This window comes from Chamaea fasciata, unplaced genomic scaffold, assembly GCF_029207755.1.
Source record: "Chamaea fasciata isolate MVZ Bird 193981 ecotype frontalis unplaced genomic scaffold, bChaFas1.0.hap1 SCAF_8, whole genome shotgun sequence".
In the NCBI taxonomy this organism is placed as follows: domain Eukaryota; kingdom Metazoa; phylum Chordata; class Aves; order Passeriformes; family Sylviidae; genus Chamaea; species Chamaea fasciata.
The window spans coordinates 24,762,730-24,893,900 of record NW_027094093.1 but is presented as its reverse complement, the minus strand read 5'-3'; the positions used below and the strand labels follow the sequence as shown (position 1 = coordinate 24,893,900).

Here is a 131,171-nt window from a genome sequence, read left to right as displayed (position 1 = left end):
AGAATGGCAGGAATTGCTGGGATGTAATTCTGTATTTTGTTAGGCTTTAAGTCATAGAATAGCTTGGGTTGGAAGGGCCCTTTAAAAGTCGTCTAGTCCAGTCCCTCTACAACATTTCTTTAAAGAAACAATCAACCCCACTTTCCAATTCCTGGAAGAGCAAATGCATCTGAAGATAATGTACCCTTGGCTATAGTCTTTGTTGTACAGAAATTTCCTAAAGTCTCTGAGGATTTCTTGTGTGCTCTCAGAGATAGCATGAAACCAGCCAGTGGGACAGAAGTTGATGTCTTCATTGCACTACAATTTTCCTCTGGGTAGTGTTGACTGCACAGATGATACTGAGGCAAAATCCCCAGGTACACCTAGAACTGGCAGCCTGGTTGATCAGGTTCTAAATGCTCTGGTGGCAGGGTGCACAATTGCCGTGGATGCTCTTCCACTACACTCTTTTGGGGATTTGTTTGGTACCCAACCAGGCAGGCATGCTTGTGGAGCACAAATTGTTCCCTGCATGAATTAAAGGCATCAAGGGAACTGAGAGAGGAAGAGAACGGAAAGGCAACTCAAAAAGCATATACAGTTTGAAGTCAGATATTAGCTGAAAAAACAGTTCTGCTAGGTTGCAGCTCCAAGCCATGTGATTCCCCCTCCAGCCTGTTTTGCAGCTGTGCTTCATTCCCAGCTCTTACCTTCAGATAAAATCAGCAATGTGCACTGCACTTCCAGGTTTGGGAGTAAAGAACATTAATTGCAGGAAATTGCTGTCTGATTCTGACTCTTGGGGATTGGAATGAGACCCCTCAAATCCTTCTGTCTTAATGGCTTTTCAAAAGTCACCTCTCCAGAAGGGTATCAAGGCAGCATTCTTTGGGGACATAACTATTTCTCCAATGCTGCATGACAGACATCTTGCCAATGAGATGTGCCAGGTTGCTCCATTATAGTTTTTCATCTTGTTCCTGCTGTACAACTAATCTCTGCTCTCTGAGGCCAGTGTCAACCTGGTGACCCATAATTATCTCTCCCTGAGTTTTCTTGTGATCACTAGTTCCTGAAAATCATTTTGGATGATGAGGTGAGAAAACCTCACATTATGGTGCTGCTATATGAGCAATTATGGTGTTAAGCATATGTATTTAATTCATGTCCAGAAACTTCTATGAGTAATGAAGCAAGGATTCTGGTTTCCCTGCTGCTGAAGTTCTAGCATGTACAGGTGGTAGGGGTTTTTTTTCAGTGAGAATCTGCTAAAAAGATTTCAGGACTTTGTGTGTTTATTAATAACTTAGTGGCACAGAGAGTGCTGTAACAGCTTACTTTCATCCTGAGGTTTTCAAAAGAACATTAGGTGTTGCTCCTGTTTTTCAGCTGAGTGGTTTGTAATGTAGAGAGGCAATATGCACACAGATAGGTCAGTACTGGTAGAAATGCAGATGTAGGCAGAGCAAGAATATTCCTGTGGAGGATTTTGAAGATGCCCATTTTGGGCTGGGGCACAGTCAGTGGCAAAGGCTGTGCTCTGCCTGCATATTCTGTGTGCATGTTACAGTGTCCCAAGGCTGCATTGATTTCCTTGCAAAATTAACAAAGAAGCTTTTCTTTACCCACAGGCCTTGAGGGTAGGTGTCCTCAGATGAGGTCTGAAAAAATAGGTTAGATCTGAAAAAAATCCAGTGGAGGGAGGCTGGTTGTGCTGTTCCCTTACCCTCTATTGTCTGTTCTACTCAGGAGGCGAAAGCATTTTCTAGCAATAACAGAGTTTAAAATTGAAATCCTTCCTCTACCTGATTCCTCTTGGCTGTTAATCTCTAGTCTGTGTCTTTGTCACTGAAGTTCTGCTCTTGTATAAGGGTGTATTCACAGGGTGACCGGCTGGAAGCTGCATCTGTGAGGTGATTGTGAAGTACCAACCTATAGCTGCATTTTCTGGAACACCCTCAGCCTCCTTTGCAGGCCTCATCCCTCTGGGCCACCAGCTGCTTAGAAAAGAGACCCTTTGCCATGAGGACAGTGTCTGTTTGACCACACTATAAATAAACCCTGTGTTTTGCAGTTCAGGAGCGATATGTAGTAGGAAGGTGAGAGAGAGATGGACTAAATAAAACAGGACATTATTTTACAGTAAAAGAGAGGTAGGCTCTGCTCTGGGTTCTGCCACAGATACTCTGCACCTTACATTCAATGTACTCCTCATTTCCTCCCTGTACCTGATTGTAGAGTGCCCATTTATCCGTGCAGTGGATAGATCCTCCATCTGAACCACGGTGGAAGTGCTGTGTTTACTTAGTGACAGCTCCTCTTTGGAGCTGAACTCTGCTCCCTGGGTTACAGTGAGTCATCTAGCTTGATGGCAATTTTGACCATACAGTTTGTATGACAAAGGAGTTATTTTTATAGCTCAAATATGATAAAGCATAGATGATCTTTTAATGAAGTGATCCTTGTGCCTGATTGTATTAACATCAGAGGGAGACAAATGAACCTGAGCTGCAAAGAGCCCCCTGCAGCTATAATTAGATGAATAAAGAGCTTCATATTGATCCATGCATTGGCATGAGGAAGGAAAGAGCATCACCCGTATATGCTTTCAAGACCAAAAGCTGGTGCAGGCTGCAGAGATGTCAAAATTGTGATCCTAAAGCAAAAGTTTCAATCTGCTTGTATGACACTCCTCCACTTACTCTGCAAAAGAGATGGCCTGGAGCAGAGTCTGTGCCACTGGAGCTTTTGGAGTCACTGTTGCTTGGGAGGAGCTGTGTTTTGTGTAGTGCAACAGAAAAACCAGCTGCACTTGGTTGATCTAACCATGAGCAAGGTGGTGGTCTGGTATCCTAAGAAAACTCATTGTAGGATTTTCTTTCTTTATTGGCACCAAATTGGTTTGTGCACTGCTCAGTGCCCAGTAGTTCCTGAGTACTGATCAGCACCTTCTGCCCAATTCCCCCAGTTTATATAATGAGCATGAGGTTCTGTGGTATGGAATATCCCTTCTGTCAGTTTGGATCAGCTGTTCTGGCCATGCTTTCTCCTGGCTTCTTGTGCACCTGCTTGCTGGCAGTGCATCAGAAACTAAAAAGTCCTTGATTCAGGGTAAGCGCTTAGCAACAACTAAGACATCAGTGAGTTCTAAACATTCTTCTTACAGTAAATCCAAAACACAGCCATGTACCAGCTACTAAGAAGAAAGTTAACTCTCTCCCAGCCAAAAACAGGACACTGCTGTTGCCCAGTATGTAGATGTTTGCGGTCTCATGCAGCTGCCTGAGATGCTCACTCCAAAGGGAACATAATCCCTTTACTCTAGGCCTTCACTTCCTTGATTGCTTTTTAAAATGTCTAAAAAAAAATTTTCAAAACTATCAAAGGCATTCAATAATCTGTTTATGTTTAATTCCTTGTGAGCTTGCAAGAGGGCTCCTGATTAATTGCTTCAATGCTGGGGGTTGTTCATGCACTCTTTGCTGTCTGCTGCAGTGTGGCTGATGGAGGAGACAATGCAGGAATGTGTCATTGGAGTTGGTGTTGCTCTCTGCTTGGCAAAACAAAGCATATAAAAGCATTTCAAAGATCTTATGTGCTAGCAAACATATTTTATGTTCTGGTGGCTAATTGGTGATACTTGTGATTAAGGCTTATGCGATTTAGTTGTAATTTTGCTGAGTTCTGCCCTCAGGGGAGGTGATTTAGGTCAATTCTCTGAGCAGAGCTTTGAACACAAGTTTTACATCAGATTTCAGTGCTGCTCATCACATAAACTCGTCTTTTAGTGCTGGTACACCCTTTGCCTTGTTCAATTTTTGTACTAGAGGGACAATGCACTTTCAGTGCACTTTGTTTGAGAGCAACTTACTGGACAGTTCTTGAACCCTTTGGTAGATCCAACATATCTTTGACAGTTTCTTGGACAGCCATCCCCCCTCTTTCTGTGCCTCAGAAGGAATACCTGGCTCAGAGGCCTCCTGTGAAGGAACTGTGGAGATGCAGTGTTAAGTACATGAGATGGAAAGGGATGAGAAAAGTGTAATAATTTTGTTAGAGAAAAGATATTAAAAGCTGTATTATATACATGAGTGAGGGGAAAATCAGGTCAAGTTAGAGGTGAGCTTGAATTGAAAATTATTATCTTTAATTCCTTCAAATCTAAATGGTGTTTTTGTGTCTTCAATGGAGTTTTATCAGCTGAACCAGACGAAACTGCTCAACTCCAGCCATATGTGAATGGTCTGAGACATCATCTGTGATTGCAGATCTCAAATCAAGATAAAAATGCTGGAAGCGATGTCTTGCAGTTTGATTTTATTTTTGCTGGTTTGCATACCAATACAGTTTCCTTGACTTCATCAGAGAGATGCTTATTTAGTATATTCTTGTGAATAAAATAAGTCCCTCTGCATATCCAGATGGGTCTATGGCAAAAATAAGGCAGCTACATTGCAGTAACTAGTTAGTCAAGAACTGTACTACATCAGAGAAGAGCTGGTTTTGTTTTCCCCTCTTCCTCCTCACAGAGCTTCTAAAGGTACAAATGACACATTCTCCTGACATTGAGAACTGAGAATGCAATTAACAAGTGTCTATTGTGCCAATCTAATTAGTGCTTCTCTTGACTGTCCATGACAAGGATGCTATGTAACTGGAGGTATTAACTGATTTATAAAACAGGATTTAAAAAGTGATTTTTAATTTTTTTTTTATTACTCTTCTACTACATGACTGCTTGTGGAAGAACAGGACAGAAGTGTAGTAGAGAATCACTAATTCAATATGACACTTGTTTTGCAGTGTGGCAGGTTACCTGGTCTATACAGTGGGTAAAAATAACATTGGGGCTTACCTTAAACCGACACTGGTAAGAAAGAAATTTGAAGCTAATATTATACCCACATCCCCATCTTACCTTGTAATGGCCAAATGCTGCAGGGAGCCTGGAATGATGGTTCTCTTTGCAGTGTGTGGTAAGGTTTTAATGTTGTTAGGAAAAGTGTTTCTTCTAACACAATTTTTTGGAGGGAGCTAAGACTTCAACATTTAAAGTCAATATGTGAAGTGGGCTTAAACCTAAAACTGGGACAAAGAAAAAAATCACTGTCCTTGGAGCATGGTTTCTCATACTTTTCCTGAATGTGCAAACTTTTGGGACTGGACAACAAGGGAAGGGCTCTTGGAGAACTTGATGAGTTAAATATATAGTACTTGGAAGGGTTAGAAAGCAAAAAGATGTGAAAAACCCAAATCCCTACCCCGTCCTTGCTCTCTGGTTTTTGGAGTGGTCTTTAGTTGAGCTGCAGGTGGAGTCAGAAAATCTGACCCAAATCTTAGGTTGAGTAATGGATTCAGTCCACGGTGGATGCACATGTCTGTACCTATCTGTCACGTCAGCTGATCTGCAGAGACATGCCACATTATCTGCTTCCTGAAGATGGCTTAAAATGCACTGGTGGAAGATTAACCTCCTCCTGCCCTTCGGGCTCAGGGGAGCACAATGTTCTGAGGAGACACTTGCATAACTCTGACCTAGCTGAGATGCCTAGGGCACTTCTGCATGCTTCTGTTCTGCATGATACAGACATACCTTGAGGCAGCTGGGACTCACCTGAGCAATAACAGCTCCTTGTGTGTTTCAGTTACTCTTCAAAAATTTTAATCCTTGAACATCTGGTCTGTTCTAATTTCTCTTCCATTCTTCTCCTGAGAAATATAGGTATGTATGTGGCATCTGTCTCTCACCCTCCTTGGCTTAGATGGAGATAAAGAGTTATTACTATTTGCAAATGGCCACGGCATCTGTTGGAAAGTGTCTTCCCCATTTCAGATCTGTTTCTTTCCTTGACTGTTTTCCTTTTTCTGTAACTGGAAAAGGGGCCTCTTATTACTTTACTTGTATGTTAGAAGTTCCTTTCTATACTGAAGCCTTCTGAAACACTGTAAGAACCAGGTACTGTAATTTGTCCTCTGCTAACCAGATTGTGTCTTACCCCTTGATGCATGGTTCCTTTTCAAGTACTGAACTAAAGACCCAGCAATAAGCAAGAGCCATGCACCCTGGGTATAATCAACCTCTCTCTAATAGGGGGGTGGTAAGTCATTGGAACAGGTTGCCTGTTGTGGATGCCCCAGCCCTTGGAAGGCAGGGAGGTTGAAACAAGATGATCTTTAGGGTGCCTTCCAACTCAAACTGTTCTATGATCATAAGGAAGTGGTCTCTGTATTTACTTCATCATGTCTAAACTTGCTGTTTCTTGTCCCATTCCAGCCTGGGAAGCTATGGGAAGTTGCAGCTGCATCACGCTGAGCTGAGTTGGTGCTGCAGAGGACTCTTGTCCTCAGGAGTGAGGCAATGTTTAATGAGAACAGCTATCATCATCCAATGCACTGAGGCCTCCAATTGACTGGCAGGCAGTGGGATTGTTGCATTATGGCCATATTAACTAATCACTGCTGATAATTGTTACTAAGCATTGTCTTGGATCTGTAGTATGAAGAAGCTTTAGTTCCTCAATTGTTACTGTTCTAGGTGAAATGCAAGAACTACTTAACAATGCATAAGTAGGATAAAAATGGAAGGAAAGGCTTTTTCTCTCCATCTGTGAAAAAGCAGTACCTTTTGCAAGGTCTCCAAACCACATGTGTGAGCTGTACTGGCTTTTAAGTTGATATGGTACCCTCTAGCTCTGTTTATTGCACAAGTGGTCTTTTGTGGTGTTCCCTCAAAATCCCTTTGTGTTGTAGTTGTGCTTAGTTTGTAAAACTTCTGTGCAGACAGAAGGCAAAAAGTGAAAAGCTGTAACTCCTCCCCTCTGGCTGTGGGCATTTTCTCTGCAGTAGAGTGACAACATTTTTTGGGTTTAAATGGTTGTGCACTAGGGCTTTCCTCTTTTCCCTTCTTTGGAAAGTGGTTCTGTAGTCTAGGATTTCTCACAGTAGAAAGTGCCTTGATCAGCTTCATCCTGTTGGACTCAATGATCCTTGTGGGTCTCTTCCATCTCATGATATTCTGTGGTTCTGTCATGCCCTGTCTTTGCTCTGATGGAATCAGGACACATGGTTTGTGTCTGATTTCTCAGGTTCTTTCCTTGACCTGCCCATAGGTGCTCAGTTTACCACCACTTTCTGAGCAACTGTTGCTGATTGTTGGCATTCTTTGATCGATGAATACAGGAAGAATTGGAAGAGTTTGGCTTCCCATTGCATTTCTAAAATCCTTCTTTGTCAGGACTGGTTACAACTAGTCCAAAGAGAACAGACACTCAAGAGCAAAAATGTAACCCATTCATTACAGCTTGGAGAATCTGGACAAAGGACAAAAAGGGCCAAAGCTCTTAATTTCCTCAGCAGTTCATGTCCTTTGCTGAGACTGCCCCTTCTGTTCAGAGGAAAGAAAAGGTGATTAAAGAAGAAGTTAAAATTACTAGGCCCCAGCTCTCAGCGACACTGAAAGATTAATGTATGATATTGGGGATGCTTCAAACTCCATGATATGCTCTGCTGCCTCTGTTCTGGAGCTGTTCAAAGTGGACTCTTCTGCCAGTTCAGTTAGTGATGCTGTTAGATTTATTGAGGACTTTGGCAATTAATTGCTTTCAGACCTGAGAAAGGCCTCATTGTTGTCCATCAGAGTTTTAATTAATCAAAGCGGCAGATGGGTAGTATCAGCCTCAGATGCTGGTGTAATTAACTCATTCATTATCATGTTCTCTTGCTCTGTGACGGTTTATAAAGGACATCTTTAATCTAGCTGTCATGATGCTGTCCCCACAGTAGGAGTTAAATGATTTTCATCAGTCTTTACCATAATTACCCTCTGTCCAGGATACCACTAGGGAAAATGCTGATTTTTGCCAATAAATATGGAGGACCCCCTTGGCTTCAGACAGGTGAGTAGAGTTTGACCTGCAAAGATGAGCAGGGCTGGTGAAATCAGAGATCCCTTTGAAAGTCTCTGGAACACACCTTTTTAGGCGCTCAAAACTGGATGTGCAAATTGCTTCAGGAAGGTTTTGTTTGCAGCTGACCAAGTCTTTGCTGGGATATAGTGCCAGTTTGGGAGGAGTTTCTTGGGTCTTTCTGAATATGCCCTACCAAGGTCATTTGAGACGTGTCCTCATCATGAATGGATGCCCAGGAAACACCTGCAGGCTCATCTTAGTAAGTTGTTAACGCAGCTTTTGACTTGCTTTTGGCCCAAGTCATCAGCATTAGGGTACCCAGCAAAATTCAGGAGTCGACACAGGGCAGGAGCAATAGACAGTTTGGATGTGGCCACCCTTTGGCCTTTTTTGCCCTGAGGAGTAAGAGTTTGGATTTGGCTGAGTTTGTACCAATTGACATTGGCACCAGAAAAAGGTCCTGAGCACACTACTGTTGCTATAGATATACTTAACATGCATGAAATGAAGAGTTTGAAGTAGAACCAGAAGCGAAAGAACAAATAACTTAAATTCTGTGTATCTGAAATACAACCAGTACTCCTAAATCATCATGAGATGCCTGGGAGGATTTCTGACTGCCTTGTGGCAGCAACTGCTTCAGAAACTTTGGAGTGACCTGCACAACTGGCCATACCCAAATGGCTGCTTGCAGCCTGATAGGGCTGAGATGGTATTTCCCAGATTGCCTGAAAGGTTGTGAAAAAGCAGAGACTTTGGTCTACTGAGGAAACGTTTGTCCTGGATGCTCTTCCTAAGAAGTGGAGGGAAGGTCACAGCTTTATCTCAACTGTGGCCCCTTACATGAGGATGGAGGCAGCCTCTCCATGGCACTGTCCATCCCAGCTGTGAAGCCAGTGCTTCTCTCTAGCACTGAGGCATCTTAAATAATGAGATCATTCACCTTTAATGTGGCATCAAGAAGGCAAAGTAAAAAGTTCATATCTCTGACTGTTGTGTGAAGACTTTACTGCTTCCTGCATTGTTGCTTTCAAAACATTTGTTAGGAACAAAAAACCCATTAAAATTTAGATCAAAATCCTCAGCCAAACCAATCCTGTGACTTTATTAGGCATAAGATTTTGGAAAAGAACAGCTTGGCTGTTCTTAATTAAGGTTGTCTTTCCCTGGCAGATTAATTACCCAGAATTCATTGCAGATTCCTGGCACCATGGATGTTATTGATCCAGTCAGGCTGATAGTTTGTGCTTGCAGAGATCTGTCTGTGATCCTCCTTCCATGGGAATTCGGGGAGAGAGAGAGAAGGAGGGAGCTGGCTGGTAGTTATTAATAGAATTTGGAGCAGGTTTTTTCCCCATGCTGATTAAATCAAAATGCTACAGTTGCATAATCTCGTGCATCTCAGTAACAGCAGCAATTGCCACCACCACCACAGGGCAGAGAAAAGTGTGGAAGAAGTGTGGAGACAGATGCCAAAGGAAACAGTGGATTTTTTTTTTCTGGAGAGGCAAAGTAATGGGATTTTTTATATGTGTTCAGAAACAGAGTGCTGAGAGTGTACTATGAATGTTTCAAATGCCTCCTGGGCTGTAGTTTTAATCGAATATGATGTGTTCAAATCAAGTCCATGGCCAGGAACAGGGTTGCTGGTGCCCTTTGATGTGCAGGTCAGGGCTGATCCCACCAGTGCTTGTGAGCTCAGCCCAAGGCCCACTTGGTGGGGACAGGAAGCCAGTGACATCTGCACCTGCCCTGCAGGAGAACAGCATGTCTTGACTTTCCAGAATGAGAGGCTGAGACAAGCTGCAGGTCAAGTGACGGGAGAGGACCATTGCTGTTTGGGTAGCTGAGAAAGGCAGAACAAGGAATGTCTCCTGGGTGCAGAGCTCTCCCTGAAAACATCAGTTCCTTGTTGTGTGAGATCATGAGTGATTCCCTTTCACAGAATTGTTACTTTGGAAAAATTAATGGGCACTAGCAGCTTTGACTTGTTGAGCCTCTGGTCTCCTTCAACCATACAAATAGTGTTTTAAAGCCTCAAAACAGCTCCATGTGCCTCTTGTTTGCTTTGGCTGTCAGACAAATGCCTTAGTTGAACATTTTCAGGCATGATTTCTAATCCCGAGGCTGTCCTTCAGCATGAGGCTGTGCTTTCCATCAGGCCAGTTTGTTGGCTATGGTGGCTTTATTTGCTCCATTTTGTCTGGTACTCAGCCCTTCTACCTTTCCTTTTCTGTTTTCTCGGGATTTTTTGCAAGCTTTAAACAAGAAAACAAACTATTCCCCAAAGCTGTGAAAGATGCTTCTGTTACAGGATGTGCTGTAATGATGAGGGTCACAAATGGTGACAGGCACAGGACTAGCTGCCTTGCTGTGTAGAGAACCACTTTTTGCCAGGCTTCATCCACAGCCTTGAAGAATTTGCTGTTTTAAAAAATCGTGGGTTTCCCCTGACTGTTTAGAAATTCTGGCCTGAATTTTCAGGAGATAACAGTAATTAGAGGTGCTAAATTGCCCTAAAAAGTGGTTCTTTTACTTTTAGGAAAAGTTGAACAGCATTTTACTTTATGCTTTTTGCAAATTCAGAACGAAAGTTGAGAATAGGAGGCAAGTTTCAAGCAACAGATGTAACGATCTGTAGACCCTAAGGGCAATTAACTGCAGGGCTGAGAGGTTTGGTAGTTGAAGTCTCATACTGACTGTGGATGGTAGGAGAACCTTACAGCTGCCATAGGTTCCTTCTCTCTTTTTCAGTAAATGAAGAAACAATTGCCTTGGGGACCACATCTTATATTCAGCCTGGGCAGCCAAGCTTGCTTTCTCTGATTAATAAAGTCAGAGGAAAGATGACTGATGCAACTGCTGGATACATGGTACCTGCAAAAAAGGGGTGGGTGCTTTTTTCCTAATTTTACAGATAGGTGTCAATTTAAAATTGAGACAATGGAGGCCAGTCAAGCATCTCAAATCATACTAGACAACTGTGTGGGCAATTTGGTGCTGAACACAATTGAGATGAATAATTCCTAGGAGGCACCTATTTTTCTCTGATGATTACTAAGGAAGCTTAGAATTTGACAAGTGGCCTTTAGATGTATAAATCTGGGTGAGCTGTAGCTGTAGATGACTGCATTAAATATGTACAAAGGCAGGTGAAAATAGATGACCTTAAGCGTTGCTCACCTTGAAGAGGTGTTTACTGGAGATTGAAGACAGAGAGAACTTCAAGGGTCACTCCACATGCTGTGTGCAGACACAGCTCCAGATCTGGCATCCTTGACCACCAAGAAATCTTATCTGAATGGAAAAGACATGGATTGTATGTGAAACTGGCACTCAAGTGAAATGATTTTGCCTCCCTATACACCAGTTATAGCTCTGACCTGAGAGTACTCCAAAGTCTGATAAGGCTTTAATGATGCAATAAAGTTCGCAGCAGTCACAAGAGAAGGTTGGGCATTAAAAAAATAGCATATAAAATAAGTGAGTTTATGGCTGTCTGTTGTTATTTAATGCATTAAATAACCAGGGCACTGTTTAAGTAATCAGTGCTTGTTGCTCCCAGCAAAACCTGAAATGAGAGTGAGTGAAATACTTTAATTATTCTCTGTAAGGTGTGCAACTCTGTGACTGTGTCTTACCTGGATGCATGGGGCTACTTTTGTCTCTTTCTGAGGATGGAAGGCCTTATTTACAAACATAAATGACCTTTGTAAGAACTCAGAGTATTTCAGCTCTGATCTACCATATCTCCCTGTGAACAGGCTCTTTTCCCCTGCAGGTGCAGGTACCTAAGTATGTTTCCACTTTGGCTGATGCCAGTTCATGGGGCAGCATGACAATGCATGCCAGGAGTCATCTCAGGTGGCCTTGCACTGACTTTGTGTGTGCCTGAGCAGTGCCACCTCACACAGGCACATATTTACACGTAGGCATGACTGGATGTAGCTGTGTAGCTTCACACGAGGGTTTTTTTGCAAACACGATGCTTTAAAATTAAGGGCTATTAATTCAATGTGAGACATGGTGTGGGGAGGGGGGTGAAAGGGGTTGGGAGCTGTGTGGTTAAAACAGTAATTTTTTCAAATCCTGCAGCAAGACAGGCTCAGTTGACTTCACAGAGCTGATCCACTTACTGCTCTCCCGTGCTCTTGCTTAAGGACTGCAAAACCAGAAAAGTATGGGGGGCTGGGAGAACAAAATGCCCCAAGGACAAAGCCCTGATCTTATGTGCCCACTCAAGCCTGAGGAAAAATCCTGATGATTTCAGTCAGGTTTATGTCAGCCCCTCAGGTGATCGCATTCAAAATTAATGAACTTGTCTTATAGACTTATATTACATTGGGAATTTTACCACTGTAATTGCAGACAGTTGTTAGGCATCTTCTTTAGAGAAGGACATCCTCTAGCTATTGAGTGGACAGCTGTTACACTGCCTTTAGAAGTGGCCAGTAACTTCTAGATGGGAGGCACTGACTTGCTGCTTGAAATTCTCAAACCAGATTATATTCTCTTTAAAATTCAGGTAAATATATTCCCATTCAGATTATACCTACATTCATTGTAGTTTAGGCTTTGAAATTTCCTTCCATTTCTAAACCAAAATACTTTCATGTTTCCAGGGGTTAAAACATATTCCTGCCACTACCTTGCCTCTAAAGCCTTTTACTCTCGAGCCTGTGATTTTTGCAATTCTGCTGTGAATTTTGCAGCTTGAGCTCAGATCCCAATGCTTTGGCAACACTCCTTTCTGTATGTGAGGGAATCCAGGCTGCAATATCACTCAAAACTCCTAGTTTTACAGACTGCCTTACATCTCTGTAGAGCAACCCTGTGTTTCTGTATCCCTGTTCTCTTGAAATCCACTGAAGTGGCAAGGACCACAGTGTGTTACAGCTGCTACAATTCAGCAGAGCCATGGTTGGCTGATGTAGGAAATTACTTTTGGTCTGAGCAGGTGCAGGGCACATGATGACTTTTAGCAATGGAGCTGTGTGCACTGAATAAATCTAGCCCTTGGAGGCCACCTTGAATTAGGAATAATACATTATATCAAGAATAATTGGGTTAGAGGTATGATGATGTGTGCAGTAATTTGTGTTTGTCTAGCCTGGGTGATGCAGGTTTTTGTTAAGCAGGGAAGAAGCAAGAAGTTTGTCAGGCTGCAGTCTGGGAAAGAACCAATTTTGGTACTGGACTGATAGAAAGGCTGGTTGGAAAGGGCTTCTTGAAGTCCAGTTTGTCCACGTTTCATGGTTTCTTCCTCATTTCCCTGAGGATCCTCTAGGACCTCGTCCTCTTTATTCCAAACCATCAGTGTTATCACTGCAGTACTTAATAGTTGCCACCAGCCTCTTCATCTATCTTCCTTCTCTCTACCTATCTTCTCTCTTCCCTCTCTGCTCCCATGTCATAGTCCTTCTTCTTCTTCTTCTTCCTCCTCTTCTTCTTCTTCTTCATCCCTCATTTCTGATTAGCACAGCTTATTCTTTACAGGCACCTCCTTGTCCTGCCAATTTCCTTTTCTCTATTTGTTCCTTTCTCCCTCTCTGTCTCTCTCTGCATTTCAGTTGACTTACTGGAATAGACCTATATTAAAAAAAACCAAAAATGAACAACAACCCATAAACAAACAAACAAATATGAAGTGAGAGAAGAAGAGGACATATCTGCTCCCAGGGGATGGATGAGGAAGAGACTGCCTAACTCTACAGAGAAGTATCCTCAAATGTGCAAGCATGCGAAAGTTCAGTGATCTTTTGGAGAAGTAAGAGTTTTCAGAGCTTCTTGTGATCATCTTCTGGTGAAACGCTGCCCTTGCTTTTCTCCTGAGATAGGAAGGCTTGTGGCTGGTGGCACTGGGCTTCTGGGCACATCACCTTGACAAGTGATGCTACAGGCATTCTGCAGGCACCTCAGAAACAAGGAGCAGCCTCAGAAGATGTCCTGGGGTACAGCTTGGCTGCCATGTGCACTCAGGAGAGGAGCTGTGGATCTAGCCCAGCTCTTTACCATCCCCTTCCAACCATGTCATTGATGATTGCTTCCACTGTCCTCCCTTTCCCTGTGCATGCTTGCTCTGAGACTTCCCTGGGCCCTGGTGTTTCCACAGCAATCTGCAGAAGATACAGCCCTGGAATAGAGATTGACTCCAGCACTGCTTGGACAGGAGATGTTCTCTGTTGAGGGCAGAGCTGTACAGTCCCTGGGAAGGACACATCATATCAGGATGGGTACTCTGAAAATAGCTGCATGTACTTACCATTGTTGCCTCAAGCTTCTCTCTTGAACATAGGGGAGACACTACACAGGAGCCTTACAGTGATGTTTGGTAAACAGTTTTTGCTGTTTAGTACCATAAATAAATTACAAGTCAAAGTGCTAACACATTGTGCAATGCATGCTGAGCACTGGCCCTTTGTTCAAATCTCCTTATGTGAAGTCTTGGCCTCTGATGTGTAAAGAGAAGATAAAAGTTTATTCTGTAAGGCCCTGAGTGGATTGTGACCAGAAAGAAAGAGTTTTTATTATAGCAAACAAATGAGAAAGGAGGTGAATTTCGCAATGTGTTACAAGTGAAGAGAGGAAAGGAAAAGATTACCAAGAGTCATTAATTTTCTTTTTTTATTATGTATATTTTCATTAGAAAACAATCTTGAACACCCAGGAATAGTTTTCTAATAAACGTAAGCTCATGAAGAGCACTTGGAAGTTTCCATTCTGGGTTCAGGAGAATGACAGGACAGTAACACAGTTGACATGGTCATTCCTCTTTGTCGGCCCCTCCCTTGTGGCTGATTTTTCCTTACACTGCAGCCTTCCATTCCCCGTGCTTCCTGCCCTGGACAAAACCACCCCCTCCCTCCCAAACCCACAGACATCTCTGTAGTAGTCTCAAAGAGTATTTCTGCATGGACACACCACTGACTGATCTCAACCCTCAGTGAACATAGTGATTTCTTGCAGGCCTGAATGAAGATCCCAGCAGCAGACCTGGGGGATCCATGCAGAGACACTGCTTCCTCTCCTGGGCAGACCCTGTAGTAGTGAAGGAGGCCTTAGGAGTGATTTCAAAGGGGACTCACATGTAGAGATGCAAAATTTGCCCACTGGCGATGAAGATCCAGGGAAGCGTTCTTGCCAGCCCTGCTAGCTACCTCCATTCTTGCGCTCAGCCTCTCAGGGGCAAAAGTCCTGAAAGGATTGATGCATAGCTATGGGCTGGTTGTGCTTCTGGAATGAGGAAGATTTCCTCCCCAGGCCTGGCCTGCATTGCCTACAAGAGGGTTTGCTTATAATGGAGAGCTGATGTAAATGAGCTAAAAACACCAGGGAACAAGGCCATTTTGATTTGCTACTGTATAAAGCTGACAAAGATTCTTGCTCTCCTGCCATCAGAACAAGCCTCACCCAGGTTTACCACCATCTGAAATAGAAGTGCTTTGTCCTTTGTTTTTGGCTCAGGTACATCATCCACTGTAGTTACCCTGAGGCTAAGAAACAAAAGATTCCCCATGCCATTATCCCACAGCTAGATAACAGTGAAGGAGATGCTTGAAAGCGGTTGCTCTTCTGGATCAAGAAGCGAAACTCCATGAAAAAGGGTTTTGCTGGCCACATTAGTCTAGAGGGATGGGAGGAAGGTTTGTGTGCCTGTTAGCAAGGAGTAGAAGGGCTGTCCAGACTCCCATCTCAGAGAAATGTTCTACCATTTGGTAGCAAAGAAATCACACCTCTCCAAAGGAAAGCGAAGATTATGGAGTAGTGAGTGAAAGGGGAGGGGGAATATAATCTCATAAGAACATAGGTACTGAGATAAGCTGGTCAGAGAACATTAATTTTGTCTCTCTAGCTGGAAAACAAGATCAGGTGGGTTAGAAGTCTGTTCATCCTTACAGGAAAAAGAATCTCTATAAAGTGTAGTAGAAAAGCTCCCAGAGAAGTGTGGCAGGCTGAATTTTAAAGGAAAGCTCTCCTTTGATGAAGACCAAAGAGCAGAGTAGTTCTCACCAACTTGAGTTGTGACAGGATGAGACTTGCAGGGGCACAGTGGGCATATGCAACTTTAGGATTATTAACATCCTAACCTATATCAGCTGCCCAAAGCTGCCCAACAGTGACTTGCTAACAAATGGTGATCCTGCCACAGAAGAGTGCAGCTGGAGGCAAACAGCCTGATACCACCTATCCCATCCAGATGGGAGCTCTGGTCCTCTGGAGAAGGCTACACTCTAGGAAAACTTCTTGAGCAAACTCGGTCACTGAGACTTTCTTTGAGTAATCAGGGAACTGAATGTGATGTCCTAATTTTGTCTGGCGAAGCACATTTTGATGCATAACGTAGCATATAAAGGAGCATCTTCTCTTAGTACCTCTTCTCTACTGTTACTTGCTTCTTTAAGAGTTGGGTATCAGAATCCTCCTTTAAATTTTCTCTCTTATTTTTTTTCCTTTTTTCAGTAAGAAATATGGGATAAATACTGACAATGTGGCTTGGAAAAGAATTTGTCTGAGTTCTTGTCCCCTTTAGAAATCCATCTCTTTTCAAACAGTTGTGATGGCAGCTGTTTGTGCTTTTGCATCATTGTGCTTGTTTGAGTATGGCTCAAATAAGTTTGAGGGGTCTTTAGTCTGTTTCCTGCTGCTGGAGCTGTGTGTCTGTTTTCCACATATTTGTCTTAATTAAATGCTATACAATAATGAGCATGAACCACAAATAGGACAAGAGTACCATAAAAGTTCTTCCCTCTTCCGTCTTCTCTTTGCCTGAAGTCAAAACCTGTGTCGCATTTTCCACACAGCAACTCCCTAGCTCCTGTCAAGACTTATTCAAAAATCAAGTATTGTTTTAGGCTTTTTTAGGTTTTCTTCTCTTATGTTTTCAGGATAACATTTATTAATATATATGTATATGTTTACATATATATTATCTTGCAGTTCCAGTTCTGGAAGAGAAAACATCATTCTTTCCTCAAAGAAGAAATTCACCCACTGACCTGGAGGTAATTTTCATAATGAACTAAGATAGTTTTTGATGTTTGTGTAAACAGCACAGAACTGTCAGGTTCTGCTCTCTTTTTATCTGACATGATAGATGTGAGATCAAAGACTGCTGGCAGTAACTGCTGCATGTCAGACTTGCATTATTGAGGGAAATATTTCTAAAGCCACTGGTCCATTGCTGCCAAATGGAGGAAACCAATTGGTGTTTTCACCATATTTCCTTCAGCATGTAAGAAATGGTGAATGTCAATTCAATAGGCTCCTACACTTGCTTGTCCTCTCAGGATTTGAATGTCATTGTTTACCAATTGAATAAATTTGCCTGTCTGGAAACGCAAAGGATGTAGAAGACTTAAAAACAAGTCTAGGAAGAATTCTGTGTCTGCTTATGAGATCTTCAGGGCTAGAGTCTAGGGATGGCAGAGGGGATGAGGCATGTGTTGCCTCAGGAATAAGAAGGAGCAGTCTCAGGGGAGGTGACAGTGGAGGGGAGATCAGGATGCTCAGCAAGTAGTCACTAAGGCAATTGCACTGCTGACTGTTTTCCTCCAAGTGCTTGACCAACATAAAAGAGTAAGAGGAAGGTGCAGCTCTTCTGACCACGCATTCTCACAAGGAGATGGGCAGGAATCCTGGTAGATGTACCACAGATTAGAAGTGCTAATGGTGCAGCCTTATCCTACACTGAAGAGCATTAGTGCTTTGCTTAGTCAAAATAACCTTTTTCTCTCAAGGAAATTGAAGAGAGGATGCTTGAATGACTGACCACTACATGTGGATAGAGGATGGTCTTCAGAACTGGAAAGTCTTCAGAATGGTCCTCCAGCTACAGCCATTGGCTCTAGTGTTTTACTGCTGCCAGATCAAGGGCTTTGAGAAGGGCCAGGGATCTAGCAGGCATGAGTAGTATTTTCCTGTTTCCCTGAGTGAAAACAGGACAGCTGACAGTTCTCTTGACTCAAATCTAAGGTTCTGACTTCCTATTTCCTTGGGTTGCCCATTCCATCATAGTAAGGCAAAACAAGAACCTCTTCACCACCCTGCTTGGGAAACTACAACAGGGAACAACACCAGATTGTTTGAAAAACAGCCCATAGTTTTTTACATTTTCAATTGGAAATCAAGTGTTAGCTGGGTATATGGGTTTTGCCAGCATTAGTGGTTTGTTTGTAGCAACCAATTAACAGCAGGCACTGAGACTGGCAAAGTAAATATATATCAAAGACTGACAGTTATAGGGTTTGACTTATTGATACAGACTCTGAACAGTCCCTGTGTTCTCTGGTGACCCTTGTGTTAGTGCATGTGCTTGACCCCTTGCAGGCACAGAGGAGAGGGTTTGAACTTGGCAGTGAGTATTTACCAAGAGACAGGATGGCAAGAATGGAAGAGCTGTGGAAGCTGAAGGCCAGCACTGATGTTTCAGTAGGCAAGAACAGCATTGGCAACTGACACAGAGCAAAACACCTCTGAAGAGCATAACCAGAAAAGCATTACCAGAAAGACCTGTCAAAGCTGACAGAAAATCAGGGGACTGGCAGAAATCACAAGATTGAGCAGGACCATACACACACGATTTCTGATGATGGCTGAACACAGTCCTCCACACTGACCACCCCCAAACAATGCTGGAGGACCACAAAGCCCAAGAACTGAGGGGTCTCCACAGTGATAGGACCCAGAATTTTCTCCATTGGGAGAAACAGCTGCCAAACTCTGCAAGCTTTGTTTGTCAGTGGAAGGTGATCTGACAGCTTTGTAACAAAGTACAGGAAACTTCTCTTCAGGGATCCAGCAGACAAGGCTAGAAGAAAGACATGGGGAAGAAAAGATGCCTCAGTAGTATAGCTCTGCCCCATCTCCTCTATCTGCTAGAATCACCCAATACACAACTTATTTTTCATGTCTCGGGAGCGTACTGTCTCCTTTTGCACCTTTGAAAGTCCTGCATAGTAGCACAAAGGGGACAGCACAAGGGAGATGAGAGAACTGTGCTATGGAAGGAAGAGATCCTCATCAGTATTTCTGCCATCAAAATTTTGAGGAGGAAAGAAAAAGGGAATTCAAAACCCCAACCCCCACACTAAATTTGCACTTGTTCTCTCAGGCTGGCAGCCTAGAAGTTCGTAAACTCAGAAGTACCTTGTTCTGGAGTAAACTGTTCTGAAAACAGTTTCCAATGGCTTCCCCCGAGTTTGCTTTGCTGGTGGCAGCCCTTCGGCTCCATGCTGGCACATGTATGAAGCTTTTCGAACAAGTTTTGACCTTCCTTTAGCCCCTCTGCCCATCAAGCCAGCTAATGACATGCTTCGTATTGCACAGAACACATACAATTGACAAATTCATAGTGTTGTTTAAATATTAAACAGTCTAGACAGGCTTTTGAGTCTTATGCCGCTGTGAAAAGGCTCAGACCATGCCCATCTCTGAAACTGGGCTGCGGGATCATTTGCACAGTAAGACAGACAATAAGACTTGTATACATTGCCATGCAACAGAATAGACCCCAAACCGCCAGCCCTAAGTGAAAAGTTTATTTCTAAGCACAATATATGGAAAAAAACAAACCAACAAACCCCACAGATATAGAAAACGTTGTAGCAAATCCCTGGTCAAGTAGGACTTCATGTCTGTCACTACCCTGCACCTCACAGCCGCTTAAAATGTCATGCAATGGAGGAGAGGGCACTCGGACGACAGCCCCCGCTTCAGGTCAAGGAGGGTCTCCCAGCAGGAGAAGGCCGGTGGGACTCCCGCTGTGGTTCAGACTGTAACCAGCAAAAGGGCAGCGCTGCTCACCCCCACCACACACATCGTGACTACCGGGGGTAGACTTAGCACTTCAACAGGCTTTACCAACGTGGATTCTCACAACACCCCTGTGAGGTAGTTACGTATTGTTATTCCCCCTTTGCGTGGAGGGGGGACTGAGCCAAACAGCCCAAGGCTACAGAGTCAGTGGCAGAGCTGGAGTGAGAGTATGCAGAGTCCTGTGTGCTCAGAGTACACCACTCTTTCACAGCAAGTTGTGCTTCTGACCTCTTCAAATTCTATCTGTTAGCCAAATTAAAGGAATTTGACTTCTCCATGTTAAATGAGTGGAGGGCAGGGAGGGAAACGACATCATGGGTAACAGCTGTCCCTTCATCTGTGTATGCTTCCCCCTTCCCAAAAACACTATAATTACTCATCTCTTGGAATGAGGACAGCTTCCAGAACAGGCATGGGGCTGAGAGGCTGCTGTGTTTGCTTGCTTTGGCCAGATTTCTCTCTACTGAAGCAGTTCTTCCAGAGATCATCCATTTCAACACCTTCCTTCTGGGGGATAGCTACTTTCAGAGATGATTGGAATTGCCCCTTCCCTCTCCCTCTGCCCACCACCATCTCTTTTCTCCCCTCTGCCAAAAGCACTCTTTGGTAGATAGTAAATCTGGTCAGACAAAGGTACACTGGCCTCAGAAACCATGCTGTTTCACACTGGTCCTCAGCAAGCTGGCTTTCTTGGACGGTGTTCTACCTCCCACATTCTCTGCCAGAGAAGTAAGTACCTGTTCTGTTGCATTCTGATATTTAAAGGGACACTGTCAAGTAATCGAGGTGAAAAATATGACCTTGCCTTAAGCTGCTAACCTCCATCTTCAGTGTTGCAGAATGGCTGCTGTGTTCAAACACAGGCTGAAGTCTGACACCTTCTCCAGTCCAGAAACACCTGACCTGTGACAACCTGGCTGCCAAAGGAGCTGGTAGCGCCCACATTTGCCCTGTCTCCACAGAAGGTGTGAGAGGTGCTGGTATGATGATGGAGGGCAGCTGCATTCAGCCATCGTGCAACGTTGCTTGGCACTGCTGCTAAATGGATGCAGTTTGGCTGAAGACATAATCTTGATTTTGGAGGGAGCTGGGCTCAGGCTTGATCACTATAGGGTCATTGTTTTGGATAGCTTTTGCTTCTCAATTAGCTGATCTCTATATTTTTAGGATTCCTGCTCTTATGCTTCCTCTGTGGCAGCTGCAAAATAACTCAACCCTGCAGAGCTGGGACATACCCTCCATAGAATAAGGATAGTCAGCAGGAAATCAGAAATATGGATTTCCCCTGTGGCAGAAGAAAGGTGGGGAGGAGAAGGATAGGGATGGTGAAAGGAATGGGGTGAGTGGAGAGAACCGTACATGCCCAAATGGAAAAGGACAAAATCATTAGGGAAAGAAATTTTATTTTCAAGCTTGTAAGAGAATATTACAAACAATGGAGAGTAAAAAAAGCCCAAACCCTAAAAACTATTTAAAAAGTACTTGACAGTGTCCCTTTAATATCCACAAATGATTCAGCCATTGTGCATTGAAAGAGAATGTTCCTGAAGAGCAACCGATTCCTTCGAGGATATATCCCAGAGAAGGAGACTTATTAGAAGTGCTACACAGTCAGTCAGCAACTGTGCTCCCTCTTCAGACTAACTCTCTTTTGGATGATTGAATGGAATAGACTGTAATAAACTAACAGACTGGATGTGAAAGGATCAGCCTACAAGACTGAGTGAGACTGTTGCAAATAGAGCAGCAGAGATACAGACACCAAAAAAAAAAAGTACATCTCTAATGCATGAGTGTCTGAATCAGCAAGGGAGCAGAAACCCACCAAAGACGGGCCAGCTTCTTGTGATTAGAGTAAAATGGAAGGAAATTAACCTGGAATGTCTGCATGGAAAATGATGTGTGTGGGTGGCAAGGTCTGGATGCTGGATTTGGGGTTATGAAGGCATGAATCACACCAGTACTTGTGCTTGAAACACCTGCGGAACGTTTGTACAAAATTTGCCAAAAATGCCTATACGTCAAATAAAGGTCATGGAGCGCCCTCCCCCCTCCCAGTTTTACCCTCACAAACCCCTTGTCAGGAACATTATGAAAAAAACAGGCTTCTTGGTGAAATTTGGGTATGCCTGGATTTTGTTAAGATTTTCTGAGTGAGATGATTCAATCTCTCTTCTGTAAATCAATACTGAAAAATCCCCAGCCATTTCACTTCAGGTACCCCATGGTAAATCAAACAAGGCTCCAGTGACCCATGAAACAAAACAACTCATAGCCCTGGTTAACTGGAGTCTGGAAAATAAAAACACTCCAAATATTTTGTTAATTGTTTGTTCCCTTCCACGTTTTTATAAATCTCACACTACGTGTGTGTTTGTGTGCGCGTGCGTGTGTGTACAGGGGCTGTGCACAGAGCGTTACCTATTCCAGGTAATAGGATTTGTAAGACATGCTAAACCGTCTGTTCCTCTGCTTCCCCAGAACTCTGCCTACTCAGTTTGTAGTCTGTATTGCACTTGTTTTGTTGGTTTTTTTTTTTTTTTTTTTTGTGATTTGTGTTGTTATTTTTTCTTTTTTTTTTTTTCTTTTTTTTTAAACAGGCTGGAAAACATTAACCTCTTTAGCATGAGTGTGCAGCTCTCCCTCCACCTGCTTTTTTCCTTAGCTGGCCAGGTGCCGCCTCTTATATCTTGTGCAGTTACTGAAAAAAGAAAAGGAGAGAAGGAAAAAAAAACAAGAAAAAAGAAAAGGAAAGAGAAAGAAAAAGGCACACCATGCTCCTCTGCTTTATGAGTTCTTTGTCTCCTCCGCTTCGTGTTAAGGCCTCCTGAATTCCTCGGCTCAGACCGTCGTGACCCTCATGACGAGCTCTCTGTTACTACTAGACTGACTCCTCTGTTCGTGAGGCCTCAGGTGGCTGAGTATATGCAGGATGGTATAAGCACAGTGGTGGTCAGAGAGGGTGCCTGTGGCATGGCCGGCAGCCCGTGCCCCGCTGTCGGCTGGAGCGGAGTTAGTGGCTGTACCACCAGTGGACGACGAGTGGGTGTTTTGGGAGGAGGGGCGCTGATTTGTCCTGGTCCCTGTTTTTTGCTCCTCCATGTCCTTTGTTTTGTCATAGTTCAGCACTTTCCACTGCTGATTGACCGCCTGCCACCGTTTAAAAATCCGGTAAACCGAGGGCCCTTCGTGTATTATTAGACCTGGAGGGAAGGTGGAAAGAAATAAACATAAAACACAAACAAAACTTTAGAAAGAGCCATAAACCTTCCCCAGCATCTTCCCCCAGTTAGCTGGTTAAGCTCAGTTCTCCAGCCAGTGCTTTCTCAATGATAAATCCTGTATTTTAATTACTGACTGGTGCTCCTCCTCTGCTGGATCCCTTTTTCCCCTGAATTAAAGGGATTACAGTTTTATCTCAGCCATCAATAAACGGATAGTAAATGGAGCACGGTGAGTTATGCTCTTACAGCAAAAGACTATCTGTTTACCAACAAATGCCCAAGGTTTATCTCTCACTGGGCTAATTTTGCATGCTGCATAGGCATGATTCACCGAGCTCAGGCGTGTGTTTGGAGGGGGTGCAACTGCAGCTGACGTGTCAGTGACGGCTGCTGCACCAGCGCCGTGTGTGTGCACAGCCCGTGTCTCTCCCCACACACACAGCAGCAGAGCAGACACACCTGTGGAGGCCATAGGCAGCAACTGAGTGGAAAAAGAGGTCTGTCTATACCCGTAAGTGGTTTGTTATCCAAGACAAAGTTTTGCTCATCTGCAGAGTCGTACCTAGTCAAACATCACTGCCTCCTTTCAAGGGGGAGCTCAGCATGCTTGACAGAAAGGACAGAGGAGCTCCCAGTGTGTGCAGAGCATGCACGCAGTGCCTGTGTCCTGCTGCCCACCCACGCACACAGGGCTGATGTCTGGGGATGGCTCTGGGCTGTAGGACCCCACACTGCTAATGGTCTCTGTGTTCATAAGAGAAGGAGCAGCTCAGGACCCTCAATAACCCAGCTGTTATCCCATCTCCCAGCTGTCTCCATCATCCTCCCCACTCTTGCATGAGGACTAAGGAATTAAATAATTTTAGTTGCTTGGATGATGACAGTACTTGAGTATTAAGCTCTGCTATTATTATGGAAGTTGCCACACTCTGACTAGACCCTGTGGAAGCACTAGGTCTACCAGTGGCTGCAACACAGGTCTTCTTCTCCACTGAAGCTGGAGGAAGCTGCAATATCTCCTGTAGACTGGCTTAGCTGGCACACTGTAATATATCTCACAAGGTTTGCTAGAGAATGGGATTTATATGGAATGAGGGGAGTCTGAGTGTCCCTGCTTTGAAGCCATCTGTCTCTTAGGAAAGTGCCTTTGTGTCCCATGTAACTGAAGCCAGACCAGCAGGCAGGACTGGGTGAGTTAGCACATCAATGGCTTCATTGTCCTTAATGATGAAGGCTTCACCATTCTGGGCCAGGATCAAAATTATCAAAAACCTTTCTAAGAAGAGTAGCTCTCTTGCCTTCCTGTTGCAAGCATAAAAATATAAGAGCAAGACTCACAAGTATCAAACCCATGCCTAAACAAAGGGCTGACTTGACCAACAACATGTAGACAGAATAAAGTGGTTTACAGCTATTCCTGATTAATCTAATGTTACAGCTTTACCCACTACCTACCTTTTCCCGATAATTCTAGTTTCTGACGGCAGATAATTACTGGAGAAAACCTGTGCCACATCAGACCCCAAAATATCTGAAGGTCACCTTACGCTTGGGGCTGATCTCCCCATTACTCACTGATGGGATGCAGCCACTTGGTTTCTTAGGATCAGCATCTGATGTTAGAGAATTTAAATCACTGCTTCAGTACAGACTGAGTTTCTAGCCTCCCTGGTTCTAAGCATAACTAGGAGCCCTGCTGACTTGACCACAGGTTAGTTTCAGGGGGACTGACATTCATTGAAATGGGATGCTGAGCCTGCTCAGTGACTGTACAAGTAACTCCACTGGATAGCTTGTATGTAGATCTGATTATTTTGGGACTGGGAATGGTGTAGGGCACTACAGTATGAGAGAGCACTACCCTTCTGGTTCCCACAGGCCACTGAGATTGCACAGCCATAACCCTGCAGTGCTGCTGGCTTTTTAGAACCAAACCCCATGATGTCATAATACAAAAATGTGGGGTTTCCTCCCTGCTTTGAAACATGGTTGAGAATTCTGACGTGGTCTGATCAAAGCATCAACCATAAAAAGCAGGACTTAGGGAAAGCCTCTAGATTCAGCCAAGGAGACAGAGCTTTGAAGCATGCCTGAAGTGGATCAGCCCATGACAAGGGACATTCGACATACATTTAAATGAGCTGTCTGATCGCTAATGAATGAAATTCCACTCTGATCAATGCTTCTCAGTGTTTCTCAGAGACCACTTTAAGCCCGGGATAAAAGAGCCAAAATCAAATGTTTTCTCTTTGGCTGTAGAACATTCTCCGTAGAATCAAATCCATTCTACAAAGTATTAAACACCAAGCCAGGACTGTAAATCTATTCTTAATTACCTTATCACAAATATTTAATGTGCAGCCTGATTCAAGAGGGCTGTTTATAAAATTCTTGTTTGTTTGCCTTCTAATTATAAATGTTTATGATCTTATGCAATTAACTGTGTGATGCTGATGGATGGGTTGCTGAGTCAACTGAGCAGCTGTTTTCTTAGACAGTTCTGGTTTCCAAATATTTATAAAAGTACAAAATAACTTGTTTTCATCTGTATTTACTGGGCTCTAAATTACTTATCGATTTCCCAGTGTCAAGCTCAGGAAGCTGTAAAATTAAGAAGGAACCAAGTGGAGGGGTGGGCATGAAAGCGGAAGTAACAGTGATTCATTTACAAGAGGAAGTGCCAAGAGTAAGCTAGAGTCTGTCAGTTAATATCAAGCGGCAGGGTGCTTAATGCTCTCATTGAAACAAACTTTGTCTGCCTCAGATAATTTAGGATTGGAATTCCTGCATTGAGCTCTGTGCATCCCGTAACAAAAACTTCTCTCCGTCAATAATCATTCTTGCTGACAGAGTGAAACATTCAATTTAAAGGTCAGAATTCAGTGGGGAGTCCTTTAGGAAGGACTGTATTCAACCTGAGGTGTCCATTTAGAAGCAATTATTCTATAAGCCAAATTCTCTCTGTGAGTGTGTAAGATTGCAGGTCGGTGTGAACGTCTCTCTTTGTGCAGTCCTCAACACAGAAATGTCTATATCAGAGTTTCAGGTGGATTCTGGGAGTGTCCTGGTCCTTTTCTATTCCTCCTCATTTTATCTCGCTCTCTTCTGCTTCACAAAATCTGTTCTCAGTGGATCCTCTGTGAAAACCAGCCTCTTCAGAAAGAAAATTTCTGTGAGTTGTACAAAAACTTGCCAGTCCAGATTGTTGCCTACTTCATGAAATCTCTAGTTTGTAGTGCTGGTGAAGTGAAACTCCCATGGAATGTGGGCACTCATGATGTGCTGCTCTCATTCCCATTTTCTCATGTAGAGACCTGGCTGGACCAGCATTGGATGAAATTCCTTGATCTAAAAATTGTTGAAAGCCGGACTCTCTTGGGATTAGATGAGACAGAGGTGCATTGGGTCAGTGGGCATGTAAGAAAACTGATCAAGAGAAAGGTCCTCAGCCCAAGGGCCAGAAGGGCTGATGGAAGAACACTGGCAGATGCAACAAGGGAATTGTGTTCGTGTCTCTACATGGGGAAGCGTGGATCAGTTGCTGTACCACCATCCTGTGAGATTAACCCGGGAGTTGTGAGCCTCCAATTTAAAGCAACTTGGGAGCAGCAGTTTCCCAGAAATGACATGCAGTGAACTCCTGAACATGGTCAGTCTCTGCCACCAAGTGATATTTTCCCGTGAACTTTCAGCCTCTAATTAACCTTCCTCCTATTCCAACACTTGCCATGCATTTTCTTGAAAGAAGCAGGTAAATTTCAAGAAGCTTCTTGAAAGAAGCAGGGAGCAGGAACTGTTTCACCTGTTTGCCAGTAAAGGAAACCACCAAAACAGGGCTTCTGCTGACAGTGGGTGGCACATCACCCCTGCACTGACACTCATATTATCTACAGGAGGAAAAATCACCGTCCATTCCAGCCAGTTACCTTCTCAAAAAGGCCCTGTCCTGTCACCTCTTGTTTTCACCTTCAGCAGGACTTTGCCTTTTTGTTTTCCTTTTCAAATGCAATTTCATCTCAGCCAGACAGCTGCCATGCTTCAGCCTGTTTCTGTTGCTTTCATTATTGGGTGTCAGGGGAAGATTATGGCAGCTGTGATCAAAGCTTAATGTTTGCCTCCAGAGCAGTCATGACTCAGGCCAAGGTAAACCAAGATTTCTGGGAGGTAACACTTTATTTGCCAGGCTTTCTCTCTATTGACATCATTGCATACACAAACCCTTCCCCGCCTTTCTGTGAATTCTTTAATCTTTTGTGACAATCTCAAATTCCTGCACTTTTGTTTCCAAAGCTCCACCAGCTCAGCCCTCACTCATCTTTTTGCCTTAATCTTATCCTATTTGCTCCATCCTTAGTTGCCTTTTATCTTGACCTAAGAACAGGAAAGTGGCTGATGATAAACCAGGGAAAGAGAGCCAGAATGATCTGTTGCAGGAAATACAGGCTTGGAAAGGGGTACAAAGTATCTGGCATTCCTCACCATTGTGCCCAGGTCAGTTCCAGCTGAATATTGCAAGTTTTCTGAACAGCCTGGCATACTTAGATGCTCCTGTGGCTGATACTCAAGGCTGCAGAGCTGTGCTCTTCAGGAAATGGGGAAAAGGGTGAAACAAGGACCGGGAGAGGAGTTTTGTAAACAATGTCATGGCATCAATGTGACTCTGCACTTGGGCTGATTGGGAGAAGAGCTGTGAACCTTGGAGCTGACCAGGCTGGAAATGGGTTAATGTCCTCCTCCTCAATTCTGTTCATGATCTCCAAAACCTCTTCATTCCTGTTCATCATCCCCAGAACCTCTTCATTTCATCTCCCTTTTTCTGCAAGTGAACTCCCCAGCAGGGTGCAGTCCCCAGAGCAGAGAGGGGCAGAATCAGCGGTGTTACAGCCCACCTGCCCTGCTGAAATAAACTGGTAAGTCACTGTCTTCAGCAGTGTGACTGGTGCAACTTGTGTTTGGGATTCTGATTTCTCATTCCTAAGGGTAATGCTTTGCACTTCTCTTTATTCAATTACATCTTGTTGACTCCTCCAATTTGCCAAGATAATTTCAAATTTCAAATGCTGATCTGATCCTCCAAAGTGCTTGCAGCCTTTCCAAGCTTGGTGTCACCTGTGAATTTTATAACAGCACATCCTATTTAACTATCTAAGTCATTAATAAAAATATTGAAGAGAGCAGAGTCCAAAAGACTCTCTACTTGAAATGTGCTTCCAGTTTCCAGCACAGCACTGAGAACTACTGAGAAAGCAGTTTCTCCATTGGCTGTACACCTGCATTATAGTTATTTAATCTAGAGCACGCTTCTCTGGTAGGAGAATCCAAAGGCAAAGCACCAAGAGCATTGCCCAAGTCAGAGCATACTAAACTAATGGCTTCCTCCTTAGCCACTAGTACAATTACCCTTGCAAATTACATCTGGTTATACTCCTGTGCTCACCAATTGGTTAGCTAAAAAATATTCGGTGTCTTTCTATGAATCAGTTAAGCTGATTTGCCCTTCATTTCCTTGATCCTCAGTGCCTGCCTTCATTATCCAATAGAGATTATATTTAAAGCTAGGTACTCTGCTTGCATTTCCCCAGCTGCCTGGCACCTCCTGAATCCTCCTCAACTTCCTGATGATGAAATGCTCATGGGTCAGCCACCGTTCCTGCAGCTTCCTCTGAAGTTCATTAGGACATGCTGGCAAGGACAGAGCTAACTCATTTGAATATTTTTGAGGCTGTTCTTTTCTGATTCTGCCCTGGGCTCCTTTCTCCTCATTAAAATTATTTTAGTTAAGTTTTGAAGACTGAAACAAAGGCAACATTTAACTATTTGGCTCTTTGTTATCAAATACTTTTTGAGCTCTTAGACTTGCCTTGTTCTTCATGTATGCTTATGGATCCAGTTCTTTTTGCCTTTTGAATCTTGGGATGGTCATCTTGGGGCTCGACTCTGACAGCTCCCCATGCCTGTGTGATTTCTAGAGACTTTTCATTAGTTGAAGGTTATTCTTTCTGCCTTTTGTGTGATTACAGCTTCTGATTTTGGGTCCTCAAAGAGTTCCTGATGCAGCCTCTGTGCTCTCTTCCCACGCTTCTGAGCTTCCCCCTGCACAGGCACAGTTTGCTGCTGTGCCTTTAGTATCATCCCTTTTGGCAGCTGTGAGCTGTTCACAGCTCTTTTATCCTTCAGATTCTCTTCCCAAGAGACACTCGCTGCTCTGCTCCCCTGGGGCTGCTGCCGCTGCTTTTCTGGAGTCCATTATTCTCACATCTTACTTTTCTTCAGTTCTGGAATGCTTTCATTATACAGTTGCTTCCCATACAAACTACTGATACATTCAAATTTTCAGGGAGTCTTTGCTTTCTGGGGAAATCGAATAGGAAGTATAGATTCCTTCACAACTGTTATCTCCACTCTCCAAAATATACTTTTTGTCACCAGAATGTTTCAAGAGCGGAACAGTCTACCATGTATACAGGAATAGTTCACAATGGTTAGCCTGGAACATATAGTGCTGTCTTTTAGACATTTCTGGAAGCTGCAAGACACAGGACCAGGGATCAGGATTTCTCTAGTCCACAAGACTTCTAGAAAAGGTCTGCTCTGAATAATGCTGAAACTGTACTAGAGGGTGTGCAAAGTTAGCAATTGCCAGCATTGAACGAGATAAATTGAAAATGTATTCATAATGATTAGAGCTTCAGTGAATGCTTAACATATGGAAAAATAATTAGCTGATTATAATCAGGCATTTTCTTATCAATCATTCTCAATGCACTTTTTTTTTTTTTTAATGCCTAAAGAACTGATTATGTATGAATCTGAACTGAGTTTTGGCTCAGCAGAACAGGGATGTCTGCATGGCTGGACTCTTGTTGAGTGCTGTTATCACTGGATGACATGGCCATCACAGAACCCATGGACCTAGGGAAGACAAAACAGTGCATTGACTGTAGTGAGGTTTTACTGTCACACGGCTTTCCCAGCAGTGGATGCCACACTTGGATCTCCTAGGCCACAGGGCCATGACTCCAGCAAAACTGAAATTGAGCCCCTCAGAGACTGATACCTCCATGGCCAGGGAAGAGCTCCCACCAGTGTACACAGAGAAGCTGTTCCCAGTCTTGAGGAAGTTATTTTATGGAGGTTTGGACTCTTCCATTTTGAGTCACTACAGCATAAACAAGCTGGCCCATAACCTTCAACTGCTGACTAACCAGAAAACCTTGTGTTCATTACAGCTTGTTTCTCCTCGTTCAAAGGCTGCTGTGCCTCAGAGCTTCCTCAGCCCCTGGTGGGCTAGGACCTCCACCCCCCTCAAGTGCAGTGACAGCCCTTCTCCTTCCCTGCTTCCCCCAGTCCATCTGGCAGAGCCACGGGAGCAGCAGATCCCATCTGGGCAGGTCACTATGCTGCGTCCCAAGCTCTCTGCAGCCATTAACACCCAGCCCCAGAGTCAGCAAGAACTCCGCCAGGTGTATATGGATCTAGCGTGCTGGCACCTCAGAGAGCCCCCACAGCTGCTGCTCCACCAGGTGAGTGATCCTGGGGCAGTGGGGGGGGCTGGGGAGAGGAGGCAGCTCTTTTAGTACTGCTGAGAGTACCTGTTGTGGCAGCTGGCAGCATCCCTCCCCCAGGAAGCACTGTGATTTTGCAGGATGCAGCTGAGCTACGTGGCAAGAAACAATTTCCAGATTGTGACACTGCAGCATGTCACGAGTTCATGTGACACAAGTATGCAGCACTAATTCCTGTGTGCACAGGATGCTTCCAAGGTTCCTCCTGGAAGTGGGAGCTGTCCACCCCACAGACATGGCATTTGTAGCTGTGGGAGGAGGAAGGCTTTATTCAGCAGGATGAACTGAGTTGACAGGTAGGACTGCCTGTCATGGGGCTTGTGGAGCTCGTGGAGCTGGGGGCAGGGTGTTGTAGGAGCATTTGGGGAGCTTTTATGGCTGCATAGTAATGCATCTTCTCTGTCAGGTGCTGCCTGCATCCTAGGGCAGGCCTGCTCAGCCATGCTCTCCACAACACATGGGCTGGGCCCTGTAGGGCCAAGCTGGTAAGACCTAAAATGAGGAAATGCTGCCAAAATTAAGGAGCTGAGAAGAGGTGTCCAATGGAAATGAAATTTCATTTTGTTCATCACTCCCACATGGTTTGTTTGCAATGGGAAAATAACACCAGCTGTCCTGCAGAGATGTGACAGAGGAGCTGGACTGACTGCTGGAGCTGCACACAGCAACACCATGGCCCTGGGAGGTGCCACAGTACTTCCAGCTGTAAACATACAAGCTACCAACCACCACAACTTCCTCCTCCTGCACTGCCCAGACCAGTACATTTTTACTCCTTGCCTGAAAACAGTGATAAAAATCACCGTCAACCAAAAGAAGAAATAACAGTGAAAATACGAAAAATGATACCCAAAGAAATCCCCGCTCAGGCAAAGTACTGATATAAACCAAAGTACTCCTATAAACTCAGCTGGCTGTGGACAACTACAGCAAAGTGGATGTTGAGCCCTAAAGGACTCTTGTTACTCCTGTGGTATTTAATTCACAGGGCATGATAAAGCACAAGATTAATGGGCAGTCTGTAGTTATGCAGTCAGCAATAAATGAGACTCTTCTTGGAAAAAGCAAGTAAATAAATAGAGATGGGAGCTCCAACAACAGAAAAACCCCTTGCTTCTGAATCATGCCTCTCCAGCACCATTCCCCACTTGTATGTCTACCCATAACTGTGCCAAGAAAGAAGGGCTTGGAGGCAGTACTCATAATGCCCTCTTGCTCTCTTAAAGTTTCCCCTCCTTGCTTTGTAGCTAGGACTGGTAGATCCTCTTGGAAACTTTTTTCCTCCGAATTTAAAATGGATACAACAGCAACACCCCACATCCTGGAAAGGCTTTGTTCAAGAAGTGAAAGACACTCATTGTGTGCATGACAGATACTGCAAGATCTTTAAAAGAAGGGAGTCAATAATAATTTCAAGGTAGGCTGAACAGAGCACTGGTCTCTAGGTGATTTTATGGGTCTTTTCTACCTTCAGATTCCCAGACATTCCCTACATAAGTCTGTGGAATTGAATACTCATGAGGAGAGAAAAAGCATGTGGCTTCCACTTCATTCTGTTTGCACAATGGAAACCATTCCTCCAGGTCTGGGTCCTGAGCCTTCCTATGCCATAGCTAATGTTACTCTGACCAAAGCACTGCCTGTGCAGTCATGCTGATCCTCAGACATCCCAGGGACACTCCTTTAAAAGGAAAGCTGGACAACACTACTGTGCTGTGCAGGGCTTGGGAATCTGCCTTCATACTTGTTTGGAGACCTGAAAAAGTCACATTGTTCCCCAGAATGGAAGAACACACGTGTATTTGCAGACAGGTTCAAATGTTTCATTTGGAATTGAATTTTTTTTAAATGTTGTATTCCAAATTCTGACACTGAATTTGAAATACTCAGCATGAGCAGTCATCTCTAAATGTTAAAGCAAAATGCTTTGTTCAAGAATGATCAAAACATGACATTTGCTTATTGAAAGTAGAACTAATGCCTCCCTCTTGCTTTTATTAGCAAATGAAATTCTGTAAGGAAAAATGAGAATAGCTTCACAATTTTTTCATTTTCTAAGGGATGCAGATCCTGTCTGAGCCCAATTCCTCCAGACTATTCCAGTTACCTTCCAGTTGTGCTTTCACTAAGAGAAATACAAACCACTTAGGAGAGACACAAAGGTGAGTACAGATCACCCTTGCCATCCCCCAGGGTAATTTAGGGCACATGACCTGAGATGCCTCTGATGTCACATGCCGGCATGTGCGTTGTGATTGCTTCTAGTGCCTCACTGGAGTGAGACATGGACATCTTCCTCCTGCAACATGCAGGAAGGCATCCCAAGGATGTAAGGCAGAAGGTGGTCATGATGCAATTCGGCCAGCCTTTTGCTGGGATAAATGTGTTCCTGGGACACACAGCATGTCCTGTGCAGCCATATCCTGTGCTGCTTTGTTCTCCACAGCCATGAGAAAAAGAACAAAAACAAAACCAAAACTTTTATTGCAAACCCAGGATTTCTGTGAGATTTCCAAGAGCCTTTCACCTTGGGTGCTGCAGCCTCTCTCTGCTTCATGATGATGTCCCCACAGGTCTCACCCCACCTTCTCCCCTGCAAAGGTCTTTACCTCTCCCACAGAGGCACTATTCAAAATTAATGAAGGTGGTAGAAGCCAAGAGAACAAGGGTCTGTTATTTCTGATCTGTTACTAGCTAGGATCTCTAGGATGGCAAAACATGTTCCTTGCTTCTCTGCATATACAAGGGTCTTCCATCAGAGCTGAAGAACTTAATGGCCGCAATATCCAGATGAGTGAATGCTGACAGAGGCTGAGGGGCAGGTAAGGATTTACCTGCACCTATGGGATGTGCCAATGCTGAGCTCACAAGTATGACAGCAGTGAAAGGAGCTGCATGTGGGTAAACCTGCAGCAAACGTCTGGAGAAGAGCTTTGAAGAACACAGAAAGGTTCTTGATGTGGCCGTGGCTGAGCAGAGTGAATTGTCCCACCTGCCACAGTATGGATATTGTGGATCCAGCCCTGCCATGGGCAGAGGGGCACAGGCTGTGGCTGTTGTTCATGGGTCTTGGTGCAGAAGAAAAGCACTGCTTCAGGGAGTAACTTTCAGGAAGAATTAAGTTTAGCAAATTAGCCCATGGGCCTGTTTGCAATATTCTTCATTACAGCCTGTTGTATCTGGGTTGAAAGATGACTCTGCTGGTAGGTAGCCATCATCAATCAGTCTCTAAGAGGTGATCCCAAAGCTTGATTAATGTGGCTTCATATTAATCTCTTCTTACCTCTGCTTCTGGCTCCCCACTGAGCTGGGGACACACCAGAAGTAGCCTCATCCACTATGCATGGGGGGGGTGACACAATCTCATCTTTGACCACGGAGTTGAATTCTCCTGCTACAGCCACAACAGCCTGCCATGGACCACAGCTTCCACGTCCAGGACTAATGTGTCTGTGGGGATGCAGGCTGTAGTAGGAGGAGCGACAGGACAGAAGGCAGTTGGAAAAACACAGCCTGCCACAGAACTGAGGACTTTTTTCATCCCTTACTAGATAGCACAGTTTGTGCAGCTGGCATGGGAGATCCTACCAGGTGCCTACCAGGGAATTTCCCGCCATAGTGTAGAGGTTGTGACAGGCAGGTGAGTGCTCCTGCCTCTGCCCACATATGGAAACTTAACCCAGGAACACCAGGCACTTGATTTTGTCAAGGAGTTTAGTGACAGGAAAGCACCATTCTCATTGTAATGTATCACACTTGAAAGCACAAGATGCAGTTCACAAGGCAAAAGAATTTCCTTCTTCCCTCAAAAATGGTAATTATGTTGCCCTCATTAAATGCTAAACACATTGATCCACTGGAGCAGAGAGCACCATATGGTTATTCACGATAAAATACATCTCTGGAGCCCTGTTCCAACAGTGGGACCCTGCTGGAGATGGATGTGGGGAAGGAGCGTGGAGCTGAATGCACACGTGGGAAAGCCCAGGTGCTGCTCAGATTGTGCTAGAAGCCAAGTTCCTTCCCTGCAGAGAGGGAGAAGGTTCAGAGCCAGGTCCAAAGCTGTGTCTCTTTGCTCAGCAGCGACATGCTGGCTCTGTGGAGAGTGGCTGGAGCTCTGCTGGAGTCCTGTGGGCACATGGAGCCCCTGCTGCCCTGCACTGCTGGCAGCACACAATGCACACGTGCCGCCTGCCCCTCTGCTCTCTTATGGAACAATCAATGCAACAGTGGATAAAAATAGGTCCCTTCTTTCAGGGGCAGAGGGGTGGCTTTTCTCGATTTTGCCCAGCATCCGCTGTTCCTGGATAACAGCCAAGGAGTCAGTGGTCAGATCAGCTTTGCAGTGTTGCTTCTCCTGAGGCTGGCCCAGCTACAGGGCCCACACTGATTGCTCCCCAGAAGGGACCCTGCCCAGCTGGACTGAGAGCCCCATAACATGCCCTGTGAGGGCTGTTCCTGTCTACAAACCCTCTGTACAGCTGATAGATCAATGATTTGCTCAGTGGTTTTTAAAGCATGCACACTGTGGCTGAATGTGTCCGAACCGGGGCTCCTGGTGAAGAAAAGGTAACTTTGCTGCCTAGCTTTATCCCAACTGCCTGCTCTGAAGGTAGGATCTGGATGTGGCCACTCCAATTAGCTCCTGATAGCTCCAGTTTACATGCAAATTGGGTAGAAAAGTGCATGAAGAACATGGCAAGCAGTGCATCAAGCTGAAAGGCACAAAAGGCTTCGGTATATTCTCACAGATCTCTTCCAGGTATGCCAAAGCTACACACATTTGCTGTGTGGGCTGCTCTCAGGTCTCTCCTCCAAAGACATTTACTGAACTTCTCTGCCTTGTGCTCTGCCTTTAGGGTGTCATCAAGCCAACACACAGGTTTGGTGCTTCCTCAAAACTGAGGCAGTAGCGATTCTTCCAGCTTTGTACCTTGGGGGACTGTGGAGACCTGAATGAAAACATCTGCTTGCCTTTTGAGAATGGGATCAATACAGATGAAGACCAAGACCCTGAAGACACCTCATTTCTCAGTTTCTTTTTATTTTGCTGTGACTTTGACTCCTAAATCCTTTGAATGCTGAGGGCCCAAGTGACCTGGTTAGATAACACCCCAAGGCTACCTCAGCCCGGCATCTCCTCTAGAAAGCAAAGCTCATTTAAAACAAAACCCCAATAGTCTTGGCAGGAAGCTTGAATTGTCACTGTTTCAAGCAAGCTCCATTAATTACTGTTCCCACTGCACTATGAAAGATCAAATGCTGTGGATCAGTTTTAATTGGCTATTGATTTCTTATGTTATTACCTATGGTTGTGCTGAGATGCTGTCAGACGTACTGGATGCTTTTGATTATTCTTTCTGGCAGCTGGGATTAAAAACAGCAGGCAGACATTTCCTGATCTGTAACGGATTGCCATGGTGTGCCAACAAGAATCGTCAGCTGGATGAATGGTCCTCTGCCTATCTTGTGCTGCTGAGCTGCAGTGCAGTTTTGAAGGCAAATACCATCAGGGACCAGCCAGGGAAAGAGCAGGAAAAGCTTCAAAGAGCACGAGGATTTAGTACTTGCAGAAGTGCACTGCTGTCAGCACCAAGGCAGGGCGAGCCGGGGAGCAGGGACTTCGGCACAGACAAAGCAGAAGTGCCCATCAGTCAGTGATCCTGGGCGAGGCAGATTGGATTACTTCTGCATTGCTGGGGATAACCCCTCAGCACACCAACCTCAAGGGCTGATCCCCCTGTGTGAGCCCAAGCAGGCCAGCACACACAAAGTGTATCACCACGGCCCTGCGCACACAGCATGCTAATGGCCCTCCTGGGACATGGTTCTCCCTCAGAGCCCATCTGGGGATGCCTGAGCCTACTCTGTGACACGTTCTCATTAGCTGGCAGAGTTCCTCCTTGTTTAACAGGAAATGCTTTCCTGTCCTCCTGACCCCAAATGACACCTTATTCTACAAATGTCGACTTCCCCTAATTGCACCTTGACAGAGAGAGAGGCAAACCCCTCCTTTCGCCACCAAGGACTGTCATTTAATTAACAGGCAGGTTTCTCTCAAGACATACAGCCCAGCTCTAAGCTGCTACTCTCTACTCAGTAACTGAGGCCTGTGAAGGCTCATTCCATTTATCTGTGTGTTTTGATAACTGCATTTCTGCTAATCTCTCACTATGCCAGCTTCCTGGATTCACCTCTCAGGGACCATGGGGAGAGCAGTTAATCAAATGAACAGTCCCCATCTCACTGCTCATTCCCTTCTTGGTTCCTGATCTCAGACGTCTGTGTTGTAGATGACTTCATAGCAGAGCAATACCTATGCTGGCACCATCACCAGTTCCTGTTTTAATCCAACTCTCACATCTGTCCTACAGACATGACCAGAGATAGCACAGATGAAAGAGAGATCAGAATCAAAGACATCGAGGCTGGCTGGATATCAAGAAGCGTTTAATTTGTTCCTCCTTCACAAACTGGGATCATCTCTCTGCAACCTGTTCTTGACATATGTTTTCTAACAGGTTCTTAAAAAAATCTAGTACTGGAGGTTCCCATAAATCCCAAGCAATCTTTTCCAGTACTTCTTGCCCTCCAGTTAGATGTCTGAGAGCAAGGGGAGAACAGTGTTGAAAGGCCATCTTGCACATCTTGCCCAGATGGACACAGCTTCTGGTGCTTGGAGCCATACCATCTGTCCTACTGGTCACGAGGAGCAGACTGGTTTTACTTTGGTTGTGGTTTGTGTTTTCATCATGGGTGAGGAGGCAGATAACAATTCCTGTCCCTTCCAACTGTTTTTGTGGAGCATGTTAGGATCTAGAAAAGTCCAAAGAAAACTAGTATATTACTGAAGGTTAGTTAGTGACTGAGGGTCAAATCCAGACCCCTGGATTTTGTTCCATGGATCAACAGTCTCTGAGTAAACAGATGTATTTTGAGAGTTCAGCTTGGAGATGATGTGACCATTTCAGAACAAATGAGGCTAACAACAGCCAAATGATCTGTGCTGAGGGAGCTTATGTGCAAGGAAGAACTCATGCCCTCACCTTTGACTCCACACTGGAAAGATCAATGCTGCCAGGGGATTGCCCATGCAAATTGCCACAGATATCTCTATCTTGACAAATTACTACCTAAATCCCTTACTGACTTGGTAGAGAGGAGATCACACAAAACAGCTGGGCAGTTGCTGACTGCCTGTCTGATTTTAGTCACACCTCTGCAGAGTTGGTGAAGCTGGACTTCTCCAGCTTTGAGACTCCACAGTGCCAGAGCAAGTGTCCTGCTGAGCACCTTCAGTGACAGGGTGCATAAACTGGCCTCCTGGACAAGAGTCACTGGCTACCCAATGGATGTGAGACATACAAGTACAAGTGAAGTGCAAACTGGCAGGAACTACAGAGGAGCTCTAATTCGGCACATCTGCTCTTCACTAAGTACCTTGTCTTTCATACCTCTGCTCCTTGCTAGTGAAATAAAAACTTGGTGGTCAAGCTGGAGGAAGAAAGAACTGAAATTCATAGAATTACTGTAGGACCTACGGTATCACATTCTGCTAGCTAAGGCTGCCCAGCCTGTTACAAAAAAAATGTGGAGACAGCATTTTACATTAGCTGGAAAAAACAAGAGTGGTAGAACTCAGTGTACCCTATGTCCTGCCCTTTCCCCACGACTGAGAGTTTCTTAAATTTCCTTCTTAAATCTTTCCTACCCACCCACAGGCTAGGTAACAAAAGAGGAAAAGGGCTCTACCACAGAGGAGGAGACTGAGTTGCACAGACAACACTTCAGTATTTCAAGATCCATTGCCACTGTAATTATCCATGAGAAGTTTTATCCTGAACTTGCAGAAGAGGAACTAAAACCCAGGGAGGAATAACAAGAGGCTTTGGGCCGTGCGGACAGTCAGGAGCAGAACTTTCAATCTCCAGAGCTGCCTTTGACCATTTGTGATCAAAAGACCCTGCATGAGGCAGCAAGGTTTGGAAGAATGATGAAGAGAGGGAGAAAGGCTGTTCCACAGCGAGGAACTCACTGCAAACCTTCTAGGGAGACATTGCTGCATCCATCACAGTTGCACAAAGTTATAATGAATGAGGAATTCACCTCCGTTGTGGTGTTCATAGAATGGGTTGGGTTGGAAAGGACCTTAAAGACCATCTTGTTCCAACCTGTCTGCCTTCAGCAGGGACACCTCGCACTGCTCCAGGTTGCTCAGAGCCCCATCCAGTATGGCCTTGCACACTTCCAGGGATTGGGTACCTACAACTCTGCTCCACTGCCTCACCACCCTCACAGTGAAGTATTTCTTGCTAATATCTAACCCTACTCTCTTTCAAATTAAAGCCAAGACCTGTTTCCCATCACTACATGCCCTAAGTCTCTCTCCAACTCTCTTGTAGGCCCCTTTACGTACTGGAAAGCTGTATCACCAGACCCTTCTCTTCTCCAGGCTGAACAACCCCAACACTCTCAGCTTGTGCTCACAGGAAAGAATTCCCTTTGATCAGTCCCTTCCCCTGGCCTGACCCGGCCTTGCCTCCCAATGGGGACAGACCAGCCTTTTGGCTAGTGTTAGTGCAGCCCCCTGAAATCTGCAGGGCTGAGGAGAAGTCACTCAGAAAAGAGAGATGACCACAACAACAGCCAAGGAGTCACAGCTCCTGCTGAAGATGTCATTTGTCACTGAGTTTGAACTGGGCAGAGGAGGAGGAGGTGAGGAGGAGAGTGAACACAGGCTCTCAGCTAGTACTGCTGAGAGCTCGTTTCCCCTCCACTGCTGAGCTGGAAGCAGCAGCAGTAGCAACAGCTGGGATTGCAAAGAGCAAAAATGCACTATACAATCAAGTTTTACACCGCAGGATGGCAGGGGCAGAGGGCTGGCAGCATGCACAGAGGAGCTTTTCTACAGGAATGGAGAGAGAGCTCATGTGCTCCAGAACATCCCCTTTCCTGGATGAGCATGGGTGGGCTGCCTGGCAGCACAGGCAGACGTGCTGCACACAGCCCAAGTGGAGCCAGCTCTGGGTAGTCGCTGAGTGCTGGGCAAGAGAACCCACGTACAGACATGTTAACTCACTGCATCTGTAATGCTTCCCACTGGCTTTTGAGTTTGTGGGAAAGCCAGCGTGCCTGGCACCCCAGGACTGCTGGCTGTGCAGGCAGGAACATGAGACAAGGGGATGCCCCAAGTCACGACTCTAAAATGTTCCTGGGAATGGGATGTCTGCTTTTTCTTTGGCTGGGGGGAAAAAAAAATTAAAGCTTCCAGCTTACGGCACTATGCTTAATGGTGACATCAGTGGAGATGCAAATAAACTTATTTTTCCCTCAGAGAAGGTGGAAAAGAGAAATAGAGGCCAAATCCTTAGAAAAATTAACAAAAACAAACATACAGACAAAAAAAAAAGAACCTAAAATCAGTCTGTCTGCCCAGTTCCCTTTCAGTTCAAGGTTGGCATGGTTTGTTCTCTGCTATGTGGGAAGATTTAGCTCCTATTAACAGATGAGCTAATCAGTTCCCCTCAGGTCTTGAAGCTTTATCAAAGCCAGTTAATCATGTTACTGATGTGTGCCCAGGCCAGAGCTCTCCACTTCTGTCCTCTGCCAACAAGGCGACACATGTGCACACCACACATGCATAGGGAAAATTTTTTCCACTTTCAACTCCCCCAGCAAGAGGACGTCGCCTACTGTGCCAACATATGGGCGCTGCCCATCTCTCCTTAACCCTCTATGCCACAGTTTGATCCTCTGGGGAGATGTGGCAGCTCCACCAGCATCTCATGAAGGAGCAGGATGATCACTACAGACCAAGCTCACATCTCATTGCTAGCACAGTGGTAGCAACAGTGAGAGGAACTGTCCTCAGTCTTGGCAGGCCCAAGTCCTGTACTGGAAAGCTGCTGAGGCCAAGAGCTATTTGAACCTGGATACCAGGGTGTGCAGTCCAGCATTCTGTCCCTGCCACTGGGTCTGTTTTACTTCTGCACCCAAATTCCACCAGTTGCTGCTCTGTCTTGCTTCTCCTGAGGGCTGGAATGGGCGCTGTTCTTCCCTCTGGAATGGCTCTATCCGCACATATGCATATCCACCATGTCAAGATGACTGTCTTTCCCCACTGAGTTTAGGAGGGCTTCTTTTAACTTTATAACAGGGATGGCAGAACACAGACATAAAGAGCTCCTTTTTGCTTCCTGTCAGGGACACTTGAACTGACAAGTTGTCTCATGGCCTGTGCTTGGGTGGACACTGCTCAGAGGTACATTTGGAGGTGGCTAGTGCTCACCAGAGTGTTTCAGGAGCTGCTGCAGGTATTGGTAGCTATGTCCCTCCATCCTGCAGACCTGCACTGGTCCCAGGGAGACTCTACTGGGGTCAGGCTGCCAGCAGCTGCTGTGCTCTCTGGGTTTGTGCAGGGTGAGTGAGGCAGCTGCATCCTCAAAGACCTGCTCTGTACCAGCTACCTGACCAGGACCCCAGGCTGGCCCGTGACCTGGCTGGGACTCGCAGCTCCAAGGTGGGCCAAAGAAGGGAGAGCCACTCCTGTCTGGCAGAGAGACTGGGCTGGAGAGCCAAGGAGCTGCGTGTGGAGAAACCCTGCCATGCCTGGTGTGGGACAGTCCCTAAATTAGCTATTCCAGGAGGAAAGGAGTTTCTCTAAAGCCTTACACTCCCCAGCCTCCCCCAGACCTCCCCACCCACTTCTTGTTCTGAAGAGACATCTGTTTCTCTCTGGCATTTTTGCAGGTCCCTCTGCCACCCCAGCCAAGGAAACACTCTGGGGCTGCCCAGATGAGCTGATAGAACAGTGAAAAATGGGCCATAAAAGCAAAGAGGAGGAAAAGCTGTGGACACTCCACCCAGGCCAAACTGCATGGCTGGCTCTCCATGCCATCGCCCACTCCTCTCCAGAGGTGAGGGAGCGGGCGGCCACGGCGCGGTAAGCGAGGTGATCACCCACCTATACAGACAATGTCCATGAAGCCGTACATTCCATAGCAGATCTGGAAGAGCAGGTCCTGGCGCTGCCACTTGGCTGAAGGACTGAAGGTCGACCAGATGAGCCACGAGATACTGGCAATGAGGAAGAGGGAACCCAGGATGGCCGCTGCTATCTGAACCTTCTCAATGACTGTCAGAGAGATGGCCTGCCACTGTCCAGGGAGGGGACAAGAGGGGGAGAGGGAGGACAAAAGAGAAGAGATTAGTTACTTGGAGCACATCACTGTTTTACACCACTGTGGTGGCTTTGGAGATCTCAAAGAGCACCTATGGGCATAAGTGCTTTTACTCTGTCCACATCTGGGATGGAGCATGGCCATTGTTCAATAGTGCCTTGGGTTTCTTGAGAGCACTGCTGAAGAGGCAATGGGAAGGAATCCTGCATCTCACCATGAAAGCACAGTGACCTGAGCGAGGCAGGACGGATGAGGGCAAGACACCAAAAATAACATCCTCATGACAGTAGGTCTGTGATGGCCATTACAAACCAGTTTAGTTGCTCCCTCAAATACAAGCCAGAAAACATCCTCAGCCAGGGCATCCCAGTACCATAAGTATCTCAAAGAACCAAGCTTTCCTTTGAAGGCCTCACATGAGCTGGCTCTGTGCCACTTTGTGAGATCTGACATGATCACAGCCCTTCGTAGGATCTCACAATGGCAATGTACATAGCTTGCTACAAACAATACAAGTTGTTGTGGTCAGGACATCCTGCCTTTAGATGATGACATATTCAGGCTGTGTTCCAAGGTAAACATCAATGCTTCTTCCTCAGAAAAAGAAAAAATAGAAATAACTCCTCCAAATTCATTCACTTTGTCAAATAGGTTTGTATAAGTTACACAATAAATATTCTAAGCCTAGACTCCTCTCTGTCATCCAGCATAAAACCTCCCCACTCAGATTTACACTGCTGAGAAAACTGTCCTGTAAAACCAAGAGCAGAAATTGGCGTCTTTAACAAGACTTGGGGACGTGGTCCATAGCATCTCCTGCAAATCAAAAGTCAAGTGTGTAAACAGACTGAGGAGAGACAGTCTCTCCTGGCATCAAAGTATATAGGCCACCTCTAGCTGTGAGATACATGCCCTTGAAATCTCATGGGACTGACAGGAGGATAAACAAAGATGGACTTCAACCTGACAGTCTTGTGAGATCTCAGTGCCCTGCATGTTTGTCAAACATATCCTAGGACAGCAGGATCACCCAGAAAGCCTTGTCCCATCCTTCTGCAGTGCAAGAAGGGAGTTCAAGTACTGGATACCTCTTTAATGACCAGGGAGTTAGTCAGGAGTTAACAGTGTTTTTTGCAAGGACTTTTGAAGCCTGACTGAAGGCCGAGAAGGACAAGAAGGGACTTGTGCTGGTACAGGCACACATGGCACTGCTACCAGCACAACGACCAAACCCCTGAACCTGCACTCCCCTGAAAAGGGCTGCGTTTGGAGAGGAACAAATGAGAGCTTCAGCTGGAGGGTGAGGTCTGCAGGTTGCAACTGAAGGAGATTTCTCTGCCTCTGCCAGCCTTGCTCCTTGGCTTACATCCTGCAAGGGCAGACAGCCCTCAGATTGTCTGCCATGGACGTGCAGCATCAGTGAGGTGGGCAGTATCAGCTTATTTGATAGTTGACCACAGAAATGGCCACAGAGCTGCTGAGCCGAGAGAGCTTGTTCCCCACTGAAGCAGGACTGGGCTCAGCTAAACCCAGTCTCCTCTCCGGGCTCAGCTACTCCAGTCCCCTTCCTGCCAGCTGCCCCAACAGCTGACCCAACCAAAGGCAAACACTGGGAACACTCAGTAATCTTTTCAACAGCCCATTCCCACTCTGTCACAGCCTGACCTGCTCCATGCCTCTACCAAAATCTAGCCACATATCTGGCCCCTTTGTGCCACTGAGAAGGTTACACAGTGAACAGCCTGGAAGTCCCAATGCTGCAGGGGTGCTGGAGTCCACAGGAGAGGCACAGTGGTGCAACTCCTCTCCTGACACAAAGCAGAGCAAAGGCCACCCAGCAACCATGACAGATCTGGCTTCTGAGACTGGGATCGCAGAAGAGATAAAGAGCATCTCCCATCAGCTCTTTAGCTTTGTTCTCAACAGCACCATAAGCCAATGCAGGACAAATTTGCAAGGAATGCCACTGGCCCAGAGCTCCAGGACTAAATTCCTGTGGTGGGGTGGGAGCTCGGCTATGTGCATGGGGTTGCAGTTTCACTCTTGCAGCTCTCTGCAGACCTCGTCTCCCCTTCCACTGCCTGTGGCTGACTCAGAGGGAATGGGAGTGCTGGGAGCACAGCCTGGTGCTGCATGTGAAGGCTTACTGCAGGCCCCTCACACTGACCTGCATGCGCCTGTGCCAGCCAAATCATTCTGCATCATTTCTCTCTCTTGAGGAGGTAATGGACTGGCTCCCCACCATCTGCCTGGCACGCTGCAAGGCCTCTGGTAGCAACAGGTTCTTCCAAGGTACCAATTAGAGACGAAGGGAAGAGAAGAAGGAACTGTTTTCTACAACTAGAAGCCATGTACAACCAACACCACGGCTTCGCAGAGGAAGGGAGTGGGGTGTAGCACTAAATACACTGTCAAAGGGGATGGGGCTCAGAGAACAGAAGAGTTACACCTGAGTGCAAATCCCAAACCCTGCTCCCTTTGGCTGGGAACAGAGAGGCTGGAACACTGGCAGGGACAGTGCCTGACACTGCCTAGCTGGCAGCGGCTGCTAGGAAGTTCACTGTGGTGATAATGAAGAGCCTGGAGTCTGTTCAGCTGTGCCAGGGGGTAGGAGGCTCTCCCTCTGCATCTGGCACTAAGTGACAGTGACACACAGCAGCAGCCCTGACTCTGTTCAGAAGGTGGCACTGGGGTGTGATTACCCTCTGGCAAGGAGGTAAATGGGTCAAAGCTGAACACTGGGGAAAACAGCCAGCTTGCAGAAGAATCTAATATTTTCCAGTAAAAGAAAAAAAAAAAAAAAGTCATAAATGTTGTATTTTCTCTCTGGCCACCCTGAGAGCTGCAATTTAGTGTCGCACATCTAGCTTGAGCCACTAATAACTGGAGTAATTATTTTTCATCTTTTAATTCCATTTTGCTACACATCTTAGTAATGAGATAGAAGATCTTAGTGTGAGACAGAAGATAGAGCCTGTTACTCGCATGAGCACTCAGACAAAGAGGTCCAAGAGCCGTTCAGAGGTGGAATGTGCTGATGAATTTCAGCTGCAGGAGCTGGGCTTGATGTGTCTCTCCACTGGTAGCCTTAGGAGCTCACCTCAATCACAGCACTGTGTGTTTCAGATTTCATAACAGCCCTTAGAAAATCAGCCCCCTTCCCAGGCCCTCCCCACCCTCATTATGGCCATCATACCAGGGATTTAGCAGGTGACCCTACCGTTCTTGGGTCACCACTAGAGCTGCAAAGAGAGGTCTCAGCAACTCTGGAGTCCCTTAACTGCCACATCTGAAACCCCCAAATCTCTCTGTGTGAATGACTTACAGCAGATACAGCTCCCTCCCTCCGAATGTCCAGTTTAAAAGTTCAAGATCTATTAAGATCACAGTGTCAAGCAATCCCACTTTGTGGGGAGAGACATAAAGCTGAGCCCTTCTTCCCTCAGTTGATAATGACTCGAGCTCCTGGTAGTCACTGAGCTGCACTGAAGTGCACCTTCAAGAACTCAGCTCAGCCAGGTTGTCAGTCAGGGACATGACCTTTAGGCAGGTAGAAAGCTCTACAGATGCTCTGCCACTGCTGAACAGGGCAGAACTAAGGACATGGTGGTACCAAAAATCTTTAAAGGCTCCTACAGGATAACAGGATCAGCTTTGTGAGCTCCAGACTCACAATGGCTTCAGAACGTGCCCAAGCAGCTCTCTGTGATGGTCTGCCACCCACACTGGAAAAGTGCTGTAACCCTCCAAACCATTCTGGAGAAGCTGCCTGGAGCTGTCTGTCTCTGCTACCACCCCCCCGTACCAAGTGCACTGGCACACCACCCATGTCTGCAGGTGCAAAACACTATCTCAGACCAATTTCCCCAAGTTTCCCCATTTTTCCCAAACTGCAAAGCTCTGCAACCCAGATGCCTCAGAAAGGGCTTCTTAGGAGCTCAGGTCTGACATTTGTGATGACTTCAGTCAGGGTCCAAGCTGGCACTGGTGCCTTTGAGTCATGTCACTTCTTCTCTTGCATTGTTTCATAACCTGCAAGTTGTACTTGACACAAATCTGTCTCCCTGTTTGCTCCAGTGCTTCTGCCTAGACGCTTGTAAGCAAAAACCTGCTAATGTAACACAGATGAGTAATGCCATTACTACAGTATTTAGTGCCTGATCTGTATTTCCCTTTCTTTGGCACCTGCAGTCTACAAAGGTTCCCAAGCACAAGTATGAGCATATCCAAGGCAGATATTGCCTGCAGAAGACATCTATGTCTTGCTGCAGCAGCTTGCAAAGAAGTCTTGCTTGCTGGAAAAGCCTTCCTGCATTCCCCTGAGAGCTCCTCCATGCCTGCCTCAGGCAGTTCACTTTATTTTTATTGCTCTATCTGACACGTCCCCTTAATACACATCATTAACATCCTGAGCTGTGCTAGTCAGCAATTTAATTCTCAGGCCCAGGGTCACAAGCAAGAGGAGGTTTTTCCTAGAAGGTTGGAGAGGATCATTTGCAGCAGTGCTTAGGTGTGGTTGTCCCCTTGGTGCTGTCCCAAGACCCTGGCCATTCTCCCCAGTTATATTCTGGAGGATGGCTACTTTTTTATAAATTCACCAAGCAAAATAAAGCCACTGCTGTGGCATAGCTTCCCTGCTGTACACTTACAGATGCTGTGGCTTATTCAGGTACTAGAAAAGCAGCAAGGAGGAGGGAGGGCCCAGTAGGGCCATGTAATGGAAATGTGCAATGATGAAAACCCCCCTCCTCCGTGTGTCAGAGCATCAGACTCAGGCTACAGCACCAGCATCCTGGAAAATTCCCATTATAACACAGGCCCTGAAGTCTCTATTTCAGTGACTGCACCCACTGCAGCTGGAGCTCAGCAGGGATTAGCAAAGCTATGCTCAACACAACTGATTCAGCAGATTGGGACAACCAGGAGACATCAGCTGGCTTGCCTCAAGCTTTTTAGCTCAGGATCTCAGGCTGAAGTTCAAATACCCTGTGAGCTCAGCCACTCTTGCAGATGTGAATGTCCTGATGAAAAGGCCATGTAAGAGCACTCATCAGCTCCTAAAAGATCATCATCATGGACAAAATGGAGTCAGAGGAGAATAGAGACCAGATCCCAACTCCAGCACTGGATAACTGAGGATCTTTAGAGCTGAAACAGCCCTCAGTGCAGGAAGGGTCAGAGGTAACAGTAAATCAGAGTTGAACTCCTCAAGACTGCAGACAGTTGTTAGTAAAGTTGGTTCAAACAGATTTTCTCTTTGCTAAAAACAGAACATCAGAGTAATGTGGCTCAGGAGTGACTACAAAGAAGCTGTATAGACTAAATACACTTCAGAGGTCCACTGAGGCAGATACCTACTCCACTGTGTATCAGCACCAGGGTGCAGGCAGTACTATCTATCATGTCCTTCTAAATCCCTGTGTCTTCAGGGTCTTTTTAAAATCATGTGCTTTACACAAGTATTGTCATGGTGGGAGGCATTTAAATCCTCTAAGCCCATGATGGTGACTGGCAAACTGGAGAGCAGGAGGATGGATGGATGGATGGATGGATGGATGGATGGATGGATGGATGGATGGATGGACAAAAGCTCTGGATTTCCTGGTTTTTCACAGCTGATGGAATATTTTTGCTCATTCGCTGCCCGACTGCTGCTTGGCAGGACACCTGCTGTGTTGTCCAACAACTTTATCCCCCAGTCTTAGCAGGTTAGCAGTGTTGCTGCTTTAAAACCTTTGCTCTTAAATGCCTGCAGTCCAGGGAGTGGGGAGTAGGGTGGGTTAATTTATAGAGAATAATTCTGCCAAAATAGCAGCCTAAAGGTCTCTCCCTGGTATGAAACATCATAATAGCCTGGAGGCTGGAAGGAGCCTGTGTTAATTATGCATGAACCCGGCTGTAACTTCTCTGCCCACACCATGAGTCTCCAGACACATCTGGCCCATGCTGTGCTTCTAAGCACTCCAAAAAATGTGCAGCAGATGTCAAAATGGGCAGAGAAACATGCAGGTCCCAGGGAACGTGTGGGTGTTGGATGTGCTGCTCTGCTCGGACCAATTGGACATGCTTCAGGGAGCCCAGGGTCTGCCAGCCGCCTGAATTTGGCTTCCCAGCAGTCTGTCAGATGAGAGGACACAGGAGAGAGGTAGGCCCTGTTGCTGGTTAGAATGTAGCCAGGCTCAGAGCATCACCCAAATAGGTTATATTTGACAAGGACATGAGGCTTGTGTGGTCCTTGGCTGTATTATGGCTGGTCTAGAAAAAACAGTTGACCTTTGACTTCCTAAGCGTTTGGCCTCCAAAAACTCTGCTTGAGAAATTCAGAGATTTCTTGTAAGAACAAAGCTTGGCCAAAGTTCCAGCAGAGCCTGAGAAGAAAGGTCAGGGACTGTGAGATATGCCTGTATGTCCAGCTGGCCCATGTTATCCACAGGTCGAGTGCAGACCAAGCAGAAAGGATGCTCCTCCCATCTGCACATGCTGTGACATGTTATGGGATACAGTGTTGGGGCACTATAACTCCTGTGTCCTCTGTAAGATGCCTCCTTTTCCCAGCATCTTACCAGAAGGGGAGTGCCACTGAGAAATGAGGCATTCATAGTGATGGGTTATAGGATGGCTTATTGGGGGCCCAAGCCCTTAGTCCTGGTGGGAAGTCCTGGCCTAGTGCATCAGCCACTTCCCACAAGATTTTGCAAATTAATGCCAGTGTAGCATCTGCTTCCCAGCAGTGCCTTTGTGCTGGCACCAGACAGGGCACCCAGGCATGCAGCTGTAACTCTACACACTGCATTTATTCCAGGCCAAGTGGCTTTTCACTCCAGTTGCTTCTTTCCATCCTCCTAATTTCCCAGTGCTTCTGTGAGAAGTATTGTGAAGTCTAAGCTAGCGATGTGAAGGCTCCAAGCCCCGAATCTGCACAGTCCTCTGGGACCCTTGCTCCTGGACCTGAGCTCTCTAACTCAGCTGCTTCTGCCACTCAGTTTTTGTGTTCATGGCAAAGGCCAGCAGATCAGGCCACTTTCTGACAGGGGAGCCCAGAGAGAGAAAAGCTTTGCACAGGCTCTGAAATATGTGTGTGTGAGGTGGGAGGTTGTCCATGAGCAGCTCCAACAAATTTTAGCTGAGTGAGGAACAGGAAGAAAGTCACTGACCCATTGCCCTGAGCCCCCTGAAAGTGCAGAGCATTTGGAAGTCATTCATTAAAGGCGGTTCTGGAGACACAAATGCTCACAAATTCGTACTCACAAACCTTCAATGCTGCTCAGCATTGAATCCCCAGTCTGAGACTCAGGAAGCATTAGGGCACTCACGGAGCAGCTTTCCAGAAATAAACAAAAGCTGCTTTGTCCACATCTCCCCTCCTGTGTTTCAATCTGCTCTGAGTTACTAGAGCCAAGAAATTAAAATATTCTGAGTCTGAGGCTTGGGATGAAACTACTGATGTGTCCAGCCCATGGCTCATGGAAAACTGAATCAGAAGCTGTACGGACTCTCAGAGGGCAGGCAGGTTTCTCCCTCCCCTCAGCAAAGTTTCCCTATGATGTCCCCCTAATTTCACCACTTCATTTAAGTCTGGAGTCCTAAAGGGTTGTCCCTTTTTCCTCAACGTGGTAAGTGACCTCCGGCCTAGAAAAAATCATACAGAGATCGCAGTTTGAAGGAGAGAACAGGAGTTTGCATTCCCCCACTCCCCTGTACAGCTGGGCACCGTCACCAGCACTGTCTTTGCCTCCTGGAAGAGAGTGACCCGCAGAGGCTGAGGCACAGGACAGACCAAAATCCCTACAGACATGACCCTGGTCTCTAAACCACTGTAATGCATCTCCAGTCCAGATTATGCTGATTAAGCAGTGGTGCCTGGATGTAATGTGCTTCCTTACGGCCGAGGCACTAATGGCGTTCAGCAAAGGCATGCAGCAATTAATGCATCTTCAGGCATTGCCCCCACTATAAATCAATAGCTATTAAGGATCATTTATCCCATTTTTAATAGACACACCGGTTTCCCATTCTGAATCCTGATTTTAAATCACCCGTCTGTACTGTGACTTATTCAACTACAATGCTTTTCAGATAAGAAAGAACGCGGATCCTTGGATGACTTTCAGACACTCACATCAAGATCTGCTTTACCTGTTGTGTGCATGTCTGCAAAAGTCCATCAGGAATCAGGCTTCAAGGGACCAGAGTATCAGAGTCAACACCTCTTGCGCCATGCCACGATTGTGGGAGAGCAATACGGTGAAAAAGGTGGTGAGATCAGAGAGGAGAGCTCTAAGAACCCTCCACCTGCCTCCTCCATCCCTCACGCCAACACAGCGGAGTCTCAGCAGGAGGAGATCAGGATTAATGGCACAACCATAAACACGTGGAGTCTCAACTGCTCAGTCACAGACTGTGTGCTCTGCTGCAGTAAATCTCACAATGGCACTGTCCTTGCCTGGCCCTGGAGACAGGCACACCTGTGGTCCCCAGTGGATGAACACATTTGAATGGCTGTGAGGTGTTACAGCACTATTCTGGAATTTTCAACAGGAGGCAAATGAATACAGGAATTGCCAAGGACAGAAAGAGCAGACTCCTGAGGGATGCTGCCAGAACCACTGAGCAGAACATGGGGCCTCTTTGGACTAGCCCCTGGCAATCCTTTCTAAGTGTCTCAGACATATGAATCCCTATGCACAGGGAAGCAAAACCCACACAGGTAAAATCCACTTGCTCCAGAAACAAAAACTGAAACAAGAATAAATAGACTTTGAAATGTCTCTAGTACCTTTACCTGCAGAGGGTTCTTTGTGCTTATGGCAATGACGTGATATTTGTAGTAACACAGCTCACAGCTCCAGCAGCCTCTCTCGCTAATCCACTTGATCAGACATGGCTGGTGCGTGCACTTCACAGATCCATCACATCGACATGGGCTCAGCAACTCCCCCTGAAAGAGACAGACAGCATCAGCAAGGCTTCCCTCCTTCCAAAGGCACGGCACAGCATGGCACACGTGGCATGGCATGGCAGAAGCTCCCTTATCCACCCTTTGAACTTTCCCTTTTTACCTGGTTTGGCTCAGGCAATCGCGCTGCTTCCATCCCTCCTCCCTCTAATAATGCTTGGTCAATGTGAACTGAGACTCTCAGGGATGTAATGGTCTCAAATATTGAGGTCTTACATGCCTTGTCACCACTGAAGGAAAAGCTAAATAAGCACAACTCTTACGAGACTCCAGAGGACCCACAGTGACCCCAACCAGTGGACACACCTCTGTTGGCAACCAGATGCCACTGGTTCATTGCTCAGGTTTTTTGTCTCTCTGCTCCCTATTTTAGAATGTGAGGTTGGTGGTGGTGAGATAACTTCTGCTGCAGACTGATGTCCTGCTCAGACCAGGGCACCTTCCACAAGCCCAGGCAGGCAAAAGGTCCTCAAATTTCTCTCCTATACCATCCACTTTCCCCAGACAGGCATACTGGTGAACTACAGGGCTGGCTATTTGTACCCCAGAAGCAAGAAAGATGGAGAACAAAATGTGTCCTGGCTTGTGACCCAAACAGTTATGAGTGGTGGCCAAAACACTGAACCTCCTGGCTCGCTCCTTGTTTGTGGTATAGCTTTTAACAGGGTATCCATGAAAACCCCATATTATTCTGATCCATCTGCTATCATCTTGTTCACCATGGGACTAAACTCCTCTCTGCACACATGCTCAGAAGCTCCTTACAGTTGTTTGCCATTGCTTATTTAGGTTAGGAGGGAGCCATTATATTTTACTCCTCACTGTTCAGTGTTTAAAAGCCATAGTATGGATTCCAGTGGTGTATTTAGCTGAGCTCCAAGATAAAAAAGCTTCAAAAGGCAGAATATCTATGGGACAGGGAAGGTTGGAGCATACTTTCAGCATTGGGGAGAAGATATTTGCTCTTACAGCCCAGATCAGCCTCATCACTAGCCTGATGGAGCACCAGCATAACAGATATCACTGCTGGATATGGTAAAAGACATCCATTCCAACTGCCTCAGGTTATGAACCAGATCCTGCTCTTGCTAACCCTGGTGGGAAACTGTCTCAGCTTCTAGGTCACTGCATCAGGTCTCAGGACCTGAGGAACTGAGGACAACACTGGGCAAGAGTGATACTTCTTTTTACAAAACCTTATGCAAACATGTTAATCATTTCATTTGTTTCAGCTAGGTGACCTAAAAATGTCATCTTTCATGAAATTTAGCAAAACTGTAAATAACTGTTTATGTTACAAACCCAGCCTTGGCTCTGCTTGTCACTGGTTTTCATTACATATTGGAGGGGATACAAAGGGGGAGGGGGAGCAAGGAGAGTTGTAGCCTTCATGAACCTTTTCCACCTGGAAAGGGGTGACATAAGAAAACAGCAGGGAAGCAGGGAAGGATTAGATGGGAGAAAGGTGCACATGGTAATGAGCACTGACATTTGGTACTCAAACTCCCCATGTGAGGTCCAATTTGGGGGGCTCAGGTTTGGCTGCACATGTTTGTGCCCTTGGCTGAGACTGCAGTGAGACAGTGTGATAAGGAACCCAGAGGAGCAGGGAACTGCCAGACAGGATGCAAAAAGGGAGGGACCAGAACTTGGCACAACTCCTTTACTCCTTTGCTTCCCTGCTTTGCCAAACCTCTTCCACACTAAGAGCCAGCCTCGTACAAGGACCATTGCTCTGTGGCTCTGGTCTGCCCTTCTCATCTCAGTCCCTGATGCCTTATTTTCTCAACAGCTTTGCTCCTCAGCACACAAGTGCAGCCCCAGCACTAAGGAGGTCACACAGAAACCTCCCAGATCTGCAGTATCCCTGCCTTTCCACCTCACTGCACACCAGGGTCTCTTGCAGGGCTCAAAATGGTGAGTGCAGGACCTGGGCTTTGTCTAACGAGCAGCTGGAGGCATCAATGATGAGGGATCAGGAATGGAGCAGAATGGAGCAAGAACTAAGAGCAACAACCTCCAGGCAAAGGCCGAGGGAAAAAGCAGTAGATGTAGCCTGGACTCGTGTTGGCTTCTGGGGCTCTGTAATAAATGAGTCTGTGAAATCTGAGCTTCCCTCTTCAGAGCCAAGAGACAGAGCTCACAGATGTCCTACAGCACCATGGGGACCCAGTCTCCCTCCCTAACTGGGATGCTCAAACACAGAGTCCTGCCATCTCCTACAACCTCAGGATTCAACTGTGGAGATGAATCCCCCAGTAACTTGATTTTAGCAGATCTAGCAAAAACTCTATTTATCACATTTTCTCCAGCCGTCTGAAATATTACATCCTTGTATGTGGCACACAGCTATTTTTGCATACTGTGAAGCCTAATTCTGTCCACAGCAGGCATTTGTAAAACACTGCCACATGCACACACACGCACATGCACTCCTGTACCAGCAGAAAAACAAACCCCAGGGGCATATTAAAGGAATAAATCCTTTATTCCTTTAATAATACAGCGAAGGAGAAGGAGTGTCATTGCTGGCTGTATAGAGAGCTCAGGAACAGACCATTGTCTGAGATACACAGGAAGGTTTTGCTGTACAGAGTCCTCTGCTGCTAAGAGCTACAAGAACACAAAAGCAAACCCAAAGTGAGACACAAATCACAACAATCAGAGATGGAAATTAAATCCCTAACACCCATTTTTGCAGGTTTGTAGAAGATGGGTCTGAACAGCATATTCTCCAGTGCTCAAACAGCAGCATTACCCCCAGTTCCCTTTGGGGACTGCTCTCCAAAAACGCTTTTAAGGGTCTATTTCCCTACTTCACAACACTTATTTTTGCAGATTCCCATAGAGCAGAGTCATATCCCATCACTGGGATGAGTCTAAGCAGCGTTTTTCCTTTGTCAGTAACTACTGGAGAAATGCTCCCCAGCTGCAAGCTTCCTCCTCAGCTTGCTCACTACCATCTTGTTATTTTGAAATACTCAAGTGTGCTTTGGAGTCAGGGCACCTGCCTTTTTGTTTTGCTGTTATCCAAATTAGAAAAAAACAGAATTAACAGAAAGGGAAGGGTGCTCCAACTCAGCCACAACCATTTCAACATATGCATGAAATACCCTTCCCTACTTCTGGAAAGAGTAAAATACTAAGCAATTATATATAATATTCTTCCCTATTTCTCACTGTGATGGGAACTTGTCTCCAGGAGCAGCAAGGGCAAGGCCAGGTTGAACTGGCTTTACCCTGAGGAGGATAGTACTCCTGGAGATGAAGCACTAGTGCAGGTCTGCTCCAGCTCTGTCCTTTCTGTCTGGATTCCCAATCTGTACCCACTGCAATACATCAAAGTGGTTAATGATTATCTGGCCCCTGCTATTTAAAGCCTACTGGGAGGAGTGCTGAGAAAGGACAGCAAAAAAGAAAAAAAAGAATTATTGCCAGTGCGTGCTTGTGGTGCTCAGTATATCCAGGGAGAAAATAACCACATCAGGAGCAGCATCACCCCTGTTGAGTGTTGGTGGTAGTGCTTTGCCTGGCTTTTATCTGTCATTTATCAGTGCTGGGAGCCCATCCACACACTGCTACCACAGCTGCAGCTGCTCACCCACCAGCAGGCAGATAGCGATGTGCTTCCCAGGCCTGTTCTTTTAACTGCAAATTAAGCACAGCAAATTTGCACACTCAGTCTCCTTTAAACAGGGCAGGGCGGGGGATGATGGTGTCGCTGGGCCAGGATGTGGTTGGTCTTCTGCGTTGGCCCAGCTGTGCTGACCTGTCCGGTGCCTGGGCTGCTCCTGAGCACCAGTTCTGCTGGAAAGAGCCATGTGCAGTGCTCTGGGCCAGAGCAGGTCAATGAGAAGATACTGAAGGAGTTGTCCCATCACAAGGCCAGCCATCTCTCTCTGGGGGTGTATGTGCAGCTACTGCTGCCCACGGATCTGCATGCATGCATCTGACTGCTAGCATTTATCTGAGTTTGTCTTGTTTGCAAAACAAGGAAGCCAGGGTCACTTAATTTCAGGTCTTCAGCTGTGTCTCCTAAATATACTTAAATCTTCACACTGAGTTTAAATGAAATGGGATATTTTACTACAGCAAATAAATGCCAAATTATTTCTCTATGAGGAGCATCATTACAAACAAATTAAGTCCAATGGCAAAGAGAAGCCCATTGTTACAGAGCTGGTAAACTTCAATAAACATGTACTAATGACCACTCTGTCTTCACACACTTACAAGAGTTGCCCTTCTAACCTTCTGAACAAAACACGTGTTATTACCAGCATCTCAAATGCTTCTCCATACATGCAAGCACTGTGCCAGCCAGCAACAGGCAACAAGGGACAAGGAACAAGTATCTCGGTGTACGCGTGTATATATATATATATATATATATATATATATATATATATATATATATAAAATATTGCATTAAATTCTCCAGAATTGGGGAAATTGACACAGAGTGTGGATCCAGACAGGAATGGGCCTAGGTCTCATGTGGCGTCAGGACAGCACAGGACACGGTTATGGATGGGCTCTGGTGAAATGGCATTTCCCCAGACACCTCAATAGAGCTAGGTGCTGATCCCAATCTCCATTCTGGCAGAAATATGCCGAGAGACTTTTCTTGACCCAGCTGAGGGAATACCCCAACTGGGCACTTCCCTAAAATCTGGAGAGCCTACAGGAAAATCTATGCAAGTGATTAGAAAAAGAAATCATCCAGACTGCCATCTCTGTGACCAGAACTGGCTCATCCCACAGCTCCCCCACAAGACCTGATACCCCTGTGGCATGCAGAGACAGCACTGCCCATGGCAGGCAAGATCTATGTGCCCTGGGCTGCCATGAGTACCCCCATCCCAAAAGCAAGAGGAAACGCAGCCCCATAAAAGAGAAAAATCCAGCTCTGGACAATTGTTTCTGTTGCTCAGCTGTCATTTTAAGTCCGTGACTGCCTGGCTGAAGTCTCTGGTGTGTGCTCTTGGCCTGGAAGCTCCCTGGGTCAGGATCATGTCTCTGCAGGGCTCAGCTATGGTGGAGGTGTGGGCCCCTCTCTTGTGTTCCTCAGCCTGTCGGCAGTAGGAAGGAGCAGCCTCAGCCGGGTGTGTCAGGCTGGGGGCTCTGAGATGGGTGTGGTGGGGGCACAGCTCTGCTCTTTCATAGTGTTCTGCAATTTTCAATGGGTATTAGCTGTTTGGCAGCCCAGTGAATGGGGCAATTACCTTCCACAGGGTGATGAGAAAACCATCAACAAGCCTCAGACATCTCTGCCTACAGGCTGGGTGTGAGCAAACAGGGATCTCAGCTTTAGCGCACCCAGCAAAACCATCATACACCCCTATGGGACCATCAGGAGTGTTTTGGTGATGTCTGGGAGTGTGGGCACCTGTTGGGAAAGGGATGTGTCTCACAAGGTCCCGAGCTGAAACCCAACATTTGTTCCACAGTGAGTCTTGTCTGTAAAGCCATCATGTCTGCAGAGCTCCCGATGCTCCAAAAAACAACACAAATTGCCTTTCCACCCACAGAGGCTGCTGCTGCAGCACCTGCGAGGAGCGCTGGGGCTGCCACGCTGCTCAGGCTTTTTCTGCACCTCTCTGATAAAAACATGGAAGGTTGCAGCCACAGCTGCGAGGAGGGCAGGGTGGGACCTGCTTCACATCCTCCTCCTGCTGGAAAACTCATCCCACCACTATCACAAGAGGCATGACTTCCCAGCTGAGCAGCTGATGCCCACAGCCTCTGGCTTTACCGTGGACCAGGGAAATTTTAAGTTTTCTCTGCTTTTTCCCATCTGCAGTGTTTTGTGCCTGTCTCCACTGCTGAGACAGACAATGACAGAGGTGTCAGCTCAGAATTTGGGAGTGGGATGGAGAAGTGGGAAGGGAGACTTTCCATTTTCTGAGCATTACCATTCCCCTTGGGGACTCTTCTGTCACTGCAGAGCTGAGGGACCATCACCTCATCTGGCTGCTCATCAGGGTAGAAACTAAGCCTGCCCATGTTTTAAGTCAAAACACGGGTTTTTTGGTTGAAGCAGATGACTCAAGAGTCTCAGCTGTGCTGGAGGCAGACAGTGGGTTAAATCCCTGTACCCTCACGCCCAACAACAGGGCAGGGATGTGGGAGAGAGGCATTTGACTGGTCCCTTGTCAAGGCAGTTCAGCAGAGAACAGGGAAGTCAAAGGGAGCCCTAAGCTGCACCACTGCACTGGCTGCCCTCTTTACCAAACTGTCCTGCTCCTCCTCAGCCACCTCTGAGCAGGATTTTCCAAAGCAAGACCCCTCCTGGCACTGTCTGTGTGCCCCCAGGGAATCCCCACTACTTATTAGCAGGGATGGGTGCCATGACAGAGAGGTCTGAAGGCAATCTCCACACACACTCCACCTTCCAACAGGATAAGCAATGGTGCCAGACTCAGCAAGGCAGGAGCCTGGATGGATTTCCTCTGCACACACATCATCTCCCAGCTCTGCCAAGGAGCAAGAAGGAGGATGCCTTTTCCTCCCTTAATTGCTAAAACCTTAAAGAGCTCTGTAGGGCAGGAGGGTGGAAGAAAGATATGAAGACAAGGAATAAAATCTCATGAAGAAAAGAAAGAAGCATGAAGAGGCTCAACAAGTCCTGGGTGCATTAGAGAGGCGGCTCTGGCTCCCTCAGGCAGGAGCCTTTGCGGTGGTGACTCATTCTGGGAGCAGTCTGGAGTGGTGGCTCTGCCCTCACTCCTTCACTGATTTCCAGGGGAAGGTGATTGAACACAGCTCCACTGAGTTTAATGTGAACTGTCAGGGAGCTGGGGCGCATTTGCCTTGGTAACAGAAGAGAAAACAGGAAAGTTGCAGAGTTTAATATAAAATATTTGGACACGACCCAATCCCTCTTCACCATAAAAAAGGAAAAAAGGACTTAATCTAGGCTAGGGCCATTTCAGTATTTATCTGACGGCAACTTGTCCATGTGTTTGCCCATGGCCTGGTACTATCCAACAGCCCTGGGCGCTTCTCTGCCACCACTGGTAAAGGCCAAAGGGAGCTGGTTCAGGAAGGGCTGGGTGTCTCATGGCTTAACACCAATTTCCTCCAAAGGAGCAGAAAAAATGCATTTTTTGTGAGAAACAGAGAATTACAGGTCATTTTATGTGCAATGAGCTATGGAGTACTTTAACACCTGGTTTCAGGCCAGTGAAAGGTGAAGGGCAGAGAGTCATTCCATTTAAGTCTTGCTTGGTCAGGGAAGGGAGACAGCATGGAAAGGGATGCTGGGGATTGGTTCTCACCTGAGTCAACCACTGCAGGTGAAGTGAGAGGGAAAGACAGTCCCTAAGGGTCCCCTTAACTGAGAGGAAAGATGCTGAACTCCATCTCTGTGTGCACGTCTTGCCAAAAGACAAACCCCTCTCAGAGGAGATTCCTCTGAACAGGAATCCTGACCCATCAGTTTTCCTCAGAGCAAATGACAGCAAACCAGAACCAGTCAGTCCTCAGAGCAAATCAGTTTCTCAGCAAAGACAGAGACCTGCAAGCACTCCTGCCAAGCTGCTGTTGCCACCAGCGAACCCATGACAAAGTACCTTAAACTGATCCTGAAAAACTGTTCCACTAGAACAAAGTCAAACCTTACCTGAAATATGGAATAAGGAATCAGGAATTAATTATCAATAGCCCAAGGAGCAGAGAGGTTACCGTATATGGTCTATATTTGCTTTTCTCTCTACAGAAGGATTTTCACAAGAAAAATTACTTGACTTATGTGTTCTACAGCCCACTTCATCCTAATGTCATTGAATATGTTTTTGATTAGCTGATTTAAGTAATTCTTACTAAATGCTGCTTGGTTGCAAGGAATCAAAAGGCAAGTGTCTCAAATATCACCTGCTGTGCCTCATCAGGTGTGATAATAGCAACGATTAAGTGAAGAGCCTTCCGTGCATGGGAATCACAGTGCTGCACATGTGAAATCAAGATACCTGAATACTTGTGCCCTGAGCACTTGGGTGTTGCAGCAAGCTCAGCTCCACACTTGTCATGAATACAGAGTAGAACTGCTTCAGAAGCCCCAGAGAAGAAATGTTGTAGTCTCTAGCTCCTAGGCTTTCACCCAAAGTGCTGAGGGCTTTAAGCTTCTGGAAATTTACTGTAGACTCAATCCCTTCCATGAGCTAGAACACTCTAGTTACTTCTGAAAAAGAAATCCACTGTTGTTTCACTCTGGCTCTTCTTAATTAAATTTAAAGTATTTCAGACAATACTTAGATTCATTCTGTGTGAGATACAAGAGTGAACTCAATTTTACTCCCTAGTATATGGTGCTAGGATAAATCTGATGTGATACCATGAAGTCAAACAACTCTCCAGCACAAATCAAGTAGCCTTAAGTTATGGCTTCTTGTAATAAATCTTCAACCAATTAAAGAAGTGGTTTTTGGGGGTTTTTTTTGTTTGTTTTTTGGGGTTTTTTTTTTTGTTTGTTTTTTTGGTTTTTTTTTTGTTTGTTTGTTTTTGGTGGAGTTTTTTTGGTACAAATGGCTTTTTTAGTAGAGGAAGCCTCATATAAATAAAATTTTTCTAAATATACTTCTTTTTTCATGGAAAAAAGATAGCAATTATTCCTTATTATCTCTAAGTTGAAAGTATAAAAATAATGCTTTCAGAATGCAAGTACCATACAATGCAATTCTTACCCGAGATGTGCTCATAATTCAGCAAATTGAACTTTGCAGCTACTTCCCTGGGAAGCTGTTCATAAAGCTATTCAGCTAATGGCCATTTCAGGAAACATTATGCCATCAGCTGCTGAGGAGCAGCCATGGAAAATCCATAGAAATGGATGCTGGTTTGACTCTCCAGACGATAGACCCCACTTTAAAAGACAGTGAAACAAACAGACCAACAGGCTTTTTGTCTTTTTTTTTTTTTCTCTCTCTGAGAAAGCTGAAAAACTCTTCAACATTAGAGCTGAGAAAATCTTTACTCTGTAATATTTGCCTAATCTTCCTGGGTTCTTCAAGAATGAGAAAATGGCCAGGTGCTCCTGGCAGCCGTACAGCAATGAGATGCACCTTCCAAAAGTGCAGCAACTGCTTAGGAGGTGCTTTGCCCTGGAACCAGCAGCTCATCAGTGGAGGGGAGCAGAAGATGACGGCAGCCAGGATTTGGGGGCTGTCATTTGCCATAATACCCTCAAGTGACCCCCAGTCAGGACTGAGGGCAGCACGGTGGGCAACTGGGGGGCCCATGTGCATGTTCAGTAAGTGTAAGCCAATAAAAAGGTACAAACAGAAGTACAGAGCAAATCTCCACTACTGGAAGGAGGTGTTTCCCAGCTGGGAGTGGAGATGAGGACATGACAGGAGGATGGGAATGGTTATGCAGGAGTTTTTTCCTGCTCCATTTGGGATGGTCAAGACTGGCAGCTCAGAGATGGAAACCCTCCAAAGCTATGTCTGTCTCCAAAGCTGTTTGTGTCTCCTGTGGCGTCAAATGTGGGCTGCTGGCCTTGGGTGCACCTGGGGTGAAGGCTGAGGACAGCCTGGCAGGGGGCTGAAAGCAGAACTGAGGTGGGAGATAACACAGACATGGCTGCTGCAGCAGCCAGGGAGCTGTGATATAAAATAATGAGCGTGGTTTGTTTACTTTTGGCTTCACTAGCACTGCAGGACTGAGCTGTTTCATTAAGACGTGTCCTGATCCACTTTTCCTTTCTGCCTCCCAGACTCAAGGAGAAGAATATGCAATTACAAAGTTCACTCATGTAGAGCCCTTCAATTACTGGGTAACTCTATTATGGCTTTTCCAAACGTTACAAGACTCGTGCAATAGGACATGACATCTGAAGTAATTCATTTTTCATCTGCTGATTAGCAGAAATTAAAATGGTTCTCAGAACATCCCAATTTATGTGAGATCAAGTTCCTTATCATCTTAGTGGTGAAGGCATTTCTTTTTAATGTCTCAGTCAACCCTGCAAGCAGAGATGCTGAACAAAAATACATGAAGGAGGCAGCGGAGGGGAGGACAGAGGCCCACAGGGTCTGCAGGGTGATAGAGCTCCAGAGCCTTGCCTTCCAATCCTGCCATAAGGTCACTTAAATGTTTGGCAGAAAGTCAAAATGCTTGCTGGCACAAATGTGCACTGGAGGCAGAAGCACCTCCTTTTGAAATGATGCAGCTATGGAGTGAAGCTAAACTGCCTTTACTGGCAGTGAGCTAAAAACCAGCCATAAATATAAAGGGTTTCTTGTGCAGGTGTCTGCCAGCAGCAGCAGCAGCAGAGCAGCTGCCCGCAGGATGCACTTGTGCCATGATGATGGATACCACTCAGGATCCCAACAGGCAAAACTGCCAGCAGCACCTCTCCAGTGGGATCCAGGGAAGTACCCCTGGGGCTGTGGTGGGGAGTGTCTGCAGGGCTGGCAGCCCACGGTCACCCTGGCTGACTCAGGGGGCTGCAAGTCAGATGGAAAAGCAAATGGCAGCATGGAGCAGCCTGAGTAAGTAACGGAGAAGGGGGAGGATAAAAGCAGGGGGTCTGGCACCATTTGGTCATGGCAAGACTGGTCACATTGCCCTTTCATCTGCTTTCTATTTTCAAGGCATCCTGGGAGAGTAGGTGAAGTCCCCTGGGGAAAGGCTGGGATTAGGAGGCAGGGGAGCACGCTCTTGCTGACTCTCAGAACCATCCTCCCTGTCACCACAGGAGCCTGCTCCAGATCTCATAAACCCACAGGCCCACTTAGCTGAAGAGCAGAAAAAAATACATCATGGGAAAAGAGAACAGGCAGCTTAATCCTTAAATCCTTTTGCCTAGTGTGACAACTTTCCAGTCAAGGGTGGCCCAATAGGATAGAGCCAGAGGTACCAGTGGCACTGGCTGCACTGTCCCCAGGGGAAGCTGCACAACATTAATTATGATTTTTTCAGTGTTGCCCTGGCAAAAGGCCTCCTGTATATGAAGCTGCATAAATCCATGCGTTTCAGTCTTTGCCTGCATACATCTCCTAGAAAGCCTTCTTGGGTTTTCCTGCTTCAGCTGGGGAAACCAGCTTTCCCATTCACAGGCAGAGTATGAAACAGAAAGCAGAGAATGTAGAAATAAATGTAATAGCTGTAACATTAGTCAAGTGGCCTATAAAGGCCATTTTCTTTTTATTTATCAGTCTTTTGCACAAGTTGAAGACCAGATTTACTGGTGGGTGTAAAAGTGAAATACACACACACACACAGATGTGCATGTAACAGTACCAGGGCTTTGAGGTTTCAGCACTATCAGTACACAGATATTAAGCATTACATAGGGCTGACTTATCATCTGACTCTGCAATGACCTTTTGAAGATATACTGATTGGCAATTTACATCCTAACAAATACATCAACATTGAGGAATTGTTAGATGCTATGCACAGCTATGCTCCACTCCAGAGGTGGCTGAATTTCAAACAGTGGTCAAATCATTTGTATCCCTCAGCATGAAAGATGCCCTATTGAAATATGAATTATCTCTCTGTTATTGGTCTTTATTGTGCTCTGTCAAACTGGTTCTCCTGCTCCTTCCCCATGGGATTTGCTGCATCAGATACAGAACCTGTTTGTGCCAAGCAAGATTCCTTCTACCACACCTGGATTAGTTTAGCTGAGTGAACTACATCCAGTCAGACTGGGCTGTGGCCCTCTTTAGCTGGAGGTTAGGCTGCCTTTCTCCAAAACAACACATCTCCTCTGTAACAACTTACAGTTCTCTCAGTGAGCTGTGTTTCCCCACAGGAAGGGTCAAATACCTGTTCCTGAGTTCCAGTGGTAGAGGTTTTATTGTCTGTCTAACCTGCGCTCAGCTTTTAGGATGGGATTGTCCTTTACATCCACCCAGCTGCTCTACTCCACTTTCTGGTGCACCAAGCCAGGAAAAACATGAAAATGCCCAGCCCACTTCCCTGACAGTGAGCTGCTGTATTCTGGCAAGATTCATCGCTCCTTCACTATTGTTCATGCTGCAAGTAGCTGGGATGGATTTCGCTGGAGAGAGAAGAGGAAAGAGGGAAGCTGTTCTCATTGCTTTGCCCTGGTTGTCATAAGTACAAAGGGGACAGGGCTGCAAGTCCCAAGAGTCGAGTTCTTTTAGTACCACACTCCTGGGCTTTCTTATGCCAGAAAGATTTTAAGAGATTTTTGATAGCTCCTAGGGTTTTTTTCTTGCCTTTGCAGAACTGGGGTTGGTAGAGAGGTGAGCACAGAAATGATCACTATCCACACCTGTGTATTACCTGGAAGAAGTCCCAGCAACTGTTCAGGGCAGGGTAGTGTGTAATCAGCTACTCATCTGCTCTTTGGTGTCAAATGCTGAGAAGTTGTGTCTGCAGAGCCGAGAGCAGTCAAGCAAGACTAAAGAAACTCATTACCCAGCTATCACCCTCCACGGTGATGCTCCAGGAATGGGAAACACCTGCAGCAGCCAGAGATGCTCCTCATGGGCTGCAGTGTGATGGGAGCACAGCTGTCTGGGAATGGTATGGGCAGAGCATGTCCTGGCCCCCGCTCTCCCTCCCATAGCTCTGCTGATGTCCTGCAGCTGGGTTTGGGGAAATCTCCATGCTGTGATGCTTTCTCAGTGTACCGGACTCTTAACCACCACCCAGGGACAACTGTAGACTTCATGTATCTACATGTGCCCACAGTGTTTAAAGATCTTGAAAAAACAAGGCTATTGAAGAGAAAATCATTAAGCATGGCTGGCCACATGTCTGCATGGACATCGATCTTCACTGGTGTGTCTTTGTTGCTCTGGCAGTTGGAGCATGTCCAGCCTGAATCACTGGGGCAGCCAGCTCTGCCCTGCAGGCAGGTCCCACCCCGGCAGCAGCCCTGGTCATCTGAAGAGGTGCTTAAGTGGAAGATGTTTTTCAGAGGCCCTGCCAGTCAGTGTTCTGTGACTGCAAACTGAAACTTTAAGGAAAAAGAAATTACCTTACTACTGCACAGCCTCCTTGGTAAGGGGGCTTCTCCTCTTCAATATGTTTACACACAAACTCTCAGTCTGACTTGGGTGAAATGAATGGGCAGTTGCAGATGATTTTTTGTTTCCAGAACAAGTATCTCCAGCTACCATGCAAACCTGTGAAGGGCCAGTGCTCAGAGGTCCCTTGCTGCAAGGATGGCAGAGAAGGGTTGAGGTGCCCTGGCAGAGATACAAGACCTGCATCCAAAGCTCTTGCCCAAGCCACGTCTGCCTTCATCTCTTGTATCCACACATTTCCACAGGTAGTAAATACATTTTGAGGTTTTCCTTTTGAGGGGTAGTAAGTATGAAATGAAAGCAGTGGTGCCTCCTGGCAAGGGCACAGCAATCATCCCAAGAAGCTGGAAGAGTTCTGACAGCCCCAAGGCCTGGGAGGATGAAAACACTCCATGCCCTCCAGACCCTTTCCTTGTGCTTGGCCACATTCCTGGTCTCTGGTAGCTGCCACAGAAGCCGAACAAGATCTCTGGGTGGGACCTGAATCCTGGGCTTCACTGTTCAGGATCTCCAGCTATTTTGTCCTCCTGCTGCTGGGAGGAGAGCAACGGGTTTTGAATTTTTAATTTAATTCCTTCTCTTTATTTCTTTGGAGATAACAGAGATGAAAGTCTGCCTGGTAACAGTGCTGAGGAACACAAGCACACAGGGGGCAGGTCTTGAAATGTGCTCTGCTGCACTGCCACGTGTTTTAGGGCTGGCTGTATTACAAACTGAGAGCAGGTTCCTCCTGACCAGTTTGTTTTCTAGTTAAATTCATTGCTTAATAGAAAAAAAAAGTAATAATCCAAGCCTGCAGCTATTAGAGTTGCCCATTGTTACAGAGGGGAGCTTGCCTCCGTCCTTACCTTATTACATATCAAGGAAATAGGGACATAAGCTGAATGAGAGTTTCCCCAAGGTGAGCCAAAAATACGGGCACGTTTGCCACCACAGGAATGGCTCTATTTGCACAGCCTGCAGGTAACCTGGGCACATGGAGGCAAGGCTCAGTGTTTGGGCTGGAGCACAGGAAGAGGGAAGGCGGAGGGGAAGCGGTCACCTCGGAGTGGTGTGATGAAAGGGAGCGAGGTGTGAAACTGCAGAGGAAACAGAGGCGGGAGCTGCGCCGCGAGCAGCGAACACGGGCTGGCACAGCGCGGAGCCCGGCCCGCGCTGCCCCGCGGACAGCGGCCGGCCACGCACCGAGAGCCGGGCGGGAGCCCGCCGAGATTCGTCATGTGCTTTTCCCTGTGAGGCAGGGACAAACCACCGCTAGGACCGGACGTGTCAAAGCCACCCCACCTCGAGAGTGCCGGCAGATCCAGCCCTGCCTTAGCCTGGGTGATGCTTTGCTTCTCTGCTTCGGGCCTTGGGATTTGGGGCAGAGGGATCTCAGGATTGATTATCTGCTCACCGGCCCAGGGCACAAGCCCTTCAGACCAGGGCTGTCCCAGGTTTTGCACAGATTCTTGCCCGCTGTTTTCCGGAAGCAAACCCAGTGTATTCTCTCCATTAACTATGAAGCAAACTCAGATTTGCATAGGCAGTCACTCAAACCAGCCTCACTCTGCCACAGCTTCCCCTTTCCTCCCTGTCTGTGCTTTACATCACCTCTCTACAGGCATGAATTACTTCTTTTTCATTCCAGACTGTCAGGAGGAGATGGCAACAGACAGCTGCTTCTCCTATGTCATGTCCACCTGCAGTGTTGTCTCAGGAGGAACATCACATATTACAGCTGTGAAAGATGATGGGACAATACCTTGGGACAGACACAGGGAGTGAGGGCCTACAAGGGAAATGCCATAATTCATCATTGGTGTGGGTGTAGTCAGGCTTTTTACACATTGGTAGTCAGTTATGGATATTGTCACACATAGAAAAGCTTCCCAGTTCCCACCAGGCAGCAGAGGGAGGATCCTAAAGTGCCCTAGAATGTGAAACAGTCCTACTACAGTCTTTAGGTATTAATATAACCCTAAAAGCATCCTGTCCAAAGGGGAAAATATTCCCAGGTGCCTAACTGCCAAACTACAGTCCAAGGAGACCCCAGGGCTTCCCCAGCTCAGAGCTCTCCTGCAAGGACCACACAGCATCTTCACAGCCCACCTGCAGCTGCTGCAGCATTCCACCTCACCAAGACTGACCCAGGAGAAAGCCCAATTTGCTTATTTCCACAGTCCTGAAGGCATTATCAAACACACCTGAGTGTCCTGTGCACACTCCTCTCCTTGTCTCCATGGACATGCAGTGCCTGCATGTGGCTCTGTGAACTCGCTCCCGGACACGGATTGGAAGTGTTTGACAATAAAATGCAATCTAGTTTTATTACTAAAACACAGCTATTTTCATGTAGAAGAAACAAAAGAAGAAAACAAGGAAAAAAAATCCTCTGGCAGCCTGTGGTGACCAGAAAACATTTAAACCCACCTCTCATCGAGGAATTTTCCCCTGCCCCCGTCTGGGCAGCCCCTAGGGGACTGATTTGTCCTCAGTGCAGTCAGGTACAAATGGAAGCATGAGCTCTGAACTGACTGACATTCCTCCTGCATCCACCTTTATTTACTCTGGATGTTTCTCATGTACAGAATTTCTCAAGAGCAGATTAATGGCTGAATGTGAGTAGGGAGCTGACATGGGCTTTTCATCCTGATGCTAAATACACTTCATCTTTAAGCATCTGTGGTTCAGAAGCCCCTAAGAGTACTCCAGTCCCTAGAGAAGACTTTCAGCTCTGCACAGTGCAGGAGTAGAAAATGAGACTGCTGTAGAAGTAAAGATTGTAGGTTATGTCCAACATACCAAATCCTTGCTGTGTTTTATGCTCGAGACTTGTCTCCTCTACCATGAACCTAATACAGACCCTCAGCCAATGGGGAAGGAATGTTTTTCACCAGAGATCTGATCCAGTTCTGATTTTTTTTTTCCTTTCTTGAGCTTCAAGAGTTTGGTATGGTCTTGGAGCTAAAAATAAGTTTTCTGTCCATGAACCACTGCTTCTTTCATGTTTAAGGACTGGAACAATGGGTCTGCTCGCATAGTTTTTTGTTACTTTGGTTTTTATTTTTCCTGTGGGTCAGGCCAATTTTTCACTTTTATCAGGTCAGCTGACAAAAGCTCTCTACAAATCTTGCTGTGGCCTATGGGACTGCACCTACACCTCCCTGCCCTATCCCCAGGCTCACAGAAACATGCCATTGCAACCCAGCAGCTTTTCAGGTAGGCATTTACTTATTTCTGTGATTTTGCTGTAATTCTGTGGGTTTGTGAGTTGGGAGGTGGTTGTTGGGAGTGCTGTTACTGCTCCTTGTGTTGGTGTGAACCTGTGATCAGGCATCACTCACCTCTGACCTGTTGTCTCAGGCTCCCTGCAAATGCAGGGAGCAATAATCCATCCACTGTAATATGTTTTTAACAATCATTTTAACTGTAACAGGATAAGGTACTGTGAAATTGAAGACTGAGACTCTTGGCAACAATTATGAAACCCATATCCTAAAGATGCTCATTTCCTTCTTGCAATTCTGTGTTTTCATTTACACTTTAAGAAAACTATTGTAGCTTGTATTTTCTGAGAGACAAGCACTGCCAGCAGCAGACTGGAGATGCTGTTGAGTTCTTTGGGATGCTTTTCCTCAGGGCAAAGACTTTTTTTTTCCCCTCTATTCTACTGAATGGCTCATTAGATCCTATTTAGGTGGAAACAGCGCTTATTTCACTTGGGAGATATTCAGAGCTGTGTACCAGGCAAGCTCTCTCTACCTGGAATTATTTTGAAGGATGCTCCTCTACAATACTACAGTAATAGTAAAAAGATCACCCAGGTGTATTAGCAAACTGGGAGCTTTGAGTGATAATGTTAAATGAGTGATAAGCTGTTTACTAATTTGAGGTTTATTTGTTCCCTCATGTGTGTGAGTTTGGAGCTGTTGGCTTTCAGTGATCATGGCTGGTTTCAGAATTGTTTTTCCTGATTTAGATTTGCAACACCATTGGGGGTTTAGCACAGGGGAATACCCATGCTAGAAGCAGCAAAAAAAGGTTGGAGAAGCACAGGTAGCCCTGCTGTGTGTATGGCCTGATGGAAGCTGCAAGGTCAAGGAGGGAGAGTGATTATTTAGCAAAGTTCAAGAAGCAGTGGAAGAAAGCGAACAAAAATCCCCTATGTGGCAAGGGTCCACCTTAGCCAGGATGACGATCTTCTGGGCTGGGAAGGGTTTTCCCCTCACACTGACTCTGGTCCAGCCTCCGTGTGTCGTGAACCACGATGGTTCTACTGTTTCTGTGTGTATTAGGAATAGCGCGCCTTTTTCCTTGCAGTCAGAGAAAAAAAAAGCTTTAATGGATTCAAAGGAGGCTCTTCCAGAAAGAGAGCCCAGTTGGGTTTGACTTCAGACAAAAAGGTTTTGGTGCTGAGATTTTGTTGCCTTGCACAGTAGCCTGACAGTATCTCCTCAGGGACAGCAGACCATGGCAAGCAGCTCGGGGCTGTGGGGAGAGGCCCTGGTGGTGGTGGCTGCCCACACGTCTGCCCTTGCTAACTGAAGTGAATGCTTTTGTGTTCAGAAATTGGAGCCTGCTTTGAGCAGAAAGATTTAAGATTGAAGAGACCACTTCAGCCACCAGCTCCAGCCTCCTGTTATTGCATGTCATAAATTTGCTCTCAAATGTGCTCAGCTTATTATAAAATCAGTTCAGTTTAATGACCCAGCTCCTTCTGGAATATTCCTCCAATAGCTCCCTACTTGGTCAGTTGGAAATGTGCAAGTTTCACCCTAAATTCGTTCAATCTCTATCTATATTAAATATTCCTGTTGCAGAATAATTTGGTGGGCTTGAACAGCAATGGGAGAAAGTGAACAAATCTTTTCTCTCCCGTGTATTTACAGGGACAAATCAGGTCAGCAGTTTCTTTTTCCCCTGGGTTGCCAAGCTCCTGCTCAGGGGACCACCTTGGATTTGTGTGCAGCCTGTTTCTGCACGGGTGCTGGATTGAAACAGCCCCCCAAGCACGATGTGCTCCCTGTGCTACCCTGGCCCAGCCTTGCCTGCAGCCAGACACTGCAGGTATCAATACTGCAGAGAACAGCAGGGAGACCCTGTTTTCCACTGTGTTGCAGGATCGCATTTGTCTGTTTCAGCCCAGAAGCACTCTGGTCACTCAAAATCACTGATCCCAGTCTTCCTCAAGGAGCTTAGTTACCTTCTCTCTTTTCCAGGGGTAAAGATATCAGATACAAGAAACCATCCTCTTTCTGCTTTTGATGTGTGCAGGACTTTACAGCAGCAAGTGCAGGAATATTATTTGTACCAGAAGGCAAATACTGGAGCCTTGTGAGACCAGCCTGTTTGAGGTGGAAGCCTCACAAGTTACTCCTAAAGCCAAAGGATCTTTAAATGATGGGAACCCCTAGCTACAGAAAGCCAAAAATATGAAAGAAAAACATGAAGGAGCACAGCAGCAAAAGCCCAGATGAGCTGAAGATTTCCTTCAGCAAAGCAGAGCCCTCGGTGTCCCTCTTGTCTGTGTTTCCCTCCAAGGCCCAAGGCACACAGTGATGTTCTAAGCCACAAAGCTGGCATGGGGGAGAGTTGGGGAGATTTCCACTTCTCTTTAAGGGCAGAATTCCTGTGCTTCCTGCTCATCAGCTCAAATGTTGCATTGCCCAAACAATTCATTATGAAAGGGAATTAAACAAACATCTCCTTTCATTTTCCACAATAATAGTTTTATTCCCGGGAAACCTTGTTTGCTGCATAATAATTTAATGGGTATAAGACAAATATACTGATTAACTGTTTCTAAATTTACTCAGTACAACAAAAGGGAGCTTCATCTTGCAATGAAGTGATTTAAATGATGGGTACCTTTGAGAGGCAGGTCAGGATATAAGGTCAAATAAGGAGCTGTCCTGGGGAAATCTGTTGCTCTGTTCCTCTGTGCCTCCGGCTGTTCCTCCATGTGGGGCAGAGCACTGAACTGGAGGCAGAGGTTCAGACCTTTAAAATACCCTCAAATACCATTCAGTATGAGGCAGTCCTTCTCCCAGGTGTGCTCAGGCTGGCTGTGGCAATGGCAGTGTCATACCATGCCCTCAGGTTCACAGGATGCAAAAGAGGGAAGTCTGGAGTGTGTTATTTCCTACTTGTCATCTTTTGAAGTCTATGGCTATTTTCAGACCTCATCCTGTGAAGCCAGTGGGAGGTTGCAGGCAGAGATCCTGAAGTGCTTTCTGGACCCCTTTGGTGTATCACCCCCCCTGAGCGCATGAGCACCCATGCTCAAATAATAGTGCTAGAAAAGCAATGAGGTGGTGAATGCATTTCCTAACACCTTTCTTCAGCTGTTTTTGCAGAGGAAGGGCACAGTCCCCCAGGTGATGTTTCAAATCTCCCATGAGTTGGTGAATTTGGCCTTTGGGTTTCAGCGTAGCCTGTGAGTGTGGCTGGTGGCCAGTTTGATGGCATATTCTGCAGTGAGACATCTTCTGTGTCCCAGCAAGGGAAAACCCTGAGTCATGGTGGTGCCTCATTCAGCTCTGATGTCTGGACTGGATTAATAACCTGGTCAGCTTCACACAATTGTAAAGAGGGAGGGCAAAATCCAAGAGGCTGCCACTAAAACTAGTTCATTCAAGCCTGCAGCCAACATTCCAGATGTTCTGAATCTTCTGGGATGTGTGGCAGAAAGGATGAAAATGAAACAAAAAAACCAACTCAGCTCTTTAACACTTAATTCACATAAATTTTTATGCTTTTTCTTATCCATGTGTCTATGGCTTGTGAGAGTATGAAGGCACTCTAGGGATGCAGGTAAAGATTTAAGCCATAATCTCTTCAATTTCAGACATTTAAAAAATATAAATGCACCACAAGAGTAACTGCTTCTCCCAAGTCTAAGAGATGTTGTTAGTACGTGAAAGGGAAGGTCAGAAAGGACAAAAGAAGACTCAATCTTGTTCTCCAGCAAATTCAACAGGAAACCTCTTTTTGACTCTGCTGAAATTGGGACCTTGAAGAAAGTGTCTCCTGCTGAAACACGCAGAGGATATTTTAAAACCAGATTAATAAATAATTGGACCATCTGCATCAGAGTCTGTAAGTGGAGTGACACATGGAGGGTGTCTGTAAATGGAACAGCTTCAAATATGCAGAGTAAAATACACAGTGGAATGGATTATATTTTTTTCCAGAATAGACATAATTATTGCCCATTTGCGTCTCAATGGCAAGCACAATGAGAGGCACTGCCTTAGAGATGGGCTGATTTCTCCTAAGAATGGAATAGATAGATAGTAAAAGATTGTGCCTGCCCTGCAGAGGTGACAATCATATTACTGAGACAGAGCCGAGTCAGGAGCAATACCAAGGAAATGGTTTTCCTGAGGCTGTGGAGCAGAGCAGCTTCCCATTTCCTAGAGTCCAGCTGGGCCCCTTTGCTGACAGAAGATGATATTGCCTCTAAGGCCACCAATATCTGTTGAATCACCTCCCATCACTCCTGGGCACTGTTTGTCTTGCACTGGACAAGTGTTTTAATTAGTGTTCCCCTTGGGGCTGCAGCAGTGGTTGGGGTTAATGTTTCCCAGGCACAGCCTTCATAAGAACAGGGTCAGACCAGAGCTCATTGAAAGAAGCTGCCTCTGGACCACTGAGTTTAATAATTCCTAATCCCCCTTTCTGGTGTTTTATTCTTTTTTTTCCTCCTGCAACATCCCAAGGAAGTGAGCTGCCCAGCTGACGCATTGTGCCTCCTTGTGCTGCTTTTCAGTCTGGTAACTGGGCATTGGATCATGTACTGGAAGAAGTGATGAGTAATTAACTGTTGCTTGTTCTTAATGCTGGATTTTATAGCTTTCTACCCTGAAGTCTCCACTACCATTCAATTGCTGAGCCAAGGTGAACTAGTTATTTAGCTTCTTGCTTTCTAGAAACACAACGAAGGAAGGTGGTGTATTTTTTGGGGAAAAATGTCTCATTTGCATAACCTATAGATAGTAGCAACATCAGCCTTTTTTAAAACCTGAAATGAAGCGGAACATTGAGAGAGGCAGTGACGGCAAAGAAACAGTTTGACTGAGAGACAGAGTGTGGGATTTATCACATCTAGTGTGCAGTGCTCCTGTGCAGACTCTCCATTTGAGCTTGGCTCTTTGAGCTCCTGGTTTAGGGACAAGTCAAGACAGGTAGGAGAGGACCATTAACCATCCACAGCAAATGAATTAGTCTTGACACTTCCTCGCTGGGCCACATCTGTTACTGATCTATGAGGACAGTGCTTGGTTTCTAGATGTTTCTGAAGGTATTTGGGGTGCATTGTGCACACCTTCCCTTGAACATCTGGGAATTTCTGATCTCAAAGGCAGAAATTATGCCTCAGAAAATCTGAGATGTGGTATTTTTAGTCTTTTTGCTGCACAATCACACTGACTAGAATTTAAATTTTTTATAAATGCAAACATGTTTTTGATCAGTTGATGTCTCGTTTACACTAATAGAATTAGCTTTTATAGGAATAACTCCTTATTTTTAAATTGTAGTTAAAATTGCATTTTATGTATGTAGAGGGACATAAAAAAGACAGTCTTTTCTGTTTTGGTTGATTGAAATGTATCTTTACTGTGAACAATGCATATCATATTTTTTAGAGAATAAAAAAAAGAAAAACCTATATGTCACTTCAGCTCTTTTAGTGTCCTAATGAGCAAAGAAAGCAGCAGCATGAAGCATGAAGCAGATGCTAAATATATAAATACATGCCAAAGACCTAGAAAAGGGTCCTTACTCATGCTAGCAATAGAATCCATCTCAAAAAAAAAAAAAAAAAAAAAAAAAAAAGAAGTAGAAATAATTACATAGATATAAAGATGTAAATAAAACTACAGAGCAGTAGAGCATTCCCTTGAAAAAAGGGAAAGTTCCACCTGGATGGTAAAACAGCTCAGGCTTCCAAGAACAGTCAGGCCCTAACTTTAGACAGTATGTGACCTAAAGAATGGGACAATACCAGGACTGTACCCATGAGTGCAGAACTGCCGGGGCACCAGGAGAAACAAAGCCTGCAGTCCCTCCCTCCAGGCATTGCCCTGCAACCAGGGCAAGGCCATGACTGAGGACCTCACCTGAGAAGGCGCTTCACAGATGATGGGAACTAAAAATGTGGGACAGCATGGAGGAGTGAAAATAGCAGTTGTTGCCATGTGGATCCCACCCTCTCCCTTGCCTCTGTTTTCCCTAATGTGAATGTCAAAGAAAAATGATGAACAGAGATGAATCAAAGAGCTGTTTTGTCCAGGATGGACATGACACATCCATGCTGCACCATCAGGATAACCCATGTTCCCTGCTTCCATCTGAGGCAATATAAGACCAGTTCCTGCTGGCATCATTGGGTGCATGAGCACAGCTCTACACCAGCCCTCACCATGTAAAATCCTCCAGTGGAGTCTTGAGTCATACTGTACCCAGACCCTTCAGCTGATGGGATGGCAAGACAATATCTGTGAAATCGTGGCTGTCTGTTATGCTCTGTGGTCTTATAGTCTTAAGGGTAGGAAGTTGTTTTCCATGAGCAACATTCAACCCAAACCACCTGACCATCCCCTGCTGAAATTCATGACTGTGGGTCAGGGCAAGACGGCTGTCAGTAGGAGATTTGAGACAGGAAACCCAGAGGTAGCTCCAGTTTGCCACTGCTGGCAGGTTTGATAACGGTTTAATCCTCGTGCAGTGTCTCCTCTCTGCATCCAGGCATTCAATTAATGTAAAGCAGAAATAAAAGAATTGCCTCATTAAAATCTGGTCACAGAGCTGGAGATAATACCCCTGTTTTTGTCAGATATGAAGTCACACAAGCCCCAGCAAGGAAGGGAAGTGATGGATGGAGTGGAATGTACCTCCTGTCCCTCAGACACCCCCTGCTCCTTTGCGGCCCCATCAGCGGCTGCAGTGAGCATGTAACATCCCTGGCAGTGATGAATGACTGGCAGCACTGCACAGATCCCTGCTGGAGAGCTGTCAGCCAGGGGCTCCCGGGAGGAAAGAGTGAGGAAATGGGAGGATCCTGATGGAAGAAATAACTCCTGATGCAAATCTCCAGTGACTAACTTCCCACCCTCATCAGAGGATCCAGATGCAACTCTGAGGGCTGATGTCTGAGTTGTGTCAATGTGGCTCCTTCTTCCCTGCTCAGCACTGACACCTCCATCCTTTTGGCTTTATCATTCCAAACTCCTGGTTAAAGACCAGTTCCCTTGCTCCTGGCCTTTCCTTGAGCATGGCCCACGCTGGAGAGCCACCTATCCCTTGTTTCCCTTTAACCAAAACTCCCTGACTCCAACCCAGCACTACCAACACATAGCTGTGAGGACATCCTGACATCTTGCTCCTCCAAAACCACGTCATTTGGGACGGTGGCTCAGAAACAAAATTCAGCTCTTCTCCTGACAGGACCACCCTACATGGGCATTCACTGACCAGAATTTAGATCAGTGAGCTAGAAAGGAAAAAGCACTATTTTTTTCCTGATTCCAATCCCCTGAGCACTTGGACGCTGTGAATGCTCTGGTTTTTCAGAAAGGAAGCAATACCTGACTACACTGGGGATAAACTCCCAGAGAAGTCAGGCACCACTGAAGCTTCAGATCTGAAGAAAGAGAAGGGACACAATATAAATCTAGATCTTAGAAAAACCTTTTAAAAGAGCCTCTGAAAAGGCCCTCTCTCCCAAGATTTAGTTAGCACTTTTAAATGCACTGAACTCTAGAGATGTGCCCTGGGCAGTGCCATTAGAAAAAGTGGAAGATTGGAGCTGATCTGAACTGAAGTGACCCAAAAGCTGCTGAATTCAGGTCTAAAACCTCCCCTGGAGGGTTGCCCTCATTAGGTAAGTCTGACTCTCAGACTTCAGTCTCTTGTGGAGATGCAGATAGGTACAAGAAGATGAGATTCCAGCTGGAGTACTGCATCCAGGTCTGGGGTCCCCAGCACATGAAGGACATGGATGTACTGTAACAAGTCCAGAGGAGTTCCCTGAGGATGATCAGAGGGCAGGAGCACCACTCCTATGAAGATGGGCTGAGAGCTGAGGTTGCTCAGCCTGGAGAAGAGAAGGTTCCAGAAAGACCAGACTGCAGCCTTCCAGTACATGAAGGAAGCCTTTAAGAAAAACTGAGACTTTTTAGCAGGGCCTCTTATGACAGAAGAAAGGCTAATGGTTTTAAACTAAAGAACGGACAATTTATACTAGATGTAAGGAAGCAGTTTTTATGGTGAGGGTGGTAAAACACTCAAGCTGCCCAGAGAGATGATGGATGCTCCATCCCTGGAAACGTTCAAGGTCAAGTGAGATGAGTCTGAACAACCGGATATAGGTGAAGATGTCCTTGCTCGTTGCAGGGGGGTTGGACCAGCTGACCTTTAAAGGTTCTTTCCAATCCAAACTATTATATGACTCTGTGACATCCCCAGCCTGGTCCCAGCTGCCTACAAAGGTTGATCCCTCGCTGCCCTTGGGATGTCCCCTCCTGCACCACTGTGTGTGTGACGTGTGAGGACACCTTCTCCCTGTCACGGCTGAGGACAAGGATGAAGTGGGGATGCTGCACAGCTGGATGGGGATGTCTTTGGGGGCATAACCTGGTGGTCCATGAAGCTGCTCCAGAAACACCATCTCATGTTTCTGCAGTGAGCAGTTGCTTTCAAACGCCCCCTGCAGCAGTGCTGACTGAAGACTGTGAAGCCCTGAGCACCAAGTATGTGAGTACTGAAGGTGCTCACCTCAGCACTGCTCCCCACTGAAAAAGGCAGGGGGCTTAGGAAAGCAGGCAATCAAAATTTCTCCTTTTCCCCCCAGATTTGCACACTGAAGTATCACTTCCAGCTGGCTCTGAGTGATTCACCAAAATCCCACAGGAGATCTCTGGCAAAATCTGGGTTCTACTTCCATTTCCTCTTAAAAAGAAAACCCTGAATGAATGACATTGTGTTTTTCCTGAGCAACACACAGATTTTGGTATGGGCCAGTCAACACATTTTCAGACAATTCCAGAAAAGAATTATTGTTGACATAGGACAATCACCTCCAAAACTGACCACTGCAGAGTTAGGAACAAGAAAAATAATATAAAATCAATTTATTTGTGTGTCATAAACTGGATTCAGTCTGTGATAACAGGACCAGGATGCAGATCATTTGAATGAGGTCACTGCATGGATCTGGAGCTGAAATATTGCAGATCTCTAAACAAGGGTTGGTTTTCCATCTTGGCAGGTTTTCAAAGACCCCAGTGTCAGCTGGTCTTGACAATTCACTCACAGCAGCAAACCCCTGTCAACAAACAGGTCACAGAAGTGTCTGTGATTGCAGCACACAGTGTCTTAGATTGCAGCATCTCTTTGGTTGACTGGCGAAAAGAGAACATGCACTTGGTGGAAAACATAGTGTACTGTGACTGTAAATACTACGTGAATTATTAATTTGCTGTTTACTGACTTCAATATTTTTCTATTCAATTATTCTCTATAGATAGAGCAAAGGACTGTTCAGATTTTTAAATAATACGCAAATTATTTTTTGCACATATTTACAGAAAGAATTCTTGCACATCTTTTTATTTGAATAGATTTTGAATTATTTGTTGCATGTTTTATTAAAGCAGCTCTTCAATAATTAAGGAGAGTATATAATTATATGTAAGGCTACTGAATGATTTGTATTGCAGTATTTATTAGCAACACATTGAGAGTATAACCCCTCTCATATGAGCTGTTTTTCAGGATTCATAGGTAGGGAGACCACTGTCTCCAATTTACTTCTGGGGAAGCTGAGGCATGGGAAGGGCAGATGGTTCAGGGGACTAAAAATGAACTTAAGAGTTAAACCCAGGACTCAGGACCCACTACAGAGCTCCAGCCATCACACACTGCATCTTCCTGGCATACTTTGCATTTCCTGGTAAGACCCCCAACCATACTCCTGTGAACAAAGCAATAATCTCCCTGTAAAAGGAGGTAGTGTGAAAAACTAAAATCCTTATTGCTCTGTGGGCATTCTACAGGCAGTGATTAACCTCATCATTCAAAAGAGAGGGTCCCAGGTCCTCTGTGCAGATGACATTTAAACATTAATGGCCTTAAAAGGTAGTTGGGAGAACTTGCTGACTCAGGGAAAGGAGGGCTCATGTTTCGGCTGGAGCCAATTACACACACTGTGATGTAATTTATTCTTCCCAATACGCAACTCATTTAAGGCCCTGCAAGCTGTGAACCATTTAAAGCAGCAAGAGAGTGACTTTTAATGCTGTTACTAAAACATGGTGAAAAACCCTTCAGCTTAAGGGTCAGGGAGTTTGGAGATGTCCTGTTCATTTCCAGCCATCAGAAAATTAGTCCAAAAGGGAGTGTATTTCTGTTTAAATGCAGGGATCCCAGCCTAGGTTTCCACTTATTTATTAATTATTTGCAGCACTAACCCCCAGACACAGAATAGGACTGGACAGCAGTATAAATCTAGCTGGAAAAACCCACATAAAACTGTAACAACTGATCTCAGAATCACAGAATATTCTGAGTTGGAGGGGACACACAAGGATCATCAAGTCCAACTCTTAAGTGAACGGCCCATATGGGGATCAAACCCACAACTTTGGTGTTACTAACATCATGCTCTGACCAACTCATACAAGGCAACATTGGCTCCTAACTCTTGCTTTTCACTAAGTGCAGTCCCAGCCCTTCAGCTGGGAGCTGTGAATCAGGCTTCCACTGGCACCTCATAAACATGACATAAGAGGTCCATGTTGGAATGGTGAAGGAGCAACAACTGCACAGACCAGTCCTGGCTGTGGGCAGAGATTTTACGAGCAGTCTAGCAAGAAGGTGGGCACATCAGGAGCTGGAGGTTTGCTTTCCAACTTTCCTTGACAATAGGGAATAAACCCCCAGCGATGAGCTGCTCACCTGTGTTGTTTTTGTTTTTCCTGTGAGGCCTTCATGTTGGCTGTCCTTGCTATGAGTTTCAGAGTCAACAAAGACAAAATTCTCTCCTTAACTGGATTTGACACATGGACCATGAAGTCACCATGCCTTGTGGACAGGGCAGTGGCAGAGGCGGCCAGATGTCTGGGCCACTGGCCCCCAGCCCTGTGCAGGGAGCCCTGTCAATTCAATACACTGCTGTCCCCGCTCTGCAGAGCTTCTTGCATGTCACATAATCTTATTGCACCAGATGGACAAACTGGCAGAGCACACAGCTCCACTAAGTTTCTTACCTCCCCTCTGATCTCCTTCTCTGTCCTCAGCAAGCAGCTCAGCAAAACCACAGTTACCACAGTTTGGGGGTAAATACCGGGGTGGTCACCAGCACATAACTTGAAGCCCTGTGATGTTCACAGTGACAGTGATGTCCATTTTGGTTGTGGATTCCAATCCCCACCTTTAAGTACTCAGGTTTCCTCTAGGAACCTAAGTAACAACTGTTCCTTAAAATAATGCTATTCCCAAGCTCTGTAGTTCATTTCTTCCTCATCCCAAAGAGATGCTGTGGGGTGGGCTGGATAAGGCACTCCAACTCTCAAAGCTGTGCCTTCCCCGTCAGCTGGGAGAACTTATAATTACAATTCCCATTATTGTAAGTTGTGCACACAGTCTTGTAAAACATGACACTTTAAGCCTATTAATTGCCATGTTTTGAATTCTTGCCAGCAATTTACTCTCTCCCACCCCCAAAGACCCAACCCCCAAAAAAGAAATTATTCAATCAAATCTGTAGCACAACACCACAGCTACAAGAGAAGCCAGACTGCTGCGGCTGGATTTGGGGGTCCAAAGAGCTGTCCTGAGACATGGTTCACATGGGGCTCTAAGGTCCCTCTCGCAGCTGCTGGCAAGGTCTGCTCTCCCCATGGAATTAGTACCTCCAAGACCCTGGTATGGCCCAGGCTCATGGATGTCAGCTGCTTCTCCCACTCCCCAAGAGGATGTTTGAGTTTAATTAGTTCAACCCCTTGATCTTAGACCCTTTTCTGGTCCCAAATTCTCAGCTCTGCATCATGGTAGACTCTCAATCCAGACTCTGCAGGCTGCCAGGAAAGAGTAAGCTGGCTTGCCAGGAAAACTGGGGTTCAGCAACCACACAGTAACATCTAAAATAGCCTAAAACCTCTCCGTGTGAACTTTACAGCCATAGGTGGGTTAGTTCCTGTTTCCTGCCCAAATTTCAGCTTTCTTCCTCGGAAGAAGTCCCTGTCCTTCAGCTCAGCCTTTTCCAGAGCACTTTGAATATCTGGCCCCATGTAAGCTGTTGCACCTTTGGTGGCAGTGACTTTCTTCCCCTCCCACCATGAGTTCCAGCAGCAGGATCCCAAGTCTTGCCTTTGCACACCACTTTGGAGCCCTTTAAGTGAAAATAATGTCACAGGAGCAGAAGACCTGTATGCAGTAAAGACTGTGTGGATTTAAAATACTAACACTTTTTCTGTCTAGAGCATATGTGGGGATCTCAAAAGGTTTTGGAAGAAATGGTGAGACTCAGATCATGTTGTGATGTGGGAAAGCAAAGAAACCAGGTGCAGTCAGAAACGAAAGGAAATGGAGATGGTGAAGAGCCAAAAAGGAGATGGGGGTCCCGCTTGCCTTTGGCTTCTCCTACACATGGGACATCTCACTGGGTTCAGAGGGGAGAAAAAGGAGCACCAGGGCCCCAGCTCCCCTTTAAGGGAGCTATTCTCCGACCAGACAAGAGCGAGCAGAGTGGAGCACACAAAAGCACAACATGGAGATCTTCCTCAGAGCCAGGCTCTAGCACAAGAGCCCCAAGAGCTGCATCTGGCTCTTTTCTAATCCCTCACCAAGTGGACTTTCATCATACTTACAATTAGGGATAATAATTTAAAGAGATAGTTGAATAACCAAATCTGCTAATCCTTTAGTGGAGCCTCTACCCTTTAATCCCTCTCGGGTTCACTAATGCATAAAAATGTAGCCAGGCACCCACTGCCCTCATTAGAGGGAAACTTCACCCTCCTCCTCCCAGCTTCGAAGGTCTGCCAGCAGTGAATGGAGGGCACAAAGGCAGCCCTCTGACTGCCTGAGACATGCAGGAACTTTGAAAACATCAGCCCGAGCTTGTTTCAAGACCGATGTCACAACAGTGGCTGGTTGTCATGGAAACAGGTTATCAGCTATCAAAAACCATCCATGAGAGAAATGTCACAAGGAGAGATGGCAACTGGGGCTGCGAGGCCCTGCATATGGGCAACTCTGACTTCTCCAAGCCCCTTGCTCTATCTGACCAGATGGACATCCTCCCCTTTGCTATAATTTCTGCCGCCATGAGCCACCCTGCTCTCCCTGTGACAAAGCTTGGTTTGCCACCAACAGGGTGGCAGTGGATTTTGTGCATCCCCTCCAGTCCTCTTGTTTGTACCCTGGCCCCTGTGCTGCCACGGTGGGCAGTGGGGAGCCCAGTGTGGGGATCAGCAATACCAGTGCCAGCATCTGCTGGGTAAGGGCTGACGCACTTGCTGGGCGAGGAGCAGGCACAAGTGGGAAGCCATTGTTAATTAATCAGATACACCATGTAATGGCATTAATCACTGTCAATATATTAGATAGGGATGAGGAAGATGCTGTGCAATCTCTGTCAGATAGCAAATACACCCACACATTCCAGCACAGCCACACACAGTTCTTGGGATGTCCATGCTCTTCCCCTGATCCTCCTGGCTTGATGACAGCATCAAACTGTCTTTTTGCCTCTGCTTCTAGGATCCTACCACTCTCCTCTCCCCTGTCTGCCTCGGGGCTCACCCTTCCAGTCTGCCTGCCTCCCTCCTCCCTCTGTCCTGCCTGTATTCCTTGTTTTTCTCCCAAGATGTAATTTGGAGAGCTGCTCTGAGAGGCACCGTCTCATCCACACACGCCTCCATCGCCAGAGCTGGCGAAGACTTCGGGAAAGGATGGGATTGAGACCTTGATGTGCTGTTGTGTAGGTGGGCAGTGCAGGCTGTGCTGCTCCTCTTGGAGGCCCTCTGCTCCACCAGAAAAGCACGTTAGCCTTCACCAGAGCTGAGTGACAGCAGAGTCTGCCTAAAAATGCAACATGCTCACACCATTTATCTCAATTGCTCTGCCCCATGTTTTCCTGAGGAACAGACCCCATCTTCACCTCTCCTGGGGTCCCTCATCCCAGGAGCAGAATTTTTGTGATGGAAAGGTATCTGCACTTGGGTAAAGGGTCCCTTCCAGAAAAAACACTCCTCCCTTCCCACACACAGAGCCACAACCTCACTGCACAAGCTGGAAGAGTACTGCATTTTCTCTGGCAGCTGCCACCACAGACGTAAGAGGCATGTTTGAGATAACAAGACTTCATTTCAAATAGGAATGGTTTTCATGGCAGGCACAGTGCATAAATGTAAGACATCTATTCTTGCTTCACGTCCTGCTCTCCCTAACACATGTGGAAAAGAAAGCCCAGACATACCAAAAACTTTGACAAAGCTAATCAACAGCCTATTTAAAAACTGAAAATGCCTTAATATTGGGTTAAAAAAAGAGAGAAAAAAGAAAACTAAATGCAAACCATTAAAAGCCGATGAGAGGATATGAAAAACACTCTTGGAAGTTAAATAATAGTAAAAACATTTTAAACCCCAACAAATTGGCAGAAAAGCCCAGTGAGTCATTTAATGCTGTCAGTGCACGCAGCATTAATGGCATTAATGGCTGGGTAATTTATGCCTCTTCACAGCATGGTCTTGGGGCAGGTCACTCAGGGAGGGTGTGTTCCAACCCACCATGGTTTTGGCTCTGAAGAACTAAAGGCCCTTTCCTGGGCTCACTCAGACTGGAGGGAGATTTTCTCCTTGCACTGGACCATGCAAAGCAGGTTGGGAACTGGTTTTTGATGTGGAATAAAGCAGCTTGGGCATGAGGCCTGCTGTTACCCAGGAAGGCAGTGCCAGCAGGGCAGAAGCAGTCTGGAAAGCCCCAGCAGGAGCCGGAAGTCTTAAGCACAGTCAGGGATATCACAGGGATATCACACAAGAATAGGGAGTGGGGAGCATTTGAAGAGTCCTACCACATGTGAAGGATGAAGGAATAATTGTGCACAAAATTTGCTTTGGGGCTGATGAAGGCCAGCAGCCTCTTCTGAGTGAAGGAGAAATGCGAAGCAGTCACTCTGGGATGGACCAGCAAGCACTGCCAGACTACTCCTTGCTCAGCTGCCCTCTTACTGCCTTTTTCAAACCCTGATTTGTGCGGCTGAAGACATTTCTGGGTGGAGAGGTCTGACAAATAGTGTGGGGCAATGGGGGACAGTTTCTCATAGAGACCACTCACCCCAATGACTGTCTTACCTTTTACCTTTCATGTTTTCATGAGATTTCAGGAAAGCTGAAGTTACCCATTTAAAGTGGACCTTGCGACTTCTCAGTGGAAAAATACAGTTGCTCCAAGTCCTTTGAGCACCAGCTGGAAAGCCAGCTGTCCCTGGGTCAGGCTCAGAAGGAGAGCCCGATTCCCAGCTGCACTTGCTGGGAAGAGCCTTTTCCTAGCAGAGGGCATTCGGTATACTGGTGCTGGAGAGGTTGCGGTGCCTGGCACAGATGGCTCAGGTACGATGGGACTGTCAGCACCTCTGAGGAGCCTGTGCTGGCTACAGGGGATGAGCCACAGCCAGAGCCAATCCCCGCTGCCTGCTGACCAGCTGGACTTGTCCTCACACAGCCACGTTGGACAGCCACCAGTTGGACAGTGAGTGGAAATCTGAATACTGACCTGAACGATTGATGTCTCCTCTCTCCTCTTGCCACACAGCCATGGGAGATGAGACAAAGCCAAGACAAGGTCAGGATGTCTGTGCTTGCAGCTTATGAGAGCAGGAGCTGGACTAGAGCAAATCTCCTGTCTCTGTCTCCGGACAGCTGACCTGGCTACTTAGGTGGGATGAAGAGTGTGTGTGGAAATCTAGACCTTGCCCAAATTTGATACTCTGAGTTCCCAGGAGGCTTTACTCTGACTAAGACCCACTTCATCAACTAGATGTAGATTAAAAGATGAACTGTCTGATTTATAGTTCTAGTTTTTGAGCAGGGAGAAGAAACCATAGATGATGAAATAGTCATAAGTTCAAAGTTATTTTTAGTTTGCTAGTGAATGAGTCTCAAATGACTAAAACAAATCCAGCTGGGATTAACAAACTGTACATATAGAGTTGTGTATCTACTGTTGGAATCTCAAGTCCTCTTCTTCCAGCTAAAGTTTCATGCCACCTTCTTCTTCCCTTAGTGACCTGATTTATTATTTTTGGCAAATAAGTTTTGGGTGTGTGAAGAATAGCAGGGTTACAGATTCTGGGATATTAAATGATGGTTGATTTACACAAGACTTCTCTTAACTTACTATTTTTATGGGGGAGACTTTTAACTTGGATAGATCAAATTGCATCCCAAGGCAAGCATCAATCCCAAGTAAAGGACCCAGGCTTTTAAATGTAGTTTTTCTCTTTGTGTCATTCCTCTTGTTTCTGAATTTTTCTCCTTTGAGAACCTTGCTGACTGCTAGTGGACGTTGCTCCTTCATGCTGTGGTCTCTCATATCCCATCTAGCAGAGCTAGAATAGCCCAGCATCCCTCCTTCAGACTTTGCTTTCCTAAGCTAAACACATGGCTGGTGTCTTCTTCTCGTCCAATGGGTCTCCATGCTTGTGACCATGCCAGAAATCCTCCTCTGCCCAGGCCTCTCCCCAGGAGAGCTTGCCAATGCCATGGTCATGACTATCCTGTCTCTGCATGAAACACCTGGCCTTCTAGGTCTAGCACTGCCCTTTCCAGCTGCAGCACTGAAAGTCTAAGTTGTTATTCCCTGTACCTCCAAATACATTTAATGTAATTTCTATTATGCGGAGCAACTCAAAACTGAGGTTCTCATTTTCCTCTCCACAGACGATGGCTCTGAACATCATGTCGTCAGCAGATTTCAGCAGTGCACTGGCCCACCAAGCCACTCTGTCCTTCCACCAGGCTTTTCCTGCCCTTGATAAGCAAAAACCACTATGCAGCAGCCATGGCTTGGGCTCCGTTAGCAGTGTGGGGACTGCAGTTGTGGAGCTTACTCTAAAAGTGTTCAGAAATGAAGAAAGCTGAAGACAATGCAAGTCTTCCTCACACATAATTTTGGGGTCTTTTTTCCTTTTTTCTTATCCTTTAGTTTTATAGACTATGTTTCCCCAACCTTCTTATGCTGTTTTTTAAGGTGCAAAGAGAAATGTGAACCCATAGATGCGTATTTTGCCCAGAGAAATTGTGAATGCCCCATCTTTGGCAGTGTTTAAGGCCAGGCAGCATTGAGCAACCTGGTCTATGGCAGGTCCCCCAGCCATGGCAATAAGCTTGGAAACCTGAAATCTTTAAGGCTCTTTCCAATCCAAACCATTTTATGATTCTACATAGTGAACACCCGTGATTGTTGCATAGAAAAGAATCTTGAGATTGGGAGATTTCCTTAGTGTTGCACAGTTCCTTTTGTAGTCTTGGATGGGATTAGTATTCCTTAGGCTTGAAGTTATCACCCATGACTTCAAGTACAAATGGTTAAACATCTCTTCCATGTGTGTTTTGTGGAAGTTCAGGGGGACACTGAGGGGACATTTCAACAACCACAGGGGCACTGACCTTAAAAGGTCAGCACTCTGATCCACTTGCCCTGCCCAGCCAGCTAATAATCTCCTTGCTTGCCAAGAAATGTAGTCAGTGTTAAGTTATGTGTTTGATTGACTGGTGAATGCATTTAGCTAGGATTTATGACCAAAAAGACAGGAGTCTCCTTAAACTCCTTCTCAGCATTCATAAGGATTAATTATTTTTAGTCTGAGCATTGTAGCTGAGTCTATCTGCTACCTAAGACCTTTCACAGGACAGAAAGGGAACTGGGTCCCCATTACTTGCACAGTTTCACAATTAATATGTACCCTTATCTGCTAAGCTTCACTGCCCAACCATCTCCATATCACCTTCCTGGGAAATCAGATTCTTCCTTAGGAGAAGTCCTATTGCTCTGGAAAGTCTGATGCCACATAAAGGCATCAATTGAACTGCTCAATGCTCAACTAACCTACTTGGCACATGGAGTGGAGGTGTCTGTATAGGTAACTGGAAATGTGGGAGATTAGAGCCCAGAGCGGGGAGACTGCCACTAGAAGTCGTAATTGACCATCAATGCCACTGGTGTCAGCAGGCCTACCACAATGTCATAATTCTGAGGAGGGACCTAGACAGATGACAGAAGCAGTGATTTCCCCAGCCTGGCAAATACCAGTGACACTTGTTTGGATGCCTTTTCACTAGGACTTGTTTGGATGCCTTTTCACCAGGACTTGTTTGGATGGCCTTGCCGAAAGCATCATGAGAACTTTCATTCCCACCACTGGGAACAGTCACTGCCATTCTGACTGAAAGCAAGCTTCCTGAGATAAACACAAGCTTTTCTGTCACTCTGGGGACCAGAGTTCCTTAACTCAGTAACACTGCTCCAGGCAGTCTGCTGGGTCCGGACTGGAAGAGCCCCCAAGCAGCAGGGAGACTGTAGTGACACTGGGGTTATTTCCAATGATTACCTTTCTTTCTACTGCCCTTAAAGCTTGGAGCTCTTTTCGGCTTTGTCTTGTTCCACATGTAAATCTTTCTGTGCCCCATTGAGGATTTCTGAGTCTTGAGGACTCTTCAGTCCTTGGCAAAGCTGAACATCCCTTTCCTTATTTCACAAACCAGAGAAAAGAGGACAGGAAACGCTTTGGGGACTTGATGCAAAACCATTTGAGCACATTAAGCCAAATCAGCTACTAAGGAATTCATGTTTCACACGCAACATGACAACACATCATGCAAAGACACACAATTGAACATCTTTCAGTCCCCAACTCGGAGGCCTATCCCACCTACTGCTCCTGGGTGACTGCAATGATGGAATGTCCACAGACTCCCAAGATGAGAAACTGTGCATTTACACTGAAGGAGAAACCTGTGATTGAGGGGTGTGGCTTGGTCAGAAATGCAGAGGCAGAAATCCTCTTCAAGACTTGGCAAGTCTGGTCAGGCACGACATCCTGGCTTTAGAGCAGTTCTGTTATGTGGAACCCAGGTCCCAGTGTTAGCAAGGTAAGAGATCATGAAAACAGCAATGGGAACAGTTACGTGAAGCTGCTCAAACTTACAAACTTTTAAAGTTTGCTTAGGCTGAGCTTTGGATCAATTCTTATTCCTTCCAGATTGCTTCACTCATCTCTCTTGGGTACTCTTGATCAAATCACAGAAATGCTGAGCAGATTCTTTCAGTGTACTTTCTAATAAACCGTTTAGGAAAGCAGAGTTGACAGCATCTTACAGTTTTTTCTTCTTTCTTCTTTTTTAAGCTAGCTCCACAGCCTCTGCCAAATTCAAGGATGCCAAATATGATCAGGCTGTGGATGGCACCATTCGTTTGTGTCAATCCTCTTCATACTAGATATGCAGACAGGACATATGGGCCTACCCTTAACGAAGTGCACACAAGAAGTAAATGGGAAATTTCTGCAAATCGGTAAACTTCTAAGTGCAAGATTAACCCAAAGACTGCCAGATGCAGAGAGGAGCTGCTCTAAGTTGAGGAAGTTGAGAAATGTTCTTTCACCTCCAATTCCTGTAAATACATCCTGGAAGAAGATACGGTGGAGAGGTCTCCAAGACTATACAGTACTGTGCTTCATCTCCATGGACCACAGTCTGGCAAATCAGCACCTCACAGTGAGTTCAGCCTCTCAAACACAGCCTACACCTTATCCTCATGTCTTGAGGTTAGTCTGGTCATCCGAACCATCTGGAGCATACCCTGACTCTGCACAAACATCCTACAATTTCAGAGGTGAAAAGCAGAACTGTGAGTCTGTGTTTGGGAAAACCTGTCTCTCTAGTGAGTAGAGAGAGAAGCTTAATCTGCTTAACTTAATGAAGAGAAGGTGAAGACGTGATGTGACTGTAATCTGTTAAGTACTACCACTGGGAGAAGGCTTTTAACAGTGGAGGGCTTTTTAATCCAGTAGACAGGCAGAATGAGGTCCAGTAGATGGAAGATGAAGGTGAACAGATACAGTCTAGAAACAAAGTGCATTTTTTTGAAGCAGTGAAAGCAATTAGCTCTTAAAGAACTTACAGAGAGATGCACTAAGTCCCCCAACTCCTGAAGTCTTAAACAAAACCTAGTTATGTTTGAAATTTTAAGTGTCACTGGGTCTGAAATAAGGGAAACCTGACAGAATTCCACACCACAGAGAAACCAGGAGCACTGTTTTATTAAAGAACTGCTTAAAGAAATCCAATAATTTGCCTTAGTTTCCTCAAGGCTTCTGCATGTCTGTTTAAAAACCGTCACCTTCCAGCCACGAGTTGTGCATGGAGCAGTTACACACATTCTCCACGGGAGAATGTTAATCAGGCTCTTGATCATTTGCACACAGCCTCTCCCACTTCCATTTCCAAGTGTTCTAAGATACCCATAACCACAGCTCCATGACTATATATGACCAGAATAACCTGCCTCCTCTTGCAGCCCACTCCCCTGCTCTCTTCTTCTACTACTTTCTCCCTGAATCTCTGGGGCACAAGAATTCCCAGTCTCTCCCCTGGATGTTCTCAGAGGCCGCATATGCATCTCAACCCAGCCAGAACATCTGGCTCCCAGTTTGGAATGCATTAGTTCCTGTTTTTGTGCTTGCTGGGACATGAGGAGGATCTTTGTGCTGCTCAGGCTCACACTGAGCCCAGATCCCTCTCCATCCCCCACCTGAATGCAGTCTTTCTGGCCAAGCAGCTACACTCTGAATAACAGAAAAAATTCCACATGCTAAAAGGTCTTACTGGCATCCATCTGGAGACCAAAGGGCCACATGGGCACTGTCAAGAAAATTGAGGACTTTCTCTCCTAGGTATTGCAGTCGTGTCAGTGACCTGTCCCATGGGCTCTTTCCATTCTCATTGGCACACTGAGCTCTTGCCAGAGACTTTCTCATCCAAACACTGCGGCAGTCCAGCCCTGAAGCCCTTTCCCTGGGGCACAACGTGCTTGTGCTCTAACGTGGCAGAAATACTCACACCAGTTTGTACCTGCCCCAGACTTCCCAGGGACCCCCAACAGTCTGTCCAGTTCTCCAGCTCATACTGTGAAATACACAAGCATGTAGCATGGAAGCATTCAAAACTCAGCCTTTCATTCAAAAACTTAAATAGCAACCTTTGTCCAGAACTGCAGTTTTTTTGTATCATCCCAGCACATGTCAAATATATCCTATTGCTTCAGCAGCACTGCTGAGTGTACTTATTTCCTCTCTCCTGCAGTCAGAGCTACCTTACCCCTGCCATCACTGCTATCTCCACAGTGTTGCATCTTCCCCCATCATGACTAGTCACACCAGGCTTTGCTCTTCCTCTTTTTAGCATGGTTTGTAATGGGAATGATGCTTGCAAGACTGCATAGGTGGTAAAACCCCCAATAAATAATTTTTTAGTCGTTGACCACTTTCAGCCAAACTTGGCAAGGATAAGAGGGTTCTAAGATAAATTGTTTATGTGTCTTGAAAATAAGGGAATGCATAGAAGAGAGAAACCTTATTATAAACTGCCAGTGTAGGAAAATCAATGCACTGAGCTCAATTCCTTACTAGACTCTAGAGTATCCATACAAAATGGAGAGAATGCAAAGACAAGGTCAGAAATGCCTTGGTATCCTGGAAATTGCTTTAAGTTCACATGGTTAGGCACCAGAGAATTTGAGTGCAAAGCACAGAGGAAAGCAGTCTTCATCAGTGTTGATCCACCTTTTCTTCAAGACCTCCCTAAACATCCCAGATCTTTACTCCTGGAAACCTGAGCTAGGACCAGCTACCAGCATGGGAGACAGTGTTTGCCAAGGCTGTTGGTGGAGGATCCTCCCATCCTGAACACATCTAACAGGCAGGAAGACCACATTTTCCAGGCTTCTCTGGAGTTCCCTCTCTGCCCGCAAAGCAGCTATGTCCCTTGGTGTGACTGGGTGATGTGCCGAGGAGCAGAGAAGGCAGAGACTTCACCAAAAATGACCTGGGAATTTTCCCTCCCCAGGGAACAGATAGATGTTTGGTGGTTCTACTGTATGAGGAAAGTCCAGCAGCCAAGAGCAGAGGGAATTCCAGGACTGGGGATTCCTGTCTTGCACAAAGCAACTCCAGCAAGACAGCACTCTCAGGGCAGAGCTGGAGGGCTGAGCAATGGGTCCAGCAATAGCTAATAGAGCCCCTGGGACCTACAAGTCATGCCAGGAGGGTCACTGCTCTGGCACTAGATCAGATGTGGCTGTCCCATGCCCTGAGCCTCAGTGGGATGCCAAGAGCACAGAGTGCTCTGAGACACATAGCTCCTGCTGAGTGCAAACATGCTCTGCACAGCTTGGGCAGCCTCAGGGGTCCTGCTCCTTCCTAATGACTTGGTGTTATGTGTGGCTGTGACACAGCTTCTGGCCACATACTGTCCCTGCTTGAGGCCAGTCCTTGGACTCCCCCTTAGATTTATCCAGATGTCCAGTAATTCACTTGTCTTGGCTGCTCCTGGGATGGTGTGCTCTGTGCTGCCATGCTTTCCCAGTGCTACTCCAGCGGTTGTCAGCCATGCTTGCATTTAATCTATGCAAAACTGGGGCATGCCAAACAGAAAAGCAGTGCCAAAGACTCTGCAGGTGACATTCATCGAGGAGGAGAGGAAAATAAACATGTGTGAGAGCAAGAAAATGGAAGTGTTGGAAGCGCTGGACATTGCTGCATAAAGCCCACTTCTGCTGCCTCCTCCCCTCAGTGTGACAACCTGTCCAGGGACTCCCTCACCAATATTCCCATCCTGTGCTGGAGCAACACCAGCCTTGATACTGCAATGTCCCTATCCTTCAGATGAGCTCTGCCTGGGGGCTATCAAATCTGCTGGTGCTGACACCTATTAACAGCAATAGCACGGCTGGGGCACTGCTGGGATATAAATCCAGTGATGGGAATGCATTGGCAGTCAGCACTGCTGCGTGGGAGGGGTCGGTGTGTGAGGCTGCATCGATGTGCATTTTGCTGGCACAGGCAAACTCCCTGCTCAGAGAGCAGCTGAGCACTGGGCCTGGTGCGTGAACCAGAAATCTCCCAGCTGCCTTTAGCTCTGCTGTAAACCTATGCTCCCTTCTGTTAAAGAGGGCCACTGACTCCAGATACAGCCAGAGTTTTTGTCTCAACTGGCAGAGACCGCAGCAGAGTCTGGGAGAGGCACTGGTGTACAACCCCGTGCGTGGAACCACCAGACAGAGACTCAGAGTCACTGCGGCAGCAAGAAAACGTCACTGCTTGATCCCCAGGGCCTTTGAACTCCATTGTCAATCCCTGCTTTGCGTCCTCCTGCTCACAGAAAGAGCATCAGAAGGTGTAGATGGCTATGCAGGCAGAGGAGGAGGAAGGGCTGAGAAGCAGAGAGCTCTGAGGCTCCCAGCACAGCAGGTGGAACGGGGAGGGGGATGCTGGGGACATAAACAGCAATGACTCTCAAAGGGAAAGTGGCAGGGTATTGTGCATGACTTTCCAGTTCTTCTTACCTCTCCCTGTTCACTCAGTGACACTTAAAGCAGTCTCCTGGAAAGACATTTTTGCACAGAGTGATGCTGCCTTTCATGTTTCCCAGGGCCACAGCAGCTGCAGTGGGAACAGGAGGGAAGGAGAGCCACAACCAGGTCAGTGCTGGGCCCTGCTCAATGCCCCAGGCACAAGCAGTGGGGAGAGGTAAGAGGATTCTTTTGGTTCTCCTGATTAAACTTCAGTTGGCTTTATTTCCCATTACACTGTTCCTCTGAAATGCCAGGTTGCACACATGAATTTGCTACTGTGGGGCTACTGCTCCCGAAGAGATTGCTGCAGAAATGCATTTATTTTAATGAGAAACCAAATTCTATGAAAGGATTTGTTCTGAAACACAGGGACATACAGGAGATTGTCAAAGAGGCATGCCATGAATGAGTGCTATCCATCCCCAGTTGCCAATGGGTTTGAGACCCAGATGCTGGGCTCTGCCTGCTTTTTCAGACCAGGAGTTGGGACTTCAGGGTTGTTCCTCCTGGTTTCCAGCTCTGGTGCTATAACACACCTTACTGTAACCAGGTGCTGTCAAAAAACAGGCATGAATGAACTTGTGGGCATCCATGCTTATTTGAAGATAATAGGTGGAATAAAACTCCTGGACACAATGAAAAGTCAATGCCAAGAAGATTATGATCTATTTGACAGCGAGGATCATTAAAGGGAAGAGATGGCATGACAGAAAGAGTGAAAAACTGTGTTTCCTGAAGCTGAACTTCCTAAAAAGACCTATATCTGAAGGCAGCACATCTTCCTTTGACAGCCCTTATAGGCTGGGATGTAAAGCAGAGGATAGGGGTGACCTTTTCCCCCACAGGAGATAAGGAAACTGAGGCACAGGCAGCCAATTAAATGGAGATAATCAGTGCATTTCTGAGAGCTAACGTGGAGACACCCAAACTTCTCTTCCAGGCCATAAACATCTGTAGTTAATGACAAAATGTTAATTACTGGCAATCAGCTAATGAGGGTAAAAGCTGAACTAATTTTCTGCTGCCTGTAATGCTACTCTAGACTGTGTTTTGCCCATCAGCTGAACTGCTATTTAAAAAGAGGATGAAAAGGAAAAGAAAAAAAAAAACATTTTGGCACCTCGCTCTGCCTCCTCTGCCAGACCAGATTAGTGCAGGGGGGAAATTCTCTGGTGCAGACAAGCCCTAGTTCATTCTCCCATGTCAGGCAGGGAATCAGCTACAAGCTGAAGACAGGGCCCTGCTACCCAGCCCTGCTTCCTATTACAATCAGCTCAAATGACTCTATGGAAAGGTAGAAATTCTGTCTCTTCATGATGCTATGAAAAGACTCTGCACAACCCTGTCCCCCATAGTGGGACAGGCACAATGTGCTGCCCCTCTTTTTGCCCGTCTAGGGTATCAGCCCCACTCAACCACAGCATGGGCCAAATCACCCCCTTCTTGCAGTTTGAAGAGGCAGCTGGAGATGACCCTCCTGGAACAGTAGCCAGCACGTATTCCTGCTGTGCATGAGTAACCAGCAGCCATTCCGGAGGAGGCTGTGCACTACTGCTGGGCAGAATGATTCATCTCTCTGTCACGGACATGGTAGCAATAGCCCTGTAACAAAAGGCAGAGCCATGGGGTAATTTGTCATTATGGTGACTACCAGCCTTGGACTGATCAGCCTGGGTGCTCACACCTCTGATGCCTTCAGTAAAACCTTTCCATGGCACCAGGGAGGGAAAGACACCAAGCTGGAGTCACTGAGGATCTGGCCCTAGTGGAGACTCCTAATTGTACAAAGTGGGTTTGGGGTTATGAAGATGAGCTACAGGGTTTAAGATTAGCTGTCAGTGTTGCCTACGACACAGCAAAAACAACTTTGACTGGCACTGTGCTTTACCCTACCATGGCACAGCAGGTGCATGGTAGCTCCATGCTTGGGGAGCAGAAATGCCAGGCTGAATTCTTATGCAGGGTGAGCAGCTAAATGTCCCTTATCCTCTGACTTAGTTGCCAGGGACGGCTACCTCTGAAAATTGCTAGCTCCAAAATTCACTTTTAAATCTGGTATTTCAGATCAGTCGCAAGCCCTCACTTAGAGCCCACATCCCAGGGATTTGTCTGTGGCTGCTTTCCTATGATCACATCAAACAAGGTTTCTCATGCAACACATCCCAACTGCTGTCCTGTGAGCCCTTCTCTACACCCCTGGGGAGCCTGGGCTGACACACAAGTGGCTCCTCCAACCTGGTGAATGCCTTCAGGCACTAATGCCAACAGATGTGTTTTCTGTCCAACTACCAGCTAAAGAAAACTCCTCCTGATTAAGCTGATTCCAAGCTTTTTGATAAAGCTCCCCCTTTGCAGACTCACCTCCCCGCTGCCACGATGCTGACTGCCAATCAACTGCTACTGCTGGTGCAATTAATTCCATCTCCCTTTGCAGCCCCAGTTCACTGCGTGCAGGGACAGCTATCACATTTCATGCTCTAAAGCGCTTAACACCCCACTACACACACATACATCTGCACACTAGCAGGGTGGCCAGGAGGGTGACTGGAAACAGACTAAAGGAATTGGTGGCCTCAGATACGAGGCCACCCTAAATCAGATTTAGGGGGTGAGAGAACAAAGCAAATGTTCTTGGGCAGAGTAGCACATGCCCTCCATAACATAAGCCTCTTACCTGAGTCAGGGTTGCATCCATCCCACAGCACAGTGGGTTAGGGTCACCTGAGTTCTGCATCATCTCACTTGGAATGCAGCAGTGTCCTGGTAGTTCTTTCCCCAGTTAAAAGCTACCTGCCTTGCAAAGGGGCCAGGTGGAGAGGTAACTGGAGAACAGCAAATATGTTTAGTGTTTAGCTCCATGTAGAGCATCCCCTGCCTTGGCAGTAATGCTGAGCTGAGCTGGGCCGGGACAGATACATCCCATTGTGCAGCATTTCCACAGATGGCTGTGCCAGTCCTGAGCCCAGGGACCTTCAGTGACTCCAGGGATAGCTTAACGGGGGAGACCATTTTGCTACAAAGCCTGGGACTGGGAGCCAGCACTACCATAAGTCCAAACACCAACTCCTCTCCATCTTGTGCAATATACTTCCAAGCAGCTCCAAAGCTCCCAAAATTCAGCACATTTCCCAGCAATGCCACCACCCTCTGGGCTGATGCCATGGAAAAATACTTTTGGATTACTGCTGCCAACAGCTCCCCAGTTGACTGTAGTGTGAAAATCCTACAGGTTACTTTAGCTTATGATATTCAGGCTACATTTTACAAACGTGCACTCTCTGGCTCTGCTGGTTGAGAGCAAATGAGCTGTGTGACCGGCGTGCAGGGGTTCTGCACCTCCCTCTTCTCCTGCAATAGCACAACATGGCTGGTTGATGCTGCAAGATTGAGTCGATAACTACTACTGTTATTATCTTTATTAATCAATACTAATGTCCTTATTTCCTCTTGTAGGGCTTTCCAGTAGATTCTTGCTTATGTATCCTCTGTCTTATTTCCATCCCAAGCTTACAATCAGATCTGGGCAAACGACTGCCAGCACTGACCCAGCTGCCAAGGGGGTGGCACTTCTTGTGAAGTCCCTTTCAGAGCAGGGACAATTCAACTGACTTCAGCCAGCCTCCTTGCAAGGGGAGAGCCTCATGGAGCCGGGGCCAAAGCTGTCAGCTCCTGTAGGCAGCTCTGTCTGAGCTAAGAGGGCTGTAAGTACCTAACATCCCTCCAGGGATACACCGAGACATCTGCGGCAGCTGTAAAAATATATAAAATGAGGCAAGGTTAATAGTGGTTATCTTGGGCATGTGAGCCTATGTCTCCTTCTTTCACACTGTCTGAGGGTGTAAAATTGTTGATGCCTTCCCCCTGATGGTCTCCCCGGGGAAAAGGGACAGCTCAGTGTCCCCCGTGCCCAGGCAGGAGCTGGTGTGTGGGCAGAGGCTCGCTGGAGGACACACTGGCAGAGCAGAGATTTATGCCACAGGCTTCCAAATACCATGTAAGAGGTTTCATACCGACACCATCCTTCCTCCCTTTATGCCTGTATGCCCCTCCCTGGCTTCGCATTCAGCCCCTTTCCAACGAAACCAGCTGGTCCTACCCTGCCTGGCAACACCCCTTCAAAAGCCACGGCACATGCCTGAGCTAAGTCACGTTATAGCAGCGAGAAGCGACTGCTCCACGAGAGAGCTCTTGCTCTTTGGGAGAACAAAACTCGTTCTGCTTAATTGCTCCTGGCAGCGCACTCTGCCATAATGAAGGTGGGAGCAGGGTGGCAGGGAAAGGCAGCGCTACTTCTTTGCACTGAGCCTCAAAAATCCATCCTTTTGTGCTAGAAGCACAATGCGAGACTGGGCTCACTCCTTCAAGTGATCCTGCTGGGGAAAGCAGCGTCTGTATTGAGCCCAAATCCTCCCTGCACACATCCCCAGCTCCGAGCGCTGGGAGGAGGCTCGTCTTGCTTTATTTTTAATCCCATGAAAAACCTAAAATACGTCACAAGTGAGAATCTGCATTGTGGAAAGGCTTTTTCACAGACCTTTTGGACTCTGCTTCATCCGCCCAGAGGGCTTTGCAATAGTTAATTTTGCCTCCCGAGCTCCCGGGAGGGAGGGAGGGAGGGATGGAGGGATGGAGGGAGGTGTTACTATTTGCGGTTTGCTAAAAGGACTGTGAGGTGGATGGCTGAGAAATAAAGTCTGTGGCCTGATGGTGCTTCTCGAAAGCATTAACACACTTTCTTCCTTCTCACCCAAGGCATGGTGACGTTTCACACTTCTGCCGGGGTCTGGCTCTCTGGAGACCTGAGAGATGTTCCCTAATGCCTCTCCTTTCACAGCAGCTTAAATAAGAATCAGAGCCAGTGCCACAATCAGGAAAATGGCTCCTCTGCAAACCAGCAATGAGGTACCAGGCCCTCTGCCTAGGGAAAGCCTACCCTGAACAGTTGTGGCACCTAATCCTAACTCATTGTAGGAGAACAGGAGAGTAATTTTTAAAAGAGGAAATTAGTAACTATTTAAAGGAATATTAATCAATTGTTTCACTTTTTTGGAGGCCTGATTTTGGTTAAATAAAGAACTTTGTGGACATAAAACCAAACAGGTCTCAAATGGCCTGGACTTGTGGGCAGGCTACAAATTGGCCAAGATTTCCTGGCCATTCCCAGTGCAGGGACTCTCTGGGTCAGTCCCCAGCAAAAGCAGGTAGGGAACTTTCTGCTGGTGCCAGGTATGCTCAGGGACACAGGGCAGCCAGACCTGGCCAGCTGAGCCCATCTACCTGTCCAGAGCTCCCCCTTTGCCCAGCTCCTCCAGTGGGGCAGGCTGCATTTTTTCATCACTTCCTCCCTTGGTGGAACAGCACCAGACATAAACCTTTCATCTACTTCCTTCAGGGAGAAAATGAGCAGCATTTCAATGCACGCATCAGGTGACCACACTTATGCCTTTTGATAGCTGAATCCCACAGACAGAAACAAGCATCCAGAGGCAAAGAGGGTAGGTATTTTCCCTTGAAAGAAGGTGCTGTAGTGTGGCAGAGGGTTCTTTTTTTTCTTTCTTTGAACCTCATAAATGAAATCCATTAAGGAGGAACGAGCAGACGGCATTGAAAACAAACACCAAATTAAGCACGCCCACTCTAAGGGAGAGGTTTTGCCTGCCTTCTCCTCCCACACTCCTGCCAGGGAGGAAGGTGAGGATGAAGGAAGGACACCTGGAAGGACCATTTCCGGGGGCTGGGCTGGGAGAGCTACTGGAAGAGGGAAGTGGGGAAAGGAGGTAGAGCCTTGTGTGAAGATAGTCACAAGTGTGATGACTTTGCAGTACTGAGCTTGGGAAGGCTCTGGGAAGTGGAGGTGTAAGAGAGGGGCTGCTAAGTGGGGATCTGAGGTGATAGTCACTGGAAATATGTTACTGGGGTGGCTCACTAAGATGGGTGGAGAATAATATTGAAAGCAAAGAGGTTGATATCTGGGGAGCAGGAGTCTGATGTTACACTGGAGGGCCTGACATAACCTACAGTAAACCATGTTGATGATATGGGAGGTTGGGAGTTATGCAGGTGGTGGGCATAGACAGCACATCTACCCAGTCTTTTCCAGCCCAAATTTTCCCTAGTTAGACATTAATTTGAACTCAAAGTGCAGCTGGTGACGGATGGCAGTACCAGCCCCCACAACATGAGTGGGGAGCACAGGCACCTCCTGGGCATCAGTCATGGACTGACTGCTGCCGCCAGTTCAAGAGGCCATAGTTTTGCTGTGCCCATTAGGACAGGCTCTCATGCTGGGCCAGCTCATTTGTTCAAAGGTCACTCAGACAGAAGCTGGGACACACTGAGATGGCTGCAGGCACAGTTGTGTCTGAAGGCAGGCAAGTGGGTGGGCTCACATCTCTGCGTGCTTAAGAATCTTCTCCCTGTAACACCAGTCTCCAGAACGAGGAGACTAAAACCTATGACCAGTGACATTGCAGCAGCTTCTCAGTTCCTTCAGTCCCTCTTTTTTTTAATGTCACAGAATTAAGGCTGGAAGGTCCCTGGAATTATTTTGTCCAATCTTCTGCTCAAACCTGGGCTAGCTTCAAGGTTGCTCAAGGTTTCATTTTGCTGAATTGTCAAGATGTCAGAGGACTGAGATCCTACCATACGTCTGGGTTCTTGTCTCAGCGCTGCTCTGCTCTCACTGTGAAAGTTTCTTTTTGTATATCCAATGAGCACCTCTCTTGCTGCAACTTGTGCCATTGCCTATAGACCTTTGTTTTGCCCCTCTGGCTCTGTTGTCTCTGGCTCTGTGGTCTTTATGCTCCGCAGAGCTCAAGCAGAAAAAGGCAGCAGATCTCCCCATTCATCTTCTTGTTGCCAGACTGAACAAGTCCAAATCCTTCCACCTCTCCTCACACATAATGTGCGTCTGTCCCTTCAGCATTTTAGCATCCCCCACTAGACTAGCCCAGATTGTCAACCTCTCTTTAGTGCTGGAGGAGTATTTGGGCACTAAGAAAGGTATCTCTGAAATTGCAGCTTGCAACCACCTTGTATAGCCCTTCTTCCCAGGATGGCCAGAAGACATTGCCTTCCTGAGCTGGAAACAACTTCAGTGTCACTTGAGAAAAACTGCAAAGTGTGTAAGAACAAAAATGGCATGGCTCCATGCCTAAAAGTGTCACTGGCTTTCTTCTTCCTTTTACAGAGGTAAAAGGGACTCCCTCCTGGGACAGATATTCGGATGTCAGGCCAGGCAAGGAGCTTGTTTTCTTGAAGAGCTGAGCTTGAAGTTTGCTTTATCTCTGGGATGAATATAGAATAATCCCCTTGAAATTGCTGCAGAGTAACTTCAAATGCCTAATACTTCATTGTTGCTAGAAGGGAGTTGCTAAGTTCTTGGTATTGAGATGCAATTCTAGGCACAGTTTATGCCTAAGTCTGGGCTGCCACCTCCCCCTTCTCACTGCCCTCCCAGGTGTGCTGCCCTGCCCCAGTGCTGTGTTGGTGACCAGGTGGTCAGATAGGGGAACTGATTCAACAAAAAAATAATCAGAACTTGAACATTTTTTTGGGATCAAGTCCCTGGCTGCATGGTCACTGGTGCGAGAGCTTGGAAAAGGTGGAAATGCAGAGCTGAGGTTGCTGCTTATTATAGCTGCAAGGTCTTGGACTGGCTCAGCTGTTCATGAACACACATCACCAAGACACTGGACAGTCACCCTTACCCTGAGGAAAGATCTGTAGATAAGACTTTACCTTCTTTCAGTGACACTGACTTCTCTTTCAACTTCAGTGACACCTGTTTCTTTCCATTGGGAATGTCCCTGCTGCTCCTGTCCGACCTGCTGTGCAGGGAGACACCATGTTGGGAAGATTCAGTTTCTGAACTGACTTTAGCCTAACTGTGCTCACCATGGATGTTCTGCCTTCCAGTCTTGCATGTCTTTTTTACCCAGTGCAACTCCTTTGTGCCAGCCATCCCCCTCCTCATCCATCCCCCAGCAAGGTGCCAGTCCTCATTAGCAGAGGAGTGTGAGGTTTTGCTTAAAGTGTTTCCCAAGTAGTCTGTCTGTATACACAGCTGTAGTGGAGCAAAGGTACTCCAGGCCTTTGCTCACTGTTGTGAGCTGGGGCACTTGTGCTGGCATTGCCAGTCTAAGCTGGGGTAGGGGTTGTTCCCTGAGGTCTCAGTTCCTGAGAATTTTCACTCAGGACAGATGCACAGAAATACCTTTGTCTGTATTATGATCTGTCTCAGCTCCTGCTCTAGAGAGGAATCACTGATTTAGAAGCTTCAAGGACATTAGCTCTTCTTTATTATAAATATTCAGACATATCAGTGTCACAGGGAGACGCATCGCTCTTAATCATTCCCAACACTATTAACTAGACAAATAATTAAGAAATTAATTAAGCAAAAGAAAAAAACAGACTGAATACCTGGGAAAGTGTCTTGACACTGAGCTGCCTTATGGTAATGTCTTAGGGACTTGGGGGAGGCTGTGGTACTCCTGGCACATAGAAACAGGTGTAGAAAAGCAACAAGAGAAAGCAATGGGACCAATGTGTAGGTGCTGCAAGGTAGGACCAGGAAGGAAACAACAAGATTTTGGTATCTATGACACAACTGGAAGATGGATAGATTCAGCCAGCTCAGATTTTAAAAATCCCAATAATGTAAATTCCTTAAGTACAAGCCAAGCCTATGAATAAGATAAATCTCTTAGTCACTTTGCCAGTGATATCCTTCTAATCTCATCCTTCCTCAACGACACTGCTCAGAGAGTGAAACACTTTGCATAAACGGGTTTGCTGCTCAGAGCAATCACTCATGCTTCCCATTCTGACCCCAGGATTAGAGAAGTCCCCTGGATTAAGGCTGTTACTATTTAGAGGCAAGAGTGAGCCAGCTAAGTGAGGCCTCAAGGGAACTTTCAAGTGATTGCAAGAGAGTGACAAAAAGAGAAGGAGAAGTGAACAGGAGGCCACCACCATCTTAGGGAATTGCATGTCCCACACTGGTGTTGAAATGTACTTAAAGTGCTTCACAAAGAAAAATGACCCAATAACAAGGATTTATCAACATGTACATGGGAAAATAATGAACAGTAACCCAAGGGCCTACCAAGCCAACTTTTTCTTTAAAAAAATAAAGATGACATTGAACTGATGATGCTGTTTGCAGAGATGTTGAGTGCCTTGCTTCCCATCAGATATCTCTGACTGCTGAACAGGCCCAGCAGCTTGAAATTCAGGGCCAAGATCTACTGAACTGTCCCTCCCAAAGCAGAGACGGGAAATGACCTGCTGAATAAAAACGGATCTGAGGATCAGAGACAAATCCCCTGTGCCCCCATGCTCAAGAAGCACAGTGGAGCCACTTAACACCCAAATGATGAGAGCCTCAGCACCACCCCATTTCAGACTGATTTAGGCCACTTTATGAAGGTGAAAAGATCATTCTGGATTCCAAAAATGGGAAAACCATGTTGGTTCATCCAAATTACACCTAAGACCACCATAAACCATTTGCCTTTTGCTTACTGCTCCCTTGTAGCACAGACATGTGAGAACTGTTCCCAGTACATACTTAGGTAGCATATACTGTAATAAAGTATGTAATCCCTTAATATACAAGAGCTTTCCTTATAATCCATGCTTGTGTAAACCCAGACAAATATTTAATACATTCTTATCACACCAACAGGAAATAGTTTCATCAATTCTGACAGACACATGAATTTTCAAAAGTACCTGTCACACATTTACTGCATCACTCCCCATGAATTGCACCCTTTCACTGTTTCCTCTGTGGACACCCCTTCTGCTAATGCTCTCCCCTCCCCAGAGGAGAATTCCCAGCAGCAATTCCAGTTGGATACTGTAAAATGGAAAATAGTGACTTTTCAGAAGCCAGAGGATTTTTGCTATTAGCAACATCAGACTGGATTTTCAGTGTTTTGCCAAGAGAAGAGTGTCCTCATGCAGTTTCTGCCTGGGTTTGCAGAGCAGCTTTTCTGGCCTTTGGTTAATTAAAATACAGCACGTCTTGCACAACTTTTGAACTCCTGTTTCTATAAAAGATACGTGAGGCTGCAGGCTGTTTGTCACATTATGCATGTCCTCCATGCCAAGACTGTAGCTTTCTATTTGACTGTAAGTCATCCATTAGATGTAAGACAATTATTGTTTTTTAGTGAGTCATTTTTCTCTCAGTAATTAGCAGTTGTCAGTTCAAGTCAGCCCAGTGCTGGTGTCACTCAGTGACTTCAAGGCTGCATTTAAAATCTCTTTTCTCCCACACAACAGCTCACCACAAACAGTATCATTTTTCCTGCCCTGTCCACTGGAGCCATTTAGCACCATGATTGTCCTGATTAGCCAGGCCAACAATGAGGAGCACTTGCTGCTTGAGCACACAAGGGAGTGCCCAGCAGAAGAAGAGCTTGGCCAAGGAAAGGCAGCTCACCTTCTTGACCCCATTTCATTGCTATATGCTTCAAATCCTGGCTGTGTCTGTCTTGCTATAAAAATGTCAGACTGTCTCTAACACTTATATTTGCTCATCACTTCAGCGTGGCCTTACTTGGCAACTTCTCCCATCTGTTTACTTCTCTTCAATGTTGTGCACGCATTTCTGAATTGCTGCTTACTTATAATAATGTGAACAGTCATCATTTGCACAGCACCTAGGTTGCAGAGGTTTCAGTGTTTTGTAGGTGAGCAAGGATCCCTTAAAGCATTCCTAGAAGTGAAGGTTTCCAGTCTGCTTTATGGAGGCATGAAAGGGTCCTGTGTACTCTATGCAGATGTAGCAGCTCTGTGTGCACTGGATGCCCTCGTTCCTGTACAATCGATGGAGGTCTTGACAATGTTGACAGCAGAGCCCTGGGAGTGAGTCAGCTGAGCCAATGTAGGTGTCTGGCTCTCCAGCTCTACTGCCTGCATTCACTAGGGGCACAATTACCTATCTCAAGATGTTTTCCACTAAGAAATCATTGCGTGGGCATGACTCGAGCTTTTGATTTTTCACTGCCTAGACACCCAGTCCACATCCAGACACCTACATTGTGACACTCATATTGAGGTGTCTGCAATTCAGAGCTGTGTCCCACCTTGGGGATGTGCCCAGAATCACAGCTTGTTTACAAAGCTCAGAGGAGAAGGTGAGATCCGTGGTTGCTGCTCATCCACTTTCATTCACTTGAACTGGAAGAGGAACCTCCTCTAGTCAAGCCATCCCAATGGTGGAAATATTCTAAATGTGTCCTCTCGGAGCCAGAGACCAACCTTCTGCCTGGGCTGGGACCTGTTATCCAGTGACCCAGCTGCCACCCTGACTCTAAAATCTGGGGTTTGCTAATTCTGATCTCCTAGGGTAACTCTCATCTGAGAGGACTGTGTTAGCTGCTCAGTTCCTCACACTTTTTAGTCTACTTCTTTTTCTTTAGCAGAAAGGCAAACCCTAGCTCTGCAGAAAGCAGAGGTGCCCTCTCCAAGCACTCATGGAGGCAGGCCATGTGGTTTTCTTCTGTATCACAGTGTGCCATTTGCTTAGAGATCTTCTGACACGGCCAGGAAGTTTTCTTTACCACTTGTATTATCCAGCAAGGGCTCATTACTGTTTCACAGTCACAGCCCTGATACCCCATTGTCAGAAAGTACTCAAGCCTAAATCAAGTTCTGAACCATCTTCATATCTTGGATTTTTCCAGGTCAGCCTGCTTTCATGACCTGGTGAACTTACAGCTGACCAGTCAGATGGAAAGATCTTTTTCAGTGGATGGACACAGAACACTGGTAAGTGGATTGAAAAAACACAAGACACGGAGGCCTGATCTGTGAGCCATTGTGATTCAGCACAGCTGTGACACACTGGAAATCACCACACTGCACTGGCCATGCCAAGCACACACTACTGGAGAAACAGGCAAAGGGCAGATCTCTCACTACAAATGTACCAGTTACAGCAGAGAGCAGCTCTCCCCAGCTGGGAGAGCTCTTGGCTGGTGTGTTGTGTTCCCAGCCCTGTAGCACATTCAGCAGAGTCCTCCAGGAAAGTGCCTCAGCAGCTGAAACTGCTGCATCTGCTCCACAGCCCAGATGTGCATCATAGCATCAATCTGCCCTCTGCAGGAAAACGTGACCCACAAATGACCATTTAATCTCCTTCTCAATCCAATTTGGCTCAGCCACGTGGCATCTGCCTTCTCCCACACTGCCACAAACACATGCACACAGCCAGTCCCCGCTCAGCAGTGAGCACCGGGATCAGCACACGCTGCGGCGGGGCTTGCGGGCTGGCTGCTCCCTGGGAATCACACACAACCTCTGAGGACAGAGAGGTCATGAAGTGTGTAAGTGGGAACCACGGTCCCTGACCTCCATGGCCCTCTGACCATCTCAGGAGAGCCCTAAAGGCTGTGCAGTCCAGAAGCAGAGCAGTGCACTGGAGGTACCAACGCCCATGCTGCTGTGCACAATTCAGGAGGGAAGCAAAACAGCTCAAGGCAACGTAGACACAGTGATTTAAAGGGAAACAGATTAAAGACAGTCACGTGAGTGCAGCTGTGTTCCAGCAGTTATGCCATATGCATTTATAGGTAGATGGATATCTGGCAAAACTCCCTCTCTCTCCCTTGAAAGGATATAAATCACAGGAAGGGCTGTTATTCATGCTGCAACCCTCCCATGGCAAGTAAAGCTGTGTCAGAGGATACCAAACAGTATTGACCAGGTGGACAGGGCAGTCTGAGAATGGGGACTTGGGCTGAATATTTGTTCCAAACATGTAGAGGGCATGCCATATGAGGGAAATCCTGATGGTTTTCCCTATCTCCATGGATTTGTACAGCCTCTTTTTCACTCATCAGTATCTCTGGGATGCAAATAGCTAACAGCCTTGGGAGCATTTACATAGGTGTAAAAACCTTGGCCTGTACTGATGGTTGTACAGAAATGCAAAACAGTTGTCAGTCAAAGTGAGTTTTGAACTCAAAATTATTTCATTTCCAGATGAGCAAATTTTCTCTTATTTTACAGGATACAGAGAGAACATACTCTCTTGTGCCTAAGCACCACTCCTCGTCTCTGCAATACAACAGAACAAATAGCCTAATCAGGCCAAAATGCAGAGCATGCTGAAAACTGGGAACGTTCAGGATGTATTTAGAAAAGGTGAAAATCTCCCCTGTAGCCTAGAAGGGCTGGTACTGCTGCTCCAGTCACCGTGCTTAGGGGCAAAAGATTTTCTGGTAAGAAAAGACAGTGTGGCATTGCCCTGCTGGACAGATACCACCTGGAGAGGGATGAAGCTATAAACCCTATGGAAGGAAAAACACAAATGGGGCAACACAGAACTAGGATGCAAAGCAGCAATGAATGCCATTAGGCTTTTTAGGTGGCAGTAGGATTGCAGGAATGAACGAATGAATGAATGAATGAATGAATGAATGAATAAATGAAGATCCATCAGGTGCAACAGAACCTTGTGCTGATCAGGGAAGCAGAGCACGTTTTCCAGCTTTCATCTGACCCAAGATCATCCCCCTCCATCTTCTGTTTCATCACAGAAACCCAATCTCAGAGGCCTCTCACATCCATTGCAGGGAAAAATAACTGGATCCAACACAAACAGAAAGCAGAGCCATGCCATGGTAGAAAACCTCCTGCCACCTTCAGGGATTGCAACATTTACCCCCTATGGTTCTGATGCTCCTAAACACAGGCAGAGCAGCTCAGTTTCACACACACACACTTTTGTATGCCTTACATTTGCAAATAATCTCTGATGTGGAGCTTCTTGGAGTCCTCTGTGGAAATCCATAAGCCTATAGCAACTTCTGCGTCCCCTTTGGCTTACTATAGCAATAAGAACTTCTGAAAAGTCCCTGCAGCTTAGTTTGCTTTCCTACTGACAGATGCACTTTGGATGCCTCTGATCAAAGTTCCTCCTCTTATTAAGTTGCACAGAATTATTTCTGATATTCCCCCTGCCATTCACGATCACTTAACTACAGTCCTTCCCCTGATCTCCTGGCTCTCCACTTCAGCTGAGTTTTCTACAGTGAGGGAGTGACACATAGAGTTCTGCAGGCTTGAGGAAGAGCTGCTGCCATCAGCCATCTACCAAAGGTGTTTCTTCAGGTTTTCAATCAATCCTAGGTAGGGCTGCATCAACATTCTCCCTTTTTGAGCTGTCTGAAGGACAGGTCCCACCATTTGGTGTGACCACCCTGTTGTAAAGTGCCCTTGAAAGAGGCCAACTGAAATAACAGATCCTGGACTGGGGTGAGTGGAGAAGCCTCTATAACTTTTACTATACAGTTCCCTAGGTTTCCTAAATGTAAAGTTTTCTGAAATACTCCGGTATTGACTTCAAATTTGCTAGTCCCACTTCTGCTGGCAGATGGATCTTTTTCTTGCCTTTTTGTAAAGAGAATTAAAAGCAAAGACAACAGCAGAACCAGAAGATCTCAGAGCAATGGAGACAAACAGTGTGTATGTTCCCTCTGAATTGTACCTGGTAGTAAGGTGGCTTTTTTGATGCCTCTTATGACAGTTCCCCTCCATGGCATCAAAAACCCCGTGTGAAGAGTATGTCCCACTTGGCCACACATTTTCAGGCAACTCATAAGAGCTTAAGCATTCTGCAGCCTTTATTTGTCAAAGCTGGTTGGGTTTGGCAGAGAAGTTTAAATGTCACTGAGTGCATCTCATGAACTTATAAACAGAACCAACTCAGATAAGTAGTGATGCTTAGTGAAGCAAGTAAGAAAGAGAGAATGTTTTTCATTTGTATTAAAACATATCTTGGGACAGGTTTTGAACAGCTTTCCAGGCAAATAAATTGAAGGCAGAAAGCAAAAATAGCCTATAGAAGGGAGAATTACTGTAAGATTCCAAAAACCAGCAATTGTAACACAATGTTTTTGTTTGTTACAAAGAGATTAATGGCTGTTTTGGTAGTAGTAGGACAATGTTTAATAAATTTCTGCTATATTGCATATTTTAGAGATTCCTAATTTTTCAAAATCTGCTTCTGTAAAGTTGAAATCCTTAGTTACAGATCTCTTTTTGCTCATCTTTCTGTTCAATTTAAACAAAAACGGTTCTTGCTCAATCAAGGTTTTCTACAACCAGTATTTCTATAAGACTCAGATTTGAAATAGAATCACCTCCTTGAGGTTTAGTGATTATTGGATCAAGAAGTTTCCTGGCTATGACAAAGAGACATAACTGAGTTTTTGCTATTATTAGCAATGTTTGTTCTCATTCTTTAAGCTACAGACGGGCAGGTATTTTCCCTTGATATTTATCTGACTACCATTACACAAATCTCAGCCCTTGTCTAAATCCACACTGGGGAGTTAGAGCAGATATTTAATCCTTTATTTTGCAGAGCTCCTCCTAAAATCACCATAAAAGCTAAGGGGAGATCTTACTGCTGTCTTCAGCCACCTCATGGTACAGCAAGAAAGCCAGACTCTTCTTAAAAGTGTATGGTTACAAGAGGAAACAGATACAATTCGAAACACGGAAAATTACGATTATAAATCAAAAATAACCCCCCAACATTTTTACCACAAGGGAGGTAACATATTAAATCTGGTGTCCAGAGACACAAGTGGAATAACTGTCCTTGGAATTATCCAGCTCTGGATATCTGGAGATCTGATTTGGTCAGATCTGCTTGAGTAGAAGTTGAACAACATGATCTCCTGAGGTTCCCTAAAATCCTAAAATATTCTGAGGTTGTATGATTTTGTTTGACCTGAGTTATAATTCAGATTTGTCACCATCACCTCACATTTGCACTGAATGCCTAAGTACACCTTCAAAGACATGAAGCTCCTGCCTGCCATCACGAAGAAAAAGATGAGAGAGGAAATCTCATGAATAGCTGCAGGATGGGAAGACCAAGAACTCTCCCGCAGGTTTCACAGGTCTGCAGTAAGGGCAAGAAATAAATCATAAGGAGTGGGAAAGGGAATAACAATGGCAGCTGGGCCAGGTCATGACAGTTTAGCAAGCTGGACTTTATGAAGGAGTCCTCACTTCAGGCTATAGGGGCTCTAAAAATGTTTTTCTTAGAAATGATGAAGGCATCCTCTCTATGAAGAAAATTTTCCAGATGTGGGTTAAATGTAGGTGACAGCATTTCTGCTCTCATATGTCAGAGGAGGCTATGAACTGTTTTTTTCCTAACTAGCTGAATCCCACGAGTGTTTTTCCAGGCTGAAAGTTTCTTGCTTTTAATCTGATGTGGAAGAAAACTGCCTTCAAACACAGAACTTTCTCCATGAGGGAAATCTTCTCTGCCAGCTAGCCCAAGGGTTTTTGAAGCTGGTTTCTAAGGAAGCACACAGTACAGAGTTCTTTCTGTGACAGACAAGACAAAAGTTGATATGCAAAGACAGTTTCAGTTCTCTGTTTCCCCCAGATTTTCTCCTTGGGCACTGCGACAATTTCCCATTGTTGTAAATCTGAAAATCAAGAAGGGATATTTCTTCTCCAGTCCTTGCACAGCTATTAAGCTTCAAGCAGGAATTTCACTGAGGGAACTTATTTCACTGCTATTACGGAGAGGTTCAGACCAGACTAACCCAGTAACTCCCTCTGGCCTTAAATCTTGTCAGAATGCCTGCCTTTTCAATGTTCAGGAAATGTTGGGGTTTTATATCCTAAAATGCGAACTCTGTAGGGCAAGAAAAGCCTTGGCTTCACTTCTTGGTGCGATGCTTGACATATTGACGTCTTGTAAAGGTTACCATAGTATTAAAATAAAGAATGGTCAGGAGGCCAGAAGCACCCATAACTCTCCTTCTGCCTCTTGTGGAAACCCTCTCTTTAATTACTTAACTGCTATTTCTCTCTGATATAGTACTTTATTATTACTACTTTTCTTGAATGCTCATCTGATCCATCTTAATGTTCTTTTAATATCACTTGGAATGGGATAATAATATTCTTGCACTTCTCCGGTACCTTAAGCCTGAAAGGTCCTAGTGTACTTAACAAGGAGAAAAAGAAAAGGGAAGAGCTTAATTCATCACATACTGCAAGGTCATGCAAGACATCAGACAGAGAAGAAGACCTTCTTCTGATAAAACTAAAAGCACTGGGATGTTTGGAGGGGCAGGTTTAGCCTGTGGCCCTGTACTTGCAGGAAGTGCAAACCATCCATTGAGCTTTAGTACAGCACTTGCAGGAAATTGCCAGGGTAGGTGCTGATGTGATGTGGGTGAAGTGCCAGCAGGATTCCTGCACGCTGATGCTGTGTGTTATGTCTTCAACAGATCCTTCCACATGGCTTTTTTTAGCTCTCCCAAACACTGAGAATTGGAGTAAAATACTACACAGGATCTATCTGGGTAAGGACAGGGAACACTGAAGCGTGTGGAGAGGCACATGGAAGTTGTTGAAAACCACTTCTTTCATTAAGATACCAGTCAAAGAAGTGAGCTTCTTGGTTTTGACTCCACTGAAGCAGGACAATGGCTGTGCTGGGAAATTGGAGAGGAAGAGATCACAGTAATGAAAGCAAGAAATGAGGATCTGAGCAAGTCTATGCAACCCTAGCGAAAGCAAATGAATACAACATGAGTACTTAGCTGGGATATGGGAGAACATAAGCTCAAGCAGAGCATAGGGCTAATGCCCCAAGTGACAGTGCTAGCACAAGAAGGTACTAGGAGGAAATGTGAGCCACCCCCTCCATAAAGTGATTGAAGAAGCAGGAGAGAAGCTGGTGGTGTGGGCAACATTTCAAGCAGGACCGGCTAGAGGCCTGAACCAGTCAGGAAAATCATATTCAGCCTTGCTGAGAGTGGCTTTAATTGGGGAAGAGCAGACACTTGAACTGAAGTAATGAGGATCCACTTGCTCTTCCTCCACACAGTTATAAGTGGGCAGTGACAGAACCAGCCCCAGCCATGTCTTATGACACTGACCTATGGCAGTCATGGGATCCTTAAAGAAAAGCACAACTGCTCCTCCATTCTTTTCCTTCCAGCTCTCCTCAGGAGGCAAGGCAGAAGAGCTCAAGCCATTAATGATCTGAAGACTCAACACAGTTAATGCTTACTACATCTGCAGACCCTCCTGTAAGAGGCTGCTACTGGGGAAAAATGGATGCAGTTCAGTAAGGCCAAATGCAGCTCCTCCTCCAGTGCAGTAATGCGAACTGCACAAAGCCAGGGTGGAGGACTGGCCAAGAAACAGCTCTGAAGGACATGGAGATCATGAGTTGAGTAACAATCAATAATCATCTGCTGTTCCCTAAATAAATGAATAAATAAAGAGGGTGAATATTAGCCTGGAATGGATGATTTCTGCTACCTGTTAAACAGGATTCAAAACCTTTCTGCCTGCTTGGCACTGACAAGGATTCAGCTGGATAATTGTTTCTGGTGCATTTATAGCAAAATATGGACCATTTGGCAAGGGTAATACCAAGGATGTTTAGCAGTCTAGAAAACACATCATAAAAGCAAAGGCAGAATTGGGATTGTTTGGCCTAGAGAAGAAGGAGTGTTACGGCTTCAGTTGTCACTCAAACTTGCAAAATCCTGAAAGAATGAATTTTCTCTATATTTACATGCAACTACTGGAAAATACCTTCAGTTACTTACTTCTTGGGAAAAAAAGGAAAGGGCAAGAAGAAATGAGTGTCAGCAGGAAAGATGGGTTTTCCAACTATGCCCATCCTTAAGAACTGGTTAGATCAGCCTCTGTCAGGGTTTTGGACAGGTAGATCACTTGAGGACTGGGCACTGCCCCATGCTTGGGCATGATCAGTACACCCATTAATAAACAACAGCCTACAGAGTCCCAGAGGTTACAATGGCAGTCCCAGGGAATAACTTGACAGAGGCTGCAGCCACAGGACTGTCTGCAAATGGTGAGGGCAAACACCTCCAAATGCTTAGTGCACTACAGGCCTTAGAGGTGCCTCTAGCACTGACCTCTTGGCTAATGGCACATAATTTTCCATGGGAAAGGTGACCTCATGGCCTTACCTTAAATGTCAACACACTGTCAATCAAGCAGTCCTTGGTAACCTTCTGCCAAGAGCAACATGGCAAAGGAACCACAAAGACCATAGCCATCCTTGACCTCCAAACTGATTGAATACCAAGTTTATTTTCTGCAAAGATGTTTTGCATATGTCTGTGACTTCATGGAAAAAAGTATGTCTGACAGTCCAGTTCTCCAATCAAAATGGACCTTCCCTACAAAGTTTTTCTACAGAGGAGACAAAACTTTCTCAGGGATCCCTTCAAGACAGAACTACCCCATCCTCCATGGGGTTTACACAGTTTTCCCCAAGCACAGCCTAGTTCCTATGATAAACACAAGGTAGTAAATGTAGGAAATACTAACATGTAAAACTGTTTTGTTTTGTTTTGTTTTGTATCATTCTCCCGTTCTGTACCATCCCATCCCTCACTCCCCACCCAGGGAAGCCAGTTAAGCTTGTGTGACTGTTGAGAGTGATGTCCCAAGTGTTCCAAGCTGCACAGAGAGGAGGCTTGGATTTGATGGTACATAGGCCATAGGAGAACCTGTGCCAATAGAGCCAGATGGGATGGATGGGACCAAGTTCTGATGTGTCAATTGGCTTTGGCCAAGTAGAAAAGAAGGAAGAGGAGATGAGAGAAAACCACTCAAGAGTGTAAAGAACAAGAAATGACATGACAGAAGATGTGTGAGAACTTCAGTATAGGGGCCTTGTCATTGGAACCAGTCTGCCCACCATGATTTTGCCTTATCTCATCACTTTTCACGGAGGGGATTTATTATCTACATAGGCTTCCAGGTCCTGCTGTTACTTTCTTCACCAGAAGAAAGTCATCACTCATCACTCTCCACTGCCAACAGTGTAATCTGTTCCACTGTAACCACTGATAAATCAGAAAAGGATAAAAGGTAGGTTGTGAAAAGATGGGAGAAGGTAAGAAAGTCTTCAGCATCAAACAATTCATTTTAGGTAAGCAATTCTGATTAACAAAGGAAAAGGAGAAAGATAAAAAGTTGCCAAGCTATTCTGTAAGTCTGGTTTCCCATGGAAACCATACCATGATAAGGTTATTCTTTTTTTGTCTAATGGGATACACATTCCTATTACAGCTGCTGTTCCATCTGAAACTCTGTCCTCCATGGACTCCACAGTGTCAAGCACAGACAATGCTATAATCTCTCCCTCAGCAGGACATTTCTAGCTTTCCTCTTCTTCATCCAGCTAGTTTTCATGAAGCGCACAGGAATTTAATGCCTTTCAGATCTCCACTCTCTGCCAGATGTGGCTGACATTAGCCAGTAGGTTTAGAGGAGGATGATGAGCATAACCTGTAACAGCTAACACCATCACATTACTTTATTCCTTTAGCAGCCATATAATAAAAGGATGGGATTATCACAGATATAGACCACTAACAATTACAGTACATCTTATTATCTTACTACAGGCCTAGGAGGAATGGAGACATGCAGCAGGCACATAGGACACACAGTATCACAGATTTTTGGCACAACCATTTCTGACTTCTGGACTGGGCCAGCCTTGAATGGAAAAACACCAATGTGAGCAAAAGACTACCACAGAGGAAGCCCTTGCTGGGAATGAATTTTTGCTTGAAAGACAACCTGAATGCAATTCAGTTTTGTGCGAACAGAGCCGCCCTTCCAGAGGCAAGTGTTGCCTTTATGGAAATAACAGTGACTCTACAGATGCAAACAATGGAGCTACATGCTTTTGCATTGCTTGTTCTGTCACTAACTGACATCAGCCACTGTTAATCATGGCCTGAAATGTATATTTAAGAAACAGTGACACAAACATAGACAGGTTCCTTCATGAAGCCTTTTATACAGGGAAAAGTGAAAGGCAAGAAAAGAAAAACTGCTGCTCAGGCTAGCTAGTGGCACTGAAATAAATGGGTCAGGCATCAGAGTTTCAGCATGCACAAAAGGTGAAAACCTTGTCTTCTGGAGCAATTAAAAGTCAATGGGATTAGAGGCTTTCGCTATTATTTATAGAAACCCCGCTGTGTGCACAACATTATTGAAATACAGGGGTCAGGTCCCTGCTACTGGATGCCTACACTTTTGCTGTTGAAGTTAATGGGAGCTTTGCCAATCAACTCTGTGGCAACAGCAACTAAATCTAAAATAGATGACGCCCTGGGCTCCATTCAGTTGATGGCTCAAGCAGAGCTTTTGCCAAAGCCAAGAATATTCTGCCCGCACAGTACAGATTTCATCCTGGGACAGGTGAAACAGGTGAGGTAGCTATAGAGGTGTTAAGATTCAAAGATGGGAAGGCAAAGAGATGGACTGAATATCACAGGAAGCATCCTCTCTTCCTTTCTACCTTAAATTACAATATACAGATTGAAATCTAAACAGCTGCATTCCAGCATCTCATATTATTCAGTTTTAGCAGGACTGGCTGTTTTCTAATGAGTGATTCTCCTTCTAACAGCAAGTAAATGAATCCTGTGGGAACACACCTATGAAAAGGACATGGATGGGAAGCCTGCACTATCATGTGATCAACATATTTGAAAACAATTTTCTGGAAGGTCTATTAAGGAGCCGGTGTCCCAAAAGTCTAGCAGGAAATTTGGTGGGAAGAATAGCCTTCACCCAAGCATTTTTATTGAATACTGAGCTAAGTCTAAGCTATCAGCCTGCAGATAAGAGTCCACAATCTGTTATCTCTCTATGATCCTCCATAGCCAACCAAATCTACCATTACTGACTTTTCAAATCTCCATCTTTCCAGTATCTTTCCTCAATAAAGAGAAAGAGAGATGCAGACTGAAAATTATAGGTAAGAAAAGATGGGCACACACTCTGACAATATAACAAGCAGACCTTGAAATATATGGCTTTCCAAATTATCTCAGTTTCATTTAAGAATGTTTTTCTATTTATTTTCAGCACAGCTAGCACCACATCTGAGAGCCTACACAGTACTGCTAACTCCTTGTGACGTGGGCAAACAGTTTATCCCCTGATGGAAAGGGACTTTTCACCCATGTCTTTTTCTGCTAAACCCCATGACTTGCTTTCAGCTTGGAACCATCCCAAATACTGTAAAACATTTGTGAGAGAGGAGCTCATCTTAGTTCCTTTCTCTTGCAGAACATTGTCAGAGATCCAGGAAAGCAGACAAAATTCTGCAAACACTAAGCATTAACCAAAACAGAAGAAAATACTCCAGCATTTTTCTTCCTCACTTTCTCCCCAGAGCTTTGCTCTTCTATCCAGGGTCTCAGAATTTGCTGACACAATGGTGCAGGACGTTCAGTCATTGAAACCTTTGAAAATGCCGAGCAAGTCCCCAAAAGGAAATGGCATTGCCAAGAGCTGAGTTCAGTCCCTCAGCTTCAACGATGTTTAGCTCTCATTTTCAATGAAAGCAGCTGCCTTTTTCAACTGTCAGGCCTGAGCAGAGTTTGCTCTTCATGCCCTCAAAACATGAGCCCAGATGCCACGATCCCCTGGTCATCAAATCCACTCTTTTCTTGCCTGGATCCCTGGTTTCTCTTGACAAACTTGCAAGGATCAGAACAGTTTCATAATGAGCTTTCCTCCTTCCTGTGGTCCTCAGCAAATTTTTAAATGAAAGAATCAGCTTACCCATAAGAGCCACAAACCAACATGAGGAGCTTAAGATACAAGCAATTCAGTAGCCTAAAGTGTCATGCATCTTGGGCAATCATAAATTTAAAGCAAACATCCCTACCAATTTTAGTTTGCATTAGAAAATAAATAAAACCTACTTGCAAAGCCAGATTACTAAGAAACCTTTTTGGCTGTTGTTTTGGTTGGGATGTTTTTTACATCAAAACAGGATTAAAACATCTTTTGGAGACTCACTGTCATTTTATCTGAGTAAATAAGCTTAGAGCGCCTAACAGTCAATTTATAATGAAGGCTTTTGTTCTTGTTACTGTGATGCAGCCCTGCAAATTTGCCCACAGCTGCAGCAAATTCAGATGGTTTTGACAGGTAAATAAAATACTGTTTAAATCTGTCATTGTTATTAAGCTGCAGAGTAAAGAACTAGCAATTATATTTTGTTTCCAAGCAGAAAAATTTTCATGAAAATCTTGGCAGGGGTGGTATAGAATGATGGGCATCTATGACTTTTACAGTTGTGAGGGTCCAAAATATGAAGACTCTTTGGTCAGCTGTTGAGTTGTGAAACAAATGGGAAATAAAGGCTATACCAGTAATAAACACCATAACAAAAATGAACAAGGAATGTGGGATTTAGCCCTGTTGGAGTTTTATTGACATAAGCAACAAATAAACCAAACTGCAGATCTTGGCATCAGCTGCACCAATTCAGTGCTCAGTTATTCTGAACTGTATTTCCAGGAAGCTGTGTCAGGATCTGGCTGTGCTTTAAAACCCCACAGTTTGGGGCCCCGTAATGACTTGTGCTTCCCAGCTGCTGCAGGGGCAAAAGGTTTCAAATAGTCCTCAAGCCATGCCAGTGAACAAAAAATTATTTGTGGAATAAGGTACTGCTCAAGGACAAGTAGCAGAATCCAGCTGCAAATATCATATTGTATAGGTCAGAAACTGGGAGAATCAAAAAAGAGAAATCCTGGTGAAAGCCTTATGAGATGCCAGTCACGTCTGCTCAGCTCCTCGCTCAGGTAGGCTGGCAGATGGTCAGCAAATAGTCTCACTTTTACAATGCAACCTACACTGGTTTTCAGTGTGAAAATTAGCATCCAATTATTTTCAAGCATTTATGTTCTCCAAGGAAGCAAGCTACCTCTATTTTAATTCTGCTGAGGCTCTCTTTGCTCTGACACGTAAGCCAGTCTCTCAGGTGCTACGTCTTGTGTACACAGGCAGAATGGCAAGCCAGGGAAGAGTACTAGAAATGTGGAATAATGCAAATTCCCAGCAAGTGAATTGCATGGCTTCCACCTTTTAGAAGAGATGGGGACAAGACAAGCAAGAGAAGAAGGTATACAGTATCTGCAAAAAAGAATTATTCCCTCCACATCTGAAAGCCTACGGTGAAAACTGTTTCACAGCTATCTGCCAGCTGCATAAACCATTAGAGAAGGTTACAGTCTATGGAGCACTGAGCTGTGACCTATGGAACCCTTGGTATGACACACCCAGCAGGGCTGTGGATATTTGGATCGGTTGGTGGCAGACCCCACTTCTCCCAAGGAAGAATGGAAGCCCATTCCCCACTTTCCATCACCCATTATCACCATCCTCAAACCAGCGTAAGGGAAGGCACAACCACTGCATTACAGATGTAGGCAACTTCGGGAAAGGCAGGACGTGTGCCAGAGCATGGCCACTTTCAAATGAGGACTGGTTTTCTCCTTAGCAGAGCACACAGGTCCATGAAGGGGAAAGAACGCCTGGGGTTAAACCCATTTCATGTGAGATTTCAATGTATCAGCTTAAATCCCGGAATGCGTGCCTAAAACAGAAATAGTCAAGGTGAACTTTGCAACCCTTTCTCAGACAAGGATCCCTTATTATAACAGGTAATGAAATTATCCTGAGTAATAATGGTTATCTGCACATATGGCTTGATCTCACAAGCAGAGGTCTGCAGCCTTCCTTGCACCTGCAAGCTGTGCCATGTTAGGTACAAATGTTGCTGTAAGGAAGCTGTCAGCCTGAAAATACATGAGATGCTTTTAATTGTCATTAAATATGGAGAATAATGCTCCAGGGTGGCATCTTATTTGCCAGCATGGTTGCATTTGTTTCATTCTCCTACGTGGTGGAAGGAAACTTCACTGGCCTAGCCTCAGTCAGTACCACAGAGCATCTCAGGGCTGCAGCTTCAGCAGGTACAATTGTAGCCAGGCGTGTTTCTCCCGCAGATAGTGCAACTGGGAGCATGGGAGCAGTGGAGCACCTGCACAGTTCCCACTAACCATCCCCTGGGAAACAGTGAAGTGGGTTGTCTCCTGCCACGTGTTTTGTACAGACTGAAGTTGTATTTTTAAAAGCAAGGGACACATTAAACTCCTCCTTTGCATCACTTTTGGAATCATCGCAACTGGTTACCCACAAAGCACCAAACGGCTTCCCTTGCTGAGATGTGCTCCGCTCCATGAAGGTGTCAGCATGTCCCTCCTCCCATGCCACAGCTGTACGGCTCTGAGGCTGGGCATGAGTGCCGGGGCAAGGCTGCCGGGAAGCAGAAAATGATGGAGCAAGCCTCCACCCCACATCCTCCCTGCGAAACACTACCGAGGTGCAAAATCTGGAGCCCGGGGCCTGGGCAGAAGGCAGAGCCCCTGTGGGTTTGGGGTCCTGTTCCGGGCAACAGGGACACCTCTCAAGCAGCAGGCCCCGGGTCCCTGAGACTGGAGCATTGCTGCCACCGGGCCCGTGGCGGCCCCCACCCCAGCGCCCACCGCCCGCGGCCGCTCACCTGCTCGGGCCCCTGGAAGCAGATCCTGCAGAGCGGGGTGCGGATGCCGCTGTCGACGCTGCTGCCCAGCGAGTAGCGGTCCTCGGCCTTGCCCTTGCCGAAGTCATCCGAGGAGGTGCTGCTGGGCAGGGAGGCGGGCGGCTCCCCGGCGGGGCTGCCCCACTCCTCGGCGGCCGGGCTGCCCGCGCCGCCGCCGCCGCCCGCCGCCCGCCAGCCGGGCCCGCGCCCCCCGGGCGGTGCGGCCCCCGCCGCCGCCTCTGCGCCGCCGGGCATGGGGAGCGGCGGCGGCGGGGAGGGCGGCGGCGGCGCGGGGGGTCTCCGCAGCAGGAAGACCTTCAGGTCATTGAAGAGCATGCGGCAGCGGCACTTGAGGAGGCCTTGGTTTCGCAACATCTGTCTCGGACGGAGGAGCCCGCAGCAGCAGTAGCAGAAAATGCCCGCGCCGGGTGGTATTAACATGTGCCTTTCCTTGGCAGGCGGGCACGGGGGAAAGAAAAGGGCAGGAGCCTGGCGCCCCGCGGCCGGGGAGGGGGGGGGCTCCGCGGCGGCCGCAGTGCCGGGGGGGCTGCGCTGGCCGCCGGGGAACGCACAAAAGCAGAGCCGGAGGGCGAGGGGACGGAGTCCCCGGCAGCCCGCTGCAACCCGGCGGGGACGGCAATTGAAAAAAAAAAAAATCCACACCAGAAAGAAAAAACAAAAAAACCCGACTCTGTGCTGCCGAGGGATCCTTTTTCCCCCCTCCACAAGTTTGCTTAGAAATCAGCGGGAGGAGGAAATAAATCTCCCACGCCCGAGGGTCCAGGGGCGCAGGCGGCGGTCTCGGGAGAAAGCCCCCGATCAGGTCTCGCAACTCCTAAGCCTGTAAAAAAGAAGGGTCCGCGTCTCCGGTGGGTGTGGGGAGGAGGGAGAATATGGTTCTCTCGACAGTATTTGGCATCTCAAGTAATTTTCCTTTTTCTTCTATTTTATAATAATTTTTTTCAATTAAAAAATAAACCCCGATCACACGAATCCCGGTGTGCATCCAGACAAAATAGCAGCTGGTCTGGCTATCAAAATGCAAAATTGGTAGCTGTTGTTATTATCAAAATTGCCTCTTTGACAAAAAAGACCTTTACATTGTTTGTGGGAAAACACCCTAGGTTTTCAACACTGTACTCCCAGGTGGCTTCAGATTTTACCGTTGCCTTTAAAAGATTTCATTGTAAATATTAAAAGTCCAGAAAGAAATAATTAGCAATTAGCTTAATCCCAGATGTACTGAGACAAATCTATTTTTATATATATAATATATATATCATATATATTTTATATATATTTATATATTCTGACCTTCTCTATTCCAGCAGCTGTCTGGACCACACCAGAAAAAAATCAGAGCGAAATTGATGAGGGAAGGCGGCTGTATTATTCCCTAAGCTGTTACCATCCTGGACCAAAAACCCACGTCGAAATCGGATCTATTCTTCGCATGTAATTGACCGGGGAAACGTGGATCTTACATGGTCACGTTTCCTTTCCTCCTTTCACAAAACAGGAACGTCATCAAACGCATTGGCAGCTTGTACAGACCATTGTGGATGGCGAGGCGGTCAGGGCTCTATCAGCAATTGCAGGGACCTCCTTTTGATGCATTGGACGAGGCTTCTTCTTTCTCTCCACCACCGTCCCCACCTTCATTTTCCTCCCCTTCTGTCCTCCTCCTGCTCTGACTGTTGCTCTCTCTCACAGGCATTGACATTCAACCATCGCAAGTCTGTCGCACTCTAGCTGGCAGGGAAAAAAATCGGAGCAGATAATTCTCTTCTTCCTCCTAAAAGGCTCGGATGGAGCACAATGCGCCAGACACATGGGGCAGCATGGCTTATTTTTCGTGCGGTTCCTACCGCTTTGGCAACATCGAGCTGGTGTGTGCGTGTGTGCCTTCCTCCTTCAGCAGCAGCCTCCTCTCCGCTCTTCCATCCTGCTTGCCGTGATGATGTTGCTGTTGCTATCTCCCTTGGATGCAATGGGGAAGGCAGATTGTTTGCAGTGCGAGCGGGGATTTGCAGGAAGGGAGGGGTGGGACGTGGCCGCGCTCTTCTCCCTCCCCCGGCTCGGGGAAAAAAAAAAAAAAAAAAAGAAAAAAAAAAAAGAGACAGAGAAAGAAGAAGCAAAAAGGCGGGGTGCGAGGGGGAGAATCAAAGTGCGGAATGGAGCCCTTCCCAACCTTTGATGCCCCGGGCTGCTTGCTGCCTGCGAGAGCCCACGCCGGGGAGGAAGGGAGGAGGGGCGGGGAAGGGGCTGGGCGGGCGCTGCGGCTTCAGCACCATGGGGCGCGGACAGCTCCGCGGGGCGGGGCGGGGCGCGGAGGCTCCGCCCGCTGTGCGCCCCCGGCCCGCCCGCCGCCCCCGGCCCGGCCCTGCCGAGCCCAGCCCTGCGGGACGCGGCCCCGCCGCCGAGGGGCCCGGAACGCGGAGAAGTCTCTGCGCCCCGGCGTGTTCCAGGCGGGTTTCCGACTCCCACCGGCCGCTGCGGGGACCTGTGACACACGGGAACTTCCAGGGGCAGGGGGCAGAGGTCGCGAGTGCCGCGATGGCTCGGGCAGAGGTGCGGGTTTTAAGGATTCCCAGCAGGAAGCCGAAATCCCACCAACAAACTTTTCCCTAGCAGATTAATTTGTTGCAGGGAATTTCACGGTCTAATAGCTATGATATTATTATTACATTTTACTCCAGCAGCGTTTTTTGCTGATAGATTTGTTTTGTTTCAGTAGCATATATTTCAGTAGAAATATGGGTTCCTTGTAGCCCGGTGGACAGTAAATATGACTGAACACTATTGCTTAATTAGAGTTTTGCTGCAAATAATGAATGGGTGCCAAGGCCAATAGTTTTTACTCTCTCAGCCTGTTTGAAAATTTTAAGTAGCAGCTGCTGGAGGCCATTAGCTTTTCTCTGCAATCATCAGCAGAAGTGGCTTTCCCCACCCAGTCCTGCTCTGTGTGTCCATGCAGACCCATGCAGCCTCTGAATGCAAAGGGAAAACTTCGGTCTCCCCTGGGACTTGCTATTTGCCATTCCAGCTGGAACAGCTGACAAAGGTGCTGAGTTTTATGTGGACCAAAAGTATTACTGATACAGTATATGCAATAACGGCTAATGCCAGTGCAATGTCTCAGCTCAGGGACCAGTGAATACCTGCAAGATGGGACTCACCTCTTGGCGCCTCAGTCTGAACTCACGTCAACGCCATTGAAATTTCAGGCACCTTAATTTGGTTTCTTCCTTGATTTTCCCTTCAGGAGGCCATTGCACGCACCAATGCCCAGTCTGGGTTCTCTAGCTGGTCTTGTGTACAAGGTCATCATTGGCAGTGACCTAGCCAATACCACTGATAAATAATCTCATGTCTCTTAAAAGTTGTACTGAACCCTAGACAATGATTTGAAATTGTTTCACAGAGAAAAAGACATTATGTGCATAAACCAGCATGTCATGATTAGAAGAGGAATCTATGTTGTTACCTAATTAAAAAGGAGCTGATTATTTGCTACAGGAAAGGGAAACCAGCACATGCAATTAATTTCCAGGAAATAAATTACACATTGGGATGCTTTAAAACATTCATCAATGCAACCTGTCATTCCTCAGAAAAGCTGGGCAGATTTGCCAGTGTGGCTGTATACAACATATTTAAGGCTTCTCAGAATTTCATACATGTCTAATGGGGTCATTAGAGAAATAATAATGGAAAAAGCATTTTAGAGACTTCCTGTGTGTGAGACAGGCTGGCCAGAGGCTGAGTCTCTGTGTCCATGCTCCAGGATGGCTTTCTAGCACCACCTCCCATGCTTTTTATTGCTCCTATCTTCTTGTCTTGATGTCACCAACATTTTCAGAATGGCTCCATCAATAACAGAATTGGAGAAAAATATATTGTTGTCATCCTTTGCTTGTGTAAAGCATCTTTCATCCTTCCCTCCTGCCCATGCCTGGTTTTACAGAAAAGATATTCTCAAAGTAGAGGAGATCTTTGTGTTATACTCTGGGTTTTAATGTATGGGCTGTGTGCCCAGAGAGCTGAATGGCTGATAAATGTGACAAAATAAATAAAACAAATAATAAATCAGAGGTGCTCCATATGCTTCCCAGAGGTGAGTGGGTACTATTATTCCTGTTTTGGTAAATGGGACAGCTGCCAATGTTTTCACACTTGGATGCTGCATTCAGGCCCCTTGGTATTGATCAAGATGCCTTGTTTAAAATGCTTGCACTGGAAAGAGCTGGCCCAAGACACTTTGGTGAGATCCCAGTGAGAGTCAGGAACTGTTAGGAGGCCTGTTCAGCCTTCCTAATTTTGCTTAGAAAGCAATGTGCAGCAAATGATGGGCAGCACCTTCTTTTCAGAAGGGCCTATTTCTGGGACTCATTGTGTCTTGAGTCCACTAAGAGGCAAGAGGTTAACATAGCGAGGATAAGTATGGGAGGCATCACCTCTGGCAGACTCTACCTCTGCCCTCCTCAGGTATAGAAAGAGGAAGAAGAACCATGTGACTCAATCAGCTAAGAATGGAGAACTGGTTCCTCTTGGTTGCTTACATCCAAGCTACTGACTGGGAAATTAGACTGGGGAGGTGTCCAGGCATCTTGGCACAGACTTGCAGGCCTGTTTGTTATGGAAGGATTCAGGTGTCAGGCTGCAGGTTGGTCTCACAGCAGACACTCTTAACACTGGTTATCTAAAGCACAGTGTGGGCCCATTTGCCCTTAGCTACTCCCTCAACAAGGACAAAAAAAGTATAGCTATTCATGTGCCTCCTCTTCACCTCTCTGTGCAAGCCACCGCTCAGTGCAGAGGGGGTGGAGGAAGGAAGAAAAAGAGTGGCTAGAGCTGCATCAATACTTGATCTGCCTGTGTGGCAGCCTGATATAAAATCATATCAGCGAAATTTTATATATATATTTTTTTATGTTGTTAGTTCAGGGATTTTTAAAAATGGCAGAGATAGTGAGAGGGCCAATGCAAGCAGGAAAGCATTATGTGGACTGCAGCTGAATGCTTGAACTCAGCACACCGGTCACTCTGCACATGCATGTGAGAGACAGACAATATAAACGCTGATGTGGACAGAGAGGATCAGGGAGCCAAAAAGCTGCCAGAGAAACATTCCTTTGTGTTTTCCGTCTCTCAGGAAGTAAACAGTTACCTAAACCCATTTTCATGCCCACCTACTCGGTCAATAGCTGCACTGCGCCTCCTGCTCCACTTACAGCTCCTTAATGGTGCAGAGGAGCTTTGATTGCCGTGGCGTGGGCCCCATCCCTCTGGCAAACCATTACTTAAATCCAATACATTGAAGTGTCCTACTGCTCTCTCAGTGATGGGGAGCTGCTCATCAGCTGAGTAGCCTCTGATTGCTTGTCACAGCCAGACTTCCTAGTTCTTTTTCCCAGACGGAGATATTAAATAAATCTCAAGTGATGTAATTACCATAACTCAGTTGGGGAAACTTGTGGGCAGATGCAGCCAGGGGCCAGACGGAGCTCTGTCACTTTTTTTTTTTCGTCTTTCTTTCTGGGCAGTTGCAAATGTGCTGATGCAAAGGATGTTGCTGCTGGAAGGCTGGGCTGAGCAGGTGGGGTTTATGCATCTTCTAAACATTCAGGAATAATCCATATATTGATTGGAATAATCTTCTCAGAGCAGAGCACAAATAATTTCTGGAGTTTTGTGCCTCGATGTATCTGCTGTCTTGGACTGAACCAAAAGTCATCGAACCCTGCATGCAGGGAGTTCCTGTGCTATTCCTTTCTCCCCAGGCAGGGACTGAACTCCCACTTGCTCTCTTTCTGCAAAAAATCATGGTCTGTTTCTGAGTTCATACAGAGCAATTTTTTCTATTTCCATGGCAGCTTGCTCTCTACAAAGGGGAGAGAAAAGAATTGGTTCTTTTTTGAAAAATCAGGCATGTCCAGCAACAGGACCCCAAGCAAAGCAAAGTACAACTGAACATCTTTTTCCCTGGGTTCAGGAAGAAATCCATGTCTTTGTTTTATTGAGCTTTCTCTACAAGCAGGCTTGAGGCCAGTCAATGTGCAGGAGAATGTGGGTGAGAAGATACTATTGCTGATGAGGACAGCCCCCACCTTTCCTCCTTTAGGCTCTGGATTTAAAATTCAAACTTGCAGTGCCACAGCACTTCTCTTCAGGACTAGACAACTTCAAACATGGAGCTTTCCTGGTAACAAGTCCTACACTACCTCCTACAAAAGGAATTCCTTGTCCCCTTGGATGACTAGTCAGAACTGTGACTGGAATAGAGCAGCTGCAATAGATGGTGTGTTTAAGGATATCTTCAGAAGGCATTCAGCCAAATGCTGAGTGGATTTAACTATCCAGGAATGTAGTAATTGTCATGAAATCTGAAGCCTAAAGGGACCTGAAAATTAGACATTAAAAAAAAGAAAGGAAGTATATAATCAAAGGTCCCTTGGATATTTCCACTATTCTCCTAAGTGAAGTCAAATTTGTTTCAAGCGTCTAATTGCATGCTCAGATGTATGTTACTTTAGTGACACACAACAGTCCTAGAACTAACTTACACTTTTCTGATGGGATTTAGAGAAAAACCAGTGTTGTTAAACAAGCCCATTAGGGGCTGATCCTGAGAGATATTCCATGCTCTCCAAAACCAGGTGAACAGAAAGGATCTAGCACATCACCCAGCATTTGCTTAGTTACCAGGATTCATCAGCAGAGTAGCACTGAGGATATTCCCCCTAGCATCATCATCTGGCACAACACTGCCATACTCAAGAAAAAAGCAACAGTTTTGTATGGCAAGATTGAATGTCTTGAGGACTCGTACCTGGCATAAAGGGGTAGTGCATGGAGACACCACACCAGGATGTCCAGAAGATTAATCCTATTAATCCAGTGAATTGTGTGCTGAGCTAAGAGCCTACTTGAGCTACAGCTCTCCTTCAGTATAATGAACAATTGGATAGTTGAGATTGTTTCTGCAAATTCTTACTAATTTGTATCTTAGGATTTAAGATCTTAGGCTGCCCAGATAACTTCCCCATCTACAGCAGCTTGTTTCTGGATCAGCAGGCAGATATACACATGCTGCATAAGTACAGTGCAGGTAGTGAAGTTGCTTACAAGGCAGATAATCTGCTTAGTTTCATCAGTGGTAGGTGAGTTTCCATGTTAGCAGAGGCCAAGACCCAGACATGAGAAGAAGACGTTTTTAGGTGTCTCCTAAGCAATCTTCATTGCATAAAAAGGGTCTTGAGAAGAGCAGGGACACTGGGTATCAGAGAAAGGTACACTGAAGTGCATTGCAGGAGGACATCCTAGTGTCTCCCTGTGCTGAAGACATGTACCAGCTCCATATCATTTTCACAGAAGAAGGCAGTAGGCTTCCACATCTGCCTGGAAATGTCAGGCACAAAACACTGGGCAGACCCACAGCCTGTTAAGATACCGTGTTGTCTCTCTCTCTTGCCCTGAATATGCTTCAACGCACATCAGAAACACAGGAAAGCTCACAAGTGTCGCTAATAAGTGCACAAAGGTTCCACTGGCAGGTATCACTCTCCCTGGTGACCTCTCCCTGCACCTTTGCACAAGGGACAAGTGCAGTGTCTGTCAATGAATGAACTGAAGGCTCCTTGGGACAAGAGGAGTGTGGATTTAAAGGCAGGGCTGTTGGAGGTGGCAATGGTGCAGACAATGAAAGGAGAGGGAAATAGAAGAGTGGTAGATGGGAAAAGGTACTGGTTTACACCCACGGAAACAGGAATTGATTTTTGATCATTGCATTTCAAAGGAGCATCCCCCAATAGTACCTCAGAATGGAAACTTTGTTCTGAAAAGGAGGTCTTGGCCTTGCATGTGTCCCAGACACAGTATTTGAAAGGGAGCTTAAACATTGCATTGACTCTCTCCCAGGGCCTCAGGAGCACAGAAAATGAGAGACTGTTGCATCCAAGTGATGGCCCAGATCTACTGCTTCCTAATGCACTTTATGTTAATTAAAGGGAGATTTCAAAGCCATACACATTTTCTTGCCAAGATAATTAATTTAGAAGCTTATGTAGTTAAAGAGTTTTGTAATTACATTTTATTGTGGGGGAGTGTTTTAGGGATGGATGCTGCCACAAGCTGAACATCTCCATAAAGGTGGTGAGTTTCCCTGTGGGATGAACCCTCAGTGCTGATGAGCTGGAAATCTCTGGTCTGTGGGGTCATACAGCTCCTAATGACTTGGTCCCAGTAGACTGAAATATTGAGTCTCACAGACCCTAAAAGGAAACCCTCAAAAGCACTGGCTTCTGAGCTAGTGTCTGCCTGTAGGCAGCACTTCCAATGCTGCTAAAGGGGCTTTTCCTTCCTAACAGGCTTGGGCTCTCTCTGATGATGTTTTTTAACCCTCAGATCATAATGCAAATGACTGTGGTGATGGGCTCTAATATCAGCCCTTTCCATCTTAAGACTGGTGTGGTCTCTCTGGATCTTCCTCCCAGACAAATGTGCTCTCATTCAAGAAGAGGGGGGAAACACAAGCTGTCAACCCCAGGAAACACTTCTCTCCCTGCATCTTCCCCAAACCCACAACCCTGCCTTCCTGACCTGTCCTGTAAGGACATAAATTGATTCCTGCCCTGAAAGCACTTAAGCTAGATGGGAAGAACTACAACCCCTTTGATTTATATTGGGAAACTGAGGCACAGGCAAGAGAATTCCCCCTTGGAGTCAGCAGCAAAGTGCTGTGTAGGAAACTATTTTACCTCATAGCATGGCTCTCTTCAAGAGCAATTTGTACATCCTTGTGTGATGTGCAAGCAAGAACTCATGCAATATATCTCTGGTTTTCTTCCTTCTTTTTATGACTGAGTAATCACACAATCTTTCTTCCATGGAAGCTTGAATGCTGCTGTTTATTGCCCCCTGGAAACGGGATGACAACAGCTCATGGCTCCTCCGCAGCAACTTGCAAAGGTCTCCTAAGCAGAGAATTATGCCCTTTGGAGGCAGTAAACAGCAGGAACAGTAGAGTGACTAAGCACCAGAGATCCTGCATTTGTGTAGAAACTAGCAATGAAAAGGAGGCAAGGATGCCCTGGAGAATGGTGCCTCAGGAAAAATGTTCCAAACATTTTCTAAAAATGAAGGTTTTTGTGCATAAAACACAGGCCAAATTTGAACCTCATTCCACTGCTGAACCTGCCTGCGACCCTGGGTATGACTTCCATGCTAAGCATCAAGACTTAATGAAAAACTGGTAATCACTGGAAAATTGTCCCAGAGTACACTGAGATGTATTCTCCTGCTCTGCCTGAAGTTCTCTGGGTATGTGGAGATACTGTTAGAGCCTCCTGGGTATCAGGAGGACATGCAGACAGAGATGGAGTCTTTTCTATCTAAAGCCATCACGTGTTGGGACTCTGCTGCTGAGCCTACCCCTGACTGGCTCTGATGCCATTTGGGGAACCCTCATTTATGCAGCAAAGGATCAAAACCTCAAGGGATTTCTGCACAGGATACTGCCCACAAGGTCTCTTTTATCCAAAGCAGAGCTGCACCTGCAGTAGCACTGTCACCATGTGATCCCGTAAAATCACTGTCCCAATGAAATCCCAATGTACAAGGGAAAAAAAATTAATCTCCTTTTTTTTCTCTTCCCTGACCACCTCCTTCCTACATTTTTCTTCTTGATTCATTTTTATGTTCAGTGATATAAATTTTCCAGGTCAGTGCTAAGTCCCTTGCTTGTGTGATCTTTACATACCGGCAGACATATGCAGAGAGATGAGAGGAGACCAAGTGCAAATCAATCCATCCTGCTGACACTTTTATTTATCTATTTTCTTTTCCCATCTGCCACTGCTCAACTTCCTCTGTGTGTGTGTGAAAGAGGGATGGGGAGAGGGGTTGGGATACTGGTAGAGACACTGAAGAGCTCTCTATTTGCAACTGTAGCTGTCCCCTTTCCTTCCTACTACCCTGATATCCATTGCTCCCCATACTCAATCTGCTTTGTGGCAATTAAAAAAAAAAAGAAAGCGTCAGATAAAAATAACACAGAGCTTTTTAGTGCTGATACAAGATGCCAGGGTGACAGTCAGGAAGCCAAGCCCAGACTCAACACTGGTGGCAAAGCTGCCTTGCTGCTGAGTGCATTGAGGGCTCCCAAGAGAAAAGCACTAGTGTCTGCAGCCTGAGCTGAGTTCCATGGCTGAAATCAAAGACAGATGCACATTACCTGTGAACCAGGCAGAGAGGAGGACTCTTAACACACACTGACTATTATATTTCATGGTTGTGACATCCAGCAGCTACACTGAGAGAAGAGACAGGAGTTTGTACTTTTACGTTTGCATTTAACCATGCCTTCCCACTGAAATGTACAAGCCTAGGTAATCACAGAACACAATGGAGTTCTTTGCTCACTAGGCTTGGGCCAAGACCTGGATTTTTTTCATGTAGTCTGTATCACCTGTAATAATTTCTACTCTACTGTAATCCAGGATGGCTCTGAACCATCAAGTAGAGCAGGCTCCAGAGGCTGTTAGGTTTCCCATGTATTAGATCATTCACACAATCTCCATCTACAGTATTTAACTTTTTCAGCAATCCTGTTTTCTCTTCTAGGAGCTAAGCCTCAAGAACTCATGACCAACCAGGTATTTGCAGAGTGGCATGCATTCAAAATGCAATTCTTTTATAGCAGTGGCATTAACACATAGTGAACTTATTCCTGGAATGAGTATTACTCAGGAGTTGTCAATACTTTAATCTGATTTATACAAACTGTGTTCTCCCTCTCTCTCTCTCTCTCTCTTCCTTCAAATAAATGCTAATAAGTTCTCAACCTGGACGAATCCCAGGTAGTGGGATCAGTACCTGGCAATATATCAGCTTTGTTGCGGAAATCAGGGATGAAGCAGGAACAACTGAAAATGTTTTTCCCAGTTGTTTTTAATTCAGCTTGCAAATAGCTTGGTGCCTGTCTAAAGTATGACTGCCATATAGGAATACACTTCAATTCTTATACTACTGTGTACCAATTAAGTAATTAATGAAAGTGTGGAAAATCTATTAAAAAAAAGTTGGTTGCATCCACAAGGAACATTAATACTGTAAGGTGTCATGCCCATGAATAAAACCTGACAGCATTTGCAAATTCAGAAGGAACTACCTGTTCTGCTGTTAAGAGATCAAGTTCAGGCGCTGATCAGAAGATTTTCAAGACCCGGTCTTTAACTTGTCTGTGGACTGGAAAGTATTTGCAGGGCACACGGAGATTAGTCTTTGCCCTCCAGGACTCAGTTGTCACTTTACAACCATATGATGCATTAGACATCGCAGGGCATGACTGTCACTGCTTTTAGCCCCAAATTCTGTCAGCATGATATTGTGCCATGATGCAATCTCATTCAGCATCTTGATTTGATTTGTGCTTTGCTTCACAATTCGCTCTAGGAGGGCTTAGGGTCCAATTCTGCAAACAGCTCTGCAAATGAGAAGTCATACCCACTACTGCTTACAGACCTTGACATCCAGCAGTGCTCTCCATGCACGGAGCAGTGCCCCCCCCCCCCCCCATCCTGGCAAAATTACATGGAAATGGTGGCCATTTCCAAACTTCACTTGACCTCAGAGGCAGTGCTTGATTTCTCTGTTACATGAATCCAGATGGACAACAGGGAAAGAATCAAGGGACTTGCTGAAAACCCAGCTGCTGCTTCTGAGCTTGGATCTTCCAGGTCAATACATTTCAATTTTTTCCACCAAAAGAGAGAAGAGAAGAGAAGAGAAGAGAAGAGAAGAGAAGAGAAGAGAAGAGAAGAGAAGAGAAGAGAAGAGAAGAGAAGAGAAGAGAAGAGAAGAGAAGAGAAGAGAAGAGAAGAGAAGAGAAGAGAAGAGAAGAGAAGAGAAGAGAAGAGAAGAGAAGAGAAGAGAAGAGAAGACCTCACTCTTCCACACTCAGTCTTCAATCAACCTCCTACAAGATAATTTTAAAAGGAATTTCTTGCCTGTAAAAAGAGGAGACCCACTCCCAACCCACACTTCTGCACTGCCTGTCTTTGATTCCATAAACTCAGTGTTTGTACTGTCTCTGTATGCATGCACCCTCGCAGAGATCCATTCAGACAACCCTTGCACTTTTCTCCTTTTTGTGGAGCAATATGAATAGTTGGTCTATGGAGCAACTTTGGAATATGAAAGATGAAAAATGTCAAATAGACCATCAGAAATAACTGTTGTTAAAACATATGATCAGGAAGGAAAATGTATTGCCTCAATGTATCACCTAGGATCAAAATGTGCATTATATAGTAGACAGCTATGTGATAATCACATGATCTGTCATGGGTCTGATCCCTTGTACAGACAAAATGAAGGATTCAGTGGACAGCTATGCTGAATGGGAGAAGTAGTTCCTTTATTCTTGTATAATTAAGCTAATTCTCCTCATCTGTTATTGTTACCATTCTTATGCTTTGTAATCCTTTCTACTGGACATAAATATTCCAAACAACAGTAGTTTGCTGGGTCCCAGAAGTTGAGCTTAGACAAACTTTTGCAATTCTCAAACCAGGTTATGAGCAAACTTTCTGTGGATCCTTCATAAGCCTTTCTCAATGTTAGGCAAGAATCAGTATGTTACATAAAACATCAAATGAGAGCTTGTAGTTGAATTTTGACATATTTGACTACATGACAAACATTAAATTAATTTCTTATTGTACAACAGTACATACAGTATTGTATGTAAAATGTCTATGTTTATTTACAGCCCCACTGAGGAAAGTACAACTTTGTTCAACTCACTTGTGAAGAACCGTGTCACCACAGGAATAAAAAATATTAATTGCATTACCAGTCCACTGAGCTATTCATGCCACTCCTTTTCCCCCACCACCCTGTATTAAACCTTTTAAAGCCAAAAGTGGTGTAAATCTTTCTAAATTCCAGAGGACCATTTTGCTAAAACACTATCCATCTTAACAGCATATCAGATTTCTGAATGGGAACGACCTCTTTGGTGGGAACAGGCCTATAACTTATACTGCTTCTCATTTCCTGAAGCTCTGGAATTGTGCTGCTCCCTAATGTTATTTTATTAAGATGCGATTTGTCATCATATTGTGGAAAACAAGATAAAATGCTGGCTAATTAAATTCCTTATTTAACTTGATGAGCATCTGCTTTCTGTAGTCACATTCTTTTAAACAGAACCTTTATGGCTCTTTCTCAGGATCTGGCTATTATGGTTTTTACTACAATCAGAAAGGGGAAATGCCCTCCCTAAACAAAGCCCGTGCACTCCCATTTGCCTATGACCCATGTCGTTTAGAATAAGAGACGTATGGGCAGATTGCAGCAGTACCTTGAAAGCACACTGCCCTGACACTTCAAGAGCACTCCCTGTTGTGGAATAATTGCTATCCCATGGAGCCCAGTGGAAATCACTGAGACAAGCTGGTAGCAAAATACAGCAGCTGACAGCAAGTGGTTTTTGGATCAGGCTGCTACACAAAATATAACAAACAAATCACCTTGTGACTTCCCCCTTCTATAGCATATGAGACTCCCAACACAAAGGAAAATCTTCTCTGTTGAAGGAGCAGGCTTAACAAGCTTAAGCATACACTTCAAGTTGAGCACGTGCTTAAGCATGCTGTTTGTCAAGGCCAGATTCTGGCTCACTTTCCAAGAACTACACTCACAGAGGTTTCTAAGATGAGAGCAACCTTCCTGCATCATTGGATGAGTGAAGACTGGGGTAGAAGAGAGTCCTCTGCTGAGTCCACATTCCTAATTCAAGGAGTGGTCTGACGTTGTTCTCATCTAAGCCACAGCAGAGGATGGCAAATAATTGTATCAGAGCCCACTATAAGCTCAGGGCTTTTAGGAAAGTCTTGAGTATGCCACAGGTCTGGGTCTATCTCTTGGAAGACTCCTTGGCATCAGACCTTGCATCCCACAGAACTCCAGAGGTGCTTGGCCAACTCCTTTTGGTTTGAATTATCCTTTGAGACCCTTCAAGGAAAGATGCTGCTCCTGTGAAAGAGCAAAGGACCATTAATATTACATTGGTGTAATATCACACCAGTGACCACTGATTCTACTGCTTAAAGGGTATCTCCATACCTCTGGGTCTCTTCTGCACCAGGAGGAGAAAGGGCAGAGAACTGTGGCTGGCTTTAACAAACAGGATCTCAGTACTTGGCTTCATATAAATACAAGGCCATAGCTGCTTATTCTGAACCTGAAAAACAGGCCCTTAATTTAAGCTTCACAATAGAACTAGGAATGCAACTTTGGTTTGTTTAACCTCATTTCCTAAAGAAATAAAGGTTATGCAGATAAATTGTCTCTGTGTGCACACAAGCCTTTCCTTCTAACTTTGGACCCTTCTGCCAGTTCAACTGTGTTTCACAAAGATAAAGTTCTGTTGAGCATCCAAAAAACCCAACCAGCTGTGCAGAGCAGAGGGGTGTGCTCTGCTCCAATCTTAAGCATAAGATACTGGAGAGTCTACATTGCCAGTGCCCTCACCCCAGCTGGATCAGAGCTCATACTATGTTAAATGCTGTGACACAGAGGCTTTGGAAACACTGTTTGAATCTCAATGTAGGATGTGGGGTTTTCTTCTCTTTTAAATTTTTGTTCTGGGTGCCAATGAGCTGCCCCCCACACCTGGGCTGCATCCCACAAGATCAGAAGTAGACTCAGCTTTGCAGCAGCTCTGTGAGGCAGTGGCCTGGCAGTGAGGCGGGGGCCATGTGCTGTGCAGACCATTGCTCTGGACTGGAGCTATGGAGGGGAATCCAGCCAAGAAGGACAGAAGGCAGAAAAGAGACCCTGCAATCTGTTGGAGGGGTTGTACTATAAACAAGAGCAGGAAGGCTTCAGCATGCCAGGGAAGAACAAGCTGTGTAGATAAAAGAGGCTGCTACAAAAGAATGGAGGGTGACTAATTTTTCTTGCACCGGCTGGCCAAAAAGCAGGGAAAAAGTGGTCTTCACTGAGCTGGCAGTCAGAGGAGGGGAGCAACCTTCTCATGCTAGAAAAACTCCCAGAAAAGCCTCTGCAGATGCCCTTTCATCAGAGTTTCAAGGACAGCAGGATTCAGCAAACTCCAAATTTTGTCTTTGGTCCTACAAAGATGCTCAGGGAAAGGGCCTGAGCTATCAAATGGGCTAAGAGGCCATGGTCCTCCATGTGCCTCAATGGTAGAGGGAAAGTAGAGGGGATTAACAGCTGTCTAGGAAAAGAAATCCAGGTAGGGAACGCAGGGTCAGCACCTCCCCAAACCCAAGCAGACCCTCCAAGCCCAGGGCTCGAGTTCCCCATTAGGCAGCTTTGATCTCCTTGAGGATCCCAAATCAGAGCAGAGGAAGCACAACCCCAAAGCCCTACAGAGGACAGGTCCTGTAAAGAGTATTCAGGTCAGACCCTAGCAGCCCAAAGCAAAGGTTTTTCCAACT

General features: G+C 45.9%; 1 protein-coding gene across 1 annotated transcript; it reads right to left on the bottom strand.

Moving 5' to 3' along the window:
• Positions 1–19,410: 19,410 nt before the first annotated feature.
• MARCHF4 (membrane associated ring-CH-type finger 4) lies at positions 19,411–116,142 on the bottom strand. Its single transcript, XM_066190202.1, has 4 exons — positions 115,684–116,142; positions 50,455–50,610; positions 41,456–41,648; positions 19,411–22,906 (listed from the first exon to the last, which is right to left on the bottom strand). Exons 1-4 carry the CDS (start codon positions 116,140–116,142, stop codon positions 22,545–22,547), a joined length of 1,170 nt encoding a protein of 389 aa, XP_066046299.1. The 3' UTR covers positions 19,411–22,544.
• Between the last annotated feature and the right edge of the window lie 15,029 nt (positions 116,143–131,171).

Coding starts and splice junctions, on each gene's coding strand:
- MARCHF4 (XM_066190202.1), bottom strand. CDS start 116,142: ATGTTAATACCACCCGGCGCGGGCATTTTCTGCTACTGCTGCTGCGGG. Junction 41,649..50,454: donor GCACAAAGAACCCTCTGCAG/GTAAAGGTACTA, acceptor CTCCCTGGACAG/TGGCAGGCCATCTCTCTGAC. Junction 22,907..41,455: donor CATGGACATTGTCTGTATAG/GTGGGTGATCAC, acceptor CCTTCCCTCCAG/GTCTAATAATACACGAAGGG.